This window comes from Micropterus salmoides, unplaced genomic scaffold (assembly GCF_014851395.1).
Source record: "Micropterus salmoides isolate LMB-PRFRI ecotype aquatic unplaced genomic scaffold, ASM1485139v1 Ms_hic_scaffold_17, whole genome shotgun sequence".
In the NCBI taxonomy this organism is placed as follows: domain Eukaryota; kingdom Metazoa; phylum Chordata; class Actinopteri; order Centrarchiformes; family Centrarchidae; genus Micropterus; species Micropterus salmoides.
The window spans coordinates 32,027,819-32,156,074 of NW_024040817.1; the positions used below are offsets into that span (position 1 = coordinate 32,027,819).

The 128,256-nt window shown below is 41.1% G+C and overlaps 4 protein-coding genes across 5 annotated transcripts; 2 read left to right on the forward strand and 2 right to left on the reverse strand.

Moving 5' to 3' along the window:
- Positions 1-4,250: 4,250 nt before the first annotated feature.
- tpm3 (tropomyosin 3) lies at positions 4,251-24,986 on the forward strand. The gene is made up of 10 exons (XM_038724877.1): positions 4,251-4,486; positions 8,849-8,974; positions 10,250-10,383; positions 12,497-12,614; positions 12,922-12,992; positions 13,153-13,228; positions 15,824-15,886; positions 16,091-16,160; positions 17,862-17,940; positions 24,617-24,986. The coding sequence occupies exons 1-10, from the start codon at positions 4,373-4,375 to the stop codon at positions 24,618-24,620; spliced, it is 855 nt and encodes a 284-aa protein (XP_038580805.1). The 5' UTR covers positions 4,251-4,372; the 3' UTR covers positions 24,621-24,986.
- A 2,444-nt stretch (positions 24,987-27,430) lies between these two features.
- Positions 27,431-56,138, reverse strand: si:dkey-240h12.4 (death-associated protein kinase 2). 2 transcript variants are annotated; one of them, XM_038724876.1, is made up of 12 exons: positions 55,941-56,138; positions 45,481-45,647; positions 45,129-45,350; positions 42,684-42,822; positions 42,435-42,564; positions 38,093-38,141; positions 37,644-37,670; positions 36,493-36,645; positions 33,503-33,548; positions 33,293-33,382; positions 30,349-30,435; positions 27,431-29,631 (listed from the first exon to the last, which is right to left on the reverse strand). In XM_038724876.1, exons 2-12 carry the CDS (start codon positions 45,540-45,542, stop codon positions 29,551-29,553), a joined length of 1,086 nt encoding a protein of 361 aa, XP_038580804.1. In that variant the 5' UTR covers positions 45,543-45,647; positions 55,941-56,138; the 3' UTR covers positions 27,431-29,550. The 2 variants fall into 2 exon arrangements, with proteins under 2 accessions (XP_038580804.1, XP_038580803.1); XM_038724875.1 differs by having other exon boundaries at positions 55,926-56,138.
- A 24,395-nt stretch (positions 56,139-80,533) lies between these two features.
- On the reverse strand, positions 80,534-89,371 carry ssr2 (signal sequence receptor, beta). The gene is made up of 6 exons (XM_038725036.1): positions 89,219-89,371; positions 88,300-88,460; positions 85,628-85,726; positions 84,982-85,090; positions 84,830-84,907; positions 80,534-81,115 (listed from the first exon to the last, which is right to left on the reverse strand). Exons 2-6 carry the CDS (start codon positions 88,458-88,460, stop codon positions 81,005-81,007), a joined length of 558 nt encoding a protein of 185 aa, XP_038580964.1. The 5' UTR covers positions 89,219-89,371; the 3' UTR covers positions 80,534-81,004.
- Positions 89,372-92,978: 3,607 nt separating this feature from the next.
- sostdc1b (sclerostin domain containing 1b) lies at positions 92,979-97,885 on the forward strand. The gene is made up of 2 exons (XM_038724042.1): positions 92,979-93,337; positions 96,261-97,885. The coding sequence occupies exons 1-2, from the start codon at positions 93,142-93,144 to the stop codon at positions 96,680-96,682; spliced, it is 618 nt and encodes a 205-aa protein (XP_038579970.1). The 5' UTR covers positions 92,979-93,141; the 3' UTR covers positions 96,683-97,885.
- Positions 97,886-128,256: the final 30,371 nt, after the last annotated feature.

Genomic DNA, 128,256 nt, shown 5'->3' on the forward strand with positions numbered 1-128,256 from the left:
CACCATGTAGCCTTACTCCTCGTCTTTTTCCCGGCTGTTGACCCTGTTCATTTAATTTTTGTTTTTCCATTAAATTTCTGTACAAAAGCATTTGCAGTTTCTTCAGAAAGTTGAGAAATTGCTGACTATAAGACCAGTCATACTGAGTGTGGACTGGTGGCTGGAGAGGTGCCAGTTCACCTCCTTGGGACTGCCAAAGGTTGAGCAAGGCCCTGAACCCCTAACTGCAATGTGGCACCCTCACTCAGCCCCCTCGCTCTGACATGTCTCCATAATGGATGTGTATAGGTCCTGTTTAAACATGTGTGTGTGTACAGTTGAATTGAATTTCACCTAGAGGGATTAATAAAGTATGTCTTCTTCAAGTTGGGACTTGTGAAGAAAGAGTCTGAGAGCCAGGATAATGAAAGAAAGGTCCAGACCTGTCTGCCTAAATAGGGTTTTATAATTTGTGTTTTTGCACAGTGGAAATTGGAGTACAAATCACCTGGTTTAAAGGTTCAGTGTGTAATATTTAGGAGGATCTAGTGACAGTAGTACAATGCAACTATGTTTTCAGTGGTGTATAAAGACCTTTCATAATGAACTCTTGTTCCCTTTTCATGTTTTTATTACCTTAGAATAAGCCATTTCTATCTACACACACCCCAAGTCCTCTTCCATGGACATCGCCATGTTGCGCTGCCATGTTTCTGCAGTAGCCCAAACGGACAAACTGCTCTACAGAGCACATGTCATCACTACGTTGAATACAAATGAAGAAAAACAAAAACAAATAACATTAGTAGTAGTGGTGGACCAGTTTATTAGAAGTAAGAAAAAAAGAGAAATTTGGACACGTATTATTTGGCACAAGAGCCGACAGAGCTAATTAGTTTCCACCGGATGGGCCTGTAAACAGTGATGCTAAAATATGTTAGATGAAAGTAAGAGCAGGAATAGAAGAACCCACCTCCATACCTCAGATATTCAGGTACAAGCTACAACAGTGCTGCTAATAATATAAATCATAATTTTTTTTAGAGTAAATAAATAAAATGGCACTGTTTCTCTCTCATTGGCGGCATGTCCACAGCAGAGATGGGGACTCAAATTTGAGACTCTGACTCGAGTCGACTTAAGTCGCACACACAGTGACTTGAGACTCGACTTGAGACTCGTCCTTAAAAGACTTCAGACTTGACTCGGACTTGAGGTGCGGGACTCATGAACAATGTTTATTTTATTGGGAAACATGTGATGAAAGTGCTGTTATTCCTCTCCCTCCATCCTTACCTATAACTTGCCTACATAACACGTAGTATCAGCTGCGCGCGGCGACACATGAGAGAGAACAACATATATCGGCAGCTGCTGAGCAATTGATCATAAACTTTGGCTTTAAAACTTCATACAACAAGGCCCAAACAAAGAAGCACTGAACGCAAAATAGGTTAGTAACCTGGGGTGAGTAAAGATGTTTAGCTCAGCATTGGCCACCTAAAGTTAGCTTGCTTCTTGCTTCAGCTACGACCTACGAGAGGTTAACTCCGACTGGCTGCAAACAGGTTACATGTTGATCATGTAACGTTGCAGTTTATTTAGTTAATGTTACGCTGGTTTGAGAGTCTGGGGAATGTGTTGGCTTACTGTAGTTTATAAACTGTGATTAGTTGTGGAGGCATTGTACATTAGGCTACATGGTTGTGCTCTGTAAGTGAAAAACAGGTTACAGTTACAGAATCCCTTATAGCTCTGCAGTTTTATAAGCAGCCTGGATTGAACGCAGCAGGTGATACAACATTCATGATAACCACGAGTGACTTGAGACTTGACTTGGACTCTAGCTCAGAACTTGAGACTTGACTTGGACTGTAGCTCAAAGACTTGTGAGCATCTCTTGTCCACAAGACTATCAGAGGCTTCATTTAAATACACATTTTGAGGAAACACATAATCTAACCATGTCACACAGAAAGACTGAACAAGATACTAATTTCTTTGCCACCCCAAAGTGAGTACTGACCTCAGCTTGGCCACCCCTACAAAAACAGTTTGGCTCCTCCATTGCACCATTTACAGGATATGAGCACCATCCGGCTTCACTGGTCAGCCAATATGAACGCCCTCAGACCCCATATAGAAAAGTCCAACACACCAACACAGATACACGGAGGGGAAACTTAACCTTCTCATCTGATTTTTGATTTGATGGGAGGGACCCAGGTGTATTTTCCAGAAAGTCTAGAATTAACCTTTTAGTCTTTTACATCTCCGTCAGTAGTAATTCTGTTGGTTTTTCTCAGCGTTCATGTCTGCCTGTGTATTTGTGTGCACAGCTGCAGACACAGTCTCTTACTATAATCCTCTAGACAATGTCAGCCAAAAGATGTTTATTAATAACCATCTGGGGCCTAGAGAGGGGAATAACTTACATAGTCATCCCATGGCCTGTATACCCTATCCATCCCCAGGAGAAATCCAATTATAGGCATTACAGGCCAGGTGGTGGAATAGGGTTACAGGACAGGCATTCCTTCCTAGTGTCAGTTTGTATTGTGTTTGCTCTATCTCACAACTTCTCACCCCATCACCAAGACAGTTTGTGTAAAATAAATTCTCTTTAAACATAAAGGAGCATCCTGACAGTAATTTCATACATTATTCTTGAGGGAAACAGTGTGGTTTTGGTGATGAATTTTTTCAGACAAATCCTTTTGCCTTTGGAATCAATAGCAACATTCAGTAAAAAAGAAATCTCAACCATCCCATGCACTCCTGAAAAGTGAAGAAAGATTTGCACTGTGAAATACACGACATGACCAAACACTTCATAGAACTTTCTTCTAAACTGGACACTTGATAAAGTGATAAATCTGCACTGTTTAATATTTTTAGGTGAACAGTGAATCAAATGACTATATGCTTTGACTGTGCAGTTTCCCTCAGTTCTGAGTCTTGTACCATCTTTCATCTCATTGTTGTTCTGTTTGGTTCCATCTCACCTTTTTTCCTCATTTGATAACACACATCTTAGGCGTAGCAGAAAGCCCTGATTACTTCCTGTCTAGCCACTGTTCCACTAATTCATGTAACTCAGTATGATCTGCCTTTGAGGGTTGCTTTCATCAGTCCATCTGAGAAAATAAAATGTGTTTTGGGGTTTTACTATACATTTTCTAAAATCATCTACTTCTTTCTAGATGAGTGCTTTGACCTTTCTTATTGATAAGTGTTATTCTTTATAACTGATGAAGATTAAACAATCCCATGTTCATATCCATATACTATATATTAATGCTATATGTTAGTGTGTTAAAGCGCCCATTCAGTCCCATTGTATCTATAACTCAGCTACTACCTTAAGGTCAATGAGTTTTCAGATCATTTCAAAATCCTCTAAATATCATGGCAATCATTATCAATGCACACAGCAATCACACGCTTTTTCTTCACTTGGACTTTGCAAACCCTATCTGCTGAAGAAGATCAGTTGATAAAAAGACCCCAGAACAGACCTTTCGAGAGAAATTGTTTTCTAAATGTTAATTGTTTCTTCTACAATATATTAGATATGTTGTGATAGAAATGTAATTCATATTGCCCAACCCTCTCAAAGGCATCAACAGTTATAGCGCTTTAACCCTACATCACATGGACATTGTAAACTTTAATGGTGACAAATGGATCTGCTCACTTAATGGCAGCAGCAGCTGTTATTTAACTTCATGGTGGCCACGATAAAAAGTTGAAACATGTTGGAAAACATGTTACAACGTACTTTTTAAGAAAGAGAGTCATACATTTCTGTGAGATATTTAGAAGATTAAAAGGACCCTGAAATATTTTGAAGATAACACATCAAGTGGAGTCTGGCAATCGTACAATCACAAATGACAGGTACCCTTAGTCCTATGACCTTTGTCTGGTCTGTAATTTTAGCAGTGTCTGTCAGACAGAAAAAGACAAAAACTTTTTTGTTTGTCATGTCTACTATTAGCATTTAGGCTCTTGTTAACCTCCTTTTATTTCAAATTAGATAAACTGTATTGATCCCATGCTAGGAAATGGCACTTGAGGACCAACAACACAAGAAAAAGTCTAGAGGCTAGGCTAAAACATACATGCAAACATATGTTGTTAGTGTGCAGGCTCACTTTTCATTTGAGCTGTGACTGGAGAGGATAGAGGAGGCTGTGGGCATGAGGGTAAGTTGAGGGGCTTAGAAGTGGGAGTGTCTCCTCCCCTGTCATATAAATGGTCTCACTCTATCTAGAGTTTAGTGCCTCCACCAGTTTGCCAGGCTTTTGCAGGTCATCCCTCCTGCACCCTTTTGTCTTCCCCTCTCTATTCATTTTGTGCGCCTGCAAAAGCCCATTAAACCTCAGCCAAAATGGAGGCCATCAAAAAGAAGATGCTTATGCTGAAGTTGGACAAGGAGAATGCACTGGACCAGGCTGAACAAGCGGAGGCAGACAAGAAAGCAGCCGAAGAGAGAAGCAAACAGGTGGGTTATGAACACGGGCAAATCAGAAATAGCATGTTTCATCCAAATAGTCTTAGCAGGTATGAGGCAAGAGATTCAGTTTATACTATTTATTTTTTCTTAGAATATAACCTGACAGGAACCATGTATATAAAACATACATTTCAATACATGAAGCTGAGGCAGAGAAGGATTTCTAGCCATGTGCCTTTTTATGAGGTTAGTGAGCTAGTCTCACTCCTACCAGAGATTTAAAAAAGCATGATCATGTTTTTTGTTACACTATTAATCTATTCCCTTTTTTATTCACTTCTGTTGTCGGAAATTTGAGGTAGTATCTAGCAATAGGGTAAATCTCCAAATGGGATCTTCAATGATGACAATTGATTCTGTGTAGCTCTGCACAGGCCTAAAACTGACACCTGAACCAGACCTGTATCTTTGATCTTCCCACTGGACATTGTATATCTACTTGTGACACATCACATGGAGAGGTTGGCATTGCCAGAGAGAGAAACAATAATTACATTAGAAAACAGTAAATTCCATTAAAAAAGGCTAAACTCAAACCCAAACTTGTACCCAGCCCAAGCCCAAAGCTCCGCACAACAAAATGGCCCAAACCTGACCCGAAACATGACACCTTGTTGGGTTCAGATCAGGTAGCAGTCTGATGCTAAATTATTTAATACTTTAAAGATATAAAACGAAGAGACTGAAAATGTGTGACTGCCGAGTGTAATGTGTTTTGTGAATGCATTAATTAACTACTACAAGAATGGAGGGAACGTTGTGTCAACAGGGGGCGCTTAAATTACAATATGAATAGAAAACAGAAACCCCTAACCAGCTAGCTTAGTTTCCACTAGAATCTGTTCCAAAATGTCTGCTCTTGCCATTAAGCTGAAACATGATACTGGGGATTCTTTACCAATAATTTCAAGATAAAGCTACAGTTATATCATTAAAGCTAAATAACTACAATGTTGGCCAAGGGAAAAACAACATAGCATCATGTGACATGACATGTTAGTACATAGGAGTGTACACTAGCTGTTCTATCTGGGGCAGAATCATCACGGGAGTTGTTAAGTGTTGATTCACTTGTCCTGTTAAAAAAATCATCATTTTTTTTTTGTTAAGGGTGTTCTGATTTTACTCACCGGTATTGCAGTAGATACCCCGCCATTTATTTGGGTAATGCATTTACAATGCAGACAGAGAATCCCAGAACCCTCCAGAGGTAGGTAGTACAGTGACGAATTACAATTACTCCGTTATATGTAAATTGTACTTGCCAGAGTAGTTTAAATGCAACATACTTTTACTCTTATTTGGGTAATTTTTAAGAGAAAAATCATTACTTTTATTCTGCTACATTTGGAAACATTAATTGTGCCACTTTGCTACTTATTTATCTCTTTAACAAGCATCCACATGACTCTGTTAGAACCATTAGAACAGAATGATGGCTGAAGCTAAAGCATGGTAGAATGGCTTTCAAATGGCGCTAGCAGCTAATATTTAGGCTACAGATTAGAATTTGGCGCACTGTACATGCAATATGGAAATATTCAAGCTTATGGTGTACCTGCAGTCTGCATAACCAGCCATGCTCACTGGTGTAGCCTGATGAAGAGAGACCAAGTTATGCACACACAAAAGAGACAAACTACGCTTTGTTTTCATGGGGATGTGACTGATAATGTTTTAACCACAGATGATCTTCCTCATGTAAACCTGAAGAAGTGAACACACCTCTATTTAAAAGGCAATAAGTTATGAAACGTCACAGCATTATCTCCTAATTAGATTTTTTTGCCAAATCATGGCTGTGGCTCAGGAGAAAGAGCGGGTTGCCCCTTAATCAGAAGGTCAGCGGTTCAATACCTGACTCCTCCAAGCTGCATGTCAAAGTGTCCTTGCAAGATGCTGAACCCCAAATTTCCTCTGGTGGTTGTTCTGCCACAGTATGAATGTGTGTGAATATTAGTTTCTGTTTGAGCACTTAGGCTCAGTAAAAGTGCTTTGAGTGGTTGAAAAGACTAGAAAGGTGCTATACAAAGCATTTAGAACTTAAAATTGGGGACAACAATGAAATTATTATTTTTTTATTTATTAGTGTATCCGAACAGGCTATAATATTTAGTATCAGTTTTGATTCGGGAAACTAAATGAACAGAAGAATTATATTGTGGAATACGTGTTAATGGAACATGCATGATAATTGGAAGGTTGGCGGAACTTTTGCTCTTACACCAAATAAAAATACTACTAATAAAAATACTATGGTTGCTTACATCCATGGATTACTGGTGTGGAGCTGGAGTTCCTTTGGCATATATACCATAGGAGCTAAGTAGATAGTGCTTCTGTAGTAGAGCTGTTTATATTCCATCATCTGCTGCGGCGGGCGCAAGTGACTTCTAAATGTCATCACGGTACTTCATTATAATCAGTGACCATTTCAATATGTAAATGCTCCGTACTTGTATAGCGCCTTTCTAGTCTTTTCGACCACTCAAAGCGCTTTTACACTACATCTGCATTCACCAGTCACACACATTCATACACTGAGCCTAAGTGCTCAAACGGAAACTAACATTCACACTCACTCATACACTGCCGGAATAGCCGCCAGGGGACACTTCGACACGCAACTAGGGGGAGCCAGGGATTGAACCGCCGGCCTTCCGATTAACAACCAACCCGCTCTACCTCCTGAGCCACAGCCGCCCCAATATGAGATATAAGATTACCCAAGTTTCTGTGAAGAAACATTGTACCATCCAAAAATCTCCGCTGCTTCCTAAACAATAAACCATGGATTAATAAGGCCTCAACAAACAGAATAGGGCTTCCATGGCAAGGGATCATGAGAACCTCCAGGCAGTCCAAAAGGAGCTAAAGAGGAAACTGAGAGAGGCCAACACAGTGTGAAGGAGATGTTGAATATGATGAAACGAATGACAGGCTAGTACAGTGGGGCCCAGAATTTGCTTCAGAACTGAACCTACTTTTCAATAAGTTTGACACAATCCCCACCCCTGTGTGCTCAGACAGCGTGGCTAGCTCCCCACCCATCATCTCTCCTCCCATCCACACCTCTGTTAGGGGCTCCTCCCCAAAATGGAAAGCATCAAAAACTTTGCTACCTCCCCCTCTCTCAGTAAACCCCAAACAGACAGCCCCATCCTCCATCTCACCCCAACCTAATATTCCATTGACCCTGGATGTTGCTGCATCACAACCCCCAAAACCTCCACGAAACGTCAGTCACTGCTGCATCACAACTCACTGCGCACACACACACACACACACACACACACACACACACACACACACACAACCAACCCCCAAAAGCTTTGAGCCTTGAGGTTGAAGAAGGTACCAATACTATGGAAGACCTCTTGTTGCATTACCAAAGAAAGGACATCTCAACGCTCTCATTGACTACTGACAAGTAGCACTTACATTACGTCATGAACACCTTTGATAGGCTGGTCCTACCAAGTCCCACCAAGGCTGGTGACACCAAGCTGGTGAGGAAGGCCAACTTAGTGCTTGGCCTGAAAGGACGAACGACAAGATCAAAACCATCCTGGATAACCCCTCTACCCCTCTCTACGATGACCTCATTCAGCCATTGAATCTTCTAACCCAAAGGCAAAACGGAGCGCTTCAGGTGCTCGTTTGTGCTTACTGTCATCAGACTGTATTTGCTGATTTGCAAATATTGCTCACCTAACTAACTAACCTTACTATATTGATTATTCATTAATTCAGTGTTGAAATGGATCTGTCTCACTGTCTTGTTCAGTAGTTGGTATTGTGCTTTCTCCAGGATCATTCCAGCTCTGTGTCCTTTCGCAGTGGATCCAAGTTATAGGCTGTTTGGTATAAGTCTATGTTGTCGGCATCTGAGGTCAAACTGTAGGGTTTTTGTAGTGTTCAATTTGCCTTCATCTTCCTATCTTTTTATACTCCCATACCATTGTGAGGGCGTTCTCCCCAAAATGCTTAGCAAGATATCTGCAAAGGTTCTCAGTCATCAAGGTCATATTTATCCAAGAAAGGTTAAAACCCAGGGCAACTGGACTTGGTTGAAGGTACTTGAAGACATTTCGCCTCTCTGCAAGAAGTTTCTTTAGAAATGTTCTGTTCGATTCTATTGGCATCAGTGCTTTTGTCAGTTTGAACAACAGGACTGATTATTGTTTTAAGATGGATTTGAAAAAAAATGACCATACCTTTAACTTGAATCCACAGAAGTTATCATATTCCAGGGCAATACAATCACTGTGTTAAGCATGTAAACCAATGCGATGTATACATTTTGAACATAATATTGCAAACCTGCTAATTCTGTGTTTCCCAAATCAGCACGAAGACGAACTTCTGCAAATGCAAAAGAAGCTGAAGGGGACAGAAGACGAGCTTGATAAATATTCTGAGGCCCTCAAGGATGCTCAGGAGAAGCTTGAGGTGGCCGATAAGAAGGCTGCTGATGTGAGTAATACAATTCCAAAAGCGCAATACACAATTGTGATTAGACTGTGCCATTATATTGTCTGTGCATGACCAGTTATTTGAGACAATAAAAACGGAGGATTCTCTGTACCACCACATAGGCCCATATACACAAGGCAAGTGAGAGGATTTGCCTCTTTAGGAGATACAGTAGTTGGTTGTGCACTTTATTTATTTTCTACAAGATTAGGTAGAAGCCCCAATAACTGTTGCACATAGTAAACCTCTAAATATCACAGACGCTGTACCTTCTCATAATGGCACATAGTGTGAGCCCTGAACTGAGGCTCTGATAAAAGCTATGATGCTGTCAGTGTAAACCAAGCCTGGCTGATTATCTGCGTCTCCCTTACATTCCATTCTCATCATGCCCTGCCTTGACTCCCCACAGCTGTTAGGGGGATTCAGAGCCCTATTTTGGCCATGATGTCAGACGCTCAACCTTGACTGTGAGCTTAACAATGGTTCAAGTCCATTTTAGGTACACCATCCATTCCTCCCGGGTCACAGTATCAGTGTCTCTCTCCTTTTGGCGAGCGACTAAATGAAAGAAGTACAGTTTCAGGTCTCACATGTTTTGTCATACATTTAAATTTTGCACACTAGAAGCTATTACAGCACATCAACAATCAGCTTCTAAGACTATGACTGTGGCTCATGTGGACAACCAACACTGTTGATCTAAAATCATATAGGAAAGGGAAAATACATCCCAGCCTCTTTTCTTCTGCCTCTTTTAATTCTCAAGCACTGAGTTAACTGTGAGTCACTGCTGAAAAATAATTTGAGCATCTACAGATAGAAAGTCAGCTGTCACTATTGTTCTGCCAAAGAATGCCTGGAACGAAACACTCACTCGCACTATTCACACCATACTGTATTATGAATAGGGCTTTCACTTTCAAAAAATCAAGTGCAAACAAATAAAAATGTGTTTGTAGAACTTGTTCCATTCATTCCTGGTGTCCCCACTGCCCCACTGAGCAATCACCTCAAATTCGTTGCCATGGTAATGTTAATGTTCAGCAGTTTACAAAGTCGGAAACATTGCAAAGGGCTGATGTGAGGACCTACGGGTGAACACTCTGGGCCGCCCCCGAAAACAAGGTCTGCTGGTCCTCATATTTTCCGTCAGCTACCACAACCTAAAAAGAAATGTGTAATTGATGTTAGAACTGGCATTTCAAAGGCACAATCAGGAAAAGCTATTCTGTCTTTAGGCACTGGTTTGTCTGAATCATTCTGTGTGCTTAGGCTGAAGCAGAAGTGGCTTCCCTGAACAGACGCATCCAGCTTGTGGAGGAGGAGTTGGACCGAGCTCAGGAGAGACTGGCAACAGCTCTGCAGAAGCTGGAGGAGGCTGAGAAGGCTGCTGATGAGAGCGAGAGGTGACTTCTTGTTAACCGCTTTGTGCATATACTGGATCAGTGTTCCTTTCGCTTTTCAATATTATTTATATACCGACGATTCATTACAGAAGTTATCTCATTGAACTTTTCAAATAGAGCAGCTCGTTACTCTTCAATTCTGGTTATACTACAAGAGGGACATGTGCCTTAGGTAAGGTTCGTACAATTACCACGGTCAGCAGTTGTTGCCCCTTTGCCCAGGGCAAATTCGACTACATCACTGCAGCACAGTGACATGTTAAATCCCTGGGATGTTCAGCAAAAAAAAAAAAACACACAGCAAATGGTATTTTAGAGTTCATCACTAACTCTAATATCCCCCATATGCACCCGGTCACCTGGCAAAATGTATTTTCATGTAAAAAGGAAAATAAGACACTGATTAACAATCAGTGCATCCACTGTAAGGTGTGAAAAGTCATTGTGAGTGCTGCCGAAAGTTTTTACTGACCACTTTTTTTATATAAATGAGAGAGAGAGTTTGTAGATTTAGGGCTCACTGACGCTCCTTCAGGAGCTGAAATCTTACTTATTAAATCTTAGATATTTTTTGTTGAAAAGGTGAGATCTGGTGAAACACTCTGTCCTGTGACTGATCTGTGTAAAACAACAGAAAGTGAGTTAAATTTGACTCCAAAGTCCAACAGGTCACTGGAAACCATCAACTCAGTATGTTAAGGCTAAAACAGCCATCTTCTACCTTTTAGAGGCTTTCATGTAAAAATCTCTGAGTTGAGCTCCAAACACCAGAAGAAGTTTTATACTCTGCGATACGTACTGTGAAAGGGCTGTTGTTTTTATTCAGTTGTACTGCCCGGTGACAGACGAAGGCAATGGTTTAACTTTCGTTCTCATTTGTAAAACCAGAGTTGTAGTGAAACACCAACAATTTACTGAGGCACTGTGGACACTGTGTGTCTGAACAATTTAACACTGCCTTTTCTACTAACCTTGAGAGAGACGGGAACACCAGTGAACATGTCCAGAATTTGACTAAAACCAATATAAATTTTTAGGAGATCATCTTTCACCTTTACAACAGCTCTTTCTCCTTACACCCTATGCAGTTTGGCTTTAGAGCAAAACACTCCACAGAGACGGACAACTGTTACTTTGAGAAAAACATTAAATCACTGCTAGACAAGGGTAGGTTTGGTGGAGCTGTATTTCTGGATCTACAGAAAGCCTTTGACACGGTTAACTATAACATCCTCATAGCTAAGCTCTCCAGGTTTCCTTAATGCACTTAACTTTATGAAATCATACCTGGCAGACACTTGTTTTGGAAAATGTATGTTATGTGTAACGTGGTTGTATGTTTTGAACAAAACTCCCAGTCAAAGTTACATATAAACATATAATAAATATGGCCAAAACCTGGACATTGGCCTGGTATATTTTATAAAAATTTAAATACAAGTCAACTGTTGTATTTTATTTTATTTTCATCAAATTTATAGCTACACTTGTATTCCAGGTGAAGCAGAAGATATTCAATTGCATTATAATCAGTTGGATTATGGTTGTCATGATGATATTGCCTTTGAAATAAAGATTTTATTCCAGGCAAGGATGAAAATATCATATTTTCCTTTATTGCATCTCCATTTACTACATAAGAGCTGTCTGTCTTGTCTCTAGTCTTTAGGCTTTGTTTGTATATGCAAATGTTCACTGCTTTTATTGTTAACGTTTGTGCTTTTATCTATTGCCTGTCCGGGGACAACAGGAGAAAATTTGCCTTTTTGTCTAACTCGACGCGACATATTTTCAGAAACATTATCAATATACGTTTTCCCTGTCAAATAAAGCAAAGTAACCCAATACTATACAACCCAATATTATATCAGATAATTATTTATTTTCTTCTACTAGTTAGTAAGCCATTCAGATGCTGTTTGGTGAAGCTAGCTATCTAAAGACATTAAAGCTAAAATTGAAAATTCTAATAGATTTTTTAGCTGGCTTTTGCTTTGAATAGATAGAATACTTTTGTATGTGATTTCTTATCAATTAGCTGATATTTATAAAATAGTTACTATCTTACCAGTATTTACTAGTGCAATTAATAAGTTATGGTTTGTGTGTGCAGAGGTATGAAGGTGATTGAGAACAGGGCTCTAAAGGATGAAGAGAAGATGGAGCTTCAGGAGATTCAGCTGAAGGAGGCTAAACACATCGCAGAGGAGGCTGACCGCAAGTACGAGGAGGTGAGTTTTCTGTTGTTGGCCTCTGGAATGTGCAGTATCATACTTTCTCCAGGTGGTGACTGAGAAGCTCTTAAGATGCTGCTTCTTCAGAAACCAAAAAGATCAACATCTGAGGAGCTTTTCACTGGATGTACTGCTGCAGTGGTGTTTTTTTACATTATTGCAATGAGCAAATAATAGGTCCCACAGATCAGCACTCAAACTGACAAGTAATCACTTGTCATAGTCAAGGAGTTAATTATGTTTTAATGTTTATGTCTGTGATGTACGAGGCCTTATAATATCTAAATGTATATCTTTTGTCCAGGTGGCTCGTAAGCTGGTGATTGTAGAAGGAGAGCTGGAGCGTACAGAGGAGAGGGCAGAGCTGGCTGAGGCGTGAGTATCCCTATCATCTGCTTCCTCTGCCAGCTCATTTTACAATGTTCACTTGAAATGCGCACTTTTCACCACTGTTCTCAGTTTTCTCCAGACTAATCTGATGTCCCTACTACCACCTGTTTCTGTCCTTCTTTCCCTGAAATCATAACTATACAAGTAAATGTGCTGAACTGGAAGAGGAACTGAAGAACGTCACTAATAACCTGAAGTCTCTGGAGGCCCAGGCTGAGAAGGTAGGGCCAGGCATGACACAGCATGCTTTAGTTACTGATTTCTTATGTAGTGGGTGTGTGTTTGTGCTTGTGGGTACTGAAAGGTCTAAGCGGGGCATGAACTGCTTCACCCATATCCCACTAGCAATGGCCTTAGAGGGTGAGGGCTGTCTAGGCGTAGCTCTCTAAGATATGGAGCCAACTGGTTCTTAAACTAGCTGAAGAAAAAGCTGTCATGCTATTTGTCCATCTCAGTTACACTTACGTACAAGGTGAGACAGAGGTGGGGCCCACGTAGTACGTATACTAAAAGTCTTAGGTGCTGAGTTTTGTTCCCTAACTTATGTAAACCAGAGCTGGGCAAAGATACATCAAAATGTACATTGTTACAAAATACAAAATACCCTTCCAATAAATGTATCAAAATAAAATACAAAACACTAGTGCCAGATAATGTATCAAGATGAAATACATGTATTTTGTATTTGCAAAATAGAGGAAAATATATTTGTAATATTGGGTATTCTGGATTTGTACAAAATGGCTGAATATTCAGATTTTTAAAATGTACACAAGGCTCAGGTGAGAGTTTGAACCCTACAGGAAGGAAAAACATGTAGAATGCTACTGTATCTAAGCAAAACTGTAAAAACTACAATACTGAAAATACTATTTTTGTACAGTATACAGTGTAGAAACGTGTTGAGACCCAACCACTTCGACTGGAATCCTATTTAGTTGCCTTTGAGAACAACTGATAAATATTTCTGCTGTGCTCCTGTGCGGATGGAATGTTATTCCTTGAAATGGAAGGACTGGCGTTAAATAGCCCACCTCTCGAAGCAGGAGTGGTCAGTGCCATGAATGACAGGCCTGGCTGTAGCCTTCCACCTGACATACACACCCAAATAGTGGTGAAAGACTATATCTCAGCCACGGCTTCACTTCAACCGTTACTGAAAACTCACCTCATTGACTAAATAGCAAAAGATGAACGCTAAGAATCAAATGTAACCTACGGTTATAATAACCTAATTCATAACTTGAATACCAAATTATCTGTTCATATTAATTTAGCATCACATAAAATAACAACTTTTAACGGCTGCAATAGGATTTGTGAAACGGACTTAGGAGCAAATAAAAACATTTATAGAAACACATAATTTAAAGCGCGAGTAAACTTACAGTCGTATCTTAAAGTAAAAGTACAAGGCTGTAGTGCTTCAATCAGTCTCTGTAGGATGGTATCGCTATACAAAAGCATATCCACATCTGCCACAGCAAACAAAGTATAAAACAGTCTGTGAGATCTCAGGTGGGGTCAGTAGGAGGTGTTTTTATAGAGTTGATCTCTGAACTGGAACAAAACCTGCTCCAGATGTTAGCCGTTCAGCATAAGATACCATGTCTATGTACCCCAGTAGGACGTGAACCACTATCATAGGACTGAAAGCCCAGGGTTAACCCTGAAGTTATCTCACTAAGCTCAAATCCTGCTTCACAGTACAGGCCCAAAAAAGACAGAGGCGCCACTAGATGGCAGAAATCTACTCAGACAAATGGCAGAATGAGATCTTCAGACCACAGAGAAGTGGTCTTTCTTCATTGAATACATTTTTTTTTAAAGTTACACATCATCAGATTTTCACCAGAATTTCACACATGACCATACTGAAACACACCCAGTGTGTGAACATGCAATTTGATTTTAATTATATAATTATGATTAATTTATTCAAAATAATCAAATATTCAAACTTTTCTGGCAGCAAAATTCAAAGAGTGTGTTATAGCTCCATCTTTGGTTGGATTAGCAGCAAATATACATTTCATTCATTCGTTTAGCTGACGCTTTTATCCAAAGTGCTCTCACACGCCTCTGGAGCAACTAGGGGTTGACTTGGGGTTAAGGGCTGTGGCTTATACCTCCAGGAACTGCATCCACGATTCAAGTTTCTGCAGGAAGCGATCATGTCCGGTGCCTACATTCAGTTTTTCAGAAGTAGTAGTTTGTGTATAGTATAAGATTGTGGAGGTGGTGGAAGGGTGTGACCTTCGTGCTGGAGACCAGAGTGTGTCTGGTTCATTAATGTTTTTGTAACCATAACCATGATTTCTCCCAATACTAACTACACTGTCGCTGTCCTACATATTGAGGTGCTGTACTGTATATTTTCTTAATGCTGGTGCTGATTGTAGTCCAGCATTTTTCAGAATTGCCCAACTTCCACATGTGTTGCAGAAATGTAAATGTGTGTTTGATTTCTTCAATTCATTTCAATTTTATTTATATAGCGCCAAATCACAACAACAGTTATCTCACAGTGCTTTTCATAAAAGAGCAGGTCTAGACCATACTCTATGATGTTATTTACAGAAGCCCAACAGTTCCCACCAAGAGCAGCACTAGGCGACAGAGGCAAGGAAAAACTTCCTTTTAAGAGGCAGAAACCTCGAGCAGAACCATGGCTCAGGGTGGGCGGCCATCTGCCTCCACCGGTTGGGGGTGAAGGAAGGAGAGAGAGAGAGAGAGAGATTTCTTCTTTCTTTAAGAAGTGGAGTCACATGCTTTTACATAGTTCTACATCTAAATAATGTTGCTTTTCACCACAGTACTCTCAAAAGGAAGACAAGTATGAGGAAGAGATCAAGATCCTGACTGACAAGCTGAAAGAGGTGAGCGAGAGGGGAAGATGACCTTTAGATATTTTAAACTTTCAATAATATTTTCTACATTAAAATCTATCCTACACCTTAAAATAGTTCAATAAAATGTGTTGAAACACAACATGTTGACATACCCTTATATGTATATTCGGTTTATTATAATTTGTTAACCTCAGATGTTATCTGATCTTGACTTGTGCTTTGTGATCTCAGGCTGAGACCCGAGCTGAGTTTGCTGAGAGATCTGTGGCCAAGCTGGAGAAGACTATTGATGATCTGGAAGGTAAAGTGATTACACTTTTTCCCAAAAGGATACCCTTTAAATATATTTTAAATTCAATAACTGTCCAGAAAAGAAGAAGCAACTGTCTAAAGTCATGCAGTCTACTATGTTGCAACATTTAAAGTGTTCTTGACTATGTGATCAATGATCAACAATCAGTTTTAGTCTTAAAACACAAAATTAGTTTTCTTCAATGAGTGCTTTTTGACCACATACACCATCCTGCTGCCAGAAACATCCAATGGAGCACAAAATGCGGATTAATCCACCCTTGAAAATAGTCCCATTTCCTCCAGAGTAACATTTTCCAAAAACTACAGAGGCCAGCTTAGCTAAAAAATAAATTAAATAAAAATAATTATATATTTGTGAGCTCTTCAGTAGGAACCAATGGGCTTGGAGCTGAGATCCACAGACAGAATAGGGAAGTCAGAAAGTATTTAGAGACACATTAACACATTGTTGGATTTGGTCTTTTCATGGAACTTGTGGAATAAAAATAAAAATAAAATCAGCCTTGCCCTTGTATAATGTTAACCAAGCAGTCTGATCAAAAAAGAGCTCAGCCTGCCAAATATTTCTTTATTCTCCCTTCCTGCAAAGGCTTTGCTCCATTCACCATGAGAGAAATGAACTTTATGGATATGCCTAACAGAAGTTACAAAAGTACACATATTAATGCTAATGGTGTCTTTGTCATATTATAGTCATACCAAACTTTCAGGGCTGCCATGTAGGCTACTTCCCTAAAATGAGTCCCTAACACAAACATAAACCTCTTCTTCTCAGAGTCATAACTCATCATACACACCGTTCAAGAATCAGTGAAATTCACTCTTTAATTTAGTGCCTCCAGTATCTATTAAGAAAGGATATTTAAAAAATCCAGAGAAAACATTTTATAAAGGCGCTCTTTAAACTTCATCAGATCTTGTCTCATAATCATCAGCTTCAGACATGTTCTTCTTTGACAGAGTGATCCAGCTCTTCTGTCTGTACGGTGCAAACAGGGTCTGCTAGCAGCCAAAACAGCAGGACTTTTCATGCTGCAGATACGCCGCAATGTAAACAGGGCTAAAGGCTAAAAACACTGGGGTGTACTTCAGCACACACATTCAATAAGAGCTCCTCCTCAATAACATTTCAACAGCTTTCACCAGATTAGCTGTGCATGATTAATGCTTATTTTTACTTCATCATCCAATATTGAACCTCCAGTTCCCAAGCCAAGCCAAGTCCCTGCAGGCTGAGCTGCTGACGCCCAGTCTCTAGCCGGTCTGTAGCTGTGACTTGTCTGATTGCACACCTGTATGTGACATAGCCTGTGGCTCAAACACAACTAATCATCTCACTGAGTTACATATTGACAGTAAAGTTGGTTTGGATTAGTTGAGAGGGCAAGAAAAGTGAAACGTAATTAAAAGGATAAGTCCTGTTAAAAACCTGTTGATCCTGGTCAGGGATCAACGTGCACATCACTTTGAATCAAAATAACATTTGAATTGTAATATTTAATAGACTATCAGCTATAGTTGTTTGTGTGACAGGTCTACCTATTATGTTTTATATATGAATTATATTTTTCTGGTCACAGCTTTTATCATGCATGCCTTCTTTTCCACGATACTAATTTCAGCCTCTGTTATTTTCCCCCTTTTCCTTTACAACACACCTTTCTTTGGTCTGTGTGTGGACATGCAGATGAGCTTTATGCACAGAAACTCAAGTACAAAGCCATCAGTGAGGAATTGGACCACGCCCTCAATGACATGACCTCTATGTAAGTAGGGATGTGTCTTTTCCGAGTGAGAAGCATGCGTGTTGAGCCTGTCTGTGTAACATTTCTTTAATTTGTATAAAAACATTACTTTATTGTTCACTGAGCTATCTGGCTGCTGTGGTTTATATTTTAGTTTAGTTAGTTTAGACTTAATTTAGTTTATTTAAACTTAACAAAGCATAGGTAATAGTTAATGTATAGCCTGTTTGTTTAGTGGGATGATGAATAGTTTTATCTCTTTACAGCAACAGTCACAGTAGCTTTAGACACAACTTCCAGTGAAGTTGTGTCGGGGTGGGGAGGATACTCCCTTGTACTACAACAATGATAAGTGATTAACTGATAACTGTACTACATGTCTAAATAAAAAGTCATCTTAAATCAGAGCAAGCCATTCTGCTCCTTGATCCTGTTGTCTTCGTTTTAGGGATGAATGATGTAGTTTGAATTGATTATCATCACAAATTAATAAGAATTTTATTTTATTTATATCACCAAATTCATAACAGAAGTTATCAAATTGCACTTCTCATTTAGAGCAGGTCTAGACTGTACTCTTTGTAATATTATTAACAGAGACCCAACAATTGCCACCATGAGCACTTGGTGACACAGGCAAGGAAAATCATTTTAACAGGTAGAAACCTGAATCAGAACCATGACTCTGCATGTGGGGTGAGGCAGAGATTGAATGGCGTAATAAGGTACTAAGTTCTTTAAGATAAGATTCATGTCTTTTTAACCTAAATATCTGTCCCCGTTATGTCTAAAGAACAAAACATCCTGCTCTTGCTCAGTCTTTCAGCAAATATGTGTGCAAACATGCTGTTTGAATTTGGCTCCCTTCATGACATCAGTAAGTGATCTGTACCTCCTCCAGCCCTTCAGCACAGCAGACCTGGAGGTTGTTCAGTATGTCTGACAAAAAGTGCTCTTACAGTAATTTTCTGCTTCTCCAGCTGTTCTGCCTACAGTGATTTATGGAGTTTCCTGATGGACAGATTGCTTTACTTGTTGACTTTATTCTCGAATCCCCTAATTTTAGAAAACATTTGTGTACATAAAAATATAATAATATAGACCTTTAATTTGCTATTTGTTAAAAGTTTTACTATAGTTGTATATTATATAGTATATCTTTGTTTTTTAATACACTATAGAACATTACTATCATGTTATAGTAAATTTATAATATTTATATCAGAATCAGAATCACTTTTTATGGCCAGGTGTCTTCACATACAAGGAATTTGACTTGAGTTTTAATTGCTCTTAGTGTACATACACATAACAAGCATCCCCCCCCCCCCCCCCCCCCCCCCACACACACACACACACACACACACACACACACAAAAGACAACATGCTAAACAAAAACAGAGAAGAGAGACAGAACAAGCTACAGTGTACAGTCCACACCCATAAACACAACAACAACCTTTGTAGACAGCTAGACAACATTGTAGTGACTTCTATAGTAATTACGTGTAAAAACACAGTAATACTACAGGAAACACTATAGCGATACCATATTAACACTATAACTACAATGCTCAGAATACGCAAGTCAGTATATAGTCAATATAGTCATTTTCTACAGTGCTTTCCAAAAAACATAGAATTACTATAGGAATACTGACTTTTAACAATTTTTTACAGTAATTCTTTACACTTATACTACAGTGTTTTTGTGAGGTCAGTCTGCCCTACACAGGGACACTGACAAAAGGTCAGGCTATATAATGACCTCATACTAAATGATGCTCGATATTCATGTTTTTCACATTAATGTCAGTGGGTATAGGGTAACAACTTACATCTAATAGTCATTAACAACAATTTTTTAATGTTTTACACCTCAACAGACAGCAAACCTGAACACCAACATACTGCATGTAAAAGCAGCCACAGCAGCTGCTCAGCCAACAACAGGAACAAGACCAGTTCATCATAGTTTCTAATAATGCAGCGCAGTGAGCATCCAGATTTTACACAGAGGAGACGAGCGTCTGTCTGTCTTTGTTAGCACTTGGAGAAACACTTAAGTAATAAACCAGAGAGCTGCAGAGTAACTTTAGGCTTTAATATCACATCCACACTCCTGTCCATACTCGCACACTCTCACTCTTTCTTGCCTGCACAAGCTCTCGCTCTCTCTTACTCTCTCTCTCTTTCTCTTTCTCTTTCTCTCTCTCGCTCTCTCTCTATCTCTATCTCTTTGCTGTGAGTCTGCGTCACACTTTTTTAATTATCAATTGATGGGAGGTTGCAGCACCCCTTCTTACTGTGTCCATGTCTCTCCACACTACACAGTAGTTTATTTTAGAAGTGGGTGAATTCTTTCATGTTAGTCGAGGCCCTTTGTAGGGCGGGGCACATTTCAATTCATACCATAGGACCTCCTCCAGCCCTTCAGCACAGTATACAGCCCCATTGGCCTGTAGGCTTCGGGGGATGGTCTATCAGAAGAAATTGGGCTTTTAGGAAGAGGGGGCCTTAAAGAGACAGGAGCTAAAACAAAGTTCAGACAGGGTGAATACAGGTGCTGAAACAATGGATTGTATGAGAAAAAGGTGTTTTTTGAACATTAAAGCATATAAACATTTTTACCCAAAATAACCTGAAAATTAGCAAGTTATGGGACTTTTAAATTCTACTCTGAATTTTACTGGGAGCCCGTACAGAGAAGCTAGTACAGGTGAAATATGATCTCTTTTCCTGGTTCCTGTCAGTAGCCTACACATACTGCAGCATTCCGGATCAGCTGGAGAGTCTTAAGAGGCTTATTCTGATAAATAGGACTTGAACCAGCTTAAAGTGTTTTCTTTAATGCCAATTAAATCTTCCAAACTGTAATAGAATGTGATGGTCAATGGTATCATACGCAGTACTAAGATCTAACAAGACAAGTACAGAAAATTATTTTGTCAGAATGTCATTAGTCATTTTCACCAGTGCTGTCTCTGTGCTATGATGAACTCTAAATCCTGACTGAAAATCCTCAAACACACTATTGCTCTGTAGAAAATCACACAACCAATTGGCCACTGCTTTAGAGAATAATATCTTTATAGAATATAGAAAGAACATCTGTAAACATCACATTTGAAAATGCATGCACACTTATGGAGTAATGTAACACCAACGTGTAAAGCAGTGTTTACTGCTCTCTCTGGGTGAAAGTGTGTTTCACCTCTGACTCACTGAAGGGTGTGGTTGTGTGTGCTCAGAATTGTGCACCTGTACTACTCAGTATACCACAAGGTGGAGTCTGTGGCCCTGAACAATGCAATTCATAGTTGACGGAGATGGTAGAATTTAATATCAAGATTGGAGGTTACACTGAAAATAGACTTAAAGATTAGAGTACCTCCACCCTGTTTAGTGGCCCAAACAACATGGGCATTAGTATAGTTTTTTCTTATTTTTAATTGAACCTTTATTTAACCAGGTGAGTGTCATTGAGATTAAAATCTCTTTTGCAAGAGAGACCTGGCCAAGACGCAGCGTAATAGTCATGTGGGGATCATTTAATGGTAGGGGAGACCGGGTATGGTTGTAACATGGGGAGAGTTGTAACACCAGTTCCACCAATTAAAGATATGAGTTAGGTGATCATTTCAGTATTTACCCACTTCCTCCCTGATCAGGCATGGTGGTTATCAAGTCTGGAAACATTTACATTCAAAGTATAAAGACAAAAAAATGGTTTTGAGGTCAGAAAGTTGTTTTTTTTTAACCAAGACTATGTTTTGTTTAGTATCTATACTATTGCAGATAGAATTGTTTGACTTATATTAGATTGAAATATAGTTTCTTAGGCAACGTGAAGAATTTTTTCCTTTCTAATTTCAAACCGCTATGCTAAAACAGCTAGCTAAACATTGGCTGACAGGGGTGGGGTGGGTTGTAACACTTCTTTAAAAAGTGCTAGACATACAACTAGGGGCTTTCTGGATTTTAAGATTTTACAGAGTACCCTTTGCAGTCTGAGCCCACCAATCTTGCACTCCAGTGTTACCAGCATTCATTTGTCTGCACTGTGACCAGTACTTCCCTGTCACATGTTGTTCACATGTTGGTGTATGTATTGGCACTCGACCGTTTCCATACTCCATCTCCGCCGATGGAGAGGGCAGAGAAGTGTACAGGCAGCTTGTGAGAAATTCCACTGCGCAAGAAAAAGTCCCAATACGCCAAAGAGCCAAGTTCAAGCACTGACTGTGACTCCGATTAAGAATATACACACATTGAAACACACAAGGTGTGTGCACAAACACTGACTAAAATGGCGCAGTCGTAACGCGGTGCACACACCGCCTGTGTAGCTGGTATCTTTTTTTCCCCTTTTGTTTTGTGTTAACATTTTTGGATCCAAAGGAAGCCTTTATAAACAACATATATATATATATATATATATATATATATATATATGGCCCCACTTCTGCAGAAGAATATACCTTCCTTCTTCTTCAAGAAAATGACTTGAAGCCCATTTAAGTCGGCTCTGCTGTTCCCTCTTTCTGCTTCCTTTATTCCTGACACTGTGGGTGAAGGTAAAGCCAATAACAGAGCTTTCTCAAGACCGGAGTCCAGTAACAAACTGCTAAATGAAAGTTTGCTGTTCCTGTTTAATAAAGAGGCAGATATTGTGTTTTACCACAGTAGGATTTGTGTATTTTTACCTGTGTTAGTTCATGCCACTGCATGCAGAGTCAATAGCCGAACTTAACCGTGACTAAGCAAGGACCACAGTGAATGCAAGTTCACTGCAGGTTGTTGTGTGGTAGCATACCGTATCTAGCCACGGCAACCTGGATCTGATAGACTTTGCTTACAGACAGACAGACAGACATACTTACACACTCTGTGCTCATCCACACAGACACACATCTCTGGAATCCACAGCTGAGTCTGAGCTCCAGCTGTGTTCCATGCCATTATAATGAAGACATTTTGGGTGTCGCACTTTCTTGAGCTTTGGGGATGATAGTGATATGTTGACTGAAGTTGTTGCTAAGGTTAAGAAAATCTTATTGTACCTTTAAAGAGCAGTTATCTGTGGTTATTTGTGTAATTTGTTGTAACAGCAGCTGGTTGTGACGGTTTGTGCTCAGATTCCCTCTTCACTGATCACTTTCTTAATGTGAAATAGTGTTTAATTATTGGCGTTTATAGGTGGGCAAAACCCTTTGAGAATGTTTTCACTTTTGGTGATTGGTTCCTGATTCCAAGGTGGTGCCCCGTATTGATTAGTATTTATTAATCATATTTGTAACATTATTAATATTTTTGCTATTAACCAAACCTGCTCATACCTGATTCCTAACAAAATATTTGCCAAGCAAATAGGTTTCAGTTTTATAAATGGCAAGGTTATATTTATGAAGCCTTATCAGCAAGGACAGCAGGGCACAGAGGTACATGTGGGAAAACACAAGGTGTGTTTTCCTTAATCTTGGTGGTGCCTCCCCCCACTACAGTCAGAAGGTCGGAGGTACTTGGCTTATGAATTTAAAATGAATGTAAGAAATGTAGCATAACGAGAATGGACTGAGTTTAAGGCTGAAATTAATCATTATTATTATAAATAATAATAAATGGTGCTACTGCTTTATCTCTATCTTCTGTTATGAATTAGCAGTATGTAATTTTTTTTTACATAAAAAAATCATTACATGCCACAAGGTAGATGTATTTGTCACATTACATTAAGTGAAATTGAGTTTGGAACTTCCCTCTGCTGCTTCGCTGACATATACAGTCAGATAGAATCAATTATAAAAATGGTAAACAGAAATAAACTATCATCAGTGGAGCAGTGCTGAGGATGAATTAGAGTTTAAGAGTCTGATAGTTTGGGGGAAAAAGCTGCTCTGCAGTCTGGTGGTGTGGCAGCAGAAACTTCTATATCTCTTCCCAGAAGGCAGCAGGGTGAACAGGCTGTGGCTGGGTGGGTACTGTCCTTTAGTATCCTTTGGGCTCTGCGTAGGCACCTCACCGATTTCACTGATGCTTGGGAGATGGGTACCTATGATCTTCAGAGCAGAAAGAATCACCCGCTGCAGAGCCCTCCAACAATCCATTTATTCATTCAATTCAAAGTGTATTCATATTTTTGTTACGCTACAATTTTGTAGGGGCTTGCTGTATTACTGAGAGACAATGCGGATGCATTTATTTTATTTATTAGTTTGTTTCCCCTAAGTGGCTTTATTTGCAGTGGTGGGCACAACTCTGTACAAAACACCTTTCATGTATGTTGTTTTGCCTCTTTGATGTTGCTTTTAATACAATTAAAGCAGTCTACGATAAAAGGGATGTGAATGATGATTGCACCTTATCTCCAGAGTGTAGTGCACGGCACTAACTTCATTAATTCTACATATTAATATAATATAATATATATTAATTCATACATATATATGCAAATGAGCCTCTGATGCAACTGCAGCTAGCCATTACAACATAAACTAGTTCTCTTGATACGAGGGAGGATTGCAATCTAAGTGTGATTTTACTGTATTATGTGAAAGCCACATTTGCTTTCTGTTACTTTTGTGAAACGGATCACGCATGGTGATTGGCCTTCCACTGACTTGTGTTGCTTGCACACTGAGGCATGATTAGTTAAGACACACTCTAACGCCTATCTCTTGCTTCTTGTGTTTTCAGTTAAATGCCCAGAAGCTCCACCATCCTGTCAGACTGAGGTTTCAAGATTCAGCCTTTTTTTTTTCTTAGTCTGTCCATCTCCAATCTCCCCTCCCTTTTATTCTGTCTCATCTATCCTTCCTCATTCCTCAGCTGTTCTTATCTTCTTCTTTCGGCTGCTCTCCGACTGGTGAACTGTTACAAACTTTGTCTCGTTAGATCTGCTGAACTTGCTCCTTTTCACTCAGTCTCTTGTGATCTAATAGCCATTGTTCTTGGTATGTTTTCTGTTTAAGGATGTTTTTTGTCTGATTTCATTCTTCATTTTAATTCTGTATCAATGTTGTTCTGTACCACTGTTAAACAAAGGAGAAATGCTCGAGTTAATGCATCTGTGTCCATGGCTGTTTTTGTTAAATTCAAATTTCGTTAATGATTTAGATTACAGTCTCCAACATACAGTGTAACACTTCCCAATTTACAATGCCATTTGTTGTAATGTAACAGTATACTGTACTGTATATACCGATACATATGTGTAGGTACAAGACAGCAAGATGCAAAGTTAGGGAATAAGGAGGCAAGGTATAACGGCTACCCATCCTATTACGGGGTACAGTATGACTTACTGAGCAACAAAGCTACAAGTCTAAGAGATGATTGTGTAATGTGTATGTAGCATTAAGTCTGCTGTTATTTCAAAATTATAAAACTGGAGCGCTACATATTCAAACAAAATAAGGATAGGCAAACTAGTTAGTTCTACATTTGTGTTTTTTCTTTGGAACAAACAGAGGTCCAGGGAATGGAGTATTATCAGGGATGTGACACTGTTCATTGTTGTTATGGAGTACAGTAAGTAGAAAAGCTTTTATGTTACAGTACAGTGAGAATCAAACCCAGATCTTCCTCACCAAAGGAATGAGTCCAATCCACGGCACCATCGCCACCTGCAGAGATGATTGATTTTATGTGCTGTCACACAAGGACGCAAACATTACAGTCGCTGACAAACATTATTGATATCTTAGCAAAATGTTTGTGAAGGTTTTCAGTCATCCAGGTAATGGTTATCCAAGGAAGGTTAAAATCAAGGGCAACTGGACTTGAAGAAACTAGAAGACGTTTTGTCCCTCACCCAAGAGACTTCTTCAGTTCAGAACTCAAGAAGTCTCTTGGATGAGTGATTGGTTATTTCATAACTTTCAAACTCAGCATTTCTCTTCTAAAAGATAAACTAACTTCAAACTAGTTCAACTTGCATCCAATCCCTAATGCCAAAACCTCAGGCAATATCTCTTCAAAACATCTCTATAGCATCTCCATAGAACTGCTCCATGGTAGATAGTCTCGGCTGCCTCTCACTTGTGACTTGTGTGCAGCTCTAAAGAATATCATGCTCATTTTAGAAAAGGTACGAGGTAAATAAAATGATTAAGTCTTCTTTAAATTCCTCCTAACACCAGATTGTAGTTCAGGAGGTCAAACTGTATACCCTGTAATAAGATAATAGGTGCCCTTAAGTTTAAAAATAACAACAGCATATAATCTTTTTCAGTTTGCACATTGTTACCTCCTTGTTTCCTTGCTCGACATTTTGTTATTCACCTACATGTATGTATCGGTACATACTGTTATTATGAAAAAAGTACACTGTAAATTGGGAAGAGTATGCTGACAGTTGTAGGCTGGAGTCTAAAGTGTTATCTGCTTTTTTAATATTTCTATTTTACAGTTTTAATAGTAGTTATTAGTAGTAATTAGCCCTAAAAGAATTCGCAGTCACTAGTAACAAATTATTTAAAAAAAATAATTTCAATATGCAGTAAGTGAGCTGCTGGTGAAGGTCTGCAGTTGATTATAATGATGAAAAACAACATTTCATTTAGACCTGATCTTCTTGGTGGATTTTTATAACTTTATAACGAAGTATTGACCTTCCAATCCTAATGCTCCAAAGAAAGTGGGATTGTGGGAGATTAATACATTGGCTATGAGCTGACAGTCTATTAAAGTATATTAAATCACCAAAAAACACTCAGTGTATTAATTTCTCAGTGTACCACAATCAAACAGCAGCACCAACTACAACCTCCAAAGTGATGATAGAGTTGAATTAACACCTCTCAGTTTCAACACAAACTATATTCATGAACTTTCATGAGGGTTCAATGCAGGGCTGTTGGATTAGTTTTAGCTAGGTGAACTGCATAAACAGATAAACAGACACTGAGTTAAAATTGTACTATATTCTTTCATCATCAGGACTGAAGGCACAAAGAATAAATAATTATGTAATATTTATATTTTATAATAATAATCTTTCATAGCACAATTTGTGTGCAATAATTAATTGGCTTCAGTAATATCCTGCATCTGCAGTGCTTCAGTGTGGCTTTTAAAGAGACATGTGTATGAATTAAAGATCATTAAAGATCCCATGAAACAGAGACAGTCCATCTTCATTCAGTGGGGCTGTGTGGGATTTCCTGACTGCTGGTTGGTCCTTTGGTGTGTATTGCAAAAACAGTCACACGAGTATTAAATCACCGGCCACGCAAGTATTAACTTTGCGTTTGGTCTGAATGCAGAGTTACTGGAAAAACAGGAAATGTTATTAATGGAAACAAAGAGGCGGTCCAGTCTATAAGAGTGCTGGTGCCGTCTGTACCCTGGTAGAGAGATCATTTAGAGAATAGAATAATCGATTTCCACAAACAGTGCATCTGTGTTTCTGCTGGATGATTGTGCACGGTCCAAGCTGAACAAAAGCAAATTGTGACCTGCGAGTCCACCTCAGGTCGCTCCAAAACAGGAAACACAGGCTTAAATGTATCCGTTGTACAGGCTTTAATTGCAGTGAAGGATAAAAACATAAACATTTTTTATTATCACTTTGAACCAGTTCGGTTCTTTAATATGTAATATATGTACATTCATATTCATACTATATTATTACACTTAAGAATAGCTAATTACTGTTACCAAATCTTGGACTTACTACAATGTGCTTTGTCAAATGAAACAACTGAATGACATGAAAGGGAAATTAACCTGTTTAACAAATAGGCTGCTGGTCATTTCAGCAAACATACACATGCAAACTCGACTGAGAAGAAGAGAGACAAAGTAATAGCTTTGGCATTAAAAAAATGGGATTTAAAAAAATCTTACTGTTATGATTTTTTCAAGTCTTGGAGGATGCCAGATGGCAATACAAATGATAACAGGTGTACGCGATGAAGTTATTTACAACACAGGTATGATTGTGCCATTTTAAAATGATCATGAGGAATACATGAAAATACAAAAGACTGAAATGTTGTTGGAAGTTCTGTGTGCAGTACTGATTCAAGTTTGAAAAACAACAAAACTTAAATAAACACTCACTGATAGTGTTATAGCACCCCCCAAACCCCATATTTCCTCCCAGCTAACTGCTGATGTTTCGAACATCAGTGGATCTGACTTTGACAGTTCATCCTCGAGCTTAGAAACAGCAACTGAAAGGTGTTTCTCCTCATGAGGATCGTTATCAAGCTGAACTTTTAAGTCAACATGGATGAGAAGTCCTAGAAGTTTTCAGAATCATAGAGCATTTCTACATTTGCATGTCAACTGAGCATGCTACAATGAGGAGTGGTTGAAAGCTCAACCTTAGCAACTAAATGGACCTTGAGGTGGGATTGTTTTGTCACTAATCAAAAGTGAAATTTGAACATTAACAGCAATTTGGGGTTTTGGAATGATAGTGGTCACTACAAGAAAATCATGTACTTATTACTTAAGAGCATTAAAGGGCAACTTAACAGCGGCCATCGGTGACACCTGAAACTTTTAACAAGAGAGGACAGCAAAACTATGCTGTCCAGTCTGATGTGAAGTCTTTTAAGTAAAACCCGAGTTTATGGCAGCTTGGGCTTTATTTTTATTAGCCATTAATTCTATCAGTTACGATAACATTGTGCTCACCAAAGTAATATATGAGATCTGGTGTGCCCGATTGGGCAACAAACATGAGCAGTCAGACGATCAGACACGTCTCAGCACAGTCTCACCCCATTAACCTCCAATACTGCAGTTCCTCATTTACCAGGAAACGTGCTATAAAATATAAGTATAGTGAGTCAAAACCAAGAGGCAGCGAGTCTAGCACTGCCAAGAGGGCGACCGCCGGAGCCGCACCAAGTTCAGCTTCACAACGGCTCTTCAGAAACCTGTGGGTGGCGTCACGGACACTATGTCCATGTTTTGCATGGTCTATTGTCAAAACTGAAGCAGGACGTGTGTCTGTGGTAGATGTTGTTCATGACAGGTTTAACAAACAGACCTGAAATGTTGCTAATAATCCCTGGAGCACAAGAAAACTGTACAGACAGCACAACTGTTATAAAAGCAGGGAGTGGGTCTGTAAACTGTGAAAGTTTTCTATCTGGCATTCTATTTTTTTTTTTTTAAAGTTCATTATGTTTACATATGTCATTTAGTAGATCTGTAATAGCTGTCACAGAACAACATTTAAAACAAGAATAGATCTAGTATTTACACTTGTAAAAGTCATGGAAGACATGGACTACAATTTGTTTTACATTTTCGGTAGAGGAAATATAGTTCTACCCCAAAATTTTCTGTTTTTTATCAAAACGTTTCCCCAAATCAATAACCACCCAAATACATTATAACCTTCAAAACAAGCATAATCACTTAAATGTATCACCTGTAACAATGAGCTGAACTTCAAAATAAAGCAGCCCATCCTGAGCTTCTACCAGTGTCTCTTCTAAATTTCTTTCATAAAGAAACGCTCATCAGATGAGGTAGTGCTCACTTATTTGACACTACCATCTCAGGCACTTCTGAGACACTGAGTAACATGTATTTCACTTTAACAGTGTAACAGAAAACTCCAGCTTGGGCCTCTCTGCTCCGCTGAACATCCCGTCCTCTGGTCAGCTCTATGAACTGCTGCTGAGTCTTCGACGCAGCAGAGATGCAGGCTTGCTTTCTGAGTCTTCTACGTCGCTTTCACATTGTCTCTGGAGAAAAGGATCGGCACATTTGGATGTTAATCTGATGCACACTTTTAGATCTCATAAAATATCACAGCTGTATCTGGTCAAGCTCACAATGTGGATTTGGATTAGACCATCTAAACTACTTATAACTGTTGACCAGGACTTTCAAAATAAACATTTGTAAACAATACTAATAATAATACATTTTATTTAAATAGGACTTTTCTTAACAATGTTACAAAGTGCTTTGCAAAAAGAAAAAAACAACAGACGAAACCAAATAAAATTAGAATGAGGCCAAAGAACATGAGCAAAGAGGAAGTAAAGACAAAAATTAGGGTTCTCTTTTCTTGATAGTCTTGTTTTTGTTTTGCATCTTAGAGGTCACATTCTCCTCTATCACATATCATGATCCAGAAATAGTATCAAAAACAAATGACACATAACTAACCGTACCTAACATGGGCACCATGCTTATAGCTGTTTTTCACAGTTTCTTAAGTGTGTTCATGAAACCAATATAATTTATTGCTTGAACGCACTACAAAACCAGCTACTGTCCATACAGCCAATGGGACGACATGACATTGCAGGGTTCCTAGAACTAGTCCCCAAAGCGGAGTGAAAAATCTGACAACACTGACATTACTAACTGCTTCAGTTTTACAATTAAAGAAGATTTCTTGCGATGATATTTTCAATATGCGAGTTGATTTGAGTGACATAAAATGATCTCACCTGTAGTGGATCTGGATCTGAGATATCTTTGCACGGCAGTTTCAAGTGGCCCAGCCGGTTACACATCGACACCATGTTATAGGACATCTAAAAGGGGGTAAGGGGGTGAAGAAAGAAGGTTTTACAGTGTTCTGTAAAGCAGACATCAGTGCAACTAACCACAATAGCGAAATGTTCTTAAAAGGTCCAAGTTGTAATTCCTGGCCACATCTCCAAACAAATATGGGGCAAGAAATACGTGATATACTCACTGCAGCGATGTCACTGTTCAAGACTGTGTACAGTTAGACCCGCATATTAAACTTTGCAATGTCCTCAAAAATGTATAGAGAACTTTCCAAACTTCCCATCTATCCAGATCTCTTAACAGTGATGCCAAGTGTTTACAATACAGTGAGCGCTCCACATTTGGTGACTCAGCATACTACTGGGTCCATACAATCTCATCAGTTATAAAAAAAAAAATACAAAAAACTATTACTAACTAACATCAGGGCAAGAGTACACACAATTCAACCAAACAGCTGAAACTCTGAGAGCCGGTCAGAATAACACTGCTTTCTTCTAATCTGGCATTGTCTTTAGTTTCAGTCATAGCTCAGCTCCGGTTTAGCAAGTCCACAGTGGCAAGAAAACAGCCACATCAAACCATATATGGACACCTTTCACAATGTTTTTCGGTGCGGTTTGTGTATCAGTTACACTAAGATATGATGTTGATGTTGCTCACCAGTTGAAACAATACGCGTTGAGTTTCTTTTTACTCGACAAGATCTGTCTGTAGTGGTGGAAAGCCACGCCAATACAAGATCTCTAATTTGCTACTTATTTTATGCTCATCTATATAGCAAAATGTATTTTAATGTTTACATATTCAAAAATGTGGACAACACAAAAAGATTCGACTGACGATCAAGAGTCAATTGATGTAGCCTGGATTTTAGTGCCATTCTGCATTAATACAATTACTACAGGCAAAATAATACATTCTGAACCCTGTACTTCTGCTCCACATTTGAAATTTATGTAAATGTAAATGCTCCGTACTTGTATAGCGCCTTTCTAGTGTTTTCGACCACTCAAAGCGCTTTTACACTACATCTGCATTCACCAGTCACACACATTCATACACTGAGCCTAAGTGCTCAAACGGAAACTAACATTCACACTCACTCATACACTGGCGGAACAGCCGCCAGGGGCAATTCGGGGTTCAGTATCTTGCCCAAGGACACTTCGACACGCAACCAGGGGGAGCCAGGGATTGAACCGCCGACCTTCCGATTAACGGCCAACCCGCTCTTTTATTTATATATCTACTTTCTGCTATTAGTTTTTGAATATTCTTTTAGTTCCTTGTTGTCATTGGTCCTTGTTGTGCGTCCAGTACAGTTTTCACCTGCATTGTCCAACAACAGCTGGGAGTATATTTGATCAGTCTACTGGACAGGTCACAAGTCTTAATGTCAGGCCTGGTCGGGCCCGGAATTGATAATAATATATATATTTTTTTAATTGCGATGGACTGGCAACCTGTCCAGGGTGTACCCCGCCTTTCTAGTAAGCTGGGATTGGCTCCAGCCCCCCGCGACCCTGTACGCAGGATAAGCGGTTGATGATGGATGGATGGAGGTCAGTTGTTATGCTGAGCTTTGCAGGTGGCACAGCAGGAAAAACAAGAAAGGAACAGAAGTTGTAAAGTGTGTTCCCATTTTAGAAATCAGTTTTATTTTCTTCACTGCAATCAGGCATATAGCATGAAAATACGTACGTATTAACGTGTGGCTGATGCTGAGTACTTTCCACACTGGACCCCGATGTCATAGAGAATTTCACATACGGATTAGACCACTACAGTGCATGAATAATAAGAATTAAAATAACACAGTGGAAATTAGGAGTATGGCAGCTATTTGCAATCAGATGGGAGTAATTTAACTTAGAACCACTTATTTTTTTTGTACCGTGCATCTGTGCTGATTCTAACACAGATGGTATGCATTTTAAATTCACCTAAAGTAAAATAAACATGCCTACCATTCTACTAAATGGGAAGGTTTGTGAACATAATATAGTTTCATGAGGCCTGGGAACACCACAAATGTGTAAATAAAACCATTAACAATCACTGAAAGTGGTCAGCACTAATTTTATGTTCAAATGCGTGTAGAGGAACAAATGAAGTCTTCAAGTTCAACCAATGTTCCCTGGAAATCAGTAGGAGGGTTAAACCAGTAGGCAGTTTAAATACTGACTGGGGCGCCCTGGAATTCAGTCATGGAATACAAACTGCACCGTCCATGGTTTAAGTCTGGCCAGCTTTTCTTGCGTGTCGTTCCTCATCACCCCCCTCCCTCATTTCCTGTCATATCTCTACTGCAGTGGTCAGCAATAGGTGGCCCGCGGGCCAGAACCGGCCCGCCAGCAATAATATCAGGCCTGTGGCCAGATTGCTTTGATAGCGGGAAAAAATAATAATAATAAATTGATAGTGGTTGGTGCTGAAATAGATCTCAGTCATGACAGCAAGAGTTACTCACATAATCACTTCCTCTGAAGTGATTGTGCCTCCAAAATAGCAACAATGCTTCATGTTGAGTTAATTGAGGACCTTTGAAAGAGCCTCTGGGTTACATGACACACCTCTGTAAAAGCAGTCAGTAAACGTGTTTGGATTCCCCTGAATTTCCTCAGGGAAATGAAAATTAGTGTCCATAGGTATGAATGCGGATCAAACGCCGGGACACACACGCACTACAGCACATGCTTTATTGTGAGCATGTGAAAAAGTGTCTTTATAGGCTAATCAATTACAAAAAATAAGTCAGCTGGATTTCGGGATCGATCATACAACTCCTTCAACAGGAAAAAATCCCAAAAATAAACTAACAACTATAACTATACTAATAAAAAGTGTTGGTTTGGCAGACATATCCAGACTCACCTTCCATTTCCTTCTGGCGTTGAACTTCTTAAAGTTCTTCATATTGATTGAGGATCGATTCCTATTGTCCACCTGTTTGCGTGTGATGGGCTGAAACAGACGACAACATTTATACTCATTGAAAGTAGCCCAATAACATTTTGCAGCATGAAGCAGTAAACATCTAAAGCAGGTTTGTAGGCCTTAAAATGGTAGAAGACTTGTAGTAACCTTAATCCATGGGTGAAGCAGACACTCCTCGGCCGTCATCCTTTCACTGCAATACACGGAAATAATCAGAATCAGGGGAGTAGTAATAAATAAGTAATAATATTTATTTAAGTACATCTGCACTTTTTCTGAAAAAAATGCAGATGTAAGAAACATTCATAGAAAAACATGAGCACTTGGTACATTTCACATAAGAAGGATTGTTGTAAAAATAGGAAGAGATTGTTAATGGTCATTACTACAGGAAAGCAAATAATGGGTGAGCAGCTATATCATGATATCAGATGGGCCAGGAGGAGGCCGCTGTGTTGGAGCAAGATCTCTAGGATTTTTTTCCATGGAGTGATACTCAAATATTCAAAAATATAAATATTCTATGTTTTATCAGCCCAGTGGTGGAACGAACTCCCACTAGAGGTCAGGAATTTAGAATCATCACCATGTTTCAACACAATAACACAAAAGACTCACCACTTTAACTAGACTGACATGTTGCTTAATCTGCACAATTTGTTCTATTATTAAATATATTATTATGTTGCCTGTGCTCTTGCATTGTGTTAACCCTACTGACTTATTACTTAAAACACAGATAAGACATTATACAGCTATACCATATAATAATAATAATTATAACAACAATAAAAACAATTCAGTCTGTCATGGCTTTTCCAGTCATTGTGATTACTGATAACAGTAGCTGTTCATGCTGTAGACTGTAAACTGTTCCACTTCAGCTTTATGTGCTAACTGTATGTGCCTGCAGGCTTATTGTTCTTGATGTCTTGCTCTTTAGCTTCTGTTTCCTATTTTTTGATGTTCCTGAGACATTGTTACCTGCCTGTTTTGGACCTTATCTGTTTATTGGACTTTTGATTTTTGTCTGCTCCCTGTCAGATGTGTTTGCCTGTTTGGACTGCCTTTTCTGGTTTTGTGCATTGGTCTGCCTCACCATCCCATAAGCTTCTGTACCTTATTGTGTGCTAAAATAATTACTGCATCAGTTCTGCCTTAGAACAGCATTTTTGCATCTGCTTGTGGGTCCTTTCCCCTTTGTCCCATTTACTCTGCTAGCAGCAGCTGTGACAGTACAAACTGTCCAAATATGGAACCAGCAGATGAATGTTTTGAGGACAAGTTTTATTATATTATCCTGTTGTTGGTTGTTGGAAGCGGGCCACCAGTAGGGAGTACAGAGAGGCAGCTCTGACTATGGCACGCAGGAAAATGTGGCCTCTAAGCCTTAGCTGAGGAATTTGTTACCTGGGTGAGCAAACGACTTTCAACAATACCCCTGATTCTCAGCCTGCTTTCCGGCCTGCTAGCCTCTACCTTGCTTTCCAACCAGCTAACTTCCCATGATGCACTGCCTCTCTCCTCCTCTCCCTCTCGATCTGTATGCATTTGTATTCCGTTAATGCATGTTACTAACTCCACTTCTTCCCTCTCCCGTTGTCTTGTGCTTTCTCGTCCCACTCCTCTCTCCTTCTGTCCTTTTCTGCAGGTGTTTCCGGCTCTGGAGCTGTGGAGTCTGGATCTGTGGTTGCGGGCTGCTTGCTGCCCCCATGTTCCTGCTCGACACCCGCTGCTACAATTATTATTATTATTAGTCCTATTATCATTATTATTGCTATCATTATTCCTTATTACTTTTATTGATATTTGTATATGCATCTATATGTGGGTCTATATAAATATTAGAGTACGGTCTAGACCTCATGCTTGCATGAGGAAAGCCAGCTGTCCTCCTCCTTTCTGACTGGTATCTGTCCTATTGAGTATTGTACTGTATATGGAGAGTAGTGTTGTAGTACTCAAGACCAGTCTTAAGACCACTTTTTGATGGTCTTGGTCTCGTCTCAGACTTGACAGCATTTGTACTCGGTCTTGTCTCAGACTCAGACATTGAGGACTCTATTTCAAGACCAGTCAAGACCATACCTTTGGGAATATAAATAAATTGCTTGTGCATTGTCTGATTTATTTGTTAACATCCTATCTTTGAGTGGATGTAAAACGTACTGCTTCAAATGCAACCAATAACCCTAATTAAAATGTGTTGTTACCCGTCCCGGCGATGGCGATGCTTTTGTTGATTTCAGCTCTTAGTGTTTGTATGTGGGTGTTTTAATGGGAATATGGATCTTTCAGATCAGTTTGAGAAGTACCTATGATCTCGTTCCACATTTTATTGTGTGTCATGTAATGTGGGGAACTGGTCTTGATCTTGACTTGGTCTTGGTTTGGGCGGTCTTGATTACAACACTAATGGAGAGACTGAAAATAAATTCTGCCTTGAACTTAGAACCTTTTAATTGATGTATTTCTAGATTGTTTAATATAAATCCCTTTTATATTTTACCTCTTAATTACTTTGTAAATATTTTTTATAGTTCCTGTTTTTATTGTCCAATGAAGTATGAATTAATGGAATACTATTGAATTATACAACTATTTCCATGACACAGCCATGCTTTATGGGAGCTGTGATTATGATATTCTTTTACTGTCATACTTTGTAGTAAGTAAAGATATTAGTTATTAATAAATTTAGGGTTGGGAAATACTAAAAAAAAAAAAGATACAGTGAGGTCAGGAAGCAAGGCAACAGTAACATCCTGGTTTGCTACAGTGTGTGTAAAAAACCAGGGTGGTACTTTATGTACTGTTTAGGTACTGTTGTTGTTGCTGTCTAGTGTCATGGAAGCCCATATAGGCTGGTATATATATATATATATATATATATATATATATATATATATATATATATATATATATATATATATATATATATATATATATATATATATATATATAGAGTACACATCAGCAGTACGGTTCTCTTTGAGAAGAGAAAGGATTTTGGCTAAAACAGCAATTGCAGCAAAATATGTTCACAAAAAGTCTATTTCATTTGGCAAGCATAGAAAGTCACTAACACAGGCCCAGTTACAACTGTGTTTATGTACTATAGTACTTATATTACATACGTGGGATTTTTCACCAAGAGTTTCTGGATGAAGTCTTTGGCCATGGAGGTTGTCATGCTGAAATGCCGCGCATCAAACTCGTAGTTCATGGCAATGATGTTCCTCAAAGTCTCTTGATCGGTCTCACCTTGGAAGGGTGACAAACCGCTCAATCTGAGGACAGAGTTCACAGCAAGAGTGAGACTACAATATGTCCACATCTCAACCCATATAGACAGATATTTTTTGTTATTCCATCTCTGATAAAAGCTCCAAATTTATAAAGCTAAAGGCCATAACACATATGATGGAAAAAATATCTATAAACTAGTAAGGCTTCCCTCCAACAGTCGACCAGCTTTTCATTGGTTGGTTTGTCACAGAAAAAAATCATCCCTCAAACTCCATTCAGGAGCTGCACCTTGTCTTAGGCCTGGGACGAAAGTATCAGGGTTGCAAAACAGACCTTTTTTTTTTACTTGGAACACGGAAGTCAGGAAGTCCAGTTCTCTTTATACATCCATGTGATACTGATACTATCATATCATATTTCCCACTGGACCACTCACCATAGTGCCTCAGGACACAAAATATACCATCATCATTGAGTGTGAAGCTGAAATTCATCCCGATCTATGAATTTGTATCATCTGTAGGCTAAGTATCAGTGAATGTGTAATTAATCATGCTAGCCTATCGCTGGTGCTAGCCAGGGTAAAGTTGACAGAGACAGAGGAAGGATGACGTTATACTGTTGATGTTCAGTCTACTTGCTAGTTGTTCGACTCATTCAGAATCATTTCTGCTTGTAGTTAACAGGTGAAATGTATAAATGTGTATTGTATACTTATTATTACGGTTTGGTATTTTTCTGTTAAAAAAGAATGATAACAAATGAAACTTTAACCCTTTTCTGATGCCCCCAAAATTTATATTTAAACAATGAAATTAATATCATAAATGTGCGATGACTAGCTGACTAATGGCTTGAACTAACCACTAGGAAAGATCTTTGTTCAGGGGCAGCCCTATGAACTAGTGAGTGTAGACTGCTGTGGTTCATAGTATGAAATAATTTCAGGCAGCAGATGTTTTGGTAAAACCTTCTGATGATTAAATGTGTACAACAAAAATATTTAATGCCTACAAGCAGACAAACACTTACAACTTACAGTATGTAGGTAATAACTCCGATGCTCCTGGAGGAGAAAGAAACACAAGACACAGGCAGTTATGTGGTGTGGTTTACACTTTTTCACTTCTCTGTGACAAGTATTTTACTTTCTGGACATTCCCTCAATCACTCAGCATGAATGTTACATTCAAAATCTGGATTATTCTGGTGCTGTTTCAAAATGTCAACAGACACAGAGTCCTGACATCTGAGATCTTGTGTAGTAAGTGGGGCTCAGAACAGGCCTGAACATGTCACTAACAGAAGAATTTACTCTCCCTCCTAAAGAGAAGGAGCTGTGAAGAGAAACTGAGAACAGTCTACAAATGCCGGCCGGCAGGTTCACACTCAGAACTCGGAATTTATTTTTGCACACATATACACTAACTGTTGTAGATGTGAAAATGTGCCATCCACTGCCGAATACACTGTAAAAGGAATGCTCACCACATATCTGCTGCTGTGCTCAGAGGTTCACAGTTGATTGCCTCAGGGGCTGAGAAAAAGAGAGTGGGGGTGGAGGTTAACTCTCATGACTTATACACTCTCAACACTGAACATCTCCTCATATTCTCCCTCACAGAACAATCCAGAATCTTAAAATATGTAAATAAGTGTCCATTCAAGTTTCCACATCATACAACATCATACTATACTGATACTATCATATCATGTAAGTTTCCCACTGGACCACGATTGGCTTGACCATACTAGTTGTAATGTTACAAAAGTATCGGATATGTACATGTCTTAAGCTGAGATTTAAACCTGCAATGAGTATTAGCACTTTAACTATATATTTGCTATAAGACTTGCATACCTTTACCTTAGTAAGGTTCAGAATGCATAAACTTTACCTGTAGTGGAGTGAGGTTGGTATCAGTACTTTTGCTTAAGTAATGGGCCTGAAAACTTCTTCCACCTGTGGTTAACCCGCGGTCGAGTAATCAGATGAATTTGAATGATCTAGTCCTCTCTTGGGATTTTTTCCCCCAAAGCAAAAGAATCACAGTGACTCGTAGTTGCTAACTAGCTAGCTTTCCACCATCTCTACTGTGAAGAGTATAAGATGCCGTAGTAACTTTACATGAACACAAACTTTTTATTTATTTTCTGTGGCACAACACAGCTTTCACTCACTATTCCACTGCAACCTGAGAGACGTAACTACCACTGAAAATAGTATGACTATATGTTCATCTGCTATATCGCACACTAATTAATATTAGAATATATTTAATATATCCTCCTGAGAACCAAGGAAAATATTTTTTTTCCTAATCATATTTTTTTGTGATTCCAGACCTGTTCAGGGTTAAAAAACCATCCTACAATTCACACATTTTTATTTTTATTTTTTATTTTTATTTTACAGCATGTCCACTGTAGTAGACGACAGGATCATTTGAGTACGAAAACAGACACATTTGGTAGATACAAATTTTACCAGATTATAGAGTTTTTTTTAACTAAGAATACATACATTTTGGGCTGTAAATTGACTATTATACAAGAATGCAGACATTTTGATTATAAAATAGACACATTTATCATTCTTGAACACTTTTCCTTACATTTTGCAAATATATCTTTACTATTCAATCCTTTTATTGGTCCCCTTTAATCCTTGAGTTATTTGAACAATGAACATAGAACTAATGTGAAACTGATTTTTTGGGGATTTATTTCTTCTGTCAAACTGAATCCAATCTAGTTTTTCTTCACTCTTCATTTTGTTCTTAGTATGTTCTTTGTTAGTGGTGATAGTCCTGGAAGCAATTTCTCTTTTTGGTAATGCAGAGGAACATCTTGCATTTGGTACATCTCATGTACGTCTTGCTCTTGCAGCCCTTATTTCTGCATCTTTCTGCATGCTTGGTATCCATCATCTCAGGCATGTGCATGGCTCCTAGTCTGCGCACAGATGGCTCTGGTTGTGGGATCCTCATTTTAGATGGTGGCTCATACTCATCCTCACTCTCTTCCCAGCTGTTATCCAGTTCCGGACTCTCCAACAGCTCTTCAGCTAGGACTAATTTGAAGTCCAGGTACTGATGTGTGTTCTTGGATGCTCTGTGCAGAGCTTTGCTGTCAGACTTGTATTGTATCCAGGAGTTTGTGATGGCAACATCAAAGAAGTGACTGATCACACGCGATGTCCATTTCTTGGTCCTGCTTGACATACGATAGAAGCTAAGCATGCGATCACAAAGATCCACGCCACCCATGTTGTCATTATACTGCTTAATTACTGCTGGTCTTTTAACCTGGACCATGTGCTTTTCTTTCTTGGACCATCTGGTACAGATGTCTTCTGGGTCTTTCCCATGTACAGTGGATGCCATGAGCACTGGTTTGTTGTCGAACCATTTTGTGATGGCCAGCTCAGGACTCTTTCTGGCCACTGACACTGATGTTCCTCTCCCCTCTTTTTTCAACTGTTTGTCTTCTGGCAGCTGGCACAGCTTTGGGACACGGTTCTTCATTATAGTTCCAGTTGCAGGAAGGCCCTTTGCCAGCAATGCATCCAATAGATCTATGGTTGTGAAGTACCTGTCGAAGAATATGTGGCTTCCTTTTGGAACAGATTCAACCATGCGTAGAACTGCTGCAGCTCCAACTCCTAACCTTTGGACTGTAAAGGTATTCTTCCCTTGGTAGACTTCAAAATCAAGCATCAGACCATTTGGGGATGCGAGGACAAAGACCTTTAGGCCAGTAGGGTTTGGCTTGCCAGGAACATATTGCCTGACTGGACAACGGCCTGTGAATGGGATGATTTGCTCATCAATGCAGACCCTCTCTGGTTTTGCAAGGCTGAGACAGCCTTGCCGTACACGATCGAGTATTGGCCTAACTTTCCAAAGAATATCTGCCTTCTTTGTTTCCTCTGTTACAGCCAGGTCATTGACAATCTTGAGGGAGTTTCTTATCCTGAAGAATCTATCCCTAGACATTTTGCTACTTATGACTGGCACTTTAGTTTTTTTGGCCCAAAACATTTTAATTCTGGGATAGCCAAGGCAGGCCATGTGGACTGAAATGCCAAAGAAGATTTTTATTTCTTGTGGTGTAGTGTTCATACACACTCCTCTGCTTTGCAGCTCTCTTTGATTTGTGTATGTTGCCAAATCTTCAAAGACCTTGTTGTCAATGTACTGTGAAAAGTATTCAATTGGACTCCAGTCTGCACGTGTTGTAGGGTCATCTTGACACACAGGAAGCCCAGGTAACACAGGTGCAAATCTGATATGAAGGGAAAAAAAGATTAATAAATGATAAATAAAAACTCAATGCAGCTAAATTTAAAATTGTGGAACTGCATCAAACATACATATTACTCCTGGCCCACAGGGGGCGTCGAGTTTCCTGCTCATCCCTGTCTGTGTCTGACTCTGTGTCTGCATCTGTCCCTTCAACTGAGCCTTCTGCATCATCTTCATCTTCTTCATCACCGTCTTCTCTCACTGGTTGAAACTCATCCTCATCTCTCTCATCATCTGACAACTCTAAATCTGAATCTCCCTCGACTATTTTGTAAAGAATTCTTTCTGCTTCAGTTCTGTTTCCTATAAAAATGTGGAGTCATTATTTACATGAAGATAGTCCTGATGTCCACTATAGTTGACATTCATAAAATGGCAAATTTTTCAAAAGATACATAATGTATTTGCTATCAGAACTAAATATATGATTCCTAACACCTTAATGAACAAGAAAATATATGATTATCATAGTAACAAAACCATAGACAAACAATATTTGACTCACCTCTTATCTTTCCATAAAATGTGCTTGTTCCTATGCCGTCCATTTTGGATTGAAAGATAGAGGGGGTTCCCGGCCTCCCAGCCAATCAAATAACATATCATTGAAAAGCCCAGGATGTCCTCTGTACAGTACAGCAGGAATTAAGAGACTAGCACAAAAGATTTAAAGGAGAGGGATGAAACTCAAATGTCCACTACGGTGGACATAAGTCAATGGGCTGGGTCTCAGGAGGTTAAAGCCCAGCCATAGTTGGTATAAGTGAGCCTTCCTGAGGGCTAAAAGATGGACCTTACTAATTACAGCTAGAGTGAGCTGTACGTTGATGAACCTAATCAGGCCTATGATGCATTTTTGTTCCCATTCTTGGAGTTTTTATAAATACTGTCTTATTAGAAAGTGCTGGGTGAAGGATAAATAGAAAAAATGTTATAAATCTGACTTATACTAATTTTTTTTAGCTCTGATGCTATAGTGGACAGCATCAGATTGCACTGTTGATGATTTCAATGACACTTCTGGGGGTGCTGGCACTACCTTGGCCAGCAAAATTGTTGTATCTGATGATAAAAAAGATTTGTTCAATAATCTGATTAAAAGTAATATCAGTTCGATGTTCCTTTGTGGGATAAACAAAGCGGATGCAATTGTAAATAACATCGACTTCACATCTTCCCTACTCTTGCTGCAACTTCACAGTAGTTACACATGCAACTCGTACTACAGGTTTATGAATGACTTAATATGTCATAGACAAAATCTCACAGATACATTACATTTATCTGACGCTTTTACGCAAAGCGACTTACAATTGCTATATATGTCACACACCTCTGGAGCAACTAGGGGTTAAGTATTTTGCTCAGGGACACAATGGGGGATTGAACCCAGATCTCTCACACCAAAGGCAGGCGTCTTGTCCACTGCACCATCACCACTTACGCCCCACAACATTACAGCATCTAAAAAACCAAGACCCAAATAAAAACATCATGTCAAATGAAGGCCTATTCATGCTCACCAATGTACTGCGGGGTGCCACTTGTGCTCCTGTACTCCTCCCCCTGCTGAAAACGATGGGCCAGGCCAAAGTCGATGAGTTTAATTTTGGGGTGTGGTGACACTTTGTCTGACAGCATGACGTTCTCTGGCTGAATAGAGGGAATGATGTTGTTATGGTAGACACATATATTTTAATGTAATTTACAGCTAAGCAAGTTCACAGTTGTCAACAACAAACAGAGAAGTCATTAGGTCGGTGTACTGGTACCTTGAGGTCAAAGTGGGCAATGTTTTTGCTGTGCATGAAGGCCAGTCCCTCCAGGATCTGCTTCATAAACTCAATAGCCTCACTCTCCACCAGGTTCTCCTTCTCAGCAATGAAGTCAAACAATTCCCCTCCGCTAACACTGAAATGTCAAACACAAGTGTGTTATAGTCAAGTGTTTCTCTTATTATGTCCAAACCCTGTACATGCCATGGACAAGGCAGCAAAACACCTTGTGACTGTCCTGGAGTATGTCCTGGATCTTATAATTCTCCACCCCTTACACATGGTTAGTTTATTTTATATCTCGCTGCACACAACAATAACTGAAAAAATTCTTATCTTGTGTGCATAAGATAAAAACTAAACTCATGAAACTGAAACAGTGTGTTTCACTGCTGTTAAAGCAGAAAAACATCACAAAATAGATATGGGGTAATTTAGAGCATCTTGGCATCTTCAGTATCCCATTCCACCTCTGCTTTCTAATGTTGATTGTCCTTGTGATTTCTTGTGAGAAGTCAGACCAAGTTCTTTTTTCCCCCACACAAAGAAATCTGAAGCATCTGGGCTGCTCTCACTTGTCTTCTAACACCAGCACTCTTAGGTAGAATGAGAAGGTACTTCCAGTAAACTAGGTACTTCCAAAGTAAGTGTGGCATACAATGATTTCAGTGATATATTCTCCTACATTCCACCGATACCCGATGACATTTTTTTTTATCCAACAGTATGTAGGTAAATAGACACTGACAGATGACATGCTGCTTTTATTACTCCGTGTGTAAAAAAAATGTTGCAGACTATCCAAAAAGGATTGCCATATGCAGACGACAAGCCCTGTCTTTGTTACAGGGCTTTGGAAATTTATTTGATGTGAAACCGGTAGCTAATATCACCAGTAAGCTGGTGTCACTCACATTTCTAAACAGTTAAGTTAAAGTTAAATGTTGTCTGTGTGTTTACATTTTGGAATCTACAAATATGATCTTTTTTCCAGTTCCACAGGCGATCAGTTTATCACTGCACTCACTCTCCACCAATGGTTGAATGCAGCTTTCCCTCTCAGCAGATACCGAGAAGGAGCGCTCTAAAAACTAGGACTACACACCACCACCACAGAATCTTTCCTTCTTAAAGAACCCACCCCCATTCCTAGCCGACACTTGAACCCTACTACACAGAGTGAGCATGTGGCAGCCATCGCAGTTCTCTGATCTTCTCCATTCCCTTCACATTATACATATTGTACTCAAATACTGTTGCACACTATTACACACTTGTATTTATCAAAACCGCAGATGTCCCTGGACTTATCTGACAACATCACTGCTATCTTTGCTGTTTGCACATATAACCCATCACACATTATCTCACTTCCTCTGTTAGTTGTACAGAGCTTAGTTGGAAAAGTTGCTTTTGTGTATTTATATCATCATATGATTATAATATGGACAAGTGTTCTACTACACTTTTTCATCTTCTTTAGCTAACTGATCTTTTTCTAATGGATTTGCTCGGCTGTTCTGACACCTTCACCAAAACAGATTCTTTGTACACATGTACTTGGTGAATAAAGTCTGAAAGCTGATTCCTGCACGACAGTGAGCAGAGGATGTTACTGTACTGTTTGACTCAGCTGCTCCAAAACATGCATGGTTAACCAGCCTGGTTATAGGACTAAGCATCATTAGATTAATTATGATGACAGTCAGGCAGTTCATCTCATCTTAGGCAACATCATCAGAACTAATTCATACATAAGTTTTATCTTCTGGAATCTGCTGGTGGGGAATAGATATTACAGCCGTCTAGTTCACTCAGTGACAGGGGAGATGTCTGTTCATTCAGCAGATCTTTGTTCAAAGATTGAGAATGGAATTGAATATTTTGTACAGGACACATTTAGCTTAAACATAAAATTAAAAATCCAAATATCAGGTAAGAAGATGAGACTTTTCTGTTGTCCTCTCTCTCTCTCTAATGTCCCTCTTCTTGGTGCAGTCATTTTTCTAAATATATCAGAAGTGGCCTTTTTTCACTTGTGCCCCTGCCCCCAAAAATGTTTGTGCACAAGGGCAAGAAGGATCAAGTGTCTTTTTGACAAAATCCAGAATGTAAATGTTCAGTATTTGTATAGAGCCCGCTCAAAGCACTTTTACACTACATCGCATTCACCCATTCATACATCGGGGCAATTCAGGAAATCTGCTCTACCTCCTTAGCCACAGCCGGCCTCAGACGATGGCTAAATAAACTGGTTAGACTGGCAGTACAGTACAAGTTAATGGCTTACAGTGGAAGACACAACCAATTTTGGATTGATGCAATTCACGTGCCTATGTACATAGACAAGATGCACAGTGGATTACTCCTGGAATACACAATACACTCACAAGAGGAAATCAAACACACAAACACCCCCCCCACCCTCTCTTGTCAACTCACAGCTCCAGAATGAGCACCACCTCAGCACGGCTCTCAAAAAGGTCTTTGAGAATCACAATGTTAGGATGTTGTACTGCCTGGAGAATCTCCACCTCCCGCTCCACACCGTTTCTGTCCAGACCCAACCGGCTACACGCGTTCTTCCGGATCTTCAGGAACTTGCCTGCCCAACAAGTCCCAGTGGCCCGCTCACGAACCTGTCGAACCTGAGCAAAATGCCCACTTGATGGGGCAAGAACATAATTCACAGTAAACATTGAGCTTGAAATACAGCTATTTTGACAATTTACAAATTCTGTTTTTTACTTAAGGCAAATACACAAATAACTCTGATAGCCTACGATATGCCTACCTTCCTAGAACATCTCCGATCTCATAGAAGTCTTCCACATTTTCAGGCTTGAAGACTGCCATGTTTGATTTCACTTCAATCCCCCTGGTCTTTCGTTGGTCCACTCCTGGCTATTTAATAGTCAATTCCAAGTGGTTCATGATCCTCCAAACTCACCAAACTTGGACCTGTGTGGCAGATGTCAGAAACTACGTATTAGCACAGAATATGTACATTAACAGTAGGAAAGAAAAATCAACAATAATCATTTTTTTCTGTGATTACGATCCAGGTGCTTTAATTTTTTAATTAGGCGTATATACATATATTGAATGACTGAAGGTGACTAGGTGCATAGCAATTAGGGTTTCTTTAGGGAAACTTCATCTATGACGTTCCTCTGATCCCAACAGTGGTGTCATCTGCAAACTTTAGGAGCTTGGTGGACTTGTGACTGGAGGTGCAGCTGTTGGTGTGCAGGGAGAATAGCAGAGGGTTTAGAACACCCCGGTGCTGATGGCCCGGGAGTCAGAGACATGTTTTTTGACATGAGACATGTTCTAGATTATTTTTTGGTTACATTCCTCTGAAGTGATAAGGTGAAATCTGAAGTGTTATAGTTTTAGTTTTAGAATGTTTTATCACTGCATCTAAACACAAGATTTAACTGATAAAGCGCATGTTTCCGCACTGAAAGCTTTGATCACGGGTCGTACAAACACTTGCTTTTCTGCATGAATTTATTCAGGTAAATTCAAAATCTTTATATTTTAGGTGTGCACCTTTTCTTTGGTACACTGTGAATGGAGATTTACCTGTTTAATGCAAGCCTTTCTGTGGAATAGGAAGGTCCATAGATGACATCAGCTTCTACTGAAACCCAGATCACGTGGGTGTAGAACTTCCTAATTTCAGGTTTTACTACTGTGAACCTGAGTATTTTTAATGCGGCTGCAATATTACAACACAAAACATTAACCTCTAACTTAACTAAAGATGGAAGCTTTTTCCTCTAACCTGGCCCCTTTCAAAATTGGCCATTCACACCCTAAATAGCTCTCTATCCCCTGTTTTCCTCTTCTGTAGAGCATGTTATCTCTACATTGACAATACATTTTCATTCTTTGCACAACAATCACAATCGTTTTCTATTTCAGTCATAAAAATGTGAAAAAAAGGAGTTTTGTCCTTACATGTTTTCCCAAATTCCTCTCCCTCTCTGATGACACATCACATCATTCTTTTTGTCTCACCACTCCTCACCTTAAGTATGACATCAGCTGTATGTAACCAACTTCCCTTTATACATCAGACTTCTCTCAATGATACAGTATGAAAGGATATGAGAAGGGACAACACATTATTGGTCTTACTCCTACCCAGCGTAAAGCTGTGCATAATGTCTACTGGCTAAAGCAGTGCTTTCCAACATTTATGAATCGTCACACATATTTAGGTCATGTTCATCTCTTGAAAAATATTGTGTGAAATGTTCAGAACATAGATCAAGCCTGATGCTCTCATTGCAATCGCTAGAGTAGGACTGCCACCTACACTTTTACAAGTCTTGTCTCAAAATTACAAAACTAACAGTGGTTTTGTTATGTTACTCCCCTGACAATTGTTAATAATTTAATGGAAGCAAACCATTGTCACGATTTTTGAGTTAAAAGCATTTTCAAGTACATTCATTTGGAGAGTGAGAGCCACACTGAACAGTCCCTCAAAAGGGTTTACGTATGGCTGATATATTCTCAGACAGATTGTTCTGAGTGACTATCACTTCCAGTTTTCATTAAATAAACTGTATTTATCCCGTACATTTAAACTACGGGACAATAAAAACAACTCATGACCTTTGATCAGAGGTGCATCCTACCTTACAGGGAAACTGTTTAAAATGGCATGGTAAAGAGTCCAAACGCTAACGTTACTTCCTTATAACTGGGGCACTGCAAGGATCAGTGTATGGACCCCATCTCTTCTCAATTTATAATTAAGGTAAGTTCATGCTAACGTGAGCTAACTTGGCTCCGTTGACTTCTATGTTAAGTATCTAGAAAGCTAGCTGGATTTGCTGATGTGTGTGGTGGTCGACGATTTAACTTTTAAAAAGACATTAACTGGAATTACGTTATACATTGACTGTTGAAACAAGCGTTTGAATCTATGAATTAGCTGCACAGAAGGTAATGTCAGCTTGCTATCTAACTAATGCTATTTCAGAGCTGCCAACTCTCACGCATTGATCGTGAAACTCACATGATTTACACTTTTCTTCCCTCAAGCCATACATCAATTTCTTCATGCATTGGAAAAACTAATGTAGCCTATAACTGATAGCGTTGACTCTGCGCGATTACACTCCCAACTGATGCAACATCGGCAGATGCTGTGACAGGAAATCAAGCGAACCCGCTCTCGCGCAGTGAGTGGCAGTGACAGTTTGTGATCGGGTAACGTAGCTGGTAAGGTTTTGCGATTTAGAAATGTATAATCCGAAGCACAGCCTTGTTCTGTTGGGAATGTGCACAGGGCTGCTGAAGTTGACGTGTGGATTTTTGGTGTTTTCAATTAGTTTCGTTCAGGTATCTAACTTATACAGTCCCAAACGGGTTATATATATATATATTTTAAATTGTCACCTACTGCATGAGTTTTATGTTTCCGTTGACATAGCCTAAAAACATTTCCACCATAAATTGATGCGGAAAAGGCAGGGCCCCCACAACCCCCACCTAATTAATTGGCTCGTCCATTGCTAAGGGAAAACCTACACTCTTGCTTATTATGAACTTTAATATTCCATACATTCTCTAGAATTAAAAGAAATACAGTCTCTGGTGTGACACATAGATTCTGTGGGGGAAGACTCAATACATGGTTAGGTTTGGTCAAAATTAAGGCTATCATGTCTGGAGGTATCTTGATCACACTGATCTGACCATGATTATTGACTTTTCATCTACACATACATCTTGCTCAGGGACACAATGGTGGATGGGTAACAATGAGGGATTGAACCCAGGTCTCTCACACCAAAGGCATAGTCTTATCCATTGCCCCATCACCCCCATGAACTATTAAAACAAAAGCTACAGCAAATGTCTGGAGGGATGAAACTTGAAAATGAGCCTTAGAGAAAAATGTTTCTTCCTCTCCTGTGTGTTTTGGCTGAAGATTAGTTTGCTCTGTTTTTGAGGATGTTGAGGACAACCAGGCACGGAGCAGACAATCCTGGGAAACTAGAAGAGAGAATAAGAAATACCTGGAGGATGTTGGAGTAAGAATCGAAGGTGTGGATGCATTTCATTACCTTGGGAACAAACCACATTCCCCAGCAATTTGATTTGACCTCTTGCCCTTAGTATATGTGAGCTACCCACCCAGCATACACACTTACTTAAGTCCTGTTTGAAAGAAAAAGTGGAGCATAGAGCCTCCAAATGTTTTTTGTGGAAACCTCTGAGGTTTCCTCTGAAGTGGCACACAACTCTGGGATGGGGGTTTTATCCCATATCATCTAACAGAAATAATCTTTTTTGGATCTGTGTGTAATGCATGTTGCAGCAAATTTAAAAAGGAACAAAGGCTGGGGTTGAAGCAGCAGGCCAGCAGGGAGAGAGACTCCCAGAAAGGCAGCCCTATTATGACCTCCAGGAAGCCCAACCCAGATGGGCAGGTGTAAGCAGGAGACCCTCCCAAACAAGTAAGCCAAGAAAACCATCAGAAACAAAAGCAGCATAACCAGAGTCAGTTTCTTCATTAGCTGCAAAATGGGTCTGTTCTTGCTCCACTACAGGAACCTTGAACACTGACTGAGGTTTCTGACTCATCTGCTAATTTAGCAGCATCTGAAACCGTGCTTTTATTTCTGTTCATTTATGTAGGTAACCACACGCTCGGGCAGGGTATTTTTAAACAGTTCAAGCAAGATAAGTTCCTGCATCTTCAAAAGGTGTTTTCCTGAGAGGCAGTACACCAGCGGTTAAAATGAGCAACTAATTATGTATGGGGTTTCTCTTTCCTGATTGATCTGAACCACTGCCGATATCCTTCCGGTACCGACTCTTATGCCTTAACGAACTACCACAATCAGTAACACACAAAAAACACCTTAGCAGACCCACTTACCCCGGGGGTAACTACATCAGAAAAACCAGATCTATCTACCGGTGCCTTTGCACTCTCCATTGAGCCAGGCAGAAACCTTTCCTCCAATTAGGCCTTTAATGTTGCCAACAACTCATCTTTATTTAACTTTTTAGGAAGTTCGACACTATAGTATTCCACCACTTTCCAAAGCTGAATTTTACAAATCCTCACTTGGACACTGAACAAAGTTGTCAATGGTATCCATTTTTACAATTTTTCACCACTACCCAACAGGCTAACAAGATGCTTTAAAGATTGAGCCCGTCCCTCTGGCTAAATGCCTAACCAATACTGACTGGCTCACTCAACCCTAGACTTCATGCAGGTTTGTGGCAGGATAAATTAAGCACAATGCCCAGTAACCTGGTAAACTTTCAGCATGCTGAAAATCACCTGGCAGTCACGGAATTGCACCCAATCAATTGCTCTAACCACTTGCTGCACAAAAACAATAAACTAAAACGTTAAAAGCTCAATGGAGACAACCCTGCTTATACCTATCAGGTATATGGGTTCCACCTCTTTTCCCAGCCCTTACCCGTTACTGGCATCATTTTTATCTTCCCAGTCTAATAAAGCAGCCCGCTTACTGGAATACAAGTAGACCAGCAATATAACAACAGCCTATTAATCCCTAACAATACCAGGGGAAAATGAAATCTGTGTGAAACATTACTTTAAAGAAAAGGTTAAATTCACACTCGGGAGGCGGACGTGCTAACGAGGAGGCTAAAACCTGTGGGCACTAGCAGTGCGTCTCTTAAGGTGTCGGGGAGCGAAGTTTAATATCAAGCCATCTGGCTTCCGTTACACAAAGTAATGAAGTAAACTCAATAATATCTCACTGGAAACTCATCTAAAATGTCAATAAAATAAATCATATAAACATAAATCACAATTCTGTGTGAAGTTTAGAAAGAATGAAAAACTGGCAGATCAGTCAGTTTCCCTTCTTCCTACTCATCTCGCTGCTGCCGTTATTCACTGCCTACAGGTAACCTCGAGCAGAGTAAGGAGCAGCTTGTTTGTCTCCATCTACAAGAATTTACCCGGATTTTAAGGTACGTGACAAACTAAGCTAAACAGTTAGACTAGAAACAGACAGCTTTCGTTTTGGCTTGCTTGTAACAATTCGTTATTAACCGAGCTAGCATGCTGTGCTTGAGTCAAACACAGCGAGAGACTGTGGACAGCAGATTTATTTAGATAAGCCGACACAGAGCAGGCAGAGGCTACAGCGTGATGATAAATACCAAGGTTTTTAGACCCGGGGCCCGTTTAATGCCGCTTTTCGGTGCCCATCCCTAAATAACATAATTTTTCTTATTCATTGCAGCTCAGGCAGTGTTTTGCGATTTTTATATCGCAGGGATGATGAAAATACGAGTAATTGGTCAGCACTAACTTACAGAAACAAAGTTTCTACAAAATAACCCAAATAACCTGGATATGCATGTAACCATAAGGGAGAAAAAAAGTTGGCAAAAGAGAGCGAAACAGAGATATACTTAAGTGAGAGGGCAGTAAGAGAATTCAAGAGTTCTGGCAAGAATGTGAGGCTGATAAAAACTGCAAATGAGTGACATAGGCACAGAGAGAGAGGGCAAGAGTGAGAGCAAGGGGGCGAGAGTTACAGGCCCCAAGGCAGCATGTGCAAATTTTAAATGGCAATTTCACTAGCAAGGACACATCAACAGATATGTTCTAATGGTTTATTGATGAAACAAGAAGATTTTGTGCGAGGCTTGGACTCGCTGTCCAGCTTTGGTTTGCTACTGCTTTGTGGGGAAGCTTCGGTGGCGAATCCGCCCTAGCACCTGGGCACAAAGGAAAAGCTCCCAGTTATTTGAAAGTAGACTGAGTGGATATGAGATCTTTGATGAGAGCAGAGGTTTATGAGGTCTGAACGAATGTACCAGTGGTATGCTTGGGAGAGCCAGTGGCCCACGCTCTGTATTAAGTGCTCGGGAATGCGATTTGTTAGTGGCTCTGATACTGAAGGAGAGACTGGAGTTATGGACGGGAGAAATGCCTGGCAAGTAGAGTACTTGTCGAAAATGATTAAAAAATGAATCAAAATTGAGTAGCCACTTGAGCCACGAAGAGACAAAGACATCTGTTATGGTTATGCGCTGGGATTTCCAGGATTGCAAGCAGTTTGCAAGGGTCTCGAAAGAGTTAGTTAGAGACTGACAGCAAGTCTGCTGTAAGAGGAAGGCTGGTGTTGACAGAACTGTGGGCATGACACACTGACATGATAGCATCGAAAAGGTTTTCTGTATTGTCTGTTGTGTAGAAAGGAATTCCATTATCTTTTAATGTTTTTTGCAGAGTGGCTACAGTGCATTAGGAAATTTAGAATTGTGGAGGCGACGAGGCTTCTTATGCTGGGTCTGCTAATGTCGGTTGAAGGAAGATGTTGGAAATGATCTTCGTAAGTGCATCCAAATAATTCAACACCAACATTTATCTAGCGATATAGAGTCTATTCTGAAGATCAGGTAAGTGGATGGATGGAATCGACTGTTTACCGAATGGTAGCTTAGCGGGCTCAAGGCGATGTTGCTTGGTCTCAGTTCTGGAGCAGAATACATGACTGGTTGATCCTACGTTGCTTTCCCCAGCTTTAAAAAAACACTGTAAAGATTTGTTTACATCGCTGAAGTAGCAAGAACAGATTTGGAAAATGGCTCAGTGTTTACTTTCTTTTAAAGCACTTCCTTTAATTCATACAAGTCTATTTTGCATGTAGGATATAACATCTTCTTCACCTTTTAAAGATGAGTCAGTGCCATGGTAATGTCAAATTCTAATAGATGAACTAACACTTAAGTTTTATTTTACAGCTATCTGTAAAGATGATGCTTATTTCAGAGGTGGAGGATAAGGCTTGGGATTTATTACCATAAACATGGGCACTGCAGTTTAAGCAAGGCAGTTGCTGTTAAAAGTCCCCTGAAGTGCACTATTTCCTCCAGGTTGAGTAACATTTGCGGAAAAATACAGTGTCCTGTTGGGTTAGGAAATAACTATGTCTTATCTCTTCTGACCCATTGTTGAAGATTTGTCTACAGTAGAAATTAATGTCCTTGGCTGAGAGCCACAGACAGGGTAAGGAAGAGACTAGAGAGACAAATAAGCGTATCACTCCCTAATCTTTGGAGAGGATTTTTAAACAATAACAAAATTAAAGAAATGGCCAGCCTTAACCTTTAAGGTTGGAGGCAAGGAAAGATTGGTGAGTGTGTAATAGCTTCTAGAGCATAATAATTAGCATTAATAATTATATTTTTATTTATTTATCTATAATTACTTTTTTTTGGTAATTTTAAAGAATAATCTGTAAACTAGAAAAAACTTAGAGGTAGCTGAACAGGTTGTTCAGCTCACTGGTTCTGTATTGTCTTTTACTGTTAATAAAACAACATTTTACCAGGTCAAAGCAGCGTGCATGTAATAGGTTTGCAAAGTGAAAAAGCCCAAAGTCCAGCCCAAAGGGAGTTCCCATCTCCCACAGAAAACTCTGCTCTGAACTACCTGAAAACAGCTTGTTTGAATTCTAGCCTTTTTTTAATCCGTTACCAGGCTACGTCACATGGTAACACTCGTCATAACGCTCGCCAAGCGGCTAGTCCGACACGCCCACAAAAACACCGGTGGATAAACACTGAGCTGCAGCACACCTCTCCTCTCCCTTCCAAACGCTAGCTACCCTCCAGGCAGTCAGTGGGCATAGAGTTGTTACTGTGATGTAGAGACAGAGCTCAGTTAAAACTTTATGGATGAAAGATACATTTGTTACAGATTAATAACTCACCACTCTGAAACTCTCGCTCCAGTCCATGTTGCCAAGCTGGTCGGCAACATGTACAGCTAAACCGAAGCTGTTTACCAGCTGCTGATCCGCCCTTCTCCGCTTCTGATTGGCTAGTAGTCCTTAACTAGGAACTTCACATGTGCAACTCCCAACAAAGATCTTGTAGAAGTAAGATGCTTCACTCACTAGCTATATAACGGAGTGTTTAACACAGGGTGAAAAGAGGAGCTGCAGCAATGTGCAGTATGACAAAAAATTTGGTGTTTTTTGAAAACAAAACTGTATTACTTACTTTCTTATCTCTTCTATTTTTTTTATTAAATTTTGTTGTGTGCCATCACTGCTGTTATAGTATCTTTTTACTAAACAAACCACTAGGGGTGCCACAAATAATCAACATAGCTGATAAAAATTGATGATGAAATTAGATGCCAACAAAACAAATTTAATTATCGATTAGATTATGATCCCATTGGGCCATAGAGACACAGTCCGCTTACTGGAGTGAAGTGAACAGTAAAGTTAGTATTAACACCTTAACAACCTAAAACCTCCAAAGTGTGGGAGCATTTCTCTCAGCCAAAAAGGTTGTGAACTACATAGTCCACCCAGCCTCACAACAGGAGCTTATGTATCTTTAATTGCTCACATGACTGACTGCTGCTGTGCAACGCAGGTTAAGCTCAAAGCGTTCCCACAGTTCCAACAGTAGTTTGTCTTTTTCAACATATATTCCCTTATTACTCAAAGAAAAGCCATCATGTGCGACCCCTAAATGTCCTCTATTACACAGCTGCAGTTACACAAGTCATACTTTATAATCAATTGGATACATATTTTAATAAAACACCTAGAGAATACTAAGTATTCCACTGATCAACAGGTGGCAACCAAGAAATGCTGCAATAGGCCGAGAAAGGCAGTGAAGAAGAAGACTGCAAACTAGTCCACATGGATGTAAAAGACCACGTGTTTTGGTGAGTAACCCTGAACAGTAACTTGTTTGTTTCAGGAAAATTCCAGAGGGACGCTTTAATTATGTATCTGAAACACTGAAATGACAGCTGTAGCTGCTAAATGTGACACACCTTATTTTTCACAAGCTACTTGATCCAAATGCTCAAGGCCCTGGTTCAAAAAAATATGAAGTTTATCAGCTTAATTATTGATATGATGTGAATGAAAGATTAACTGGGAGAATGAAACTACTGAAACTGCCGTGAATCGATAAGTTAAAGAGAAGAATTGGCACTCTGTTGGAACTACAGACATGGATATCTTAGCATTTGCTGTGTTTTGACTGGTGAGTATTTGTCCAGTGCATCAATAAAGTATAGGGATTTTAAAAAACCCGGACACAAACTGTTTCAGACGTTCCCCTCTGGCAGGAGGCTGCAGTCCATCAGGACTAAAACCTCAGGCCACAAGAACATTTTCTTCCCATCTGTAGCTGGCCTCATCAACAAGGTCCGGGACCCCCGCTGACACTCATGCCCCACTTACCCAGAATAAAATACAAAATAATAAAATAAAAATGTTTACCTTGTCATTTTAATATTTATATATTTTATGTTCATTGTAATGCACCAAGTCCCCGAAACAAAGTCCTTGTGGACTTGCCAATAAAGCTGATTCTGATCTTATTTTCATTATTTTATGTTGTAAATGTCTCTTTGAGGTTTCTGTGTCCAGCCCACAGTGGTGGTTAAGTTGTAGCTTTAGCTGTGTGTGGGGGGATAAAAATCTTAAAACACTGAATTGTAAAGAAAAAACGTATTTAAAATAAATAAACCATTTAAAGTTATAACATAATCCCCCCTCCCGCACTTCTCAAACTAATCAGCAGGGAAGCAACTTTTTTCTGACCTGCTATTTAGACTCACTTCTTCATTCAAACGTCGTTGGCTTTCTCGGTTTAGGTGTAAATATGTAACATTACACCAGCTCTTCTGTTGTATGCTATTCTTGACAGAGAGGCTGCTCAGGACAGTCTGCGGTCTCCGCGGTATCCGGGTGTAGATCAGAGGACTGATAGTAACTTCAACACACGGGTGTTTTATTTCTTGTTTCACATATCCAAAAAGGTTTCACAATGACGGTGGATCCCTGCGGTCACCAACAGGTTTACCTTCAAAGTAGGCCTATAAGGTTTTTAGAACTTTTTGGTTTTGTTTGCCTGGTTTTAAACAGCAGGTCTAACTGGGAAAACCTTTTGAGAAAAAGTTTTGAGTAATAAATATTTATTTATTTATTATTGTTTAAATGTGCGTCAGACTAATTTTGTGTTTCATGTACCACAAGCATCTTACAACATGCCTTGGTATCAACATGTTGTGACATGGTTTATGTTGCAAACACGCTCACGTACCACAGGGTATAATGTAGGCTATGCCGTCAAACTTTCTAATCTATAGTGACACGGTGTGAGTGAAAGCTGCTACCTTCCAATGTGTCAGACAGCATAAAGAGGAAAACCAATAGAGAAGTAGCCTACTGTTCGCACACCGACCATCGACATGCAGCAGCAGCCTCCGCAGCAGAGCCTGGAGCAGGACAAACCCGGTGTGACCGCTCGGCTTCCAGGCGGGATGTCCCCAACGAACCGTCAACTATCCCGCGGACGTGTCCCCGCTCTGCTCCTGATGTGCGTCCAACGATGTGAGCGCTGCGTGTGCGCTCGGCCCTGAAGCTCACGGGCGGTTGGGGAATGCGGAAACACCCACTTTCACAGTGTGAGCTGATGTCATGTCCGATTTACCGTAATACCAGTTTAGGGACCCGAGGCCTCTCTCATTTCTCAGTTTGTTGCCTACCTCTTCAGTTCCTCTCCACCGCATCCTCGCCTCGCGTCCCTCCCACCCGAGATGCGAGCGGAGGAGTCGTGGAAGAGACGCAGGGAGAGAGGAGTCGACGCATTTAACCAAGGGAGACATCCTTTCTTCAGCGCCGTCGTCTTAAAGCGACGTCAGTTGACGTGTGGCACAGCTGCAGCATCTGTCCATGTTCTGTCCAGCCTGCCGCTGTGAGCTCTGTCTGAGCCACAGACCAGCTGTCAGCAGCTGCACACAAAATTCTGGACCCATATAAAATGGCCCCTGTCCCTCAAGCATCCTTTGAAAAATCTTTACAAATAATTGAGCTGTCAACTGTAATAAACTGTAGTGGTGATAAGGGTAGTCACTATTCCACTGTGCTTACCACATTTAAACAAGTAGCCTAATAATAATCTGTGATTTGTGTTTAAGTCTGCACATTTTAACCTTCTTTTCTCAACACACTGTACCCTACAATTACTTTATTATGGGTATCGTGGCCCGGGTCTGGGGTTCAATCCCCCACTGTGACCCATCCCCCATTGTGTCCCTGAGCAAGACACTTAACCCCTAGTTGCTCCAGAGAATCATGCGGCCTCTGACAATTGTGAGTCACTTTGGATAAAAGCATCAGCTAAATGAATAAATGTAAATGTAAAAGTTTGCTTGTAGTTGCATTAGAGAACATTATTTTCTTCATGTTTATTTAAGCATTATTCTTCTATAAGACAACTCTAAAAAGACAACCTTAGTTATCTAACCCCTACATTGAGAAAATGCTTATACTGCATATGTCTATGAAGCTTCTCAGTCATCCAGGTCATAGTTATCCAACGAGGGTTAAAGTCAAGGGCAACTGGACTTGGTTGAAGATACTGGAAGACGTTTCGTCCCTCATCCAAAGGACTTTTTCTGTTCTGACTGACTGGCAGGGAAACTCAGCTATTTAACCTCAGTGGGGTCGTTTGCCAGGGTCATCGATACTGTTGGTTCGTTAGTATCTTAAGATACCAACGATGGTCGTTCAGTCTTGGCCACCGGTAGTCCCAACGACTGTAACGACTGTCGTTACAGCAACCAGGAATACTAACAAAATATTACTATTACTACTTACTAAATATTTCAGGCCCTTTTTGTTAAAAAAAAACAAAACCGCCCAGCCTGTACCAATACAGGCAGACTGAGTATTGTTGCTGTGCCATTGCTGTGGGAGGAAATTACATATTTGGAACACGGGCTCCGTTTGGCTCGGTAGAATGGAGCCATTGGTAGAAAAAGCAGTTCAAAAGAGAGCGTTCAGAACAGGAGGAAATCTGAGGCTTTTGCTCGCAGTCATACTTGCCTTCAGGGTGCTGCTCTCTGTGGCTCCAAGGGGGAATACACTGTCTTCCAATTTCTTAGCTGTGTCAGTTTTAGTCCAAGCCTGGCATCATGCATTACATGATGTAATTACATGACATTTATTCATTTAGCTGACTGAGCAAACTGAGGTTTGGCAAAAAGGGGAGATTGAAAATCGGTCTGTAGCTCTCATAATCCTCCGGGTCAGTACTAGGTTTCTTTAGGGCCAGGGTGATTGAAGCCATTTTTAAACTGGTGGGAATATAGCCAGATTGAAGAGATGCATTAATGATTTGAGTCAGCGTGTCCAAATTTCACCAAATGCGACACTGCACTCCCTTGGGTTTGCAGCAACACACCCGCCACGTGTGAGGTAGAGTGGACAAACGGTACAATCACACACACACAGATTCCTGCCTTTATATGAGAGATGTGTTTAGCATTTCTTTGGATTGAATCAAAGCTCTTCTATTCTAGTCTATTTAATTCAGTTTTATTTATATAGCGCCAATTCATACCAAAGTTACCCTATTGCACTTTTCATAAAGAGCAGGTCTAGATCGTACTCTTTGTGATTTGGTCTGACTTTGTCAGGCTACACCAAAGAGCATGACTAGTTAGATGCAGACAGCTCGTACACTGTTAGCTTGAATATTTACATTATGGCAGAAAGCAGGAGTAGATTTTAAGCACAACATACTGTATGCAGCTATTTATTATTTTGGGGTGGCTGTGGCTCAGGAGATAGAGCGGGCTGCCAGTTAATCGGAAGGACAGTGGTTCAATCGCCGGTTCTTCCAGGCTGCATGTCGAAGTGCCCTTGGGCAAGATACTGAACCCCGCATTGCCCCACTTAGGCTCAGTGAGTGAATGCAGATGTAGTGTAAAAGCGCTTTGAGTGGTCAAAAAGACTAGAAAGGCGCTATACAAATATGGAGCATTTACATTATTAAACATATTAGCATTGACTCCGAAACCGGATCCTGCTGCACCAACACGATCTCATCCCAGGGCGTCAAATTGCGACGCTGGAATGAACAGCCTGGCTGCACTATGCACTAAATTTTTATCTGTAAATATGAGCTGCTAGCACTATTTGAAAGCCATACTACAAGGCTTCAGCCATTATTCTGCTCTGAACAGAGTCATGTGGAGGCGTGACTGCGGTAGGATAACAAAGCACTAGCAGACCTGGGACCAGCTGACCGTCTACCTCTTAACAGATCATGAATGCATAAAATAATAAATAAATAATTAGCGCAATCAATGTATCCAAATGTAACAGAGTTAAAGTAGGCTAATGATTTTTAAAAGTATGATGCAATAAACCTACTCTGACAAGTACAATTTACTCAAAAGTTACTTGAGTACATGTGATTCATTACTACCCGCCTTTGATTTTGAGAAACTGAATTTGAATTTGGTTTTTGAAAATTATTTGGATAGTAGACCCCTTTCAAGTATAAACTAAACTTAGATCAGGCCGATATTGAAAGCTGTTCTGTATTCGGGCTATAATACCTTTTCCTAAATAATAAAATAGATGAGGCTATAGTCTCAACAACTGAACAAACGATTGCACATCAATAAATATTTGCTGCTAGAAGGTCTCAGTCAGTCCCCAACCGGTGGAGGCAGATGGCCGCCCACCCTGAGCCATGGTTCTGCTCGAGGTTTCTGCCTCTTAAAAGGAAGTTTTTCCTTGCCTCTGTCGCCTAGTGCTGCTCTTGGTGGGAACTGTTGGGCTTCTGTAAATAACATCACAGAGTACGGTCTAGACCTGATCTTTTATGAAAAGCGCTGTGAGATAACTGTTGTTGTGATTTGGCACTATATAAATAAAATTGAATTGAATTGAACACTACAGACTTGAAAAGCCATCAGCGAACACATTTTCAGAACCCTTCTTGTGGCGGATCTCTAGGTTGTAGTCTTGCACTATTAGGGCCCATCGCATGAGTAGCTGGTTATGATTGTACATGCGAGATAAAAACACAAGGGGATTATGGTTGGTATAGGTCGCTAGGCAGAGAGCTCGAGCCAACATGTACCTCAAAATGTTGCAAGGCCAACAGCAAAGCAAGGTTTTTTTTCTCTATAATAGAGTAATTGAGCTGGTGCTTGTAAAACATCCTAGACAAATGGCACACAGGATGGTCCACCCCCTCATGATCCTCCAGAAGTAGGACAGCGCCAGCCCCAATGGCACTGGCATCAACCTCTAACCTGAATATGGCGGTGCACAGCAGAGCGATCGTAATGATGTTTCATCACTTTAAGTAAGCAGCTGTGCAGGACTGAAACCTAGTGATTCCTCTACAGCTTCACGAGCGGCAAACAATGCGAAGGGAACCCCCTCATCCCAATCTGTCCCATTCTCTTCACAAAATTTTCAAAGCATGGACTTTAACGTCTGATGCCAACGTTCTAATGCACCCTGCAACTCAGGATGATAAGCAGACGAAACAAAATGCTACACGTTCAATGTTTTGAACACTTGTTTAAATAGGTTGGACTGGAAGTATGTACCTCTGTTAGACCAGACTACCCACGGTAGAGCAAATGTAGAAAAGAACTTAATCAGTGCTTTCACTATGACGCAAGCAGTTATGGTGCGGAGTGGAATGGCTTCTGGAAAACGGGTAGCTGTACACATAACTGTGAATAGGTACTGATTTCCACTCTTAGTACGAGGTAAGGGACCTACACAGTCAATTAAAACACAATGAAAAGGCTCCTCCATCACTGGAATTGGACACAAGGGCACGGGGTGAATAACCTGGTTTGGTTTACCTACCATCTCACATACATGACAACTACGACAAAACCTGGCTACATCTGATTTCATCCCCGGCCAAAAGAATTGCTTGAAGTTGATCCTGTATGTCTTAATGACTCCTAAGTGTCCTGACGTCAATGTCTGTACTTTGTTCTTATTTAACACAACAGTGCGGTCAGGGAGGCACTTTTTAAAGAGAATCTTTAAAGAGAATTAGAGAATCAAAATGAGTCACTTTACAGGCAGCGGCCCACTTGTCAAAAAGACCACTTTTCTCTCTAACCAACTCTACGTATGACTGGTTCTGCATTTTTCTGTGCTCTCTAAACATTTGACGACATGCCTCGGAAACCAGTTCATATACACACAAAATGGCTTAACAACCTAATAATCTAAGCTGTCCTCTAAGGATAATGCTGCAATGGCCGGATCCTTCTTTAACAAAGTTTTATTAAGCCACTTCATAAGATTATGAAGTGGCTTGCTATACATATTAGGTCATCCTTAAGACAAGCATCAAGCAGCTCAAGGGTCAGATTAGCTAAAAAGATGTCTAAGTCAAAACGAGCAGAAGAGATCCCTCCAAAACAGGGATTACTAACTCAAAAACCCAAATGAAAACAAAACCTCTCTATTTTGGGTGTCTCAAACAAAACACAGGGAGCACAGCAACTGGCTTATCCAGGTAACTTCAGGAGCAACTTCGTGACGTCGGGTGTAACTTCCCAGTTAACCTGTACTACGAAAGGTGGATAGGTGTTTCCCGAGGTCTGTTGCCATGGCAATTTACGCCGCATCTCTAAACTGCTCCAACAGGTTTTGTTCGTGGTTAACTCGAGGTTTTCCTGTATACGCGGACTACACACCACATCTTTACTCAGTGTTATAATAATAATAATAATTATAATAATAATAATAATAATAATCCTTATTTGTAGAGCACTTTTCAAAAACAAGTTACAAAGTGCTTTAACAAGTGTGAAGACAATAATACCCAAGAGACAATAATACAAAAAACAATACAAGATAAAAGCATGAAAACATTGAAAAGACTAAAATACAGATAAATATAAAATTAGTAAAATAGAATAAAATAAAAGGGATAAAATAAAGTCAAATAAGATCGGGAAAGGCTCTACTATAAAAGTATGTTTTAAGAAGGGACTTAAAAGAGTTCACTGACTCAGCCGACCTGATTTCCTCGGGCAGGCTGTTCCAGAGCCTCGGGGCCCTGACAGCAAACGCTCTGTCCCCTTTAGTTTTCAGTCGAGACTCTGGAACAGACAGCAGACCTCTGCCCGAGGATCTCAAGGTACGTGCTGGTGTGTATGGGTATAAAAGGTCAGAAATATAACAAGGCGAGAGGCCATGAAGAGCTTTAAAAGTGATCAATAGAATTTTAAAGTCAATTCTAAAACATACTGGGAGCCAGTGTAATGAAGTTAAAATAGGAGTAATGTGGTCATATTTCTTTGTTCTGGTTAAAAGCCTGGCAGCTGAGTTCTGGACAGTCTGGAGTCGATCAATAGATTTTTGGGTTAAACAGGTGAAAAGGCTGTTGCAATAATCCAGGCGTGATGAGATGAAGGCGTGTAAAATGGTCTTGGTGTCCTTAAAAGTTAACATAGATCGAATTTTAGCTATATTTCTAAGTTGATAAAAACGTGATTGAACAAGCTTTGTGGTGTGCTGCTCGAAATTTAAATTACTATCAAACCAAACACCAAGGTTCTTTGCCACAAGCTTAATGTGATTTACTAGCAAACCAGCAGATGGCAGTATTTGATTTGCCATCTGCTGGGACCCGATGACCAGGATTCAGCTGGAGGAAATTATTTGACATCCATTTTTTAACTTCACAAAGGCAGTCGGTAAGTGAACTCAGCATTCCAGGGTCTGTGGATCTGACGGGCAAGTATATTTGTGTGTCATCAGCATAAATATGAAAAGAAATGCCATGTTTATGGATAATATGTCCAAGGGGAAGCAGATACAAGGAAAACAAAATGGGTCCTAAGACCGACCCCTGAGGCACACCATATTTAACTGGACAGAACGAGGAGACATAGTTGTTTACAGACACACAAAACTTCCTATTTGACAGGTAGGATGAAAACCATTCTAGGGCAGTACCAGAGATCCCCACCCAGTGCCTCAGTCTGTCTAACATGATGTTGTGATCAATGGTGTCAAAAGCAGGAGTACAAGGACTGAGCACATGCCTTCATCACCAGACATTAAAAGGTCATTGGTGACTTTAAGCAGGGCAGTCTCAGTGCTGTGGTACTTCCTAAAACCAGACCAACAAATAATTTGTTATTTTCCAGTACAGTGAGCAGCTGTTTGGACACAATTCTTTCTAGAATCTTTGCAATAAAAGGCAGTTTTGAAGTTGGTCTAAAATTATGTGGGAGGGAGGGATCTAAACCAGGTTTCTTTAAAAGTGGATTCACGCAAGCCGTTTTAAAATAATCAGGGACACAACCAGTAGATAGGGAGCTGTTGAAAACAGAGATCAAATGGGGGCCAACAGAATCCATTACTTTCAGTAAAACTTTGTAGGTATTACATCAAGTGGGCTGGAGGACACTCTCATTTGTGATACTGTTTTTAAAAGCTCAGACAAGTCAATGGGATAAAACTGGTTAAAACTCTCTTGTTGCTGGTGAGGAACCTCTGAGTAAGAGACCGTGGGGGTAATAGAGGCTCTGATTGACACCACCTTATTGGTAAAATAAGATAAAAACAATTCACAGTCATCATTACTTCCAGCTGAGGCACAAGGAGGGGTTGGGTTTACCAGCTGATCCACAGTCTTAAACAGAAACCTGGGATTGTGTTTATGTGTAGTAATGAGTTCAGAAAATTCTCGCATCCTTACCCAAGTTATTGTAGTTAATTAATAAATCCTTCAGACTGAGGTAATGGACTTGGAGACTGGATTTTTTCCATCTGCGCTCTGCTTTCCTGCATTCCCTGTTAATGATGTGAAGTAGGATATTAATAGGCTACACATTGCTTCATAAAATATGTTTAGATTTCATCCTGATTTGCTCCACTGCGGTTGCAATGAAGTTCTGAACACAACAGCATTACGTTCAGAGAGCAAGCACTGCAGCCTCAGTGATTTTAAGGAGGAATATTAATTAACGTGATAGTTTCGTAGATGGAGCCCATCTGTGGTCTATAATTGAATTCTGAGTGTTTTTACATATTTATCCAAAAAATAGGGAGCCAGGGTGGGGGTTAATAAACCGAGAAAAAAAATCCTAGATGAAAGTGTGAAATTTACAAGAAGAAAAATCGGTAATGAAAATCAAAAATTACTCTGTTTTCGTCTGAATACGGCCAATCCAAGGCAAAATCTCTAAGGTGCATGATAGTGATTATGTGCTAAACTCAGGAGTATTTCCTCACTGCTAAATCTGATATAACTTTCCAGTGCACGGCAGACGTGTGTGATGTTGCAGCCTTGCAACGTAAAGTTTCTCTCATAAATGTGTGACTATAATGTCAGAGAATATAGTAGTAGTAGTATAGTTTTTTTTACTTGTAGACCAATCTTGGTAATTAAATTCTGTCTCGGATTATTCCCCCTCTCCGTTGGCTCCTTTTTTTCTATTGCAATGGACAATATGTGCAGTTGTACCTTTACATCTTAGTCATATTACACATAAAAGAAGAGCCCATAAAATACATACAATAAGAACACTGTGAAGAGAAGTAGGCTTCAGATTTACTCAATGCTATGCCAACAAGCCTCCCTGGCTTTGTCGTCCGCCACAATATTAGATTATATATTTACCCGTTAACTTGTCCTTACAGTCATAATTTCCTGATACTACCAACGTGCATTCCTCTGGAGAAATACGAAGCATGCGCCGTTGCGGAAAAACACACGGCCAAACACACCCCTTTAGTGCGAACGCGCACCACCTCTGATTACGTTAACACCGGGTTAACACGGACTCAACTAACCAACATCTTATCCACCTTCGTAGTACCGTTTAACTCCAGTGTAGGCAGTCAGAGTTTGTCAACCCTGAGTTTGCCTGATAACCCCGAGTTAACTCAGAGTAGGTTGAACTCCCTTCGTAGTACAGGCCACTGGTCTGGGCCCCACAGACCACTGGTCCCTGCGACTAGGGGCACTAAAGTTAGTGGGCCGGACCACACAGACCCAATATTATGTAGCTGCATTACCGGAGGCTGCAGTTTCAGGACCCCCGCTATCCTGGGACCGCAGTTCTAGGACCCTAGTTCTTTTGTGACAGCACCATCTAGTGGAGTGGTGGTGGTAATGCACAGCAACACGAAGGAGGTTAACCCTGTCTGCTAGCATGTGTGTGCAGCTGTAGGGTTAACTGGTCGACATGCATATAATCAGTAACTTAGGTTTAGGCGCACACTCGGTGGTGGTTGTGGTAAGGGTAATTGGCTTCGGGGGCCTGTAAAGAGTAATATAGCTAGCTGGCTAGCTAGCTAGCCAGTCAGCTAGCTGGCAGTATCAAAGTAAACAAGGGTCCTGGAATTGCAGTTCTGGTCCTAGGATTGCGGTCCTGAAACTGCAGCCTCCGGTACTGCAGCTACATGCTACCGCAGTTCTAGGACCGTAGTTGTTTGTGACAGATCTATTTAGTGCATTGGTGGTGGTAATGCACAGCAACATGAAGGAGGTTAACCCTGTCTGCAAGAATGACAGGCAGATGTGTGCAGCTGTAGGGTTAACCGGTCGACATGCACATAATCAATAACTTAGGTTTAAGCCAAGCGGCAAACTTCCTGTCTCCAGGCTGAGGCCATTCCGGAAGACCAAAAACCTGCAATTGCATAAGTGCGGTTTATTGGCGAGAGAACCTCCAAGAAGTCTGTGTTCCAGTTGGTGAGTGAAATTCCTGTATTTATGTGTTAACAATATTTAACAGGTATCGATGTCGGCATATAGTTTGTTAGCATAGCTCTTTACGCTAATGAGCCAGAGACGAGCAGCCCCAAGCTGCTAATGATGCTAAGTTATGGGAGTTAGTGTGTTCTAACTGCAGCTTTTAAGGAGTCAAAGACAAGTCAGCAAGAAGAGAGAAGCCAAAATTTATTAGATTAATCTTAGTGTTAGACATTAGGGTGATAATGCTTTGAAGAAAAGGCGTGTGTGAAGTTGGAAAGTAAAGGCTCAGCCAAACACCTCTGGCTCAGCTCTGTTAGCTAACGTTATGTTAACGGTAAACTTTACAAACGGGCAATTAGCTAACGGAGTCACTGTTCAGTTAGATACTAGTCAGATACTATTATAAGTGGCTGCACCTGAACCGGAGGGACACGAAGGGTTTAATGGCAGACAGACGAGAGTGGAGCGGCCGCAGAGTTCTGCCTGCTCGCCGAGGAGAGCCATGCAATATACTGTTATTTGTGAGGTTCATCAGTAGGGATGATTGAATCGAAGTACATATGGAAGGACGTTTAGAGTCAGTCAGTAAGTTATTACACTTAGTAGATTGTGATTCAGCAAACAATCTGAGTTGATAACCGCGTTTGATCAGCGACGTTTCTGATAAGGAGCTTAAGAGGTGGATGAATAACTCGGCAGAACAGATGTTGTAGGCTACCTGCAGAGATTTGCATCCACCTTTTTTGTCAGCATATAATGAGCGTTATGCCTGCAGACAGGTAGCTGGGCTGTAACTAGGGCGATGGTTTAGTTAACCCCTTGACGCCGATTGTCGCGAATTCGCATCATACCTCTTCCTTGCAGACTGCAAGCCAAAATAGCACGTGGATTCCCCCAATGCCTGTTAGTGCATATTCGATACGTACCTAGGAACCTTTTGCAAGCCCTGGTTTCTCATTTATGTCTGTTGTCGCTAATTTGCTTCATACCTACACATACCTGAATTTATATCTTTTCTATGTTCTATAGACAAATTAACAATCTTCACTTAATTTAACATAAGCTTGAAAGCAAATGAAAACACAAATAAATTTATTTATTTTTTTATCGTAAAAAAATTCAGGCATTGAGGGGGGTTAAGGTGAGAAATTAGGTGTGTGAGAGCCGCCTCTAAGTTTGTTTGGTGGACTTCAACCATAAATATAAAATAAGATCCTAATAATAAACGTTCAATAAGATCTGACTTGAGTAGTCAACAGGTGTCTAGCAGCATGGATTATTATTGTCCAGTGTGAAGCAGCAAACTGTATATTGCACAGATTAGTAAACAGTGTATTTCACATTGCCATCCCTAATTACTGTCACATGCCAGAGAGGTTATCATGCTGAGGCGATCTCAGAGTTCAGTAGATTTATGGCTCTTTGGAAGAAGCTGCTTAACTGTCTACCCATTGTTGTCTTTACAGGTGCCCTCCAGATGTGATTAGCTGTGTCCAGCTCTGCAGGAGATAACAGCTCCAGCTTCCAGCTCTTCAGCTACTGCTCTGCACAGCCTTTTCTTTTTACTCACAACACCTGAACACTGCTGATGTGAAATTATGACACTGGGTTCTCATGAACAGATTCTATCATTATAATAACTCTTACAACACATTATTTCAAGTCACATTTGTAACCTTTTAATATTGATGTTTTCTGTAACGGTAGGAGACAGAACGGACCCGGAGGGTTTGAAAAAGAGGTTTATTGAGGAAAAAGGGGGACGAGGAGGGACCGGTGGAAAGAGGGGGAGAGGCAGACGAGGACGCGGGGGACTGAGTAGCTGGAGGAGCGGAAGGTGCTTAGGCTGGAGGTTTGAGGGAGGCTAGCAGACGGGAAGGAGAGGACGCGGTGACTGGGGACCAGGCGGGGTGCAAGGGGGGAAGCCGGAGGGCGTCGTGGAGGCGGCGAGAGGAGGAGGCTGGCGAGCAAGCCCGGCTGGCCGAACTGGGAGGCAGAGGTGAGTGAACCTGGCAGGAGGAAACAGACAGACAGGGTTAGTAGGTAACTGGGACATGAAGCAAAGGGAAATTTCAAAAAAAGAGCCAGAACGAAGCAGTAACACCAAGTCAGGAGCTGCGACGATCGAGCGAGGATGGAGTGGAAAGGGTAGAAATACTGGTCGTGATGAGGCTGATGGCTGGCAGGTGCGGCGGCTGGGGATGGAGGTTAACGAGATGCAGGTGTGGGTAGCCAGCCGGGCTCCGGAGCAGAGAGGGAGAGAGCACACACAGAGAGAGAGAGAGAGAGAGAAGGCACAGGAGAAACCAGAATGCGAGGGAAAGGAGAAACAGGACACTCACCAACCGTGACAGTTTTCATGATTGCAAAACGAGTTTAATTTGTTAAACTATTGCTTGTGTATTCGGAATACTTTGTTAGGTGATATCAGGTAAAATGGGCCATTTAAGGTTTGGGGGTCCCAGCCATAGATATCCATAATAAAGGCTAGATGTCTTGTCCGCGCTGCTGGCCAATGGAGGTCGACGTCTGCACCTGGCGGCCATCTTGTCACAGGCAGCTCGCTCACTCGTAACATTGTGTTTTAATGGTGCATGTACTTTTTAAATAACCATAACTTCCTCAATTTTATACCGATTTTCAAATGGTTTGGTTTGTTATAAACGTCAGAGATGTAGTTATGATTCTGCACACTTGAATAATGAACATGAATAATTATAACCATGGACTTTCATATGAAAATAACATTGAACAGAACAGATAGGTGCAATGAATATACAAGCAAGGTATTTATGTTAAATCAATATATAGGCTATGTAGTGAACAACGGTGTTGATTTGTGCATTTTATATTGTATAAATTTGGAGCTACTCCAAATTCCTCTCTCCTCCCCCAGAGAAGAAGGGGAGGGGTCAAAGTTGCTTTCTCTAAGTGCTAGCCCGACCATAAAACTGGCACCTTTTGATTCCGAAGCTGATAACGCGGGGCCTGACTGTTAAACTGACAAAGGGACACGAACCAGCCATTAGCATTTCCCTGAACAGCCTATCAAAACTGGCCCCCCCACACATGTTTCCGTGGCAACTGACCTTCTTTGTTTTATTACGCAATCAAAAGGAATACCCTGGTCTCACCCAAGTGTGACATGATCCAGAGAGCTGAACTTTCAATAACTTAAGACTGCAGTCTCCAAAGACTCAAAGCATTTAATTAAGTTTCATTAAACCTTTAGTTACCTGATTACGTTTGCCTCTATTTGAGTAGTTATGTTAACATGTTGTTGCTATCTGTTGTTGATATTAGTGCTGAAAAGAAAGTTACTTTTGCAGTGTTTTTATTCTCCTTCATCTAATGTAATCAATGCTTGTTCATAATACTTTCCTACAAAATTTCTTTAGAAATGATGACAAAGGAATGTTTTACTATACTCTTAATCGCCAGCTTGAATTTAGGGATGAATCAACAATATTCCCAGTTCCTAAAGAGAGATGATCTTGGATTAATCTAAGCTTTCCTCATGTAACCTGAGCTCCCCCAAGTGGACAAAATAAGTATTACATGCCCTCGTTGGAAATGCCGTTAAATGTATAAATATCCTGACCAATAATGTGACAATTGTTTCCTGTTACCAAATGCCTAGAACAGTACAACCATTCGACCATTGAGGTTCGATTGTGGAAAATATTTGATTATAATACGTGCAAATAGATTTCTTTTTAGACATTAAGTTTAGAGAGGCAGTCCCTTGGGAAACCTGAGACGCCCCCTGGGGAACCACGCCCCAGGCAACAGGCTTCCTCAGGTCAGACCAAGCCACGTGGTCTCGCCAGCTACAACGAAGGAAACCTGAAAACAGCCGAATAGCCAGACGGAGGAGGCGTTTTCAATCAGACACGGAGAACCCAGGAGAATCCCTAGCAAAAAGCCAGGATCAGGCAGCTAGCGTGGGACCCGTGCAACAGGCCAAAAGCAGGCTGTCGACAAGCAGTAAGACCTAACCAACATTCTGTGGTCAGAGATTTCCTTTTATCTCCTAAACTCATAGCGTTAGCTTACTTTCATTAGTTCTTCTATGCCATATGAGTCAAATGCTTCCCACAATCGAACCTCCATTTCTCATTGTTCAGCAATTGTTTATTTTCCCTGTATTCAACCATGTTTTTTATCACATTAGTTAGAGAATAAATTCACTGTAATATAATCAAGAGCTGTGTGTGTTGCCTATTTCTAGTTCCTGCCAAGAGAATTGACCCTTTAGATATGAGACTGACTGACTGATTTAAGATAATTGAGCGATTATTAACTAACTGATCACTAGTAATAATTGTATAATTATTCAAAACTACCTAGAGGTCTGGAGACTCTAGGATTATAACAACTCCGGTGGTGCCCTGAAACGAGGAATAAAATTTGATTTTATGAATATTAAAATTCATAATTGGGTATTAATTCTCATAAATTTATTAAAATGCATAACTAAATCTAGGTTTGCTACAGCTACTAAAACTCAGTGTACAAAATGGCAACATTTTATATATTTATATATATATTTATATTTAATAGTTAATAGTGTTTGTAAGAAACCAAACCGTTTGTAAATCCGTCAAGATTTCAACGAGATAAGATTATTTGTGTAAGAAAGGAATGCAGAGGAAATGAGAGGAGACAGAAAGAGAGAAAAGAGAGGAGGAGCAAGGACCAGACAGGAAAGGATACTAAGATTAATGTTGAGTCGGTGTGTACATATGCAAAAACAATGTCGGACACCGTAGTTTTCTCTGGACCCCTGCCAAATCTGACCAGTGATGACATGTATAGCCGCATGTCGTCATTCCGCCGCTGGTTGTCGAGGTGGTGTCCAGCAAACGATGTGGGCTTTGTTGATCATTGGCAGACTTTCTGGGGAAGACCTGGTCTGATCCGGAGAGACGGCATCCATCCCACTTGGGAAGGAGCAGCTCTCATTTCTAGAAATCTGGCCAAGTTTATTAGTGGACCAAATCCATGACAACCCAGAGTTGAGACCAGGAGGCAGAGTCGCAGTTTAACACACTTCTCTGCCCTTCTTTTTCAGCAGTTACCCACCCAAAACCCTACGCAGAGTCGCAGTCTAACACACTTCTCTGCTCCTCCATTTCAGGAGTTACTTAGTGAAAACCCTATAGTGACGGTGTCTGTCCCCCGACCATCGAAATTATTTAAAAAGGTAAACAGAAGAGGAGCTGTGCATAAAAACCTTATAAAAATTAAAACCACAAGAGCAATAGTGCAAACAAATAGGAGAGTTAAATGTGGACTCTTAAACATCAGATCTCTCTCTTCTAAAGGTGTACTAGTAAATGAACTAATATCAGATTATGATATTGATTTATTTGGTCTTACTGAAACCTGGCTGGGTGATGGAGAATATGTTAGCCTAAATGAATCCACCCCTCCCAGTCATATTAATACTCACATTCCTCGAGGCACAGGCCGAGGAGGTGGAGTTGCAGCTATCTTCGACTCTAGCCTATTAATCAGCTCTAAACCTAAACTAAACTATAACTCATTTGAAAGTCTTGTTCTTAGTCTTTCGCACCCAAGTTGGAAATCACTGCAACCAATTCTTTTTGTTATAGTGTACCGAGCACCTGGCCCGTATTCTGAATTCTTATCTGAATTTGCAGAGTTTTTGTCAACTTTAGTCCTTAAAACGGACAAAGTTATTATTGTAGGGGATTTTAATATTCATGTAGATGTTGAGAATGACAGCTTCAGTACTGCGTTTATCTCTTTGTTAGATTCCATCGGCTTCTCTCAGAGTGTTCATGAACCGACTCACTGTTTTAACCACACCCTTGACCTTGTTTTGGTGTATGGTATTGAAATTGAACATTTAACCCCCCGGGCGTTGGGGGTGCTGTGGGGTTGGTGGCGGCCTTGCCTGATCTGGGGTGGGCTGGGGGGGGTCGGGGCTCCCCTGGCGTGGGGGCCCGCCCTTGGCCTAGGGTTCTGCGGACTCGGGCTTGTGGCCTTTGCTCATTTCTGGGCGGGTGGTGTGTCCCTGGGCCTGGGGGCCCGTTGTCTCCTCTCCTCGCCTGGGCCCTCTTCGGCAGAGGTGAGGCTCCCGCTGCTTCCCCCTGCCAGCTCTCTCACGGTGGGGGCATTCGGGAGTCTCTGGGGCGCATGACCGGTGCTGTCGGGGTAGGTTTTGGTGCTCCTCCTTGGGGGTGCTTGACTGGGGAGGGCTGGGCCCCTGTCCGGGGATGAGATCGGCCTCGGGGGCTGCTGTCACTGGCTGCACTGTAGGGAGGGATGCCTCTGGCTGGGCTGGGGGACCGTTGGCCTGGTTCTCCCGCGTTATCGCTCCCTGGCGGTAGCGAGCTTCCCGGCACGGCTTTCTGCTGTTCTTCCTTGGGGCGGGGTACAGCTTCCCCTGGACATGCGGTCTGGGGTCCTTTGCGCTTTGGGGGGTCGCAGGGTGTCCTGGCTTCTGGGGGTGGGGGTCTGCGGTGGGATTGTGGGGCGATTATCGATGCATCTTGATGTATTATACTTTTTCCCTGGGCAGGGTCTCTGGATGGCTGCTGGGCGTTTAGTTTGTGCGTTGGAGTCCGGGGGAGGCATCTCCTCGTTGGCTTGGAGGGACCTGTTTGCGTTCGTGTTTTGCTTCGTTGGCCTCGGATCCATGCTTGCCCATTTCTCTGTCGGCCAGTTGTTGGACCCCTCTGGATACTGAGGTATATAGTTAGTTTTCGGGATGTGCAGTGTGGGTGCGGGGCAGGGCTGTGCTCCGGTTTGTTCTGGGTTTGTGCCTGGAGTTCTCGGCCCTTGATGGATGGGTGGGTTGTTGGTGGCATGCAGCTGAGCTAGTTGATTTTGCCTCGTTGCTGGTTTGGCTGGTGTTGCATGGCGGCCGGGGGGCGCGCTGGGCATGGGGGATGTCGGCTGGCGCCGGCGGCCTTAGTTTTTTCCGGCGGTTGGGGGGATGGTGGACTTTTATTGGCGGGTGCACGGTGACCTGTGCGGCGCGTTTGCTGCCGGGCTGGGACTTGCTGCTGGTGTCTCTCTCCGCTGGCTTTCGCTGTCGTGTTGTTCCGTTTGCTCTCTCTCATTTGCCCGACCTCGCACGCGGAATTCGCGGGGGGCTGCTGGGCATGGGTGTCGCCGTGCTCGCGCAGTGTGCGCATTGGGCTCGTCACTTGTGCATTGGTGTTGATGATTGCGTGGCATTTGGGCATTGTGGTTGTTTGCTGCGCGGCGGTGGGGTGCTGGATGGGGGAGGCCACTGGTCTATGTTGTGTCTGCGCCGCGGTCGGTCCGGGCGCTGCTCTTCCTCTTTTGCGTTCCGTCGGCATTACGTTGTCAACTGGCATTTGGGTCGGGGTCTTCTGCGTTTGCATCGCGGTGCATCTGGGAGTCTTTGTTTTTTTTTGATTTGATTTATTCTTTTTCTTTCTTCCACCCCTATTGGCTACTGGGGTTCTTGCCTGCCTGTTACAGTCGTGGCGTCCCACTCTCTCTAACAACTACATTCTTTAACAGGCTTATGCGCACACACATGTACATACACACACATACAGACACATTCACCCACACGCACACAGACACACACAGACACAAACAAACTTAGGTTGTCCCTGGTAGAATTATTCCTGATAAAGATAGCAAAGAAAGAAAAAAGAAAACAAAAAGAGAAAAAGAAAGCAAAAGAAGAGAAAAAAAAGAAAAAAAGAGAAAAAAAAGAAAAAAAAAAAAAAAAAAAAAAAAAAAAAAGAAATTGAACATTTAGTGGTGTTCCCACAGAATCCCTCTTTATCCGACCACTGTTTGATAACTTTTGAGTTTGTATTGCTGAACTACTCGCCATTGGGCAAAAATTTCTATACAAGATGTCTGTCTGATAGTGCTATAGCTAAATTTAAGGATGCGATTCCATCAGCTCTAAATACATTATCTAGTCACAAAGTAACGGAGGACTCCTATGCTAATTTCAGTCCCTCCCAAATCGATCATCTTGTTGATAGTGCTGCTGGCTCGCTGCGAATGACACTCGACTCTGTAGCCCCTCTAAAAAAGAAAATACTAAAACAAAGACGGTTAGCTCCATGGTATAATACTGAAACTCGCAAATTAAAGCAAATATCACGGAAACTTGAGAGGAATTGGCGTTCCACCAAAGTGGAAAATTCTCGTTTAATTTGGCAAGATAGTCTTAAAACTTATAGGAAGGCCCTCCGTAATGCCAGAGCAGCGTACTACTCGTCATTAATAGAGGAAAATAGGAACAACCCCAGGTTTCTTTTCAGCACTGTAGCCAGGCTGACAGAGAGTCACAGCTCTATTGAGCCAAGTATTCCCATAGCTCTCAGTAGTTACGATTTCATGAGCTTCTTTAATGATAAAATTCTAGCTATTAGAGACAAAATTCACCAAGACCTGCCCTCAATTGGCACCGACTTATCTCTTAACTCAGGAACCTTAGAAACAGCTGTAGAACCAGATACATGTTTAGACTGTTTTGCTTCCCTCAATCTTTACCAACTAACTTCAATAATTTCTTCATCTAAACCATCAACCTGCCTCTTAGACCCCATCCCGACTAGGTTGCTTAAAGATGTTTTACCCTTAGTCAGCACCTCTATACTAGATATGATCAATCTATCTTTATCAACAGGCTATGTACCACAGTACTTTAAAGTAGCTGTAATTAAACCTCTTCTGAAAAAGCCCAAACTTGATCCGGATGTTTTATCAAACTATAGACCTATATCTAACCTTCCATTTCTCTCTAAGGTTCTGGAGAAAGCAGTTGCTAAACAGCTGTGTGACTTTCTACAGAGCAATAGTTTATTTGAGGATTTTCAGTCAGGATTTAGAGCTCATCATAGCACAGAGACAGCACTGGTGAAAATTACTAATGACCTCCTTATTGCATCAGACAAAGGACTTGTCTCTGTACTGGTTTTATTAGATCTTAGTGCTGCATTTGATACCATTGACCATCAGATCCTATTGCAGAGACTGGAATATTTCATTGGCATTAAAGGAACCGCTCTAAGCTGGTTTAAGTCCTATTTATCAGATCGATTTCAGTTTGTACATGTTAACGATGAGTCCTCCATGCACGCCAAAGTTACTCATGGAGTTCCTCAAGGATCTGTCCTTGGACCAATCCTCTTCACTTTATATATGCTTCCTTTAGGCAATATTATCAGGAAACATTCCATAAGCTTTCATTGTTATGCAGATGATACTCAGTTATATCTATCGATCAAGCCAGATGAAACTCATCAGTTAGCTAAACTTCAAATGTGCCTTCAGGATCTTAAAACCTGGATGAGCTGTAATTTTCTTATGTTAAACTCAGATAAAACTGAAGTTATTGTTCTGGGGCCTAAGCACCTCCGTGACGCATTATCTAAAGATATAGTTTCCCTGGATGGCATCGCCTTGGCCTCCAGCACCACTGTGAGGAATCTTGGAGTTATCTTTGATCAGGACATGTCGTTTAAGTCCCACATTAAGCAAATTTCAAGGACCGCCTTTTTTCACCTACGTAATATTGCGAAAATCAGGAACATCCTGTCTAAAAATGATGCAGAAAAACTAGTCCATGCATTTGTTACTTCTAGGCTGGATTACTGCAATTCCTTATTATCAGGCTGCTCGAAAAAGTCCATTAAGACTCTTCAGCTGATCCAGAATGCTGCAGCACGTGTTCTGACAGGAACCAGGAAAAGAGATCACATTTCTCCTGTTTTAGCTTCTTTGCATTGGCTTCCAGTAAAATCCAGAATAGAATTTAAAATCATTCTTCTTACCTACAAAGCTCTTAATGGTCAGGCACCATCTTATCTTAAAGAGCTCATAGTACCTTACTACCCCACCAGAGCACTGCGCTCCCAGAATGCAGGGTTACTTGTGGTTCCTAGAGTCTCCAAAAGTAGACTAGGAGCCAGAGCGTTCAGCTATCAAGCTCCTCTCCTGTGGAACCAGGTTCCAGTTTGGGTTCAGGAGGCAGACACCATCTCCACATTTAAGAGTAGGCTTAAGACTTTCCTCTTTGATAAAGCTTATAGTTAGGGCTGGCTCAGGTAGTCCTGAACCATCCCTTAGTTATGCTGCTATAGGCCTAGACTGCCGGGGGATTTCCCATGATGCACTGAGCTCCTCTCTCCTCTACTTTCTCTCCCTCTGTATGCAACGTTATCCCATTATTGCATGTTACTAACACAACTTCTCCCCTTTCTGGTAGTCTTGTGCTTTCTCGTCCCTCTCCTCTCTCCTCCTATCACTTCCTGCAGGTGTTTCTGGCTCTGGAGCTGTGGAGTCTGGATCTGTGGCTGCGGGTCACCTGCTGCCCCCGTGTTCCTGCTCGACACCCTCTACTGCAACGACTATTGTTGCTAGTCTTATTGTTATTATAATCATTAACATTACGATGGTTACCATTAACACTATTATAAATATCTGTACCATTTTTCATTTAGTTTATAGCAACATTACCTTCGCTGTCTGTACCTCTGTGTGTATATTGTGTAGGCTGCCTCCCTCCCCTCTCTCTCTCCTTACATCCCTCTCTCTCTCTCTCTCTCTCTTTCTCTCTCTCTCTCTCTTTCACTCTCTTTCTCTCTCTCTTTCTCTCTCTCTCTCTCTCACCCCAACCGGTCGAGGCAGATGGCCGCCCACCCTGAGCCATGGTTCTGCTCGAGGTTTCTGCCTCTTAAAAGGAAGTTTTTCCTTGCCTCTGTCGCCTAGTGCTTGCTCTTGGTGGGAACTGTTGGGCTTCTGTAAATATCATCACAGAGTACGGTCTAGACCTGCTCTTTTATGAAAAGCGCTGTGAGATAACTGTTGTTGTGATTTGGCGCTATATAAATAAAATTGAATTGAATTGAATTGAATTGATACAAAGATAAAACAGGGAGGGAAAGGAAGGCCAAACAACTACAATCTGTGGAAAGTTGAGAGGATGAAGGGGGGCTTAGATGAATACAGGGAGGGAGTGAAGAAAGGAATTACAGTGAGTGTGCACCTCTTATCACAAGCATGGGGTGTGCCGCGATCCACACTGCAAAGACGCATCAGTGGAAAGGTGACTACCAATGAACATGTGACCTTCCAGAGGAGGCGGAAAGGGAGCTTGCTGCCACCCTCAAGACCTTGGCGCAGGGTCCCTTCACAAAACGTGATGTCCAGCAAGTGGCCTTTGATTTTGCAGCCAAGAACAACATATCTGGTTTCTCCAAGGCAGCAGGGAGGGCTGGATATTACTGGTTTCAGAACTTTCTAAAGCGCAACCCAGAACTTGGGATGCACAAGTCAGAGGTCCTGTCTGCAGTACGGGCTGCTGGACTCAACAAAGAGGTGGTTAGCCAGTGGGTTAACCAGCATGAGAGCCTTTTGGTCGAGCTGGGTATTGTGGGCACACCGTCACATATATGGAACTGTGACAAGTCTGGGCTTCAGGACCAGTTCAGTTCGACAAAGGTCGTTGGACAGGTTGGCCACCCATTTGTGGAGGTGTGTGCCGGAGACAAGGGGGAGACAACGACTTGTCTGGCAGCGTTCAATGCAGAAGGCACATACAGTCGAACGATGATTATTTTTAAGGGGAAGCATGTTCGTTCTGAGTGGCTACAGGGATGCCCGGAGAACACCAGCGCAAGGTGTTCAAACAATGGCTGGATTATCTCTGACCTCTTTCTGGAGTGGGGTCAAATGTTCATTCAGTCCCTCCCCAGGGGACGCTCCTTGACGCTCACAGCAGCCACGTCTATAACCTGGAGTTTATATAGCTACTGAAAAGAAAGAATGTGCACATCATGTGCTACCCTGCCCACACAACCCCTGCGCGGCAACCGGCCCTCTTCAAGAGTCTAAAACACCACTGGGACCAGGAAGGGAGGAAGTGGACGAGGATGATGGCTGGGCAGAAACTGTCAAGGATGGAGTTCTTTGCGGTGTTCAGCAGGGCTTGGGCAAAGGCTTTTGCCCCCAGCAAGACCACCGAAATAGTGCTACCATCCACTCTACCATCCCCGCCCACAAGGCCGCAGTGTCTCTTACCCCCGCCCACTGGACCATGGTCACCCCTGCTGACCTTGACCCACTCTGCCCGCCAGCCATCAGCCCTGCTCTCTGGACATCAGCCCTCCCACCCACCATCCAGACCTCAGTCGCCTGCCGATCCACCATCCAGACCTCAGTCCTCTGCTTCCCTGACACCCCTGCTACCTGTGGAACCACTGTACTTTTTCCCAGAAGATGAGAAGGTGGTGTTTCAAGAGGTTGTGTTGGAGGATGTACCGGAAGAAGATAATGACCTCTTCAATCAGTTCACACCACAGGAAGAAACCCACTCCCAGGATAAGGGACCTTCCTCCTCCACAGAATATGTGGGTTTGCACCCAAAATGTTTTTTTTTAATGGCACATATGAATATGTTTGTGTTTTAAAATTAAAATTGATGATAAATTACTATTTCCCTTTTGTTTGACTGGCCCATTGTACCTGAGACAGCTGGCCCATTTTACCTGAAACTGCTCATGCAAAAAATGTTGGCACAGCGGATGTTTTTAGAACTGTAGGGCCTAAATAATTATATTTTATTACATAATTTCAACACAAAATTATCAAAAACAGTCATTTTTATTCATAAAAACACATGGAAAAGGCATATATGGCATTGTATTATTGTCCCAAACGATTTACCAAAAAGTGGCCCAATTTAGCTGATACATATAATAAAATCACATTCTTCATTCATCATCAGTTTCCTATGTTAATTGTAATTAGTGTGATCTAAACTCAACAATATATTATAGATAAGAAAATATTCAGATGGTATTTATAGGTTAAAATTTTGCATATTTGTTAGTTGAAAGTAAAAAATGAAAGGTTGATATATACTGTTTTATTAAGAGACAAATGTGACATTGACTGAGAAGTTACTCTGGTGTGAAAAACAAAGAATTATCTGCACACTGAATGATTTTGAAGCCCTGCAGGTGGTGTAATTTATTGCGATCTTAGAGAAGGTCTTGTGTGGCTTCCATTGTATAGAATGCAAAAGTGCATTCGATCAGCTCTGAGACCTCAGAGTTTGCAACATCACAATAAATACCAACTAGTGGGATTCATAATTACTCTGTGCAGATCATTCTTTGTTTCAGCAGTTACCCACAGGAGGGTTTGGAGGTGCCCACATTATTCTGTGCTTCAAATTGTTTGTTTGAGATGTAAGTTAACGTTAACGTAATTAAAAACTGATTCATATTTAACTGTTAACATTGGTCTAAACAAAATCTAACGTTAGTGTTGCAAAATAACATTACATTTATATATTAAAAAGCATTTAAAATCTTGTGAAGTATAAAGTCAATAATAGATATGTGAGTTATTTTAAGATTTTCTGGTGTCTTACCTTGATTGTAAGCTGGTAATGACCATAAACACGGCCACAGGTTCCAACCTCCACCATACAGCACCAGGGGTGTAGACGCTACCTCTGCTAACGCAGAGCAGCATATAGCATTAGCTTCATTGTCTGAGCTAACTCGGTCAAGTCGAGCTAGGCGGGAGTGGTGTCAGCAATACTTCACCTCAGCTACACCCACGACCCACCTCTTAACCCATTTCTGGTTAACCGGGAGTTATGCGCTGCCAAGATGGCGCCGGCCAACTCCGCCCAATTTGGGCTCCAAAAATGCTCTTCAGAAACCAACGTGTAACATCACACATACCACGTCCATTTTTATATACAGTCTATGGTTTATGCACACACGCTGTGATGGTTATGCTAAGGGTATTTGGTTTCGGGGGGCTGTCAAGAATAACATAGCTAGCTAGCTAGCCAGCAAGCTAGCTGGCAGTATCAAAGAAAAGAAGGGTCCTACAAATGTTGTTCCAGTCCTAGGATTGGGGTCCTGAAACTGCAGCCTCCGCTACTGCAGCTACATACTAGAGAGCTGCATTGGGATTGGGATCCTGCAGGTCTCGCAGGACCCAACATAAATCGTGCGGGAGAGGGCGGATTTAACTGTGCTGCGGGCGGTTAAAAAATATACTGCGGGTCCCACAGTAGCGCTGATAAGATGGAGTCAACAAACGAAGTTGAAAAGAAGATTAGATTCTTCATCTAAACCATCAACCTGCCTCTTAGACCCCATCCCGACTAGGTTGCTTAAAGATGTTTTACCCTTAGTCAGCACCTCTATACTAGATATGATCAATCTATCTCTATCAACAGGCTATGTACCACAGTACTTTAAAGTAGCTGTAATTAAACCTCTTCTGAAAAAGCCCAAACTTGATCCAGATGTTTTAGCCAACTATAGACCTATATCTAACCTTCCATTTCTCTCTAAGATCCTGGAGAAAGCAGTTGCTAAACAGCTGTGTGATCTCAACCACTATCTTTTGTAACCAGTGGTCTGTGTGGTCCGGACTACTAACTTTAGCTCTCCTAGTGGCAGGGACCAGTGGCCTGGACCAGACCAAATGAAGGAGAGAGGAAGTATTGCTTCGGAACAGACGGTCTTTATCGTCGTCTAACGACCGACCTCTAGTAGCTACACAGACATCCAATTTATCAAACAATTCGTCTGCTCCGTACAAAGAGAAAGAGCCCACTTACAGCCCTGTAGGATTCTGTTTTTAAGTTGTGGGCCTTTAAACCATGGGAGTGCTTTTGGTCACAGGAATGTTGATGAATATTTATTGTTTTTAGTCACTATTTCAATGTTTTAGAAGCTTTGTGTTATTTGGAACGTGGTTGTATGGACAGAAAAAGTGCTTTGAAGAAAACTCCCAATAAAAGTGAACATATAAACAGTGAATATGGCCAGGTATATTTTTGAAAAGTTGTGTAATAACTGTTGTATATTAATCTTCTTTTACAGTTACAGTTGTATCCCAGGTGTATTAGAAGATATTCAGTTGTATTATAATCTGAAGAATTATTGTTTTGATGAAAATGTTTTTGTTGCATCTCCATTTAGTCTTTAGTAGAAAAATAAATAGGTTAATTTCAGTCGATTCATATTCCTTCGCTTCTGACCTATCAAAGTAGACCACAATTATGCATCAGCCTAATAGCTGAGGAGTTATTACCGATTTATATCGGGTTTGTTATTTTAGGCGTTTTTCCTGGAAATAGGGGTCCGTTTCCAAGAACTGACCGGACTCCATGTTTAAACATCTGTTGTTCCAAATCAAAGCACAATCACAAAACGTATGTTTTTGTGGTTCCATGGATATAAAATGTGTGTGATGTTAAACCTCAGAAATCAACCAGACAGTTTTAGAAAAAAAAAAAAAAAACAGCTTGTTTTTATTTATTTAACAACTGGCTATAAACTTCCAATCTGAATTTAGTTACATCCACAATTACAAAAACCTGTAACAGTAGTAACTGCCGTTGTAATTGTTCTGTCACATGAACCCATTTGCAAATATGAAGGAATTAACAGCGGCTGGTGAAGCTCAAGCCATCAGCTGTAGATCAGAATGAACAGCTTTCATGTGGACGCTCATGGTTTGGTAACCACACTGAAGCTGTTCACATTACTTTTGCTGTTGTTCTACTTTCTGAGCCAAAGTTCTGTTAACACCCCTTGTTTGATCAAATAACAAATCCCCGTTCCTTGGTCACTTTACTTTTCTTTCAACTTTCACCCCCAATATGGGTTAAGCAACTAAATAAGATCCTGTGCCCACAAAACCCTTTGATTTCCATCCCCACCCCACAGCCTTAAACCCAGCAGGCCACCTCAGTTCTTCTTGGCCTTTGGTGAATCGTACTTCCTTTTGCTGGAATACCAGAGGAGCAGAGGGATGCCGATGGAGGGCAGAGTCATCACACCAAATGCTGCCCAGTCCAGCTAGGAAAGAGAGAAATGGGAAAGTGAGTGAGGTGGTTTAAATCTCTGGGTTAAATTTGAGAGTTTGCCCATACTGCAGAAGAGATATTAGATATAAAAAAAAAATGCTTTATAAATATAAAATCATTTGCCAATGTATTTGCTAAAACTAAAGCAGGTAACATTAATGAAGGTTTTGATACTGAGTTTTTATTTGGACTTTCCAGTTCAACTGCATGATCCTTTTTGAAGGCTGTGGTATATTTATAAAGCCCTTATCACAGAGCTTAACCTGTTGCTGCTCTAGAAACAACATTTAGTTATATTTTAAATATTACATTCTAATCCTGTTCTGAAGTTACTCTTGTTAATGTAACTCAAGCCTCAAGGATTTGAGGGACAAGACTCAAGTCTCTTATAGTTGTAACAAGCTTTCTATCATCTGCATTCTATCCGGTCTGCTTAGAACGCTGCATAGCTATTTCTAAAGAATTTATAGCATATTATGATCACATCACACACGATGACTCTGTACACAAGTCAGTTTGTTGGAGCAATTCCATTTCAAATGTTTATTGCACATTATATGTAATGTCAGTTGAAATTGTAAAAATCAGTGTTCATGTGTGTGAGACAGAATCAGTGAAGAATTAACTATCACTCATGATGTGATTGGCTGCATTGTTGGAACATAATTACTATAATATGGGAGAATATGTTAATATTTCTGAGTGAGTCGGACCATGGTGCAGATGCAGAATGTAGTTTGAAAGTGAGAGTTTCTTTTAAAAATAGGCTGGGAGTAGTCTGACCATGTATTACCAGCATTTCACTGACTTTGTTTAAATGCTTAAGTAATTTCAATAAAGCCACTGAATGCTGCTTAGCAAAGATCCAAATTAGGCCTGCAGCTATCGATTATTCCATCAATTAATTGGATAAGAAATTTTTGCTTTATTAAAGAGCAACAGTAAATATGCAAAAGAGAAAATAAGACTAGTCTTTTTAAAAGAAACTTATTGGTTTCCTTTTTAGAAAAATCAAAAAAATGTAACGTTTAAATTGCATACAATATTATCTGTCAAAACCTAAACCACTTTCAGCATTTAAGTGTAAAAAATTGAAGTAATTTTTTTTTCTGAAAAGTGGAAACAAAAACCTTTTTCAAAAAAAAAAAACCCACTACAACTACAGCTCAGGCATAGCGTCGGCCTCTACTGTGGCATTTGTAGGATGCAAACGAGTAGGCAGGACCTCAGAACAGTGAACAACATGCTGCAGTCAGGCTTTTACAAACTGACTGCAGCATTTTATTTTCTGTGGTTAATATCTTCACTGACAGAGCCCGAGTTGTTAGCTAGCCATTATTAACATGGTCTACATTCTTTACTACCCTTCATATACCTTGTGTCAGGTCAGCTCTGTGTGTAATGTTCTGCTTGATGCTCAGATACTGAAGCATAACCGTAGTGCTATAGTGATAGGCTAGTTCAGTTTTACAAGAGTTTTTGTGGACACTGTGTACTTGTATAGAGGTATATCGATTAAACAAAGCTTCAATGCAAATAATTTGATTCGATGCCTTTTCAAGTGCAAACCACCAGACACATTGGTACTGGATTACATTGTGAGCTTACAATTTCTTCCTCATCAGAATAAAGCTAAACAAATACATTTAAATGTATTGTAGGCTGCAGCCCTACGCACACTCCGGTTCCACCACTGTATGATCCAGTGACGACTCTGACTCTGGTCAGCTTATACAAGCATCTCTACGTCCACTGTATCAAAATGAAGGCCCTGCCTTTTATTTACCTGTTGCCATGGTGAATCAGTGGCAGTGCTTAATTCAGAATGAACACACTCAGTTAATTGACTGTGTTCTGGGCCGGTATTTATCAAGCTTCTCAAAGTGCTATTTTAGTATAAGTTTTGTGATTTACCTTCTCCTACTTTCAAACTTAAGCAAGTTATCAAATGTCTTAAAGCAGAGAATCACTCTTACTCTCCCAGTTATTTAATGCAGCTCGAGTCTTAAGTGGTTAGGGGTTGCCACTAGGGGCGTGTGAGGTCACTGTGGAGAAGGAGACATGTGCGAACACTTCAGCAGAGGAAGAATGTTTCTAAATTCTTCGATGACGCTAATTAAACAGTAATTAGTTAATTAAACGGTATCGTTTGGACAGAGCAGGCATCAACTTTGTCGGCCAGCTGGTGAGGGACGTCATCTCACCACCGACTTTAGCAGCAATGTGTTTTCAGCTGAATTGAAGGTGGTGATGGCGCTTCGTTCCTTTGCCACAGGACAAATGCAGCAATGCTGATGATTTAGAGCCATCACAACCATCAATCAGCAGAATTGTCATGGAAACAATTATGGCACTTACAGCTCCACACTGTCGCGCGTTTCATCGACTTCCCAACAACACCCCGTGTAATCCAACAGAAGCAAACACAATTCATGCAAATATCCAGGAGTAGGAGGCTCAACTGATGGCACTCATAAAGATCATTGCTCCCAGCGTAAACCAGAACATTTATATGAAATAGAAGAGGTACCACAGCACATGGGTCTAACCATGACATCGTTGAATGTGTGTACTCTTTTGAAAATTCTTTGTCAAATATGTGTCTAATATAAACTCCTCTCAGGAATTTCACCATTCAATGTGAATTTATCTGAGAATTTTCTTAAATAAGGAAATCTCTTCAGTGATTGGTCCTCGCCTACATCATCATCCAAAATCCTGTTTGCAGCACAGCAAAGCGTCGTGAGTCAGCTCCAAGACCGACACTTCTGAGAAGCTTGATAAACACAGCCCTAGGTGCTCTGGAGGGTTAGGTTCAGAGTTTGTTAAACTGCCTTTCTGGAAAAGACCCAAACTGTCAGGTTGTCATTTCCTTTTCTGTGTTTAGGAATATAAATGTATATCCTAACTGATTATGTCTCTGACATCAAGGTTCGCCTTGATGGACAGTAAAATAGAGCAATGTAGATAGGCCATTAGATCTGCATTAGACTACATGTAAGCTGCAGTTTAATTTTACTGCCAATAGATGTCCCTATAAACACAGCCTACGACTGCATCCCCCTACAGACAGAAGTCTGTTGTGAAGTGTGCGGATGACACCACCATCATTGGCCAGTTTTCAAACAACAATAAGACTCATACATATCAGGAGGAAATTGATAATCTCCTGGTGGTGCTCAGAGAACAACCTACTGCTCAACGTCAGCAAAACCAAGGAGATGATTGTTGATTTTAGGAGGAAGGAGATAAAGACACACACTCCTGTCTACATCAGTGGTGCTGAGTTGGAGCAGGTGAACAGTTTCAGGCTCCTGGGAATCAGCATCACAGAGAACTTGACATGGTCATCTCACATCTCCATGCTGGTGAAGAAAGCTCAGAAACGACTGGATTTCTTGAGGAAGCTTAAGAAGGCCAAATTCCCACGCCAAGTTCTTGTCAGCTTTTACAGAGGAGCAATAGAAAGCATCCTGACTGGAAACATCACTAACTGGCATGGGATGCGCAATATAAAAAGCCCCATTTTCTAATAAAATCCAATGGATTCGTTTACAGTGGTCCTGTGTTTCCTCAGCTACAGAATAGAAAGTACTGCAGAGATTATGTATACGACATTTTACTATCTCTGGTCATTGCTGGTCAGTCCACTCAGGTAGGAGCCTGAGTGAGCCAGCGAAAAACACTTTTTAAATGTAACACTTACATAGTGTGGGGAGAAGCGCCGGTCGAACTCCCTCTGGGCCAGGATGCCTCCCTGGCCGGGGGCGCTGGTGTAGCCAACCTGCAGGAAGGACAGACACTTTAGCTTCCATCACTTCACTGCACTAATCCATGAAGATAATCAACTGCTTTTACCACGACTTGTCCTCCCTCCTGGGCCAGATAGCTGACAGTAGCAGAGGTGAAGTTGAAGTAACCAGCCTTCAGGGGGCGCAACACCACTGTGTGAGAGACATTGCTGGCTCTGAGAGTTCCACAGTTAAATTTGACAACTTGAAAATGATGGAGTCCATAGATGCATAAGTAAAACTAATTCAAAAATATAATACAGCCCAACATACACTTGAATGTGTTAAACAAGTTTTGGAAAGGTGCCCTGCTTTGCTTTTGTCATATGCTGCCCTGTTCTCCACCGATCACTGAACAATTCAACTTGTCCTCTTAGAAATACCAGGATACTTCACCTGCCAAGCTTTGATTAGTTTTATACTTCCCCTATAATTTGCAAACAGCTGCCTCACTATCAGTTCTACTGAGTTGTAGCTTCAGCTGTCAGTGACATTGACTAGTCATTTCATCTTTTGTGACAGTTCATGTGCACAATAGTGGCTCCCAGCTGTTACACAGTGATTGACAGTGGACAAAACCAGCGTCAAACCCTGAGCACCCTAAAATGACATGAAGTGTGTTTGATAGTCTGGCTAAGAATGCAAGCCTTTTCTCCCATACAGCACCACTGCAGGGTCAGAGGAGCATTAAGAAGACAGAGGTTGAAGGATACGGTGCGATCCTGTCCCATTTGACATTCAACATTCCTGAAACGATTCCAAAGTCTTCAGGAGGAAAAGAATCATCTGACAGCTCCACCTCCAGAGCAGCACTGCAGAGACACAAAGGAAGAGGACACTGTTAAAATCACTGTTTATCTCAGAGGGAACAGCAGGGAGTCATTTTTTTTATGGTTTCTTTTTTTCTTGTTTTGTTTGCATTTAATTAAATTTTTCATCCACTTCTTGTTTTTCATTTGTTTTAGTTTGAAAGGCTCTAGATATAAAAGCACTTTGCTCTGCACTGTATGTATGAAAAGTGCTATACAAGTAAACATTATTAATATGCATGGGGGCCTTAAAAAGCTGAACGCGGCTGCTCTTGATCATGCTGAATTCTCCTCTGACTGACACATGGCTGCAGTCTGAAGTATCCTTCCAAACCTTTCCTACTCCTGTGACTTCAAACACTGAAGCTAAATCAACCTATTTACAAAAAGGTTAAGTATCTTGGAAACGGACGTTCAACACGTCACTCGGTCAAGTTGTAATTTTTGAGGAGGGAACAGCAGGTCTGTTTCTTCTAATGTCTAAGGAAATGTTTCTCACATTCATCCATTGTATTTTGTGACACTGAATGACCAAATCAGTGTCTGAAGATCTGTACGCTTAGCCAATGACGAGCTGCTGAATTAGTGACTGATGGATGCACAGACAGGCTCAGCGTGGGATGATTATTCTGGTTTAGCCAGAGTACCGTGGTGAGCATATCATCACCATCTTGTGATCTCAACAGCAGCTTCCAAGCATGGGACAGCTGTGCCAACAGCACCCAACCAAGCTGAGTTGTTGTTTTTAGTGCTCATTACTTTTATGAAAGATGCGGCCACATAACAGTTTGCTCTTTTACACAGGCTTACATTCACCAGACTAACTATCCTGCTTCACTTTCTCCAGCATGTGTACATGTCCACTCTGGCCTGTTATCATCGTTAAAGTCTGTGGCAAGTTTTTACATTCTGCTTTTAACCGACATAAAATTGTGCTGCATAGTATAATTGTCCGTAGTTAGTTAAGAAATAATTAAAACAGGCCATCTGGTAAAAACTATTAGGGATGTCCAGATCCAATCTTAAAGATCAGGATAGATCAAGGCATTTTTTAATCAGTTTTTTAAATCAGTTTTCTGATCAGTATCAATTTTACTGAGCACGAACCAAAGCTTGATCCTTTATTTTGCTGCAGATGTTACATGAGTATCGTAAATGGAGAGCAGATTGCTGCAGGACGCGGATAAAATGTCTGCAGTGTGGAAATATTTTAAATTGGAAAACAAAAGCTGTCCAACAGCCACTTGAAATATCTGCAATGGGAGCTTTTTCCAAGGCCTTAAATGGCGTAAATTATTCAAAATACTCAACTTGTGTGAAAAATCCATGTGCATATCGGCTTTTCAGGGCGTGTATGAAGAGGATCAGGCAGAGTGGAGGGACAGAGCCGCTGCTCGCCAACTACAGCTACTGAGTGACAGCTCTCTGGAGGAGAGAGCCGGGGGTGATGCCGGAGCTTTCGGACAAATGAACAGCCGCAGTTGCACCCGATTCTGTTCTATACAGAGCCATTTACCGGCGGGAGGAGCTCAGACTTCATTTATTTTATAAAACTTTTTAATTTTAGGGATTAGAACGTTAAGTTGATTGATCTTCACTTGTGCTCCTCAACCTGTCAGCGAGCTACAGAGGAGCTAGCTCTGTAGCTCGCTGACAGCTTGTCGCAAAGGAACTACAGTCCTAGAACTTCGGCCCCAAGATTGTGGGGGTCCTGAAACTGCAGCCTCCAGTACTAGCTACATAATATTGACCAAGAGCTCTGTGATGCTACTTCATACATTTACACACACAGAGACCAGACACAACAGGAGATCACAAAGTAAGCACCTGGTAAGTTCTGAAAATATGTGTATGTTACAAGCCCTGATCAATCAGAACACCATTTAGAAACCAAGAATTTTAAAAGTTGATTGCTTGTCATCTTGCTGTTTCGCTGTTCACTGTATATCATGGTATTTCTCATGGTGTTGGATTTTTTCAGAATCACATAATTTACCCCACCTTTATGATGCAGAGAAATTAGTTAGTTAGAAATTACAATAGTAACTCATGATATTTCATTGAATTTAGAAACAATGTTCTATAACGGGATATGAATTTTTAGTCCTATCGTATAGCCCTACTCCAAAGAAACACACACTGGAGGATACTTAAAATGAGAGAGAAATTTAAATTAATGTAGCCTAATTGACGTGTGCACTGTGCAACTGTATCATCTAAGAAAATACAATATATAATAAAGTATCAGATTGACTTGGAATCAGCGGACACTCATAATTAAATGACTCGAATCGGGGGCAAAAAAACACGTGATCGGGACGTCCCTGAAAACTACACTGGAGATAAACTTCACATACACTAATACTATTGCATGAATCATTAGCATACTGTTTGTGTAGTTATCAGGTTATAATGCTGAATTTGTACAAACTTGTAACTCAGAATCATGTAGATTTAAAAACTGCATCCTATCAAGTTACAATAATCTTAATAAAAAGACTTCACAGCTCACAAACCAACATTTCTGACACAGAGGTTTGTGTCCCTCACAGCATCACACTCAGTACAGTCCTGACCTGGAGCCCACATTGTAGATGTTGTACTGCAGGGTGAGGTCACGGCCCTCCACAGCATAGCGGTTCAGCAGGGATTTAGAGGCCAGCAAGCGGGCCCCCTCTTCTCCGGAGCCCAGACCAAGCAGAGCCAGGAGCAAAAACACATGCAGCATGTTCCTCATCTGCAAAAAACAAGCCGCAATGATCCAATTAGAACCTGAAAAACTGTTGAGATGGGTTATAAAGACACATACACTGAGGTCACAAGTGTTTGGACCCCCCAGTCACGGCAGCCAGGGTCCAAAACCCTGCAGTAAGCCTGTACAGAGATGCCCGTGACTTTGAAATGACACGTCCATATGTCTGTGATGTTCGCTGGCCACGTACATTTGGCTATGTAGTGACGAAGGCTTACTGTGGACTTTGACTGGACTAGCAGACAGTTTAATAAACTTCATAATCAGAAGGCAGTTTTTTGGGAAACATGTCTATGGAGGAAAAAACAGAACGTTAACGTTACTCTTCTGAAGGAAAAGGTGACATTAACGTTACTTTTACTATGCTCATAGCTAACTGTTAGCTATACACGGAGCTAGCGTTATAGATATTTCATCTAACGTTAAGCTTTATATACTAAAATAATACAGCAGAGCTTGTGTTGAAAACATAGAGAGCATTAGTGAATAGTTGAAACGTTACACTTTAGTTTACCTGAACACTGACTGTGACAGACGCTTAACGTTACGTGGACCTACCGACACATAGCGTTAACGTTAGCTTTCAGTTAGAGAACGACACTAAGGCTAAAGCACAGCGCTCAGTTTACTTTACAGAAGTAACGTTTAGCCAGTAATGTTTATGTCTCTAGCTCCAGAACATCAAACACGAAATTTGTGAAGTTTGTAAGGTTACGGTTGAACAGAGCAGAAACAGTACAGACCGTTCAGTGGTGCTCTTCCGACCGCAGATCTTGAAGGAGCTGTGGAGGCGCATGCTCAGAAGCTTTACGCTGCTGTTTGCATGACGTGTACCGGGGGGAACTTGAGGAAGTCTCCACACAGCGCAGCGCCCCTAGCGTCTGGGAGGTGGCGGTTTCCCCGGCTTGTTAAAGGGGAATCACATTTTGACATTTAATTTTCACAAACGTATGTAAAAGTATCTACTGTAGTTTTATTTAATGTGTTTTCTATGTTAAAAAATCAGTTTAGTAAATTGAATTTGATGCGGACACAGAAGTGGGCATGTCTCTGACCCGAGAGAATGTGTGGTCCTCCAGGCAGCCTACCTCTGAGCCACGTAGGCTATGGACATAAACTGGAGAAAGGAGAAACTGCGACTCTGATGGCAGAGAGATGTAACTGTTTGAAATGGATACTTGCTTGTAAAAGAAATGGAAATATTAGCCTACCTCAGAGAAGCCTATTATATAAACCTTACTAGCCTATATTATATGACTTCATTTGCTAAAACAGATAAATGCCATTCTTAAACGAATAATTAAACACCCTTTTGATTGATATTCCCTGAAGTTGGCAATAAAAACATGATATAAGATAATTTATTAAAAATTAAATATTCTCTCTTGTTTGACTGATACTCCCTGGAGTGCACAAGAAAAGAACTATGATTTAGGATGACAAAAACAAATATATATTATATATTTGTGCAAAAGAAAAGCTTCAAATATGTTTTACAGTTTAATCTGGAATAATTAGATAGCCTATATAAATAATAATTGCACACTATGAATTGTCTTCTCATAAATAAAAACACTAGGACAAATTATGTTTTTGGTGCTAATTTTGATGCAACTGTCGAGTAAATATGAGGGCATAGTTTCATACATTGTTATCACATGTTCATTGCCATCTCCCCAGGCATTAAAGCCAAATGATATGGCCAGCATGTTGATGTGATGTGTCACTACTGAGGAGGAATTCCTATCCTGCAAGTCGCTAGTCCAGGGGGTCGAGATAAAGCTCCCCTTTTCTCCGGAGTTTTGACCACTTCTATCTTATCTTCTTTCTTGTTTCAACCTCCCCAACAAAAACTTCAATCTCACAATGTGTGACATTTCTATTTTAGATTTTCTGTAAGAATGTGCCCTCCTAATAGGATTTATTAGAGGCGTTTAATTTCACTATAGGCAATTATATGGGCGTTTAAAGTGTGAGACAAAATCCTTACTCACCTGCGGCAATGTTCAACTTGGCTGTGGTTTAGAGCCAAAAATCTGTGGATGGATCAAGTTGTCAAAGTGTAAAGCTGATGATACATGGGGGCACCTTTTTCTCAATGTTGCTGGGCAATGTTGCTGGTGGCAAGTCTGACTGTGTTTTGAACGGATATGGGCGGGTGGGGTGGTTCCTGAGTGGTGGGGGAAGGGTGGTAATCTTTACTCATTACCATTGACCGCAACGTTGCCCTGCACGATTGCTCTAAAAGTTGCTATGTGTATCATCAGCTCAAGTGAGGTGCGAAGTAGTTGCGGACCAAAACAAAAAATCTTCAGGTGGATGCCACAAAATGTGCCCAAATCACAGAAATATTTGCTACCGGACCATAGCCTAAATGTAGACAATAAAAGGTTTATCAAATCAATTGACAATGTATCACTCTATTTTTCAATCACATTCATCACATTTGTTCAGTTACTGTTTGTTGTGGCCAGAACTCTATAAGTGCAGGCCATTTACAATCCGTTAACCAAATACCAACGAGGAAGAAACGATCAAGACTGAAAACAAAGGAGAGTAAGATGGACATTAACAAATGACAGCTCCTACTGTATGTAGGCAACACACAGACATTAACTTTAGTTACATTTGGTGGCCTAAGATTGCTGAGTTACATGTAGCTACTGTAAGTAGACATCTTAGCCCATCTTATCCATATCTACATTGCTACAATAAATTAAGGGAACACTTAATCAAGTAAATTAAAATTGACTTGATTAAATCCCCCAAAAGGGAATGGTTTAGCAGGTGGTGGCCACAGACAAGCCTCAATGATTGCTCTCTAATTTTGCATTATGCCAGCGTCCTTGTCACTACTGGTAGCAGAGGTGGTACCTGTAGCACATTCAGGTTGCACAGATAGTCCAGCTCGTCCAGGATGGCACATCCATATGTGCTATTGCAAGAAGATTTGCTGTGTCTCCCTGCACAGTCTCAAGATTGTGGAGGAGATACCAGGAGATGGTAGTTACACGATGAGAGCTGGACAGGACCGTAGAAGTACATCAACCCAGCAGCAGGACCGGTATCTGCTCCTTTGTGCGAGGAGGAACAGGAGGAGCACTGCCAGAGCCCTACAAAATGACCTCCAGTGGGCTGCTGGTGTGCATGTTTCTGACCAAACTGTCAGAAACAGATTCTATGAGGGTGCCATGAGGCCCCAACGTCCTCTTGTGAGATCTGACCTGTGTTGGATTGGAGATCTGTCCAGGGGGTACCCAGCCTTTCCCCGATGCCAGCTGGGATTTGCTCCAGCCCCCCCTGCAAACCTGTACGCAGGATAAACGGTTGACGATGGATGGATGGATGGAGATCTGATGTGTGATTTAAGTGTTCCCTTAATTATTTTGAGTAGTGTGCATTGACAGTTGTTTTTTTTTCTTATGGCATCTTTCTTAACTAATTTAAAGCATTTCGAAGAAGTGCCTCAGCAAAAGTATCTTGATGGTAAAATCAAGATATTTGGTAAACAGCTGTGGAGGCTATCCAAAAGCTTTAAGTATCTCTGCATTACCCATACTTTTCTATAAACTGAAACATATTCAGCCACTAGGTGGAGACAAATAACCTTCTTTTAATCCTGTAAAAATTAGTCACACAAATGTCCCAGCTGCACCAGTGTAGGCATCAGAGGCAGTCAGAGAGACATTTAATCTGACCCCCATAGGTTACACAGACCCAGTCTGAAAGATTCTGAAGCCTGCTGGAAACTTGGGGTTGATGAGCGGACACTAGTGCATGTACTGTGGCAATCCAACAATTGTGGATGAAGATTCACAGTTACATGTCAAACAGCTTAGATTCTGTCCACAACACTGGTGGAGACTGTATGCTATTCAGTCATTGAAGGACTGGACACAGACAGAAGTAGCCTAATGATTGGACTGCAAATTACTTTTGGGACCTGGGATACCCATGACAGAGACATAACATGTTGCTGCATATGAAACAATTTCACAGAGGATGTTGACTAGAACAGAAAAATATCCCCTCCAGTGGTAAATGGGTATCTTTTAGAAATGTCTAAGAGAAAAGAAGTGGAGGCATTTTGTTGACAAGGATTTCAATGTGTGATTTCTGCTTTTGTACTTTTCTCTCATATTATATCCTTTCTTTTTGTGTCTTTTTCTCTACATTCTAAGAAAACGTCATCATATTTTGGTAAAACCCTCCAAAAAGTTGTGGTAATCAAGATTTTCACTTGAATCACGGGCATTTATTTTATTATTATTCAAGAAAAACGGGAGCTGACAGTAACGTCTGCCTACAGTGATGCACATCTGCATCCGTATAGCCTATAAATTTTGATACATAGGCAGTAAATATTCGTCACAAGTAAATAACGTGAGGCAGGTAATGGATGATGGCAGATGACCGACGGATGTTCTACGATTTTATTGGTAAAAAGAATGAACCCGCTGTAATTTACTCAAAATGCATCACTGCGCACAGAGAAGACTTCTTGCTTAGAGATTTGGAGCAGCAGGAGTGACTGGAGCTCGGTGCAGGCTGCAGTACAGGTGGGTGTTCCGTGTTCATTCATAAAGCGTCACTACAGTGGAGGATATATAAACCCAGCCGCGGCAGGTTGGTCATTCATCAGGTGTCACATCAGTCAGGTGCAGTCATGCTTCGTCTTGCCTGCGGACTCCAGCTCCTGGCGCTCCTGTTGCTGCTGAGCAGGAGCAACTCAGCTGTTCACAACGACGCCACAGAGTCAGTCAGTACTCAGCCGGTCCACCACACTGAAGACGAGCCAGCTAACGAGGACACAAACCAAGCGAGGAACGGCGGGAGACGGCTGGCTGACGCGGTGCGTAATGGTGAGTCCAAACGACGCCGTGACAGTACATTTCCATAACTTTGCTTGGCACATATTGTTTCAAACTGATGTCTGGATGACTGATGACACTGAATAGGTGACACTGTTCTCTCTTACTGTAGTGTTGCATGAGGCAGGTGGAACAGGTGCATTTTCAAATACCCTAAAGGGAAGTTGGATCTCCTTGATTTTAGAAATAAAAATGACTTAATCCATTAGCAAGTGTCCCCATCAGTGCTCCTGTAAGGTGCATTATCACTGTGATTTAATCAAAAGTCAAACAAGTAAACAAGGGGACATTCGCTTAAAGGCAAGACTATGTATTGGAACTTCGGGATGAAGAAAGAATTTTAAAAATATATCGTATTGTCCCCTTGTGCACCAGAGGGAAACGTCCATTGTTTATACAGAGATTTTTGTGGTTTTATTATTATTTATCCTTAGCAACCAAGCAAATCCCAGCTCCTGCCCTCCCAGGTGAATGCAGTCCTTTACCTGCCTACCTACAGTATATAAATCCTGAGGTGCCTATTGTGCTGCCCAGTAAACAAAATGCATTATGTGCAAATGAAAATACCCAATTTAAATAAAGCAAACATTTAGAATAAAATGAATAGAACAAATTTCATTTCATTTCATGGACAGCAACGACAACACACATTAATCAGCATTATGGTAAATGTGCCAGTGATAGGCAGCTGGCTAATTTTCAACTGCAGTCCTTTGGCAAGATGTTTTAAACCTAAAAAATGATAAAAATGTATGGAACGGGGACATCAAAAAGATAACACTATAAAGACAGAAACAGCAGCAAAACAGGAATTCCCAAAACACAACACAAACCAAAAAGAAACAGTAAAACATCAATACAATCATACAGTGACAACAAACAGCATTTCAAGACAGTCACTCCCCGCTCTGATTCCACCAGGACCTGGCTAAAAGACCTCAGTCATGGCAGACAATACAAATGGGTCAGCAATATCAGAGTTGACAATAAAAATTGTGATTATTTCAACCATGTCTCCTAGAAATAACCTTTGTTTACCATTACCATTGTTTGGTAGCACTTTACAATTTTTTGAGTAGTTATTAGGAAACGAATGAGGAACTAACTGCTAGTGAACAATTAGTTAATGAGTTACTCTAAATCAAATATTATAGAGTAGCTAATAATTAGTGAATGAATAGTTAATTAAGAAACAAGTGTAAGTCCAAATGAAGGACTATAGAATAGAAAATGATGAGCTACTAGAGAATAGACTAAGAGATCCTAAATTTAAGGTTCAGTAGGAAACTTATATAAAAATAACTTTTTGTCAAATTTGCTCACTGCCACTATATCCACTATATTCTGCTCCTTGTGCAATTTGCATTTGTGGATTCTAATTCACCGCGCCCTAGTCAACACATCCAATTAGAGCCAGGAGGAGTCTCTAACACAGTCAGTCAGCGCTGCTTCAGAGGTTTTGCAAACACAATGTCTGAGAAAAAACCAGCAGCAGTGAAAGAACTGCCCATCCCTCCTTTGCAGACAACAGTGTGGTACAGTGGTGGTGTTCGATGCCAGGACGCTCGTATCAACAAGTGGCAAAAAGGCATAACGACAAACAGTGGGGAATAACTTTTGGGGGGGCAGAGGAGTACTAGCCTCTCATCCTGCTGTTAGAAGTTTGACTTAGCTGCTTCTGAAGCCTGGGGTTCTCTGCCCCGGGCCACCACGAATCAGAGGGGCGTCTTTGAGCCCTACGCAGGATGAGCTCCTTCTTGTGGGTTTGCTGGGAGGGGTTTAGCAGAGTAGCATATTGCGATGCGGAAGGTTTTGCAATTGTTGCCTACTGCAGCTTTAATGAATCACTATATAATTAATATAGTCCTCCAACAGGAATTATTAGAGAAGTACTTATTAACCATTCACCAGTTATCAAGTATTTTCCAATTTGTTCCTCACGTGTTTCTTAATTAAAGGGTCACTTTTTCTATTCACTATTTCACTATTTTCCCAGGTTTTTGTGTCTGTGTGACTAATGGGGACAACATTTCTTTAAAACTGGTCCAGTACGAACCGAGCGCGCTGCAGTCAGCAGCAGTACACAGATAAACTGGTTTTGTTAATGAAGTCTGGTGGCTTTGAACTGTTGCAGGTAAAAACAAAAAGGATCTTATTCTTTAAAAAAGTCTGTCTCTGTAGGGATCCTTTCCATACTGTTGTCAGCCACTTCTAATCTAAACAATCTGAGCCAGTCAGTGGCACTTTAGTGGACGTACTTTGACACAGTAAGGATAACGTTGTAGTCCTGTTTGACTGGAAAAATGTTGTCCCAATTAGTCACATAGACACAAAAACATGAGAAAATGGGGGCTAGGTGGAAAAATACCATAGAAATCCTTTAACTTATCATTAACTAATCGTTAGCTAGGGTTACAATTTGATTAGGAGTTACTCATTAACTAAAAGCACAGTTAGCAGTTAGTTCCTCATTTGTTCCTTGGCAATAACTCCAAAATTTGGTAGTCTCTCATTGTAAAGTGTAACCAATTGTTTTCTCTAACATGTAATTAATAAACGTAATCAGTGGCTGTATTGCAGTATACTTGCAGGCAACATATTTTTGAGTGAATGAAGAGCTACATTTATGCACTGCACCGGAGCTGCAGCGAGGTGGTCGGGGCAGGTGGTGGGCGTACAAAGCAGGATGCAGGACTAGTCAGTATAGGCAAATATCTTGCCAGAATATGTTGTAAGTGAACATTTTACTAAGGTTTAGAATCAACAGTTTTGTGACTTGCCAGATAAGTTTTTAAAGAAGTTAAAGAATGGCACCTAACCCATAGCTGATACATTTTCTCAGAAGTAGATCTGTACAGTAGCAGTATAAACAGAGTATATGTAGCCTACATGTAATTCACTTTTCATGTCTCAGGCCCAGACCAGAGCCAGGTGGGCTGCAGGGAGCTGAGATCCACAAAGTACATCTCTGATGGCCAGTGCACCAGCGTCACCCCCATTAAGGAGCTAGTGTGTGCTGGAGAATGTCTACCAGCCCACCTGCTTCCCAACTGGATCGGGGGTTACACTGGGAGATACTGGAGCCGACGCGATGCCCAGGAGTGGCGCTGTGTCATCGACCGGACCAGGACCCAGCGGATCCAGCTGCAGTGCCAGGACGGCACCTCCAGGACCTACAAGATTACTGTGGTGACCTCCTGCAAGTGTAAGCGCTACTCCAGACAGCAGAATGACTCAGGACACAAGGACACGTCCGTCCACAGCAGTACACAAAGGAAAAATCAGAAGAAGGCTGGACGCCCTGACGAGACTGTCGGGGGGCAGTCTGACTTTTAGATCTTTGTGACAAAAAAAACTGTTTTAAGATTAGTATGTTGCCCAAAGTGCAGCATAATTAAAGGGTAACAATATTTTTCAACCTATAGCCTATTTCTGTGTTTTTTATGAAAGTAAGGTCCAGCTGGAAAATTAAAGTTAACCTTTAAAGGAAATGTTGAACATTTTGGGAAATACGCTTATTTTCTTTCTTTGATAGATTGAGACCAGCACAAACCTGAAGTCACGATGTGGTTAGTCTAGTTTAGCATAAAGAACGGAAGCGGGGAAATCCACTAGACTAGTCCTGTCCAATGTTAATAAATACCAACACCTCCAAAGCTCACTAACACATTATTCATCTTGTTTGTTTAATCTGTACACAAACAGAGATTCTTCATGAACAACACTTTATCTATTTTCTGTAGCATCTCACTGGCTATAGCGCAGGTTGCCAGACGCGATTAGTGAGCAAAACAAACAAGATACATTATGTTAATTAATTAATTTACACATTTGGTGCGAAACTGCTGTCAGAGATGCACATCGAGCCACTGTGGCCCTCCAACAATGTAATCAACTGGTACACAGTACGTTATTCTAATGGAGGTTCTGGTGGCAATAAAGGCACTGTGTCTTGTAATAATATGCAACAGTTGGCCAGTCCAGGAGGTCTGCTTTGTGTTGGACAGAAGTGCCTTGATAGGTCATAGTTTTGGTTTATAATGTCACAGATGGCAGGTAGTTTTTCCATCTTAATGTAAAAATAATAGCAAGCAATAATCTATTGCGTAATTCAAAGACTCAACAGACTTTGAATGTAAATGATAACATTACCCTGATTCATAAAAGTATGAAATGTGAAGTTAGATTTGTATAGTAGAGTGATGATTAGATTGCCTATATCGTGAATGTAATGTACAATATGTGGGTAAAGTTTTATGGGTTTTTCAGAGTGAATAGTATGTAATTTATTTTTGTAACAGAACAGTCAAAGTTCTTTTTATATTTTTTGTCACTGTCTGAAATAAATAGTTCAATGAAAATTGTTTACAAGGCTGTGTTTCTGACATAATACTACAGGCATGCCAGACAGGCTCACTGCAGACAGGAACTTCCTAACAACAGAGGCATTAGTCAGTGATGAAACTTTCCTTTCAACAGACTCCATACTTCGTTTTATTGTGCAGGGATACCTTCACCTGCAGGCTAGTGGGGCTTGTTCCAGCTGCCGCAACATGTTAAGGCGCTTCATTGTCTCATATATCCATTCATTTTTTTTTTTTGAAAACTGTGGGCTAAGGTTGGCAGTGAATAGAATCACCTGCACTTGATGACAACAGGATGTTTAACTTATGATACCTGCAGAGAAAAAAAATGGATATCCTTTTGTCAACAACATCCTGTAGGTACAGAGAAGGTGCATCAGAACAACGTAGTCTAGGAATGTTAATTAGCACATGTGGGGGGGGACATACAGCAATTTTTTTTCAAGTAATCTTTGAACAGGGTTGTATGGTTGGTAGCAGACACTAATTGTTAAAGGTGACAATAAATACATTCACGCAAATACTCTGGACTTTATTTTGTGATAAATTTCAAATGGTAATATTGAAATACTGCACCCAACAACATAGTGGCTGTAGTTACATTGTAGTTTTGACATTTTATAAGCAAAAATACATTCCTTCATTGTTTGGGCAGATGTGAATGCAGCAATCGAAAGCGGACCGAGACCTCCTTGAAGAGGTGGTCTCGGTACGCTTTCAAACAAACTCTGGTGTGGTTAGCTTGTGGTGTGAAAGCAAACAACCCACCACAGGATTTTATGATAGCAAAGATGTGATATGAGCATTATTTCCAAAGTTAAACCACTAATAAATCCATCTGCTGACCGCGAAATGTGTTCAGCGATCTTATAATAAGATCAATTATAAGTTATAATTGATCTGTATAAGCCATGCTATGTTTATGAAAATCATTTGGTAACATATACTTGTCAGCGCAGGTATTCAATTCAATTTTCAATTCAATTCAATTTTATTTATATAGCGCCAAATCACAACAACAGTTATCTCACAGCGCTTTTCATAAAAGAGCAGGTCTAGACCGTACTCTGTGATGATATTTACAGAAGCCCAACAGCTCCCACCAAGAGCAGCACTAGGCGACAGAGGCAAGGAAAAACTTCCTTTTAAGAGGCAGAAACCTCGAGCAGAACCATGGCTCAGGGTGGGCGGCCATCTGCCTTCACCGGTTGGGGTGAAGGAGAGAGAGAGGGAGGGAGGGAGGGGGAGAGAGGGAGAGAGAGAAAAAGAGAGGGATGTAAGGAGAGAGAGAGGGGAGGGAGGCAGCCTACACAATATACACACAGAGGTACAGACAGTGAAGGTGATGTTGCTATAGACTAAATGAAAAATGGTACAGATATTTATAATAGTGTTAATGGTAACAATCGTAATGTTAATGATTATAATAACAATAATAACAATAAGACTAGCAACAGTAGTCGTTGCAGCAGAGGGTGTCGAGCAGGAACACGGGGGCAGCAGGTGACCCGCAACCACAGATCCAGACTCCACAGCTCCAGAGCCAGAAAACCTGCAGGAAGTGATAGGAGGAGAGAGGAGAGGGACGAGAAAGCACAAGACTACCAGAAAGGGGAGACGTTGTGTTAGTAACATGCAATAATGGGATGAGGTTGCATACAGAGGGAGAGAAAGTAGAGGAGAGAGGAGCTCAGTGCATCATGGGAAATCCCCCGGCAGTCTAGGCCTATAGCAGCATAACTAAGGGATGGTTCAGGACTCACCTGAGCCAGCCCTAACTATAAGCTTTATCATAGAGGAAAGTCTTAAGCCTACTCTTAAATGTGGAGATGGTGTCTGCCTCCTGAACCCAAACTGGAACCTGGTTCCACAGGAGAGGAGCTTGATAGCTGAACGCTCTGGCTCCTAGTCTACTTTTGGAGACTCTAGGAACCACAAGTAACCCTGCATTCTGGGAGCGCAGTGCTCTGGTGGGGTAGTAAGGTACTATGAGCTCCTTAAGATAAGATGGTGCCTGACCATTAAGAGCTTTGTAGGTAAGAAGAATGTTTTTAAATTCTATTCTGGATTTTACTGGAAGCCAATGCAAAGAAGCTAAAATTTTAGGTAAAAAAAAAAAGGTATTTTCCCTGATTAATGGGTCAAAGTCTGTTTAAAAAGGAGGGCCAGTAGAAGCCTACTCTGTTTACCCTGTCATTTCATTAAGTCCATGAAATACTTTTGACAGCGATCCCACAGTATACTATAGGGCCCATAGTATAGGCTAATAAGCCCTGAATTATTACTGTAAATGTCCTGTTATTTTTCATAATAGACAATGTGGTCGATCTGCGGTCTAAAATTAAACTTCAATTCAATTCAATTCAATTCAAATTAGCTGTATTATCAACAACTTACCTGTAAGTCTGTAAAACGTTATGGTTACTTCTCATGGTTAGTTTGCAGTGTGAACATGAACCATACCAGAACTAAAATGCAAATGTGTATCTTTTTTTTTCTCTTGGTCAGGGACATAGACTGTATATAAAAAGTGGACGTAGTCATCGCGATGTCACCTGTTTGGGGACAGCCATTTTGAAGCATCGAGTTCGTCCGATACTGTGCCGCCATGTTGAGTTTTTGCAACCAGCGGCACTGGACGTGATCATATTTGGACGAGACGGTTGAAGAAGAGATGAAAATAGCGACTGAGACGATAAACTCATTAGGAAAGTGTTTACTGAGGTAGTTATTCAGGTGAGAAGTAGGGTCATTTTGCCATCATTTCTAATGGAGCCGGACTTCTTTTTGCAACCAGAAGAGTCGCCCCCTGCTGGCCATTCAATAGAATGCAGGTTTAAGGGACTTGCGCATCAGATCGCTGACCGGAAGCTTCCCGCTTGGTACGGACCAAATGAACTGAACTACAGTTGTGAAAGCACCCTAAATGTGTCCCTCTGTCTAAAGCAAGGTTATTATTATAGTTTTGGATTTTTCATTATTTTTCTTTTTTTCTTTTTCGTTTTGACTTTTAGTTTTTAATTTCAGTTTACTTTTAATTAATATTTAACATGTATTAACAGGTTTAGTTTAGTTTTCATTAGTTTCAGCGTTCATTTTAGTCTTTGTCACTGCATGATGCCAGGCTCAGTTCAGTTTAGGTTAGTCCACTTTAGTTTTCTCACAAAACATTAACATACAAGTACAATCATTAGAAATACTGCAGATTTGTGAAAAGGGAAACCGTTTTTAAGCTATCTGAAGCTTATACATGGGAGTCCGAACACTAAGCACATATATATATATATATATTTGAAGTACACATTGTCTAAATAAACACTACAAATAAATGAAGCACATGCAATCTACAGAACAATTTTTAACCTACATACAGAAAACCCTAAGAGCAAACTACACTAATCCTACTACCCAGGGGTCCCAAGAAATTCATTACATCAGTCTCTAGCACTATCATTCTTGCTCTATCAGTTTACATTTACATTTACTCATTTGGCAGACATTTTTATCCAAAGCGACTTACATTTGAGGAACAACATACAAGAATTAACAGAGCATCAACTACAGATCTACAACTGACAATACATACTAGTAAGAGCAGCAATAAATACTAGTATGAGCTCATAGTACATATCACATCAATGGGGTAAATACCTAGGGAAGGAAGTAAGAGTTAACAAAAAAGTGCAATCAATACAAGATAATTGTAAGGGGGTAGAAGAAGAAGAGCACAGGAAGTGCATGTTAGAGGTTAGGAGTTAGAGGTGTTAAAAGAGGAAGTGTTCTCGGAAGAGATGAGTTTTCAAGAGCTTCATGAAGTTAGAGAGGGACGCCCCTGCTCTGATGGCGTGTTGCAGCTCGTTCCACCATCGTGGTGTCACAGATGAGAACAGGGACTGGGATTGCTTTGTGTGAAGGGATGGCAGAGCCAGGCGGCGTTCGTTGGAGGAGCGTAGCGGCCGAGAAGTAACGTAAGTTTGTATTATGGAGTTTAGGTAGATGGTGCAGACCCAGTAGTCACTCTGTATGCAGCATTAGTGACTTGAATCTGATTCTGGAGGCCACGGGGAGCCAGTGGAGGTCACTGAGTAATGGAGTGACATGAGTCCTTTTGGGCTGACCAAAAACCAGACGTGCCGCTGCGTTCTGAACCATTTGTAAGGGTTTCACCGCACAAGCTGGGAGACCTGCTAGGAGGGCATTGCAATAGTCGAGGTGAGAGATAACCATGGCCTGTACCAGAAGCCGGGTGGCGTACTGAGTGAGGCAGGGCCTGATTTTCCTTATGTTGTATATAGCAAAGCGGCATGACCGAGAGACAGCAGCAACATGGTCTGAAAAGGACAGCTGGGCATCAATCATGACACCCAAGTTTCTCACCCGCTTGGTTGGAGTGATTGTTGAGGAATCAGTTTGTAGTTTGATGTTATGGTGGATAGATTGCTTGGCTGGAATGACCAAGAGTTCAGTCTTAGAGAGGTTTAGTTGAAGGTGGCAAGCCCTTATCCATGGAGATATGTCCGAGAGACAGTCCGTGATCCATGCCGAGACGGTGGGATCGTCTGGCAGGAAGGATGGGTAGAGTTGCGTATCGTCTGCGTAGCAGTGGTAAGAGAAGCCGTGCGAGCGAATGATCGGCCCCAGTGAGGTGGTGTAAATTGAGAAGAGAAGGGGTCCTAGCACCCCTGTGGGAGGAGGATAATTGTCCTTGCCACAAAAGAGGTAGGATTCGAAACACAGGAGTGCTTTACTCGATATGCCCATTGCTGAGAGAGCAGATAGCAGGATCCTGTGGTTGACTGTGTCAAAGGCAGCTGATAGTTCAAGCAGGATAAAAACCGAGGATTGGGCTGCAGCTTTAGCTGACCTTAGGGCTTCTGTTACAGACAGAAGAGCCGTTTCAGTAGAGTGGGCACTCTTAAAACCAGACTGATATGGATCTAGGAGGTCATTCCATGAGAGGAATTCTGAGACCTGTTTGAATACTGCACGTTCAATAGTTTTGGATAAAAATGGTAGAAGAGACACTGGCTGATAGTTCTCAACTTGAGTTGGGTCAAGTGAGGGCTTTTTGAGCAAGAGTGTGAACCAAGCCCTTTTGAGAGTGGTCGGGAAGGTTCCTGAAGCCACGGAAGTATTTATCACATGAGTGATTGCGGGGTAGGAGATATGGCTTGGAGGAGATTTGTAGGAATCGGGTCCAGTGGGCATGTAGTGGGACGGTTATGGGTCAGGAGTTCTGATACTTCGCTTTCTGTGAGAGGAGTAAATGAGGAGAGTGAAGAACCATTGACCTGGGAGGGCAGAGGAAAAGATTGCTAGACTGCTACAATGGTTGAGTTTGAGTGTTTTAGAGAATTGGCTAGTTATTGCTGCCACTTTGCCTGTGAAGAAGGCAGCAAAGGTATCAGCAGACAAGTTTGTGGGTGGTTGAGGTGGAGGAGCCCATAAAATACACACTAGTTGACATGCAGTAGATATAATACCAGCAGACACGACATGACATGACATGACAATGACATCCTCCAACACTCAGGATGAGCACTAAGCCAGACCGTCAGAGCAGAACAGAACAAAACAAGGAAAAGAAAACCACCAATACAGTGACTCACTACCTGCAAACCAAACTAAACAAAACACAGCTCTGCACAGTTGTTGCATTCTTATTATTTTATTATTTACTTGAACCCTTTAAATTCCTCAAAATTCTACTCAAGTAAAAAAGTATTCCATAGTGAATGTACTTAAGTATCAAAAGTAAAAGTGCTTATTCTGTATGACAGATACTTGTTGTGTATCAGTTCTTGCGTGCATTCGGTCCTTAATAAATTAATCTCTAAACGTCATGTGAAAATATTGGGTGTTCCAGTTATGCTGGCTGTGATCTTAACAAATTGGAAAACATGACATTTGAAAGTGCATTATTTTCAATGTCAAAATTCTTTCTCACTAACTTGTAACAGATAATTAACAATAAATATAATAAGGATTTGAAATTAAGGGGAGTAAAAGTCCAAACCCCCATAAAAAGAAAATACTCAACCTCAACATTTGACCTAAGTAAAGTACTTGAGTAAAATAAGCCCTAAGTGGGGTCACTAAGACAAAACTGAGAAATATCTTGGAGATTTTTTTGCTGATCCACAATCTGGAGACTGAAATGACACTTATTTAAGATACTGTAGAGAGCTCATCTTTTGATCAGAGTAAGACAGAGATGAGTTTTTGCTCCTGAGACCAATATGAGAAAACTGAGACATATTTGAGAAGAATCATGAGATCCCAGGAGTCATAGCTGAGACATAGATGAGATTTTATATGGTTGTTTCTGCTGAGATGAATTTGAGAAGTGGGAGAAAAGGCCTTTGGTCTCACCTTGGTATTAAAAGCAGCTCATTTGTGTCTAGGAGAAAAGAAGGAAACAACTATGAGATCTTATCTTGGATTTTGCTTTCCTATGGGTCACCTCCTGCTATGCTGGTGGCAGATGCCGCCCTGACCCCGTGCTCTCTTGACAGATGAAGCAATTGTGGTAGGACAGCCACACGACATGCAGCATGCCAGCTCTTCACGCAACCAACTGCCACGTAAAGTCAGTTCCCAGGCTTCATATCAACTCGAAATGTAGGCTTATTTCCTATGAAATAAAAAAATAAATACTTAAATAAACAGGACCAAGGTAAACCAGGAATGCAGGTACAGGGCAGAACACTCCATCCATCATCAACCGCTTATCCTGCCTACAGGGTCACGGGGGGCTGGAGCCAATCCCAGTTTACATCGGGCGAAAGGCGGGGTACACCCTGGACAGGTCGCCAGTCCATCACAGGGCCACACATAGACGAACAACCACTCACACTCACACCCACACCTAAGGACAATTTTGGAGACACCAATCAACCTAGCCTGCATGTCTTTGGATGGTGGGAGGAAGCCGGAGCACCCGAAGAGAACCCACGCAGACACGGGGAGAACATGCAAACTCCACACAGAAAGGCCGGAGCAACCAGGTTTTGAACCCACAACCTTCTTACTGTGAGGCAACAGTGCTAACCACTAAGGATGGGACGCTCGACACTGACTTGTCGACGCTGTGTCGAGATCCAGAAGCACAGACTTTTCGAAACACTTCTCCAAAGCATGGTTCAAAACGTCAATGTCACATGTCCATAGTGAAGCGAGACTTCGGTGCGTTTCACCCCCATTTCGACACCTGCCGCTTCTACATTTGATTCACAGTGTTTGGAACAAACCGCACATCTGCCTCTAACTCATTTGACAGATTTGTTGCAAGGACACACAATCATTTGATTTATTGGAGCAGCGTGGTGTAGTATATCCGCACCTGTAGGTCTATGAAAACAAAATACTTATCTTTGCTGGCAACAAATATTCCATGTGACCAAATTTTTCCAAGGCTGGGGATGTCAATTATAAAAAAACCCTGACTCAGCCCCAAAACAACTGAATATTTCTGATTACAATTCTTGACATATAACAAATGTGAGACATTGTTCCGCTTTTCATTTATCATTCTGGAAACAACTTCAACTTTACCCAGTTACGGATTTTTAATCTGTTACACCTCATCACTGCCAGCACTCATTATTATTAATTATTATTACACTAGGGCCTATATCTACACCTTTGTTAATAAGCTACTGTATATCTACATTTATTATCATCATTTATTATTAGGCTATTTTCTTAGATTTGTATACTTTTTTTTTTTATTATATTCTTTACTCACTAACTTCAACTACCTATTATTTCTATTCCTTTTATGTCTTGCAAAAGTATCTGCAACAAAGACTTCACTGTCAGAGATAAGTATTCCGATTTGGAACATGAACAACTTGTCTCTATGGGGTAGTAGTTCAGTAGCTTTTGGTGTGAGAGACCTGGGTTACGATTCCCACTGTGATACGTGTCCCTGAGTAAGACACTTAACCCCTAGTTGCTCCCGAGGTGCCCCCTCTGACATAGCAATTGTGATTCGCTTTTGAGAAGCGTCGGCTAAATGAGTGAGTACTGAAACAACGTACAGATGTGTTTTATTTAAACACACTTTTATTGCAATCCCCATTTGCTGTCTCTGACATTCTGAAAGCGTTTGTGTGTTTGTTGGATGGAGATTTCTCCGAAATCCTGTTGGTCATGTTTAGAATTGTAAATGCGGGTCAGTCATTGTTTCAATGAAACCCCTACCAAGATGTGTCGATATCAAAAGGGACCAGTAGATGTCTCTGTGGAGACAATTCCGGCACAATTGCTTCAAACGTTTCATCCATCCATCCATCTTCATTCGCTTATCCGGGATCGGGTCGCGGGGGCAGCAGCTCCAGCAGGAGTCCCCAAACTTCTCTTTCCCGAGCCACATTAACTGGGGGATCCCGAGGCGTTCCCAGGCCAGTGTGGAGATAAAATCTCTCCGCCTAGTCCTGGATCTTCCCCGAGGCCTCCTCCCAGCTGGACATGCCTGGAACACCTCCCTAGGGAGACGTCCAGGAGGCATCCTTACCAGATGCCCAAGCCACCTCAAATGGCTCCTTTCAACGCAAAGGAGCAGCGGCTCTACTCTGAGCTCCTCGCGGATGGCAGAGCTTCTCACCCTATCTCTAAGGGAGACACCAGACACCCGCCTGAGGAAACCCATTTCGGCCGCTTGTACCCGCGATCTCGTTCTTTCGGTCATGACTGAAACGTTTCAATGTTTCACAAAACCTTGCCCATCACCACTAACCACTGCGCTGGCCGGCTGAACACTCAACACTGACAAAGGACATCACAAAAACTGAATAGCACAAGCGAACATTTAAACACCAGGTAACGAGCAGGGTGGGAACAAAAAACAGGTGGATCACATCAGGAGCTAATTAGGCACAGACACAGGCAAGCAGGTGAAACCAAATGAGGGGAATAGACAGGGCCAGACCAAAATGCAGAAACGTAACTGAACACCGAAAGACAAACTAAACATGACAGGAAAGAAGCACACATGACTAAAGTCAAATCACCAGACAGAGAACACAAATCAACACAAGGTAGACAGAAAACTAAATCTTACAAATTAACTACAATCAAACCAGAAACAGACTAACACTATAATAAACAGAACGCAGAGCAGACAAGATCAATATAATACAAACATTGAACAAGGAATAAATACTAAGACAGAAAACCAGACTATGGGACTAAAAAGTAAGATGCAAGGCAAGACACATACTAAGAGAACTAAGAAAACCAAAATAATAAACAAGGCTACACAAAACCACAGACCAAGAAAGACAGAATCAACACAGGAAAATCTGCTCTGTTTACTTCTGTAGCCTACAACAGCGTGCTGTGTGTGACGTTGTGTTATTCTTCTGCGCATTCAGGTCACTTTCAGGCCGCGGACAGTACACACTGGAGTCTGATATGGGACACATTTAAGCAATAGTGTGAACTGTCAAACAAAAAATGGGAATATGGGAATTAAGCATTAAAGCCTGCAGTCTGAACGTAGCCTTAGACTATTCACAATGTATGAGTAAAACAATCTGATAATAACAATCTGGGTCACTTTGGCCTGTAGTAAATGCTCCGTACTTGTATAGCGCCTTTTCGACCACTCAAAGCGCTTTTACACTACATCTGCATTCACCAGTCACACACATTCATACACTGAGCCTAAGTGCTCAAACGGAAACTAACATTCACACTCACTCATACACTGGCGGAACAGCCGCCAGGGGCAATTCGGGGTTCAGTATCTTGCCCAAGGACACTTCGACACGCAACCAGGGGGAGCCAGGGATTGAACCGCTGACCTTCCGATTAACAGCCAACCCGCTCTACCTCCTGAGCCACAGCCGCCCAAAAGTCAAATCTCTGAGTCAGGTACTGGGACAATGTGGGTTAAAAACATAGATCAGTGACACTGCCCATGTCAAAGCGCCCTGAAGTGTGTGACCCCGGTCCCTTCAGTAGCTACAATTTGTTGCTTACTCAGTCCTCCCCTATAATTACATGTCTATTGATGTGCTTCTCAAGCACAGGCTTACCATACTTTATCTGAACAGACTCCACATCCTGCTGAACCCTGGCATGTCACATTAATAGAGCATTCTTTGAATACATCAAACACACATTTCTACCTGCAGTGTTCACACATAGCTGAATAGGAGGATTACAGCACAGTCTGTGATATTGCTGGCCTCCGAAAAGTCATGGATGTAACATCACAAGTGGATGTCAATCCAGATCAGAACAAGCAGCAATTAATAATGCAATAATATCGTGCCACTGTTAGGTTACAGCCACACTATAGCTTATTAATCCCCTCTACCTAAGTGTTAATCTTTCTCTTTCATATGAGGAAGCTATTTTTTGTATTGTATACATCAAAGAGGGGGCGGGAGCCACATCAAAAGCTGCAGAAAGTCCTCTTCCGCAAACATGCTTTCTAAAAAACCCAAAATAGAATCATACAAAGGTCCATTTTGTTGAGTGTCCTGAGGCCTGGAGCTGTGAAAAGGTGCCTGCTGCTGGATGTCTGTCTACATGTGTGTTCTGCAGTCAATAGCCTCAAACAGTCAAAGACAGTTTAATCTCTCTGCTGCAGACACACCTGTTTCTCATTCAGGCAGGATGTTGGTGAAGGATGCCCTCTTAGCCACAATGCTCAGAAAACCCTCGCCAGACAAAGACACAGTGTTTCACAGCAGCTCAGAGACGAGACAAAAGAGAAGGAAAGTAGAAAAATAGTATACCTTCAAGCAGTTAGGGGTTGACTGGTCTGTGCGCTGTTTGCATTTGATTTGGAATGAGTTACAATGATGGCAATGGACTTTATTACTTCCACTAGGGATTGTACACAAAACACAATAAGATAAAAACAAACAAACAAGTAATGATACAAAGGAGCTAAACGTGGAACAGAGTCTATAAATATTGTTTCAAACCCATTTTGAAAACCCTACAGAGCATTTAGTATTGGAATTGCAGAGGGGAAGAATGATTTAGAACAGTGATTAGTTTTACAAGCAGGCCCAGCATAGTTACACCCTGGTAAGAGAAAATTCCCTTGCTAACATGTCGAGAATAAGTCAATAATGAAGTCAGAACAGTTCAGGCTGTTTCTGTCTTTCACTGTGAGGCTATGAAACCAGCAGATATTTCAACAAGTTCTCTTCCCGTCTGTAAAATACTGATGCTTTGATGCACAAGATACCCTTCAGCAAAACCTCAGAGATCTGAAATTTGGGGGCGGAGCATCTGAGGGAGCTCTGAAATGAGGGGTGTATTTGTTTGGCAGATGAGTTCAAATATCATCAATCCCTCTGCAGAATCTCTAACTCTCCCTTTAAAACTTTAAATAAGTCAACTACGGCTGTCCCCAACTAAAGATTTACATAGTCGAATTAGAATTGTCAAGTCTATAGTTGACTGATTGTGAAATCGTGTGAGTGTTGGTGGGGGGGGGGCACACAGTAGCTTTGCTTTAATCTTGCGAAGCTGCAGAGCTGCAGTCTCTACGGTAACTTACACTACATTTACACCTACACTGAGGCTTGTTGTTGAACCTTTTCTCACTGCTCTGCTCGCCTGCTATTCACCGGTCTTGTGCCAAGTTGTGCCCGCCGACAACTGCATGCACGTCACGGTTCCTCACTTGTCTATTCCTAGTACTGTTTAAAAAACAATATATTTTTTTTGTGGTTCATTTATGATAATAAATGATTTGAATGTCCCGCAAAGTGCACACAGCCATGCGCAACTTTACACTACACCAAACTCTGTCTCTCTTCCTCTTCACCCCCCCCCAAACACACAGGCACACTGACCCCTGTTCCTTTGGTTACAATTTTGGATTTATTAATGCAATACAAAAAGACTTCTGTCTTTTGACATTTTTATTTACAGCATTATATATTGATATTTGCAAACAAAAGCCAGTGTCTATATCGTTTTTGGATTATTAAAAGCTTGGCATCATCCACACTTCTGCCTGCCTAGAAAACACATTGCAGTGTCTCAAGTTTTCCATCCATAGTTAACAGCACAAGGTTTATAACAATTTTCTCAAAGTTCTTTATTATATTAGCGCGACTGGTTTAAACACATTAGGTAGCCTAGGACTGGTGGGGTTTTTTGATTGGTAACAAACAAGTGATATCCTGAAGATATGGTGGAAGATACCGCTAAGTTGGTCAGCACAGTATCCCAATGTACAACAACAAATGTGACCTGGACCATGGGCATTCGTGTTGTTTACATGTTTTAAAAGATCAGAAACAAATACCCCTTTTGCCCCCAAAACAGCCCTGATCCATGGAGGCATGGACTCCACTAGACCTCTGAATGTTACGGGCGTGTGCAGAAGTCAGAACCCAAAAGCACGACAGAACCAAGAGATGATGCTATTAAGGGGAGTTTATTGCAGTAGTCAGGAAAGCATGGGAGTGGAGAGTGATCCGAGTCCAGAGTGGGAGTCCGGGCAAGGTGGTGAGTAGAGGCGGTTGAGGTGAGGCAGGTGGGCAACCCTGTATTTCACCCTGCAGTCTGTAATGATTGGCTGTAGCCGCAGCACCTTTCTGTATGGTCTGTTCTGCATTGTAGTTCTGAGTTGACAGAAGCCTATGATTTAAAGAAAAACTTTATTTAAAACACAATGTTATACAAATACACAGGGAAATGTAATCAACAACAGGACGGCTTCAGCAGAAGAAAAGTCTAGTGTGCTAAATAGTGCAATATTAATTTTTTTCTTTTCAAGTACTATTAAAGATATTAATATTAACTTCTATTAATACTACGTAAACATTTTTAAAGTCAAACTCCACGCATGTTTCCACACGAGTGAAAGCTAATTAAAGGCTGGCAGTATCAACAGTTAACAGTCCCATTGCATGTTGTAAGCAGGCACAAATACAACAAAGACAATAAAAACCAGCATGATTGGCTTATTGAGGATGTCCACAAATAAAAACAGAATAAAATACCATAATATAATAAAATAATATTAAACAAAAACACAGAACAATAATAAATCTAGGTATGGATATTAATAGAAACAAAAAACTTCGGACTAACATTAATAAATAAACAATTATTTTTAAAGATTATATGATTATTTAGATTAACAACATTAAACAGTTGAAATGAATAACTTTTATTTTTCAAAAATAATTGTACTTATTTGTCCGTTAACATCATAGATTCAACTTTTGCTGCACTGAGCCGTGATTACCTACCTGCTGCTTCTGCTGCGCCATTACTTTAGGTTACCGTCCTCTTCTTCAAATCCACGCCCCCTTAGCTACAGTCCTCAGCCGGACCCTTCTTGCGGATTGGGCTTGAGAATATGCAGGATGAAGGGACCTGTGTGGAGGACGAACTTTTTCCTACTTCCACAGCCAGATGTGGGTTCTGGGGAACAACCCACTGTTGTAGTTTTTACACATGTGCTAGGAGACAAAAGAAGTAACCTTGGAAAAAAAGTAGGAGAGAGTTGCTATTTATGGGTTAAATTATAGGTTAAATATCTGTTATAAATATCTGTCTTTTTGTATTCTTTTGTTGTTAGGGATAGTTAGTTTGGATGGGCAGACAGAATATTTCATTTTAGTGATTTTTGTGAGTGGGGAAAAGAGAGGAGACATCATGTTGCGATCTGTTTTCCACTAGGCCTGACATCTTGTTGCTTATAATAGACAGTAATGTGTTAAAAGTATAAGGCAAGCTGTGACCCGCAATATTATATATAGATTATTATTAAAACTACAGTAAGAAACAGCTAAAATGATGGTCCATGTTACTGATCTAGAAAATGAGGTTAGCTACAGCTCTGTGGTCACATTTTGCAAATTATAATATAAAGGCATATTGTTGATTTAAGTGCAGTGTTCATTCTGTGGCCAAAAACTTTTTTATTATTATCCAGTTATTCAGTAACTGGATCTTTTCAGTAACTTACATTATTGCTGCCAACAAAATAAAAACAAGTCATTAACGTGGGGCAGGCTACATGCTGCGCTGCTGAAATGCTTCTGAGAGGCTTCCAGTGGAAGTTGATGCCGTAAATAACCCGCTGCACACACACAGCTTACATTCGTCCCTCATAATTCCCATGATGCATGCGGATGAAGGGTGTTTTGTTAATATGTGCTAATAGGTTTGCCATTTGTTTGAAATATAAATCATAAAGTAAGATATGTGTTTATTAAAACGTGTCTCCTTAGAATCTAGTGCTTATGTTGGTAATTGTCATTCTTGTGGTGGTTTACCATTGAGACCATGAGTGAAGAGACTGTTTCATTTGATAAGAGCTGCTGACTTCTCCCCATACCATGCAGTGTCATGTACTGCTGTTGTGTGTCTGTGTCCTAAACTGGCCAAACTTAGTGGCCCACATAGTGGGCCCCTTACCAGTGTGGGCCCTGGGTTGGCCGCCCCATGCACCCAAACTACCTCCGCTTATGTTTGTAAGGCTTAACAGTATAATTCCTAGCATTGGTGTGACGGTGGCTCAGGAGGTACAGCAGGTTGCCCGGTAAATGGAAGGTCAGTGGTTCAAGTGTCCTCGTGCAAGATACTGAAACCTCAATTAACTCTGTTGGCTGTTTGAGCACTTAGGCTCAGTGAATGAATGTGTATGAATCCAGATGTAGTGGCTAGAAAGGTGCTATACATTTAGTGTACTTGACATTCTCTGGATCCCAGTTTGTATTTTTTTATCTCACTATAACTTTTGCTAGGAAACAACAAACTTCTCCATATTCACCCCTGGTTACTGGGTTACCCTCCTCTGAAGGTAACACGACCATCCTGACCCTCTGTCTAAACTCCTGCCCGCTGAAGAGGTGGTGGAAATTATGCTATCTCATGTGTTCAGGTTGCACTGACTTCACCAAGATGTGGTGTCAGACCGGGGCCCGCAGTTCATCTCCCAGTTCTGGAAGGATTTCTGTAAGTTATTGGGCGCTACAGTGAGTCTGTTCTCAGGAGACCACCCCCAAACTAACAGCCAAACTTAGCGGCTCAATCAAGAGTTGGAGATGGGCCGGCGCTGTATGGCTTCTCAGAACCCCTCCAGCTGGAGTAAACATTTGGTTTGGGTAGAATACGTAGCAAAACGAGGATCATGTCATTTTGGCGATATCATGGTGGTCCCAATAAGTTAATATACTGCATAATACAATACACATCTCAACGTTTAATGCTGTAAATAAACATGTAAAAAGAATAAAACTTTCAATAAATCTTTTTAAAGTGTGTCAATAAATCCAAAGTTGTAACCCTAACCCTGGGTCGTCAGTGCATATGTGTAGTTCCTCGAGGGACTTTCAGATAATTTATCACCGTTGATGAACCACACAAAGAATATTATATCAATTTTAAACAGCCGGCTACTTGAAATAGACCCATGAGGAACAGCAACGTGCATGCAGCTGTGTACGCAAAACTCTGCGCAAGACCGGTGAATGGCATGAGAGAGAGAGAGAGAGAGGCGTGGTTTCAGCAACCCGTTACCTCAGATCCACACACGACCCGCCTCTTTATCCATTTATGGTTAACTGGGAGTGACACACGGTGACTCGCTGCCAAGATGGCGCCGGCCAGCTCAGCCAATTTGAGCTTCAAAACGGCTTTTCAGAACGCCATGGGTGACGCCACGGCCACTACGTCTATTTTTATACAGTCTGTGGTTCAGACTCTTGGCAAAGGTGACCCAAATACGATTATTTTGCTCATGTGTTACTCAGATCTGATCTTTAATTCTGTGTCAAATCGACAGTGTAGCCTCTACATAGCCCTGTACCCTACACCATAGCCTATGCCATAGCCTGACATGCACCTCCTCAAAAAATATAACTGCACATTGAGCAATGCGGACTGCAACAACTGTGATTGGTCAGCTGGGTAGCCTCGCAGTACCTCAGAGCTGACAGGAAGTAGTGATGTATGATACCACTTAATTCATATACAATCCAATACCAGGTAATACCAAGGCTGGTATTGCTGATACCAAGACCATTACCGATACTTTTTACATATTTTATGACAAGACATCAAACTACTGTCATATTCTTTAATTATAATAAAAATATCCTGCTCAGAACGGCCGCTTCATAATATCATCCTATTACTGTGATAGACTTACTCTCAGATGTTTAGTGAAGTTTGCTGTGTTGCCAAAGTATTACACTGTCAGAGCAACAGAGCAACATTATTACTTTCACAGCTAAAACACAGCCAGACGTGACTGTTTTTACAGTCAGCCAGAGTCAGTATTCAATCACAGGAAATGCAAAGGGCTGCAGCAGCTCACTTCAAAGAAACTCACAGAGCGGTAGCGCAAGCATGACTTTGACAGGCGGAAGGAAAAGTAGTTCCTATCAACTGAGTAGCCTATAACTAGACCATCCTGGTGACAGTAAGATACTTATGATAAAACACACACTCACTCCAAATGACATGAAAGATATCGATCCTTTTATATGAGTATCGATCCTAGGGCAGGAAACTTTGGTATCGATCCGCACATCACTAACAGGAAGTGTACCATGCTTTGAAGTAAATTTTTCTAGCACCCAATCCAGCGGCTGTAACACGATGGATCAATATGTTTGACCATCACAACACACGTGAAATGACATCATTATGTGATTCATTCGGTCGATAACATTTGAAAAGTCTAACAGCTGCACCTATACAATTTTCCCCCCATTCAAGTTAGGCGAGATCTATACCAGAAGTTAACCTCCTCGGCCGGCAAAAGTCAACATAGAGGATGCTGTAGCGCTTCTACCAGCTTGCATTTGGCAGTGTAATTGCAGATCGACGGAGACACCGATGCACAAGTATACCCCTGCGGTGTGTGAGTATAAATCACACTTAACAGTGTGAACAGCCCAGGTGACATGGAATACGATCTTTTCCAGTTGTATTTGATGTGGACCACAAACATAAGTTGCCAAAATCCGATACAGGTCAGATTTTTTAATTGCGACCAATCTGGACACTCAGATCAGAAACTCTGACGTCACTCTGTAGGAGCAATTCTGCATTAGACAGAGGTGAACAAAAATGATCCACAAAAGCCATTACTGAACATGTGGCTCTCTTTCTCCTATACCTTGCTATCATCTGCTCACAAATTCCCTTTCTTCCACCTGAAATCCACCTTGTCTTGAGCTCTCTTCTGAGTTACATGCATGCAACTTGTCCAAGCAGGGGGAGAGAGAGAGATAGAGTTGTGGGGTATATTGTACAGCAGCATATTGTTCCCCCTTATGTCTCACTACACCCTCCACACCCTAACGACTCTGGGGGGCTGCTTTGTTGCGATCTCGCCCTCCTTCCTCCCCCGCTGGTCACCCCTCACTTTTAAAAACACATTAGACACAGAGGTCTTGGGGGTGGGAGGTGCACGTTGGGAGGCTCCAATACCTGCCAGTTATGGGGTGCCCTTGTCGCAACTACCCTCCAATTTTAACTGCACCTTAGTTACCACATATCTTATCTCCACTCCACCAAACAACACCTCACAAACCATGACATGCATCCAACACAATACAATACATCTACACAGGCGGGCGCGGGGGATGGGTGGGGTCTTATTGGCCTCGTTTCCTGCCCCTGGAGCCCCGGGGCGTCGGGGATGCCATGGGGTTGGTGTCCGCATTTCCTGACCTGGTGTGGGTTGGGGGGTGTGGCTGCCCGCTCTGGACCAGGGGGTCTGGGGCCTCGGGCTTTTGCTCATGTCTGGGGCAGGTGGCAAGTCCCTGGGCCTGGGATCCATTGTATACTCTCCTCCCCGGGGCCCTCTTCGGCAGGGGTGGGGCTCCCACTGCTTCCCCTGCCGGCTCTCTCACAATGAGCACAACATGGTATCCAACTCCTCATAGTGCATACCAGGCTGCTGGGCAGGACAGGTACAAAGAAAAAGATCTGATGCGCTTTAAGTGTAAATGATGGAGGACAAAATCTATAGTCCTCATTAACAGTAAAAATGCATTCCAAAGTAAAAAGCTGAAATGAGGCTTTAGTAATTTCAGTGATTCAAATCAAGAATCTTCTGAATTTACAATAATTTTAGTATATCCCCCCTTTCTGTTGCTATCCCTTCACCCTGGCTCAGTGAGAAAACTACCAAGCAAAATGCAAAATAAAGTAATTTTGTACTAAAAGACTTTAACTTTGGAATACACCCATAGTTAATTCAGGCAGACAATGCTATTACACACATGGCATATTCTACTCACTGCAGCAGGAGTTGAGAAGTGCCACGACAGACTAACCTTTGTTAGAGAGGTCGGCTCAGAGATGCAGAGGTGAATTTCGTCAGGTGAATTGTAGTGGAGATCAAATGGGTTGTATACGGACCGTGCAAGAGGCAAGTAGAGGTTTGCTGGACTCACCTGCTGCCTGCAGAACACTACAACCAGCTCTTTCATCTTAATGATATTCACCCCACAATAGCAGTTATCAGAGAGCTTACACAGATGGCATGATTCCGAGCTGTGGCTGAAGTCGGAGGGGTCCCTGTGTGCTCACCACCATCGCTGACACACAGTTTCTCAGTCTCAAACTGTGGCTTGCTGGTCAGGTAGTGAAAGTGCCTTTGATGTGAGAGACCGGGGGTTTGATTCCCACTGCGACACATCCACCATGTGCCCCTGAGCACACTTAACCCCTAGTTGCTCCAGACGCATGCTACCTCTGACATATAAAGGGATTCACAAAGGTATTTATTTTGTTTATTTTTTTCTTTGGTTTTGGAAAATTATTTTCTAATTGGATAAGATTACTTCATACCAATCTGCTGAAGGTTTGACTAATGCTCGACGTAGGCTGACGTACTGCGGTAAGCGTGTCGACTCATTTCCGTTTCCGGTGCTTGTGTGTTGGTACGGTGTTGTTGCTCTCGCTAAATAACAGTTACATTTGTTTGATTACAGCGGCCAACTGTTCGCTAAACACTTATTCTTTACAGTAATTTTGCCTAAGCACTCACAGTTCTTTCCATCTTTTAGTGACTGCTGTTCAATCTCATAGTTGTTCTAAAGTTTTGGTAGCTGACGCTACAGTAATTTAGCTTAGCCGTTAGCGACTTTAGCTTAGCAGCTAGCGATGGCTTCTCCTTCTCCCTCTCTCTCTCCTACTTTCTCCTGCTCGGTGTGTCAGATGTTTAGTTACTCCTCTGCCTCCTTTAGCGGTAATGGTGTAGTTTATTTTTAGACATGGAGGCGAGGCTCAGTGACTTAGAAGTCCGGCTCCGCACCTTGGTAGATCAGTCTTTAGCTACTGTAGCTAGCCAGTCCCCGGTAGTCGGTGCGGAACGGCCTGAGTTAGCCTCTAGTAGCCGTCCTCCGGCATCCCCTGTGCAGCCAGGAAAGGGGGGCTGGGTGACTGTCCGAAGGAGGAATAGTCGTAAGCATTCAAAGTCCACGGGGCATCATCAACCTGTTCACGTTTCTAACAGATTTTCCCCACTCAGCGACACACCCGCTGAGAAACCAACTCTGATCATTGGCAGCTCCATTTTGAGAAACGTGAATTTAGCGAAGCCAGCGGCCATAGTTAAGTGCATCCCTGGGGCCAGAGCGGGCGACATTGAGTCTTATTTGAAACTGCTGGCTAAGGATAAACGTAAATACAGTAAGATTGTTATTCACGTCGGCGGTAATGACTCCCGGTTACGCCAATCGGAGGTCACTAAGATTAATGTTGAGTCGGTGTGTACATATGCAAAAACAATGTCGGACACCGTAGTTTTCTCTGGACCCCTGCCAAATCTGACCAGTGATGACATGTATAGCCGCATGTCGTCATTCCACCGCTGGTTGTCGAGGTGGTGTCCAGCAAACGATGTGGGCTTTGTTGATCATTGGCAGACTTTCTGGGGAAGACCTGGTCTGATCCGGAGAGACGGCATCCATCCCACTTGGGAAGGAGCAGCTCTCATTTCTAGAAATCTGGCCAAGTTTATTAGTGGACCAAATCCATGACAACCCAGAGTTGAGACCAGGAGGCAGAGTCGCAGTTTAACACACTTCTCTGCCCTTCTTTTTCAGCAGTTACCCACCCAAAACCCTACGCAGAGTCGCAGTCTAACACACTTCTCTGCTCCTCCATTTCAGGAGTTACTTAGTGAAAATCCTATAGTGACGGTGTCTGCCCCCGACCATCGAAATTATTTAAAAAGGTAAACAGAAGAGGAGCTGTGCATAAAAACCTCATAAAAATTAAAACCACAAGAGCAATAGTGCAAACGAATAGGAGAGTTAAATGTGGACTCTTAAACATCAGATCTCTCTCTTCTAAAGGTGTACTAGTAAATGAACTAATATCAGATTATGATATTGATTTATTTGGTCTTACTGAAACCTGGCTGGGTGATGGAGAATATGTTAGCCTAAATGAATCCACCCCTCCCAGTCATATTAATACTCACATTCCTCGAGGCACAGGCCGAGGAGGTGGAGTTGCAGCTATCTTCGACTCTAGCCTACTAATCAGCTCTAAACCTAAACTAAACTATAACTCATTTGAAAGTCTTGTTCTTAGTCTTTCGCACTCAAGTTGGAAATCACTGCAACCAATTCTTTTTGTTATAGTGTACCGAGCACCTGGTCCGTACTCTGAATTCTTATCTGAATTTGCAGAGTTTTTGTCAACTTTAGTCCTTAAACGGACAAAGTTATTATTGTAGGGGACTTTAATATTCATGTGGACGTTGAGAATGGCAGCTTCAGTACTGCGTTTATCTCTTTGTTAGATTCCATCGGCTTCTCTCAGAGTGTTCATGAACCGACTCACTGTTTTAACCACACCCTCGACCTTGTTTTGGTGTATGGTATTGAAATTGAACATTTAGTGGTGTTCCCACAGAATCCCTCTTTATCCGACCACTGTTTGATAACTTTTGAGTTTGTATTGCTGAACTACTCGCCATTGGGCAAAAATTTCTATACAAGATGTCTGTCTGATAGTGCCATAGCTAAATTTAAGGATGCGATTCCATCAGCTCTAAATACATTATCTAGTCACAAAGTAACGGAGGACTCCTATGCTAATTTCAGTCCCTCCCAAATCGATCATCTTGTTGATAGTGCTGCAGGCTCGCTGCGAATGACACTCGACTCTGTAGCCCCTCTAAAAAAGAAAATACTAAAACAAAGACGGTTAGCTCCATGGTATAATACTGAAACTCGCAAATTAAAGCAAATATCACGGAAACTTGAGAGGAATTGGCGTTCTACCAAAGTGGAAAATTCTCGTTTAATTTGGCAAGATAGTCTTAAAACTTATAGGAAGGCCCTCCGTAATGCCAGAGCAGCGTACTACTCGTCATTAATAGAGGAAAATAGGAACAACCCCAGGTTTCTTTTCAGCACTGTAGCCAGGCTGACAGAGAGTCACAGCTCTATTGAGCCAAGTATTCCCATAGCTCTCAGTAGTAACGATTTCATGAGCTTCTTTAATGATAAAATTCTAGCTATTAGAGACAAAATTCATCAAGACCTGCCCTCAATTGGCACCGACTTATCTCTTAACTCAGGAACCTTAGAAACAGCTGTAGAACCAGATACACGTTTAGACTGTTTTGCTTCCCTCAATCTTTACCAACTAACTTCAATAATTTCTTCATCTAAACCATCAACCTGCCTCTTAGACCCCATCCCGACTAGGCTGCTTAAAGATGTTCTACCCTTAGTCAGCACCTCTATACTAGATATGATCAATCTATCTTTATCAACAGGCTATGTACCACAGTACTTTAAAGTAGCTGTAATTAAAAAAGCCCAAACTTGATCCGGATGTTTTAGCCAACTATAGACCTATATCTAACCTTCCATTTCTCTCTAAGGTTCTGGAGAAAGCAGTTGCTAAACAGCTGTGTGACTTTCTACAGAGCAATAGTTTATTTGAGGATTTTCAGTCAGGGTTTAGAGCTCATCATAGCACAGAGACAGCACTGGTGAAAATTACTAATGACCTCCTTATTGCATCAGACAAAGGACTTGTCTCTGTACTGGTTTTATTAGATCTTAGTGCTGCATTTGATACCATTGACCATCAGATCCTATTGCAGAGACTGGAATATTTCATTGGCATTAAAGGAACCGCTCTAAGCTGGTTTAAGTCCTATTTATCAGATCGATTTCAGTTTGTACATGTTAACAATGAGTCCTCCATGCACGCCAAAGTTACTCATGGAGTTCCTCAAGGATCTGTCCTTGGACCAATCCTCTTCACTTTATATATGCTTCCTTTAGGCAATATTATCAGGAAACATTCCATAAGCTTTCATTGTTATGCAGATGATACTCAGTTATATCTATCGATCAAGCCAGATGAAACTCATCAGTTAGCTAAACTTCAAATGTGCCTTCAGGATGTTAAAACCTGGATGACCTGTAATTTTCTCATGTTAAACTCAGATAAAACTGAAGTTATTGCTCTGGGGCCTAAGCACCTCCGTGACGCATTATCTAAAGATATAGTTTCCCTGGATGGCATCACCTTGGCCTCCAGCACCACTGTGAGGAATCTTGGAGTTATCTTTGATCAGGACATGTCGTTTAAGTCTCACATTAAGCAAATTTCAAGGACCGCCTTTTTTCACCTACGTAATATTGCGAAAATCAGGAACATCCTGTCTAAAAATGATGCAGAAAAACTAGTCCATGCATTTGTTACTTCTAGGCTGGATTACTGCAATTCCTTATTATCAGGCTGCTCGAAAAAGTCCATTAAGACTCTTCAGCTGATCCAGAATGCTGCAGCACGTGTTCTGACAGGAACCAGGAAAAGAGATCACATTTCTCCTGTTTTAGCTTCTTTGCATTGGCTTCCAGTAAAATCCAGAATAGAATTTAAAATCATTCTTCTTACCTACAAAGCTCTTAATGGTCAGGCACCATCTTATCTTAAAGAGCTCATAGTACCTTACTACCCCACCAGAGCACTGCGCTCCCAGAATGCAGGGTTACTTGTGGTTCCTAGAGTCTCCAAAAGTAGACTAGGAGCCAGAGCGTTCAGCTATCAAGCTCCTCTCCTGTGGAACCAGGTTCCAATTTGGGTTCAGGAGGCAGACACCATCTCCACATTTAAGAGTAGGCTTAAGACTTTCCTCTTTGATAAAGCTTATAGTTAGGGCTGGCTCAGGTAGTCCTGAACCATCCCTTAGTTATGCTGCTATAGGCCTAGACTGCCGGGGGATTTCCCATGATGCACTGAGCTCCTCTCTCCTCTACTTTCTCTCCCTCTGTATGCAACCTTATCCCATTATTGCATGTTACTAACACAACTTCTCCCCTTTCTGGTAGTCTTGTGCTTTCTCGTCTCTCTCCTCTCTCCTATCACTTCCTGCAGGTTTTCTGGCTCTGGAGCTGTGGAGTCTGGATCTGTGGCTGTGGGTCACCTGCTGCCCCCGTGTTCCTGCTCGACACCCTCTGCTACAACGACTATTGTTGCTAGTCTTATTGTTATTATTGTTATTATAATCATTAACATTACGATGGTTACCATTAACACTATTATAAATATCTGTACCATTTTTCATTTGGTCTATAGCAGCATTACCTTCACTGTGTGTACCTCTGTGTGTATATTGTGTAGGCTGCCTCCCTCCCCTCTCTCTCTCCTTACATCTCTCTCTCTCTCTCCTTACATCTCTCTCTCTCTCTCTCTCTCTCTCTCACCCCAACCGGTCGAGGCAGATGGCCGCCCACCCTGAGCCATGGTTCTGCTCGAGGTTTCTGCCTCTTAAAAGGAAGTTTTTCCTTGCCTCTGTCGCCTAGTGCTTGCTCTTGGTGGGAACTGTTGGGCTTCTGTAAATAACATCACAGAGTACGGTCTAGACCTGCTCTTTTATGAAAAGCGCTGTGAGATAACTGTTGTTGTGATTTGGCGCTATATAAATAAAATTGAATTGAATTAATGATGTTTTGGGGCCAAGAACACACACTACCCTGACACAGAGATGTAATAGTAATGGCAATGGTAACAATACAAATATCAATGAAAATGAATAATAGTAATAATAACTAGAACTGCAAGCAGTTGTAAGACGGGTTCCAAGCCTCCCTACGCCTGTCGCACCCCTTGCCCCACAGAGGCTGCGCAATCCAACTAGGGCCCCCCGCGGACGACGAGGGAGCTGAACTCTGGGCCCTAAGCGATGAACAAGATTCTATGTATTTGAATGACAATTTCCTATGCTGTTCAGTTTGCAATAACAGCGCCACCTATTGGCCGATTGATACCAAATTTGATACAGCCTCTCGGGAATGTGTGCCACATAAGGTCCCCAAATTTGGTGTACATTGGACAAACAGTTTTTTGCGTATCAATCTGGGGAGCACTAATTTTTATCAGCTTCGTCCTGAGATGGTCCGTGCCAAGTTTGGTGCCGATCGGACTTGCCAGTTCTCTGGAATTAATTAAAATAGGTATTTCAGTTTTTGCAATTTAATGAAAAGAAAACGTCAAGTTCAAGTTCAGTCTTTATTGTCCCAGCCGGAGAAATTTGATTTGCAATAGGGTTAAAACAAACATACATGAGGCATAAACAAAAAAAAAAACAGCAGTTATATACAACCTCTTTTGTTCATCTAAAAGTACTCAGTAAGTTGAAATGGTAGCCTCAATAATCTATCGTTCTGAGCAGCAGCTCAAGCTCAGTGCAAATTTAGGGCATTAATTCATCGTACAGAGGAGTGTCCTATACCATACAAATCGGCAGCATCCACCAAACACGTAGATATAAGGTTCATGAATGTGTGATGTACTGTGCGGTAGTTATAAAGCAAAATGCCTATTTTTTCGGTATGAATCAGATTTGTGGTTATAGAGATATAAAATTAATTCAATCAAAGTCGTTTTTTTCAAACGACTTTGATCTGCAATAATAGTGCCACCTATGAGCATGTTGGGGTCAACTTTGTTCACTGGAGTCAGGAGACCGTCCTGAAAAATTTAGCTGAGGTTTCATGTAAATGGGAGTGGTTATAGAGGAACAGATAATTGCTGTTACACAAGCACCACCTAAGAGGTAATCGCGCAGAATTTTGCACAGCCCCTCGGGAGGCCATGCCACATAAGTGCACCTAGTTTGTTGTCGATCAGCCTTTCCAAAACTTAGATAAGACATAACTTCCTGTGTTTAGTGTTTCGCATAAACATTTGTTAGCTTATAATTGTTGTGCTTTGTGTATGAAGCTCTAAATAACTTTTAGAGATGGTTGGTGCCAAGTTTGGTGCCGATCGAACTTTCGGAGGACTTAATTAAAGTACGTTTTTCAGTTCGCAATGTAGCAAAAAGAAATCATAGACGGAAATGGGACCTATACCATGAGATCCAGCTTGATCCCGCAAACCCGTGGATATAAGGTTAATCATATGCGCCTTTGTATGCAGGACTTCCAATTCCAAACGTGTTGACCTTGCTTATAGTGCCTCCTAGAGGTAGAAGTGTGCGAATTTCTGAGCCTGAGCTACGTGCAGTAGCTTGGATCCCTAATGATGACAGTACATTCATATTCTGGGACTACCACCCAGCTAGAAATTTTAAGTTGCAGCTGCTGTCGAGGACATTGCCTGGTAACGTTCTCAGCAAACTATGGTAGATCCGTGCTAATGTTAGCTCCCCTTGCATCACTGTAGGCTAGTATAAAGAAATCACTCCACATTGGCTTTGTACCGTTACATCATTACTTACAGGCTAAAATCAAAACTTTGACATGATGCCAGTGGGACACAGGATAGTGTGATGTGTTGATTTCTGACTGAGACAGGTAATAGGGAGTTAAAATAGTTGTGGCGGAAAGAGATAAAAGAATGGATGGGTTTCTCAAGATCTATGGCTGAAATAAAAGACTTAACCATGGCTATATTTAAATGTAAAAACTCTGTACTTGTATAGCACCTTACTTGTTTTTGACCACTCAAAGTGCTTTTACACACATTCATTCACTGAGCCGCAGTGCTCAACTAACATTCACACACTGGCAGAACAGCCACCATGGGCAATTCAGGGTTCAGTATCTTGCCCAAGGATACTTCAACATGCAGCCTGGATGAGCCGGGGATTGAACTGCCAACCTTCCAATTAATGGGCAACCCGCTCTATCTCCTGAGCCACAGGAAATGACCAAAACAAAACTGAACAACTTTCTTCATTTAAAAAATTCTTCCTGGTCAAAAACTACCCCAAGCTCGGTCCTTAGGCATTTATTTATTTCTGACTATGGGAGAGTGGGAAAAACAGTAAAATTATAAACTATATACTATATACATAAACTATTATAAACCCAAACTATAGTATCTCTTAAATCTATTCAACTAAATCACACACATTTAGGCTATCCTCCCGATAACTAATGTAATGTTTTTTTCACTTCCATTCACTGAACCTCTCCTGAAAAACTTTGAAAAACTCTGCCATAGAGCATGTTTGTCCATAGTCACAGAGAAACATCTTTTAGATCCAAATTTAAGGCTACATCAGTGCCCCATGTAATAAAATCATTGCACAAAAAGGATTTGTTTAAAGACTTTGCATTTAAGAGTCAGATTTTCATATATGCTTGAGAGACCAGAAGGGAGATGATTAGGAGGTGAATTAAGTTGGGGGCAGAGTAGCTTTATTTTGTGTATTGTAGTTCATTATCATAGTAGGAACAAGCGCTGCATGCGGACTGGAGCCAGGTGTACGGGCTCAGGATACGGCTATTTGAATTGATAGGCCCACGACTGAGAGTGGGAATGGGGCCAGAAATGAAAACAGATTTTCCACAGTGCTTTCCGGCAGTAAAGGCAGAGGTTCCAGGAGTTTATCTACTATGTCCGGGACTGTGCCACTGGGAAGACATTGTGTGGTGGCGTTTACAAAGCGGATGTTCCTGATTATGGAGTCAGTCATGATCAGTGGGGGGAAAAAAGAGGACAAGGAAATGATGTGTGCGAGCTGCCAGGGTCTTCGCAGGCAGACGGCGGTGAAGTAGCTCAGTTCATGGTAGACTTATTGAGCATCTGATGACAGCCGCCTCCGGCAGTTTTTCCTCATGGTGGAGTGACCAGCTGCCCATCCAGCACTGGCTAGAGGTGGAGGAAATGGAATGGAAGCAGGAGGAGCTGTGGCCAACTCTAGCCACGGGAGAGGTGGAGGAGATGCGGCTGTGTCGGGAGGGCCATAGAATCCAGGATAGAGTTATCACCTGGATGGACCAGACCCTTATCCATCAGGAATGTGAAGTGGTTTGAGAGGGTTAGTAGCAGTTGTAGAGATGCTCCCCAGCCTACTGGTTCTAGCTTTCAGCCACGGCGAATGTATGTATGTGCAACTTCAGTGTTAAATTCAGGCAATATGTTAACATACCTTTTTATTTATCATTACAATGATAAGAAAGCTCAACAGTAATAACTGGTGAGGATAACTCTAAGATGGTCCATTACAGAACACATTAAGGATACAGAGTTTCCTATACACAAGGCTGTCCTATTGTAACACACACACAAACCCTGCAGACAGGGGAACATAAAAGCTGTGCTGTTTGTTCCTCATCAGGTATTAGGTGACAACACAGAATGCTCAAGGAGCATTTGATAGCCTTGTTGTTTTCTTGATGATCTCATCCTTCTGGAAACCTGCATTAGCACCAACATGCTCTTAAATTACAATTCAAAGCACTGATAATGCACACAGGTCTTGTTTAGGACGTGCATTTGTAAAATATTGCTTTTTCTATTCGATGAAAGAAAGCATCTTGAAGAAACACCTCTAATGAGAGACTGTTCAAAGGCAGTAACATTGACTGTATAATACTGATAACAGACAGTAAAGCCTCATTATATGTATGTATAAAGAATTAAGAAACCTTTTATTTTCTTCCAGTATGTCAAACAAACATGTCAAACTGCTTTCTCTAGTTATTCCGAACAGCCTCATTTCCTAAGATGGTTTGCCAAAGACAGACTTTGACTCTGATGAGATGCAATACCAGCAATACCAGACGAAAACTGACAAAAAATGTACGGTAGTATTCCATTATTTCACTATTCAGGGCTGAGGGCCCAGGGCTTTGTTTATCAAACATTTAATCAATATTACAATATACAGTTAACATTCTCCTAAAAAGATGTTAGAAATTTACACCAGTCAAATATAAGACAGGACAGCAGTGTTTTTGTTTTTTCATTTTTGTTGTGTCCCCTCCACTTCTGAAAATAAATCAACCCATGCAATTACTTCCAATGCAATATAGAATTACCACTATACAGTAATAATATCAGGCTTTAGAGCACTTTATAGTAGCTAATAGTAGCTAACTAACACTCAAACTTGTTAATGATTGGAGAAAATTTAGGTGTCACCTCCAACTGCATTAAATGTGATGTTCAGAGTGTAGAAGTGTCAAGAGACTAGTTGTAATACCCTACTGTTTCATGCTCTGGATAAAGATTGAGAATTAAGTTCTTCTCTGAGCCCCATCAAGCTCTGTGGATGAGCTCACCATCATGATGTATGTGTAAGTCCATTATCCAAATCATACAGTAGCCAGACAAAGCCACCTCTCCACCTTCATCCTGCCGAAACATTGCAGCTGAGACCCAAGGTGTCTTCTTACAAGCCTTTCCCAGGGCTGTCTGACAATGACTTTACTCCAACTCTCCTCGTGTCCCCTTTGAGAACACTGAAAATAAATCCACTCCAAAACTGTCCAGCTCATGTCATTATTGTTACATAGAGGTGGGCAGTGTTTTTTTTTCTCTTTTGCTCTCAAAATGTTCTCCAATTACCCCAAAAAGCTGTCTGTCACATCACATCATCGAGGTGGAGGTATGCATCAGGAGAAGCTAAGAAAAAAAGAACCTAGGGGGACTGAAAGTAGTTATATGATCCGACAGAGTATTTGCTAATTTTTACATCTCAGAAACCGGAAATTTGAGATCAAGCTTTTATGCTTTGCGCATACAAGTCAAGAGTGAGTGTGACATGTAGAAGAGGAGAGAGGTGAATATAGGGTGGAAACAGTAGGAGGGGGCTTGGGTTGTCATGCGGGTGATAATCAGCACGACAGTAGGCATGCTCGCTGCTTGTGCCTATGAACATAATCATAGGGGTCAGTGTACTCCCATGGGAGCAGAGCTGTCGAAAATGGAGAACAATTCAGTGAGGAAGACAGAGTTCTTTAGAAATCTAATGCATCGCCGAAGGATGTTCATCATGTGTGAGAAAGTGAGGCTCAGGAGAACCTTCTTTTGTCAACACTTTGAAGAGCTGTCTTCAAACCATATAGTTAATATCTAGGTTGTTAGTTAAGTCTAGATGATGCAGTATAGTTTAATGCATGTTTAAAACACATCTCTAATTAGGGGCCCAACCTTGTCCAAATTCCAGTATGTGAAATAGATAAATAAATAAACAAACAAGAATTGAACATAATACAACATAAATCCTCCATTTTTATTCATCTTATGAAAGGGGTTTTGGTAGACAAACCTTTGTCAACCAGTAAGCAGAAGTCCTGATGCTATTAACAAAGTACAGTAAACCTTAAACTGAGATTCAGTCTAAACATAAGAGAAGACAAAGGCTGCCATCTAGTGTTCTAACTGGAGTAATATTATGGAACTATTAGTAACTATTATGGAAATATGTTATTCTTCATTCTTTCTTCAACTTGACACTTGAACTTCAAAAGACTAAAAAACATAAAAGCCAACCCCTCAAGAGTCATTGGAGAATTTTAGCAAGTAAAGCACATTTGAATCTTTTGGAATATTGGTAATATTAGACAAACAGCCACTTCATTCCAGATTATAAAGCTGCATTCAATGTGGAGTGACTGATTCTGGAGAAATCCAACACCATGATAAATACCATGATATAGAGCGAACAGCACAGCAACTTTAGCTAAGTTGTGGATTTGCAAACTGTTGCCAAAATTTCTGATGTGAAGCTAACATAAAGCTAACATGCAGAGAATACGACATGGTTCCAAGATCAGCACAGCAGCTCCAGACAGTGATACTCACAACTGCTTCTATAGCTAACATCACGACCAGAACATGTCATAGAAAATAAGCTGAATGTCAGTGGGCAAACCATTTAACGTTACTGACACACACATCATAGCTGGGATAGTGTTGTGTGGCCAGGTGTGGGCCACTTTGTTTGTTTCCCATTTACAGAGCCAATGCTGAGAACAAACACTGGATTGTTTTCAGCACACACAGAACGGACAGCTAGCAGACTGTGAGAAGACATGCGCTGAAGTTGACAAAAAGGCGTGTAATGGATTAGAATCTCCCACCCATCTTTTTTGGCAGACCCGTAGCCCTGATATAGTTTTACAATATATTGTAATTGCAAACAGGTAGCAGACTGTTGCCTTTTTACACAGCCCGCAGTGACGTTAGCAAGTCATGTTTGTGTCCACCTGATGAAAGTAAGTCCAATATTAACGCTTCTTTTACCTCTGTTTTGGTCAGAACCAACTACTGTCAAGAATATGTCCTTTAGCTTGCTCACTGTCATTGTCATTGTTTTTT

Bases quoted from the DNA above. Each gene is read 5' to 3' on its own strand.
- sostdc1b (XM_038724042.1), top strand. From the start codon at position 93,142: ATGCTTCGTCTTGCCTGCGGACTCCAGCTCCTGGCGCTCCTGTTGCTG. The intron at 93,338-96,260 runs GTGAGTCCAAAC...TTCATGTCTCAG, and splicing joins GGCTGACGCGGTGCGTAATG to GCCCAGACCAGAGCCAGGTG.
- tpm3 (XM_038724877.1), top strand. From the start codon at position 4,373: ATGGAGGCCATCAAAAAGAAGATGCTTATGCTGAAGTTGGACAAGGAG. The intron at 10,384-12,496 runs GTGACTTCTTGT...TTGTGTGTGCAG, and splicing joins GCTGCTGATGAGAGCGAGAG to AGGTATGAAGGTGATTGAGA. The intron at 13,229-15,823 runs GTAGGGCCAGGC...TTTTCACCACAG, and splicing joins TGGAGGCCCAGGCTGAGAAG to TACTCTCAAAAGGAAGACAA.
- si:dkey-240h12.4 (XM_038724876.1), bottom strand. From the start codon at position 45,542: ATGGCAGTCTTCAAGCCTGAAAATGTGGAAGACTTCTATGAGATCGGA. The intron at 45,351-45,480 runs GTAGGCATATCG...TGCCCCATCAAG, and splicing joins ATCGGAGATGTTCTAGGAAG to TGGGCATTTTGCTCAGGTTC. The intron at 37,671-38,092 runs GTGAGCATTCCT...TTTCTCCTCCAG, and splicing joins AGCACAGCAGCAGATATGTG to GAGCATCGGAGTTATTACCT.
- ssr2 (XM_038725036.1), bottom strand. From the start codon at position 88,460: ATGAGGAACATGCTGCATGTGTTTTTGCTCCTGGCTCTGCTTGGTCTG. The intron at 85,727-88,299 runs GTCAGGACTGTA...GTGTCTCTGCAG, and splicing joins ATCTACAATGTGGGCTCCAG to TGCTGCTCTGGAGGTGGAGC. The intron at 81,116-84,829 runs GTAAGTGTTACA...TCTCTTTCCTAG, and splicing joins GGCGCTTCTCCCCACACTAT to CTGGACTGGGCAGCATTTGG.